Genomic DNA, 144179 nt, shown 5'->3' with positions numbered 1-144179 from the left:
CAACCAAACTCCTGAGGTCGTACACGTTCTGGTCAAGATGTCTCTCCTCTTCTTCCCCTTGTGCCAATAACAAATGAAAAACGTTAAATTCTGGGCGTCTGTCGATTAGCCGACAGTCATCTGCCCCTGAAAGGAAAGAGGAAATTATTATTACATAATAGCCGCCACAGTTTATGGGCAAATAAGTGGATTAGTCTTGTCAGATAAACAAATTATGCTTAAGTGTTACCCACAGAGTAAGATAATCTAATTTGCATCTCGAAGAAACAGATTTCTCTGTGGATATAAATACACGTGTTGATTCAGCTGATTTCACCATCATCTACTCTCATTTCTAATAATCTGCACAGATATCAAGAGTTTGAAAAGTATAGATTTCGATGTCGAATAAAACAGATTTGGAGATTACATCCACAACATTTGGAAGCGCATGTTAAGATATTTAAGAATAGGAAGATAAAGCAGAGAACACACAGAAAACATTTTTGCATAAGAACCTTTTATAATTCTATTAATTTCATTTCTAAATAAGACCTAATTGATTTTTTTAAAATAACAAACACCCACTCTGCCATGTACATGTATAACTTTGTTATATGCAAGAAAGGCAACAACTGAATAACTCTATGTATGAGTTGTTTTTCATAAAATTTTCATATAGAAAAGGTGATGAAATAATTGGTTTCTATATTTCATAATGAAATGTAAACACAAATCAGTTGAATGCCTTTATTTACACTTATAAGCAGTGTAATTTGTTTTTATTTAAATAAAAAATAAAACTCCTAGAGATTTATCAGACAAGAGCTCACAGTTAACTCTATATTCTGAATTCTGTGGAAATTATCAAACATTTAAATGCACAAAAAGAAAAACTTACCTAGAAGTTCAATAAAGGAGGGAAATCCTCAGCTGTTCTTGTAACCACCTCGGCTGCGTAACAGAATTATCCCGACAGCGGACAAAAACAACCACGACGTAGATGTCACCCACCCTGAATTCAGGCTCCACCCCATCATCATGTATACATAATCAGATTGGACGCCACCTGCACCGGCTCCACGGAAAACCTCAAAAACATTAAAACAGTTAGAGCTGGACCTGTACAATTCTTATTTTATGGAATTTTTATTTTGAAACTATGAAAAGAAAGCTGAACTTTGACCCTCCCTTCTTGCTCCTCTGTATCTGTGACCTGCTGTTTTGCAGAGTTACATTTTTTTATTCTGGTTTTATTGGCTGATTTGTTCACCTTGTGAGAATGTGCCGTCAGCTTGTTTACACTGCAGCTGCATTGATTTTGAATGTCTTAATTATATACAATCTTTCTTTTAAGTAAGTTTATGCATTGTATACCTATTTAATGCATTAATATATTGATAGTGGTGTTTAGTGGCAGTTGCTATCCATAATGTTTTGATACTGTCTTAACTATTCTTCCTTCTGGATTCTACCCTCCTTCACGTCCATGTGAAAACTCTTCTTAATTCTTGCACACATTACTGGCGTGAAAACAAAAGTCATGAATAGACAAACTAGGCTACTGTCATTGACAGTGGACATTTAAAGATTCAATCACAGAAAGGTAAAATAGTGAGCACACGTGTAGACTGATAATTCATGACTAAATGTGTCTGCATGTAAGAAATGAAATTGTAATTGTATTTTGTCAAAATTGTATATGACATGAATAAATAGATAAATCACTGTAGCCCACTGTTGATTTTACTGTTACTATGCTGCAGATTAGAGCTGTTTATTTTCAAAATCCTTTAATCTGTTGTTATTTTCTCTGTTAATTGAGTGTTTGTTTGGAGCATAAAATTTAGATTGTTGTAATTTCTTTGTCAAATGGAGCAAAGAAACCAGAAAATATTCACATTTTAGAAGCTAAAACATGAGAAAGCTTTTTTTTTAATTATTTAAAAAAACAAACAAGCAAAAACAATATCTATTATCAATAAAGTTGACAAAGTCTGTCATAGTCACTGAGTCAGCAAGTAAAATGATGTGATGAAACTGCATTTACAAATCAAAAGTGTTTTCAAATAAGTTACAGCACATATTTGAGCAGTGGAAATATAATATTCACAATGTTTAATTTGCGAAGACACTAAACAAGTCTTTAGTACAGGTTAAAGCTAGTTTATGAGCATAAACTATGCTGTAAACATTCAACAACGACGTGACGTGCGCTGGACGGCGGCAAACTCCTCAGTTTACGGGAGGACGCAGCGCCTGAATTGGGACACAGTTGCTGTTGTCAGGTCCTTCATTATCTTGTCTCTGTAAATAAACTTAGTTTCGCACTTGTACAAATACACAGAACCCGAAATAAAAGTGTTTTACTGTCCGACATTCCGCACAGCGTCGGTACGCCAAATCCGGAAGTGACGCCACGACGTTAGAGGGTAATACGTCAACGCTGATTGGCTGTCGCCACGGCGCGTCACCGAGACGCCATTAAGTTTGAAAGGGATCATAAGATCAAAGAAAGTACTCGTTAATGTTTATAAAATGTTCTGTTAGACGAAGAGAAACTGTCAAGAAACTCTTCTTCACTTTACAGAGAAAACACAAACTTCTTCATGGACCCCAGCAATAATAATACTAGTAAAAATGATCATGATGCTAGTAATGATAACAATATCACAATTGCCAATGTGGTGTCGACCTTCAAGACTGGGTGCCACCTTGACCTACACACTATTGCACTGAGGGGACGCAATGTCATCCATCAGCCTAAAGGAGGAAAAGTGGTCATGAAACTCCGTAAGCCCCTGATAACAGCCACAATTTCATCCTCAGGTGGTGTAGTCTGTGCTGGAGCCAAGAGTGAGGCGGAGGCAAAAATGGGTGCTCGCAGGGTAGCACGCTGTCTGCAAAAACTCGGCTTCAAGGTGACGTTTTCAGGCTTTAGGGTCGTGAATGTGCTGGCGGTGTCCTCGGTGCCTTTCAGAATCAACCTCATACGCTTCACTATGGAAAATAAGCCCTTTGCCACTTATGAGCCAGAGCTCTTCCCTGCTGCGATATACAAGATCAAAAATCCCAAAGCAACTTTGCAAGTGTACTCAACTGGCGCGATCGTGGTCACGGGACCAAATGTGAAGGACCTGAACAAAGGGTTTGAGCACACCTACCCGCGACTGTTTGAGTGTCAGATACCCAGTGACGAGCCGCCAGAAAACCTTAAAACTGTCGTAAAATGCCAAAGACGGCGAAAGAGGACTGATGCAGAATCAGAGATGAAAAGAGAAGTGGGAGGCAAAGGGAAGAAAAGAGGGAGGGAATTAATACAACATTACGGATGCCAACCTGACCCTGAATGGCTAATCAGGACGATGGGGTCGATTCCTAGTGGGCCAGGCTGGGTGGTGGGTCACTGGGGTCAGAGATCAAACCAACTGCAGATGCAACCACACACATCAGACGTAAACAGCGAGTGTTATTCTGACCTGGCTGGTACGATGGCACAACTTCAACAGTCTCACAAATAAATTTGTCATTCTGACAAATCAACGTGCGGCGAAGGCATTGATTCTTCTTATGTAAATGTGTCGTGTTGTTGTTTCAGGATCGTCTCGAGCAGCACAGGATCATTGTCTTCATTATAAATCATTGATAGTGGAAAGAACATCTGCAGCAAATTACTAAATGAGATTAGCTCGGACTAGGCGGAAGCGTGGGAAAGTTGATTAATGCTGCGCTGTCAAAACTGAGTCATCTTCATTTAACTAAGTGGACAAAACATGAGGCTCCCAGAGGGTCCATGTTTTCATTGAGAGAGAAACAACATGTAGAATCTAACCCATGTTGATTCTGTCACAATAATAAAAACGGATCAGTATCACGTTATACAAATATATATTTCATAGTTTATTGTTAAAAAAAATGGTCTGTTTCACATATTGTAGGAACCAAGGGGGTCACAACAAACCCATGTTGGTTGCAGTTAAGATAGAACATTTCAAATGCACTATAAAGTGCTTTTGAGATTTCCCACATTTTGTGTCCATCTTGTCATAGGAAAATTCAAAGTAGAGTAAATATGTTTGCAGGTTTAATAGAGATTATAAAATGTACTGTACATTTCCAGATAGATATAATGGGAAATGTCTTTTGATATTTTCAAACAATATTATCTCGTCCTCATGTGTTTATCACGAGATCAGACGTAAATAAGGTATTGAATTTGTGAAAATCATTTGTTTAATTTCCTTAAAACTAGAGGATGACACTGACATGACTCAGACGACAAACATAATATCAGTTTGTCAAAGAGAGCTGTCAATAGTGATTGTTATATAATATTAGCAGTATAGTGATTACATAATATTAGCACAGCTCTTAGCCACCTGTACAACAAAGTAAACAAACATCCGTAGGAATATCCCGTATGCATCTCTGCCCCTTGTCCCAGCCCTCGCCCCTCAGGAGGAAAATAAAGCCCACCATAAAAGCACAGACTCTTCTGTTCTACATTGCAAGCTGCAAAGCAGACACCATGGATGACTAAAGAAGTCTACACACTCCTCAGAGTTTTTGATACAGCCTTCAAATCAGGCGACAAAGGCCCCTTCACAGAACTGCAAGAGACAACTTTAAGGGAGAGATGAGAAATGTCAAAAGATTGAGGAGCACTTCACGGAAAATAGCACAGAGTTATTTAACATTAATAAGGAGCAAATGACAAACTTTAAAGGCAGCATCTCCACCACTGGACAACGTTTCTTTGCATTTTTCGAAGTAAAAACTTCCCCTACATACACCTCTCCTCCCTGCTGCAGATACCCATAATGTGAGACAGGTGTTCAGATCGGTGAAATGAAGGAAAGCTGCTCCTTGATGAAGTTCTTAGAAAGACACTCGAAACCTGGGATTTTGAACTTGCTGCTGTATTTACAGACATCTTCAATGTGTCATACCCGGTCTTAAATATGCTTCTGAGGCATTTAAGACAGCCCTTCCATCACCTTTGACCCCTATCAAATTGCATGCAGGGTGAACAGGTCCATGGAGGATACCGTCACTATAGCGCTCCACGCAGCACTGGAGCACCTTGAAAGCAGAAAGATCTACAATGGATGCTCTTTGTTAATAACAGTTCTGCCTTAATGACATTATACCAGACATAGCTGCTCCTCCACAATCAACTCTGCAACTGGATTATGGACCTTCTTGCTCAAGCTCCACCCCCACTTCTCCTTCTCCGTCACACTCAGCACCAGCTGAGTCCATGACTGTCCTGCACAGATGACACAACAGTGGTTGGACTCATCTCAGGTACTGATGAGTCTGCAGGTCCAGAACCTGACACTGTGGTGCTCTGCAAACAACCTGTCACTCAACAACAAAGAAAATAAAAGAACCTGTTCTGGACTTCAGGAAAGTGCACAGCTTTAAATTCCCGGGAACCCACAAAGTGGAGAACCTCTGCTGGTCCACAAAGACCACAGCAGCGCCTGCACTTCCTCTGACTCCTGATGAAGAACAATCTTCGTGAGAGACTGCTGGAGGCTTGCAAACTCTCTGCAATAGAGAGCAGCACATATTATGCCTCACAAGAGGGTTTTTACAGAGGGTCATCAACATCAAATCAAAATCATCAATGATCGGCTGCCCTCTTCACTCACTCCAGGACATCACAGACACCTGCTACTTGTCTTGGACAAAAAAACATCCTCTAAGACTCTTCTCACCCCGGTTATCACCATTTTTGCCCTCATGGAGGCGATATAGGTCAATAAAATCATGTACAAGTCCTCCAGGGCCACCCACTCTCAACCAAAATACACAATGATAGACAACTCAAGGACATTTTCTACTACTTACTATATGACTGTGCAATATGAATTTATTCTACAATTTGTATTGTGTAAGTGATTGTTGTATGTGAACGTTTTTTATAGGCATCTTAGGAGCACTTGCACTTTTGTTGCATTTAGTATACAATGTTAATTTAGGCTTATATTCAATTGAGAGAAAAAAATCATAGCTTACTGCAGTACTGCACTGCTTCATGGAAGACATTTTGTCAGGTGAAAAAATATAGGTGTAAATAAACAAATCAATGATGGCTGAGGCTACATCCACTGTACTTTTCCTTTCAAAACATATACATCTCTGCGCTGTGTACACCTGCTCTCCACAGCACACAAATTCCCTTGTGGTTTGTACTATGATGTACTATACTATGATAACTGGCTGTGTTTTATATAGAATCAGAATCAGCAGGTTTATTTAAGTTTAAACAACACCAGAAATATAGAAAAATAGAAAGTTAGAGTTCGATAAACCCGTTATTTACAACAAAGAATGAATATAATTTGAAAGTCAGTGCACAATTAAAGCTAGTTTTAAAGCTAAGATTACATCACTGGGCATCATTCTGTTTCCAGCAGAGAAATAGGCAGATCTGTGTAGACAGTGGTTTTGATGGCACCTTTTGTAAGAACGAGAAAACATACACTTCACCATGTACTATAAACCTACAGCACTAGTTTTTAAATAGCACCCTCTGGTGGCAAACGTCTGACATGACAACAAACAGCCTGTGTGATTGTGTTGTTTATGGAAAGAAGGTGTGATTTACTGAGGAAATACAATAGAGGGTCATTGGTAATGTTATTGGCAGCAGTTAAAAATGACCTGAGATGCACAGCATGAAAAAATGCAACAAATTCAACAACAATGCATTTCCATTTTATCACACACAATACACACACACACACGACTCATTCAGGCTAATGCAATATTCTGGCAGTAAATCCTACATTCATGAAGATTATCAGCTGACTGTTCTCCACAGCAGCAGCAGCCTGAAACTGTGTGAGACACCCCACACCACAACTTCTCCGTCTGAAAACGTCTGAAAGTCACACACAGCTCAGTAAAAAGACGACAAAAAAGACACAAAAGCCTTCCAACATTCTTTGATATAAAGTCTTTGTCACAGATAGTGTTGCTGAGTTTTATCACCCTACTTTGCCATATTATACATTCAATTACATTACAGTTATATTATATTCCACAATATAGTTTTCTTTGTGTTTAATGATAGTGTGTCTATATGTAGATGGGAGTGTATAAAAACTATAGTTTACCTTGCAAGATAATATTTGTTTTTAATTGTATCTCATACAGGAATAAAACAATATTAGTGTAGTTAGGTCAACATTCAGATCTTGATCCAGATTAACACTGTGAAAACTATGTAGTCTAGACAGAGGTTTGCATTCTGTTAGGACTTAAAAAAACAACAAAACAATACAATATAATTATTATTACTAATGAAAATGATCAATTGTTGTTGTTAGTATGGGTCTTTTGCACAGCAGCCATTTTGAAAACCACAGGTGTAAATAATCAGGGTGAATGATGGCTGAGTTCCATTCAGCTTCCTCGGTTTGGGGGTGCATGCTGGTTCACTGAAACTCTGTCCTGACTTCCATGAACTGAACAGAGGAGCCATTGTTAATATGATAACATATTCACATGTGCTTTTCCTTTTCAAACATACCATTATCATCATCACCACTATGTACTAACGCTGGACAGCTCTATTCTATAACTACTGAGCCTGAAACTGCATTTTGATTTATTGCACTTTACCTTTTTATCATTTTAATATTTGTATTATCTGACTTTTAAAGTGCTTTCTAGAAAACGTTTATATGCACTACTTGACTTTATGATTTCACACACATGGGTATGCACTTTAAAATGTACCAATTATCACTTTAAATATGTCTTAAATTAGTTGTATTATTGTTCTGATACTTATCTATAGTAAATCCCAAAGACAAATGCTCTTTCTCTCTGTCTCTCTCCGTTTGTGATGTGTAAAGCAGAAGACGGACATTTTAGACATTCAGGAAACTAAGTGACAAAAGCAGCCTTTGTAGTCAGTCAGTGTCTCTCTGAGTCTGTGGTGGGTCTTTCTTCTACTGTCTCACTTTTTGTTAGAACAATAAATACATACAACTATTTCTGCGCAGGATATTTTTGATACTTCCTGATCACGTTAATTAAAGTCAAACGTAACCATCAGTCCGCGCGCGCCCGCGCGCGCACATCGGTCACCTCTCTCAGCTAGGTTGCAGGTTGCAGTGTCTGGGGAACAGTCGCGCGCGCGGGCTTGTTATTAACGTTAACAACGTTATCTCTCGCGTCACTCGTGCCCCCAACAACGACTGCTGCTGCTGCTGCTGTGGTGAGAGGAAGAGGAGGAAGAAGAGGAGGCTCAGGGGGACAGAGGGAGCTGTGGTTCAGGTGCTCCGCTGTGATTGAGACTTTTCGTCAGAGATGAACCCGCGGCTCTGGAGCAGCGCCCCGACTTGACGACAAGTGTTTATCTGTTGAACCGCCATTGTTTTATCGGTGATGGGATTCCTCCAGGAGCGACCTGCCGCCTAACCCCGCTGTGAGGTAAGGACAAGTGACGCCGAAGTAACCGAAAAGAGACGAAAATATGGGACTTTTGAGGTGGCTTTTTTATTTCGTAGTGACTCCAACTGACGCGGTGTTTAGTTGTTGTTGAGTTTGTGCGGCGGCAAAGTTAACTACAACGTCCCGTCAGTCAACATGGATGTCAGTTAAGAGTGGAACGCGGCCAAGTCGTGTGTGCTCCCTCCACTGTGGTGACCCCGCACTGTCGCCGTCATTATTAGGCTGTTACAGTGATCTCCGCTGCGGTGTGCCACAGCTGTGAACCGGCTCTCGGTGAACGCTGTCAAAGCACGCAAAACTTGTGGTGAGTGAGTGCAAACGGGACAGACAACAAGGCTGCCATTGTACCGGATCAGCGGTGGATTAACGGAATTCCTTTTCTCTGCACCGTCTGAATGGCCTTCAGTCTGTGTGTGTGTGTGTGTGTGTGTGTGTGTGCGTGTGCTCCTGCTGTGGCTGCAACATCTCAAACTCATATCTTTGGTTCCCTTTAGTAACAGTTACTACACCCCATCACCCCATGATATGATGTCCAACTAGGCTGCAGTGGAACATGTGGATGGGACAGAGCAGGCCATCATATTGTTGTTATCAGGGCTTGTGGATGAGTGTTAAAGATTAGTCCACATTTGGATGCATCTAACATTCAATTTTTATTTTTAATTACTGATTCATTGTTAGCCTATTAATAATGTAAGGAAATAGTAGGGGGGGGGGGGACAAATCACAATTTCACACTCTTCTTGTCAGTATAAAATCAGAAGAGCTGCAAAATCCTCACATGACAAGTCACACTCAAAGAATGTTTGGCATCTGTGTGCCATAACACACTAAAAATGGCATGTCTCCTTCATAGAGGAATCATCTTATTGTTTCAGGGTGAGTGAATTGCATGACAAGAAGATGCGGGTGGGCTTTTAAAGGTCCAGTGTGTTGGATTTAGTGACCTCTACAGGTGATAATGATAACAATACACAACTGTTAAAACACATCAAACAGACTCTACAGTTTGACAGTAAATAAAAGTGTAGTGGTTTCCATGTTTTAATTCACGTTTGGCTACAGACATTTTGGAGGGATAAGGACATATTTTACCTTTACCTTTGCAGCTGTTTTAAAGGCACATTCAGTTTTGTTTACACCTAACAATCCTGTATATATAATAATCAGTGACACCCAAATGTGAGACTGCAGATTAGAACAAAAGGTGGACTTCCTCTGCTCACCTCCTCCTCTCCTAAGTGTGATAGGAAACCACCGTGGTCTTTATATAGCAGAAGGGATGTCATTCTTTTTCATTTGCATTACAAGCTTTGGCTTTGAAATGTAAAATGAATCCTCTATTTGGTTTGTCTATAGAAGATATAGAACATACGTAAAAAGTGGGCGTTTAAATGGAAGTCTATGGGAAAAAGACCCTATTGCTCACTCAATTTACAACATCAGTAAACATTTGAGGAGTTACTGGTCTTAATCGCTAGTTTCTGGTCCTCTTCAATAGAATAATAAAAATATCCTTGGGGAAACCATCCCGAATGTTACACACTGGACCATTAAACTCAGGCTGTACACGGTTAATGAGCAGGAAAGATAAATACAGTATGTTTGACATTAGCCTGTCTGTCATCATCACTGTGGAGGGAAAAGATTGTTATGTAGGCTGTAAATAAGTATAATTACATCCCACAGACAATGAGACATGGAATTTGTTTTGAGCTCTTTTTAGGTTCTGGCACTTGCAGACAATAACAAACATGGGTCCACATTTTTCCATCCCTCACTCCTCCACCCCTCCCACCGTCCGTCCCTCCGTGCACTTGCACATCCTGCACAACATGCACCATCTCCAGCTCTACACCCCCCCCCCCCCCCCCATCCCTCCCCCCCCAATATGTGGTCAGCCAACATGTGGGGAGGTAATCCCAGCTATTAGGGTAATCTCCTCAGCATGACGATCAATAGGGGAGGGTGTGCGGCGACTACCAGACACAGTAGCAGGGGGACAAAATTTGTGCTAAAGAAAAATGATTTAATCGTGTAGACTAGGTCAGGAGACTGGGGTCTGGACAGGGGCTGGTTGCTGGAAAGGGGGGAGGGGTACACACACACACACACACTCACAGAGAGCACACAGGAAGATGTGAGGGGACATCTTCAACTTTGGGCAGCTCCCTTGTGTGACAAAGGGCTGAAACGTTTTGTTTGCTATAGTCTCAACCAAATGAAAACAGAGATGCAGCGACACATCTGGAGCAAAAACTCAAATGGTCAGTACCACACAGACTATGTCAGCCTTTTCTCCATCCCAAAATATGCAACAACAACAAGAGCATTCTTGTGCAAGATAAAACTGGTGAAAATGAACAAAATATGATAAAATTACCCTTTCTGTCCCTCTGTAACAGTCACTGTCTGTTGCAGAAACAAATAACCACGACCACATGAAAATGAAGCTTTTGTGATAGAATATGATTTTAAAGGGAGGGGAAAAACTGGAGGAGGAACACATGTCCCCGTGAATTCCTTGTAGGGTCACAGCAAGTGCTTGAGGACATTTTAGATGGAAAATCATGCTGTTGATGACGTCCAACATACACAGACCTCTGTTTGGACATGTGAGTTAAATCCTCATCTGAAAAAAAAATCACATGCACACCAGTAAATTAAGCAGTTATGACAAAAACAATCTGTGCCTCATGGTGACTCGCTATCTTATCATTTATCAACAGTTTATGATTTGCAGGGGTTCAAGTTGCAGGTTTACCACCAGTTAAATAGTGACACTGTGTTGTTAATTTTTCCACAGTAGCACAAGTGCAAAATATGTATCTAAGCCTCTTAAAGAGTATGTGTGTGTGTGTGTGTGTACACATGCACCTTGTGCTGAGTGTGCATCCTTCCTTTCAGTGTTATTACCCAACAGTGGAGCATACAGATGGACCACATACTGGATTCACTCTCATGTAAACATATGCTAGCTTTCTTTAGTGTTGTCTTTCTCTGTATGGGGTGTTGTGTTCGACGTAACTGGACATTAAGAAATTCAATCTGATGTAAGGTGACGACATTTTAGCAGATGTTAATGAGGGCTCTCTTGATAATTATCTAGTCGTTGTGTCACATCATGGAAACAATACTATTATTAGATGTATTAATGAAGAATGCACTCAAATATAAAACACAGCTGATCTCTTGTTGCCACCAATCTGAAAATGTGACATTTATGTTAACCTAGGTTCACTATTATTTGGCATTTTATGTAATGAAATAAGATAAATGAGGGATCAGCTGATACATTAGTCAGTATTACTGGATCAGATATCCAAAAAAGAAAAATGTAAAATCTGACTTAACAACATTTTAATAAACTAATTTTGTCTGTGACAGCAAGATAATTGTTACACTCTTGGAGCATTATGTTTTTAAAATGGCGACTATGGCTATGTAGTAAGCTCAAACAACTCAGTAGATTCCTTAATCAAGTTAAGTAATTTAAAATATGTAACAAGACTGTATCGGACTGATATCAGTACCAGAAGATTCTCAAGATTGGGATATCGGTGTCGGTATCAAGTAGATATCAAGCAGTCCCTAAGCAAAATAATAGTACAGGAAGGACACATTGTTTACAGTACAAGATAAGGAGAACAAAATCAAATAGGATTTGAGAAGAAAACGGGAAAAATGCTAACTATGGTGACTATGTCAGTCCCTGTTGCTGTTGCTAATAGTACTTATTTTTATGAATGATATCATGAAAGCCCTGATTCTGCATAATCAACTGCATCATTCTTCACTGTTCAGGAAGCAGCTTTTCTTCAGTTGTGGTTGGAGTACTTGAGTAAAATACCAGTGTGAGTGAGCACTGAATGGGCTGATATGATCTCCAGTTTGTGATGGTTGGAAAGAAAACAGAGAACTTGCCCTTTTAGTCTCCAGTGGAAGAACTGGAGTGCAAACACCGACAAAATGTCCAGATGGAAGATGGGAGGGATGAGTAAGGCGTTCACAGATCCCTTCTGTTTGGCCCCATTGAGGCAGAGGGAGACGAGATTGGATGGGTCTGAGGGAGTCGGGTTACGATCGGCCCATTCTACTCCAAAGAAGCGGTGGTGTAAAAGATGCAATACCCCTAAGGAAACCTAATCCAGACCCTGCTGCCAGCTGTCATTCTTATGCTCCAGGGTAAAATCGCTAAGCAGGTATCCCCTTACCCTCCCTTCAATCCTTACCTTAATCATAACAGCATATGGGAACGAGAATGGCAATTCTGATCTTAAATGCGGACACATTATACCGTACATTACTTAAACAATGAACCTAAACTTCACAGAGCACTGGTTGTAAAACAAATCAAGTATCAAGTTTGGTATTTGGCTAACATCAACACCAAAGTCTTATCTAAATCATAGAGCAGAAATGTAAACAGTGCAGTCACTGGGGCATAAACACTGGGGGTAGTTATACTATGGGATTATTTAACCCACATATATGAGATACTGCTTTGACACCACAGTCATTGTTAAAGGAACAACACCACAAAGGATTAAAATATTCCAATAGGGAATAAAATAATCAATTTATGATCAGATATTATGTTGATTTTAAGAATCTTAAAAAGATAGGAGGATAATTTTCCTGGTGAGACCAAAATAATGAAAAACACTTTAAAAGGAGATGACTTGAGAAAATTAATTAGGATAGCAGCCATTTTTTATTTTATATAAATGATGTAAGAATATGAATAATTTAGCTCACTATATCATACACTTACTGGAACAAAATCAGTTCATTTATTTCAACAAGATGATGAAAATGATAACACTAATGAAATTCAGTTTTGCATCTTTTGAAAAATTAAGCAAACATAATTTTGTAAACGTAGCTAGAGTAACATGAATATTGCTTAAACTGTACTACTACATTACAATTTTTATTCTTTGCTAATCTGTGATTATTTGCTCTAGATTGCTCTGGCAGTGTGATCTGTTTAAATGTTCACTTGTCAGGTAGCACAGAGGCTGATAAGGTGAAAGACAGAAAAGCAGCCTGATGGAGAGACATGAAGAGAGGCAGTCAGAGCGAGTGTGAGCTGACCTTGCCATGATAATCTAATCCCTGTCGAGAGTGCTTTTTTTAGAGAGCAAGTTAATGCCAGCAGATTATACTCCAGTGTCTCCAACACTAGCCAATCCACACTGAAAAGAGAGAGGTGGTCCATGATGGATCCTCAGCAGATAATTTAATCTGAGTAAGTGACAGCCTTTGAAAAACATTTACAGATTGCATCTCTTCACCTTTGCTTTTCAGCTTTCAGTGGCATTGTTCAGTTAATTTCCACTTGTGTGCTCTCATTAGTCACAGTGTGTGTTTGTCACACAACTGGTCACAATTCTTCCCCTTATTTTCTCTTTCTCAGTATCACATCCATGTGTGTGCTTTATCACACTGTGGGCCGTGCATGATAAAAGAGCACTCATTGAGGAGCTCATCTCCTGCTATGAAGAGTAATCCCTGTACATGTTGTGTGACTGAGTGGAGAGATGGACAAGGAGGGGGATGGGGCTCTGGTGTGCACAAGTTTGTCCGTGCTTGTGACTGTTGAGCTCATGGTTGTCTAATCTCTTAGGTAGACCAGGCTGTTTGCACACAGTAGTGTTGAGTTTCTGTAACTGTTTTTCGTGCAATTAAGTCGTTTGAGTAACATTTCCCAGTGCTGTCTTTGTCATGCATCAGTATCAGGCTGTGAAGAGGCATATTATCATCGGAAAGTGATCCTTGAGTCATTCTCTGCTTATTATCCTGCTAACGAGGGCTGTGTTTTGCCAGAAATCAAGTGATACATATCCTGAAACGTGGATGATGATACAATATATTGTGGCATATTGGGATAGTATAAGCAAGGTGATATATTGTAGTTTTTCAACTAAATAGTCATGATTTTGGGGGCAATAATAGTCGTCTCATAACAATTTTCCAACAAAACCACTGCAAAGGACATATTTTAGTGTATTTTTCTAACGTAGTGTTTGCAGCAGCAGTGTCCATGAGAATGGCAGGATGGTGCAGCCTACATTTGTTCAGGTTTTTATATTAAACGGCCTAATTGTGGATTATATATATATTTTTTTTTTGTCTTTTGTATCCTCATTTAAAGGCTTTGGTGCTCACTTTTGCAAGTTGTGAGTGAAAATCATTCCAATGGCACATTGTTATTGATGATTGTGTTAAATTTTAGCAGCACAGCTCAATAATCTAGCTGAATGAGTGCAGGGGAAACACTTAAACAAGCTCATCACCAAACTGTGTGTTTTTTTTGGACTTAATGTTCTTCATTTGTCATTCAGTTGTCACAGGCTGGTGTTATTTTATTTACATATTCCTGCTGTCAAGGAGGTTATGTTTTCACCCATGTTTGCCGGTTTAAAAGCAGAATTACTGATAAGTAAACAAGAGATTTTGATCATTTTGGTGGTGAGCCAGATATGGAAACCGAATGGCCTTAAGCGGAGGTTTGTTTTAGTTAATTTCAGTATTTGAAAATATTATATTTGACATAAAAAACACATTCTGAGAGGTCTCAGGTTTTGCTGTCACAGGTTGAAACAAACATTAAGTCAAAATGTCATTTTCAAATGCACCTTAAAGAAAGTGCAAGATAATACGGTCCAAAAGGGAAAAACATACAATATCTGGTATGCAAGATAATTATTTGGGATGCAACAGTACACATGTTTGTGTGCCATTTAATTTGGTTCAGTTGTAATCCAAAATGTTTGTGATTACCTTGAAGAAAGAAAATAAATCCATCCCATGGGATGTTAAGGTCACAACACCAGCAGAGCCTAATGTAGTGAACATCCTGTGCCAACTGCAATGGCACAAATCATGCTCACTGTTACTGCTCCTCTTTTAACTGTAACATGTAAAATGAGCCATTTGCATATCCTGTGCTACTCTTATATGGATATTAATCATACATTTTCTGAAATAATGTATTCGTTTTTATTTTGTGCATGAAGGTGTTGGCTGTGTCCATATGCAGACACATTTTTTTTAGATGTAAAGCTGAAGATTAAGACAAAAGACACACGTCATAATCTTAGAATATAATTGCCCCTTATTCTGCATCAACAGGAGTAAAAAAAAAAAAAACTTGTGATAATCTGTGTTTAAGTTTCATTTTATGCTTCAGTTGTGCTTTCAGTCAGTGGACGCTGACAGGATTATTGGATGCAAAACAGTAGATTCGAGGCTTAGTGAGTGACTATGGCTTTGAGCACTAGCATAAGGACAGTCACATGCTATCTCCAGTCAGGGGTATGTTGTTGGCACAGGTTTGTTGCTGGTTGTTGAGAATATTTGGATGACATCAGCACACACACACAGGCACACAGGCAGATAATATGTGTCCAGACAGTCACAGGGAACACATACTTCTACAATTACAGAATTTTACTATTCTAATTGTATGTTTATTTAATGGTTTATTTAAAGTAGAGGTATTTGTGTTATTCTGGCTTATTTGTTGCAACATGGGAATCACTCGCAACTGTGTGTCCAGTCCCTGGCAGGAAATGACACCCTCAGTTTTGGTGCAGTGACGAGGCACGCGAGGAGTGCCCACACAACACGCCAGCAGTGGATATTTTCTTTCAAGTTCGCACATACACTCACATCCCTGCACACAGGCTCTCAGCATCAGTGTCCTGACCATAGGGAGTTTGTGCTGAGCTGGTTGGGATGTCAGGATGAATCAATGCGAGGACAGCTGACTGGACATGCCTATTCATCTGCCAAAGAAAAGAGAGAGAAAAAAGCGAGTGATTCTGAAAGAAATGTGCTAAACCCCTGGAGCATGTTTGGTTATCTGCATTACTTTACAGATCCTCCAAAGGGCTTTCAGTGTTCATGGAATGAGAGCGGGAAAGGTAGAAGAGATGGAAGCGATAGATATTTTTTGTTGTGGAAATGTGTGCAGCTAGGGTAAACAAATGTAATTTGCTGTATGAGTGAGCTAAAGCAGGATATTGCAGAGGCAAAAAATATAGAACACACTAAGCATGTAGGCTGCTTTGACAAAGGCCTAAGCTCATACTGTAGAGGCGGCTAACTCCATACTGATGGCCCGTTTATTCCCATCTGTTGCCCTCAGCTCCTCTGACTTTATCCCCATTGTGTTAACTCATTACATTCATCTTAACCTTAACCCCTTAATTGCCACCCTCTAGTTTCTCTTGTACACCCCCCCACCCCCCTCTTGAAGACAGCGTGCCACATTGCCCATGTACTAATCTGATGGCGTCTGCCTACCAAACACCTGCCATGTCCGGAAAAACCCACTAAACTCCTCCCATATATTCCAGATACAGCACCCATTCCAGCATGAGCGGATCAGCGCACACGACCGCGTGCAGGCAGGCAGGCATGCGGACAGATGCGACTGTGGATGCAGCTCCTGATAATTAGACAGACAACCTCATTCCCTGAAAAAAAAAAATAAATCACTGGAGAGTCAATCTGTTTTTCTTTTCTAGCCTTTAAGTGTTTGTGCACCAAGTTTTTCCCCCCACATTCAAAGACCGACAAGACAAACAAGAGTTGTCTTTAATCCCGCCTCTTTGCTTAGACGTGTGTTTGAAGACGGTGGCATGTCGGCCAAGGCCTCTCTGCTTCAACAATAACTCTCTCGACCCCCTCAATGAGGGGCAGAGGGCCAGACATGAGGCGATGTGACAGTTCTAGTGCGGCCAACACAATAGCAGGTTTTTCTTTTGACTGCCCGGCTGACTGCCAATAAGACGAAGATACATTTCTTTAGTCTAACAATTAGTCACGTTTGCCTGAGGAACTTGCTTAACCACGTCCGAGGGTGCCATCTTACCATTTTTTAACTTGGTGTTTAACACTTTCAGTTAGTTTGGTACTAGTTTCAGTCAAATGTGTCAAATGTCAGAGCCTCCTACGACTTTTATTAACTATAAAAAAATGAAATGATCAAAAGATAATGGTAAAAACATAGTTATTATGACTGCAACTTTAAACAGATGTGCAGATGTTACATTACTTACTCTACCCACCATCTCGTTTTAGGGCAGAATCAGTGCTACATGTGTGTGCATGTGTCTCTAAAATGAAGTTCATTGATAATGTGTTATTGATCATGAATTAGAGTGGACTGGCCCCTTAGGGTTCATCCTGGTTGACCAGGAATGAATACATCTCTTCATGCTTCACCTCATGCACTCAATTTAGGCATAGGAAACCAAAGGACACACACACACACACGCATGTTGAGACACTGACCCGAGCACTAATACATACAGACAGGCATCGCTCACCCACGGACAAAGGTTTTTCTAAAAATCTGTGTGATGCAAATTACCATCTCTGGACCATCTCTGTAGAACGGAGTTTGTGTTTTGTCACACAGGGTGAAGCTGCATAACATGCTGACACAGTGCATATAAAACCAGCATCATTGGAAGCTAAGCAAATGTGATTTTGTTTGACAAATGGTCATCATTGATTTGGAAGTAAGAAGTTGGGACAAAATGTGGAAAATAAATATTGTAAATCATTCAATGTAGTGTGGCAGTTGGGGATTTAAGTGGAGTGCCCAGACAAATATACTGATATCACGAACTCAAGTATCTATTTTTTATTATTTAACCAGGAAAATCCCACTGAGATTAAGAGCCTCTTTTTCAAGGGAGTCCTGGCCATTATAGGCAGCAGCAAATACAAAACACTCGACAGTTACAAATGGACACAGTTAAAACACAAACAGAAAACAAATAAAAGAATCCAGATTAAATTTACAAGCACATTATGAAAAACAAGTGCATATTGTGGAGGCAGCTTCAAGAGTTTCCAGTCTTTCTGCAACAAGGTGCAAAATGGGCAAACGCTCTTTTACCCAATTCAGTACGGGCAAATGGAACAGAAAGCAACAAATGATCTTGTGAACGGAAAAAATACAGATCAGCACTTCAGCGAAATTACGGTACAAATGTTGGTGAATTATCTACCGTTACTGATCTCAGTTTTATAGTCGTTTTAAACAACAAAGCCGTTCTTTGCTGATGCTTTTACTAGCCATTTCAAATACATAATTCTCCAACTGTCTAACACCATGGCTCTGGTGGTACTTGGAGGGAAGTCAGAAATACTGCTCTACTGTATATTCCAGGGTGTGTGAGAACGGAGTGGAGCTGAGGAATTATTTACAGAGTGTGTAGAAAATTAAACAAATAACAAAAAAAAGGAAAATAAATTAAATAATTAGAATCACCTTATCTCTCGCTCCATCTTAATCTACTGTCACTATATCAGTGTGTGAAGTATATGTGAGCAAGAGGAAGATGATGAGAGAGCAAATTTTCTTATTGGGAATAAATCTGCCTCTGCTGTATTTTAACATTGGTGATAATGATGTTACTTCAAGAGCTCAATATCTTCTCAGATAGTACTTGGTATATAAAGTTGGAGAACCACTGGTCTAACAAATTCTTCTCCCATAAAGAGGTAATGAGCAGCTCACAGTATCACTCAGCTAAAATGTTATTGCTGATTTTTATTTACATTTTTTTTCAGAGTCTGTTGAAAGTACGGCTTGCAAATTATAAAATTTTGGGATTATATTGGATTTGATTTTGACAGACCAATACCAATACTGAGTATTGTACTGGCTCTTCCGTACTTGGTAAGATCTCGGTTCATAGAGCCTTGATACACTCACAACATGAGTTAAAGTTGGGTTTAACAGCTGATGATTTTATTTCTTCTCATCAATAACTGAACCTGCAATACAATATATGAAACAGAATGAACAAGTACTTTAAAAATACTAATAATATAAATCATTTTCCCCCCTGTGCAAAATCCAAACATTGTTTTTTGTTTTTGATTCACATCAAAGATCATCTTGATCAAAGGCTTTCTTCGCAGCTTAAACACCGTGTAACTACATCTCTAAATACTGTCCAAAGGCCGTCCCGCATGTTCCCGAACATGCATCACCTAAGCATTGTTTGGACATTGTCCATTGTCATCAGTATCAGGACAAACGTCAGAGCAGTTCAGCGGCAGAGCAGAGATTGAAGAGCTTTAATGGCTTTAAAGATCTTGTAATAATGTAAACCCTGCAGTGGATGTCAAAGCCATCAAAGATTTGAATCTCTGGCTCTAATCATGTATTTGTTGTCTGACCCAGCAAACTCCTGAGACCTCTGCTGCACAAATACTATATCTGCAAACAGTATACACAGGTTCAGTAGTAGTAGAATATTTTATTGTTAATTTTGTAAACCAATGAACAGTTCCTTTTCACATTCATCGTAGCCTGATGATGATTGTCCAAAGATTGGTTATAGCATTTGACTACACTTATGTTTGAAATAAATGTGATTTTTTATTCAAGCCTATTTTTAATTTCTTATTCTCTTTTCAGGTATTTCCACCAGCATGGATTTCTTCAAAGATCTGGATGGACTATAAAACTGTGATGCTTTGCAAGTTTTTCATGGCTCTTCTGAGAATTTGCTAACGCCTGGAATACAAACTTTGCATAGTTTGAGGATTGATTTACATAGCTGTGGTTTTTGACAAACCGTGGTCCGCTAAAAGTAATGGAGACAGAAGAGAGGGAGGATGTGTCACAGAAACATACAGCCAACATGAAGGAGGAGGCCAGCGAAGATGTGACCTCTGGCCACACCTGTGGGGTGTGTGGTCGCAGCTTTCCTCTCCTCAGCTCTCTGTCCCAACACATGAGGAGACATACAACAGAGAAGCCTTACAAATGTCCATACTGTGAGCACAGGACAGCACAAAAAGGCAGCCTGAAAGCCCACATCCGAAGCCATAAACTGGGCCTTTTGGACCATACTCCCAGTGTTAAGGAGGAGGATGGGAATCAGAAGCAGACCGAGAACACTGAGACTCCAGACCCTGCAGAAATCACGACAGAAGTTACGACATCTGAAAAATCTCCTCAGGTCAATGGGAAGGTGAAGAAAAAAGCAACCAAGAAAAAAGTTAAGGGGAAAAACAGTGTCAAGACAAATCAAGATGGGTCTTTTTCTTGCAGTCTTTGTAGCCAGGTTTTCCCTCAGGTACTGCTCCTTAAATCCCACATGGAAAAGCACCGGAGCTCACAGGATCACGGTTGTCGGCTGTGTGGACGCCGCTTCCGCGAGCCATGGTTCCTCCAAAGTCATATGCGCACTCATCGGGTCAAAGACCAGTTGCCGGGCAGAAGCAACGAGCCACCCGCCACAATCAATGAAGTTCCCCAGGACCCAGCAACCCTGATACATAACGAGTGCCTCTATGAGCTCTGTGCTGGCTGTGGTTACTTCTTCTGTGACCGGGAGACCTTACGAACACACGAGAAGCTTCATAAAAAGAACCACCGCCACACTCCAACACAAACTCCACCACGAGATAGTGAGGCCTCTGAGCAGGAGATTGCCAAGAGGTATTTTATGCAAAGTCTGAGCCTCACACACGCTGGTGCTAAGGATCCCTCAGAGGAAAAACGCCTGGGCTTGAGAATCCCACAGCTGGATCCAGTTTGTAGTTACCAGGCGTGGCAGTTGGCCACAAGGGGACGATTAGTGGAGGCCACAGAGAAACGGGAGGAGAGAGGAGCTGATGCTAAGTTGCCACATGACACAGACAAGGGTGAGAATGTTCCCCTGAAGCAAAAGAAGAAGAGAGAGCGAATCAACACCTCCTGTTCTAATGTTAAGAAGAAGAAGGTGGACGCAGTCCCTGATCCCACGTCACCCCCCTTGGCCCACACTAAAGGTGGCGACAAGAAGAATTGCCACAAGGATCATAGCCTGTTCAACGGACTTGGTCATGCATTCTATGAAGCACTGCAAAATAAGACACCTAAACCAAGCAACAGTATCAGGAGCCAAGACCAGGAGGGTAAGCCCAACACACTGCTTTATTAGAGCTACAGTGTAAAGGCACAATTAGTGGTTCAAAGTACATGAAATTAGGAATCAATTACCGGACTTAGTGTGTGCTGAGGACAGTTGTTTCATATCCACGTCTTATTAAATCAAGTGGACATTTTGTGAATTGGACATACTAAAAATTGGGAATGCTGAGTCTGCATTCCTTTCCTTTGATTTTGCTGTAAAGTAAAATAAACCAACCTGGCCATCAATGTGGACAATTTCTCAGATCACTTTGTTTTAGGTGGAAGAGGAATTTACCATTTTGTTGTGGGAAAGGGAGACCTCTAGTGAAATTAGAATTGTATTACAGCAAATGGAAATAACACAAATATATAAAAAACACCCACAGTTTTAAAATCATTTCATGGATGTTTGAAATTTACTTACACAACGTTCTATTTTGTTATTTATTTTGGTAGCTTTAATGAATGAGCACATTGCACAAATTTTTAGAATTGTTGCACACTTGAGGGACAAGATGACACTTTGACAAATAGATTATTTCCTCAAATACTTAAATAATGGGAATATGGAATATAAATCAGGGTCAGTCCAACAATAAAAAAAAAACAAAGTGAGTTTGTGATGCTGTGTTTGCACCTTAAAATATTTCCTTATTATTATCATTATTATTATTATTATTATTATTATTATTATTATTATTAATAAAACACCACCTCAACCTTTTGCTTGAATGACTGAAAATCTCTTTGTCCATGTAGATTTATTATTTGCTGTCAAGGAGCAGGATTATTACCAAGTCTGCTTTGCCACCACATTCGCAAATGTATTATTATTATTATTATTATTATTGTTGTTCACCAAGGATAATAGAAACATTTACATTGTCACTGAAGTGATTTTGTAACTGACTCGGCGTCACATGCATGGCACACTGCCTTGCATATCTCTCTTCTTTAGGCATGTAGAAGCCTCTTGTTTAGTGATATAACGGTCACATTTTGTACCACGCTGCACACACTGGTGCCTTCAGTAAGTCACCTGCCGAGTTTGAGGCCTGTGTGAAACCTTCCTGGATGAAACTCGTGCTCCTTTCATCATGCGCACTTTGCATCTCTCTATTAATTAGGCATGCGGGAAAGTAATCAAAGGGCTCGTGCCTTTGATTACTTAGAAGCCCAAGACTCAGTCGGACATGAAACCAAAGTGTGGTCAAAAAAAATAAACAGCTGAGCATCCCAGCTGATTTTCAACTGATTTTGTAACACATGCAGTGACACATCAAAGCAACACTAACTGTTGCCATGACATCAAACTCACCTGGACACAAGCTGACACACACACACACACAGACAGACACAAATAGATGTTTCTTAAATTAATCGATTTATAGAAGCTGTGTTACCAAGTTGCCACCACATTCTTAAATTAATTATTATTCACCAAAAGATAAAAAAAACAAAAAAGTTACTATCACTTCAATATCAATGTGAGACTTTCAGTGAAACTTTAATAAAGTGATATATTGTTGTTATAATTATATTGTTTTGACCAATGTTACTCCAGATCCCTGGTGGCTTTTTTTGTTGTTAAAATATGATACGTGAACCTTTATCATCTGTCACTTACACTGATTCTTTTGCTTTTACTTCCAGATAAAAAACCCTACTTCTGCAAACACTGTGATTTCCACACCGTCGATGCATCACAACTCAGGTCCCACCTGCACAAGGACCACCAGGACCTCCTGGAGTCCCACGGCAGACACAGCACCATTTTGGACATTATAAGCCAGAGTGGTCCCAAAACCTCAAGACATCCTCAAAATGTTCCAGAGGTCAAACGGCCAGGACAGACCTGTGATGACGCCGTCAGCCTTCTCAATCTGTCTGCTTTACCTGCTCATGAAGGAGACGGTACGGTGGATTTTTCAGTTAAAACCGAGGGCATTGTGAGACAACAGTGTCCATACTGTTCACATACCACCAACTACCCAGAGGTACTTTGGGTCCATCAGCGCGTGGCGCACCGCGTGGATGGCAGCAGCTCTGTGGCACCTAAGTGGGCACCGTGCACTAACAGTCTCAAGATCCTAAAGGCAGGCACCTCTCAGTGGAGACGCACAGGGCCGCCACCCTTCCTTGAAGGCAAGGACTGTCCAGCTTTACCTGCTCCTAGAAGTCAACGCACACAAGCCCCGGACGTCTCAACCCCAAACCCCTCGGCAAGGACCCAGTCTCAGTCCAAAACCCACTCACATGTCCCCAAGTCCAAGCACTCCTCAAAGGACTCGCACTCCTCAGATGGGACATACTCGAGTGCGAGGATGGGACTCCTACCTCAAAAGAAGTCTGCTGGACACAATAGGGCAGTGGAGGGGGGAAGTAAAAATCCCAGTCCCCAGGCTACTTCCTCCAGCAGTATTGTGCACAGCAAGAGTGACTCTAGTTTCCAGCCAACCAGCAGCCCCAAACACAGAGGCCACAGAGCCGCCGTGGAGGGAAACTTCCCTCAAGAGGGTTTAGGTTTTATGTTGGCCCGGAGTTACGATAGGCCTTTGTCTAACCCAGCTGCAGAGAGACTCCGTCCTCGCAGGCATTCGTATGACTCCTCTTCAGGTCTCAAGGGCCCCGATCTGTGGGCTCCCGTGAACACGTGGGGGCTGCAAGGGAGCAAAGCATATTTTGAACCACTCCTTTTTGCTCAGGGAAAAAGGGAGTCAGCAGGAGAAATGCCAATGGACGTTGATATTCTGAGTCTCCTGAAGAATTACAATCCCCACGACCTGGCTGCTCTCTATCAGCACTGGGGCTTCATCGACCCCAGGATTGAACCACAAGGTTAGTATCTCGACCATTGTTCAATGCTACAAAATGGAATATTGTAGATTTCTTTTTTTATAATGAATGAATCACTTGTCTTCACAGCAATGTTGCAGTTAAATGGATATTTTGAAAACCATTCCTCCTCTGAAGCTTCCAAACAAGTACGTTTAATTTAATTCATTATTTGACAACATGTGGGTGCAAATATAAAGCTTTACATGTGAAAAAACAACTTACAGCAGTACAATATTGTCCCATAATCATAGTTTTAACTGCTAAGTCCGTTAACATTAAAAAAAGTCCAGTCCCTCACAGTTGTTGAGGGTACGTCTTCATCATCCGTGTTTTCCTGCTCTCTTGGTGATAGTCCGTCTGTGTCGGGAGTTTTCCTGTCACTGCCGCGCACACGTGCGTCTGTGTAATGTCATGTGTTCGCAGGCCAGGCTGTCAACTCCCACAACCTGGCTGTCTCGTCGTCCTCATTTCTGTAAGAGGCACTGACAGAGACGAGGCAAACAAACAATACCGAAAATAAATAAATAAATCAAAACGCAAACACTGTTGTCCCCCCTCAGGGTAAAACTTGCCCACCATCTCCATATGGTGTTTTATCAGCCTGTCAGTCAGGCCCGCCCTGATGCTACCTACAACTGTTCACTGTTTCTCCTCTGTCTCCTCCAGTAGTGTGTGGGCAGCACTTTAAACAGGGATATTGGCAACATCAGAGTCTGTAGGGTTTAAGAAATACACATCAATGTAAACTAATATTGACAACACTGTGGGTGATATTAAACTTATCTTGTGAACGTTTTTTTTTGGTTGTAAGAGCTGATAAATTATAAGATAGGGTTTATTTTCTCCAGTTTCATTCTGTCCATTTCAATATTTTAATTCAGTACACAATGCCTCTTTATGTGTAACTTTTCATTAGAAAGACCTAATATGGTATCTAGTGTAATTGCCATAGAGTTGTTCTTAATATCCAGTCTTAATATGCCCTCACATTTTATACTTCATTTACACACAAAATGTCAGTGTCAGTGTTTTTGGGCAACATTGAGTCAAAGTGAGTTGTTTGAACAGTTACTAATGTCGTCCTTTCATTTGTGTCCTGCAGACAAACAGCCGCTCCACTTCGTCCTCAGGGTCTCTTCATAAAGAAACGTGAAGAAGGCGCGTCGCCTTCCAGTCGGCTTTCGGGGGAACAAAATAAAGGAACCAGCCATAACTTGTAAAGAAACAGGGCACGGGATAGTAAAGCAGTATGTAACTGCATGTAAAGCAGTGAGTTGCACTGGTTGCTTTATTTGAAGTGTTAAGCATGCTGTTGTTTTTATTTATGTTAAAGTTATTGAGACACACGTGGACATAATGAGGCAAAATCACTGAGACGTATGGGTCAACATCTCAGAATGGAAGTGAATTGAGAAGCTAGAGTTTAAAAGGACAAAATAATCTTCTATAAAGTACTCAGACATTTGATGGAGAAAATAATCCAATAAAGTAATAGAAAAACGTACAAATACAGATGCCACTAAAACATTCAGAATCAAATGTAAGCTATGCCAAGAATGCTTCACCTCACTGTTAACTATCTATGCACATTCAGGCGTTCACTTTGATGACCATGATGGAGCCTATGAGCTTTTTTATTTTTTTTGGATTCAGGACTATTGCTACAGGGCATCAAATAATAATAATAATAATAATAATGTCAGTTTACACTTTCTTTTCAGTTCTAGTGAACCTCAACAGCATCCCATGACACAGGCAGCAGCTTCATTAGAGCTTAAACAGACCAGGGTCCAGGCACCAGCACCGTTAGTTCACCATCCCACACGGTAAAAGCACAGGATGCACTACTGATGTTATTATAACAATGAATGCTGAGCAACAATCTGATGTCATGAAGTGGCTTTAATTAAAGAAAAAAAGCAAGAAAGGCCATTTAATGTCTCTACAAAATCACTAAGATGATTATTATTCACCCTATTTTGGACACATCTGCCATAATAACAATAACAACAAACCACTGTCAGTAAACTATTAACAGGCTGGGTAGAAGGGGACCCTCTTTAAAGGCACAATGGTTTTTATTATTTAACTTAAATTTTTCTAGTGTGTCGTGGCACAACAACATTGAAAAGCAGTGCTCTGCTTCAATTTACCATTCATCTCAGATCAGGGACACGGTGTAAACACCCGCACTCGTTCTATATTGTGCGAGTAAAGTAGCAGTTGAATTCTGTCACGTTTGTTTATAGCTAGAAGTTGTAGCTCTTATTTCAGGGATGTGGTGCGGACTCACATCTGCCATTGAGCGACTGAAAGCAGGTTTAAAGACTGTAAAATATTTGTTGTTGACTTTTTTTCAAAATTGACCTCATTCTTATTTTGTTTTCCTGTGTTTTCCGTTTGTAGTATGTTCCCGTTCATGCTATTTAATTCCATTGATTCTGTGTATTCATCTTCCATAGAGGAACGGTCTATGCATTTGACAGAAAGCCATCAAGTTATATAGATTCTTGGGAGATCTTGCGAATACATAATTTATTATTGGAGTATTAATGCTGACTTTATTTAATGAGATTGTTTTGTTTGCTAAGAGTGATATTTAACACTCCCAAAGTACTTGATATTTGTAGTAACAACAGAAAATGTTTTTTCGGTGACTCACTGAAGTTGAGGTCGGAGTTCAGGGTCGGCAGTGAGACAGGTTTTGTTGAGCCTTTAATCTTTTATTTTGAAACTGTTGTTTGTAAAAAAAGAGACTGTGAGACAGTGATGTTTTGTGAAAGCCTGAAGCTTAAAGTTCTTTTTGTGTGACTGTAAACATGTTTCATGGATAAATAATAAATATGTTGGCATTAGAATTTCTATTTTCACCACTTCTACATCTGTAAAGTTATTCAAATAAAGTTGGTTAATTCTGGATTGTGTTGTTGTGGCCATCAGTATGCACGCGCACACTCAAACTCATTAGCTTTTTTCTGTCTTTACGGGGACACAATGCGTCACATTGACGGAACGGCCGTCATTACGACTGAATGGCTGTCCTTTGTCCTTGAACGGTGCCGATTTAAAGATCCACTATGTAACCCTTTTACACAGAGCGCATACACAGATGACACGTTTGCTTAAGCACATTAAGCATTGCTGTAATTAAGTGACGGTTTGTGCCATCGGACAAATCCCAGCAGTCTCTGAAAGCTGAGAAGTTGCACATCAAAACCAACAGTAATTTCACTCACACTGTTGCAGGAAGCAGGGGGATCAGCATCTTTGTCACCAGAGGGGAGAGAGTTGAAAAAACGCCTGTATGTAGTTTTTTCTTTGGACATGGAGACAAAAACTCAAACAAATGTTATTTTAAATGTTTTTGCTGTTCAAATGTATCACACAAACTCTGGTGTTCATGTACAACTACAGTGTTTTTTCTAAATAAAACTTTGGTTTTCTTCTATTTTTAATTGTTAATACACTATTTTAACATGCAGTAAATTGTAAATAACTGCCAGATATTTTAAGTTACTCTGGAAAAATTGGAAAACGCATTGACTCACAGGACATTTTCTGGCCCTTTTATGGTTAAAATAAGCAAACGAAGTCCAGACTGACATTTTGAGGCTTAGGTGTTAAAGGGTTAAGATTAATTGACAGAAAACTCTACCCATAAGTATGTTTGTGTAAGTGTATAATTGTGTTAATATTTAAAAAAAAAGTTTTTTATAGCCTTAGAATAAGCCTTTTATTTGTACTTTAGACAGCGGCTGCCATCTTGTGCCGCTGTGTTTCTACAGCAGCTTAAATGGAAAAACCAGCCACTGCATGTGTTTCATGTTTTGAAGCAGAGACTCACTTTACAGACCAAGAAGAATAAGAACGACCTTTCTAGTAAATAAAAGCCACCATAGTTTCCCGATGTGCTTGGGATAGAGATGAGAGTCAGTGACGTGTTTGTTATAATCTCATCATTAGATGTCATGAATTATTTCAATCGTGACCTTTAAACTTTGGGTGTGACTGAACTGTTCTTATTTTACATAAATGCCTTAACCAAAAGCTCTAATGGTGAAAGTGATTCCAGAACACTTTTCCAGTTTTTAAATAAACAAACAAATGCATGAATTGTCGGCGAAATACATGTTGATATCTACTAATGAGCGACTGCTGTGAGGAACGCTTACATAACTAAAAAGAATCAGTCACACTTTAATTTGAACGAGCCTTTGATTTTACGTGATTATTTTTTTTCTATATTTTATTCCATAAAAGGAGTTGTTTTATGGACAAAGTGTTGCCTTTAATTCGCTGCAGTTTCCCCTTTCTACCAGCAGGTGGTAGACAATGTCCATAAATAGAAGAGTTTGTGACTGTGCCTTATTAGGAGAGCAACTCCTTGGATAAACTGCTTGTCATTTATAGAACTGCTCCATGTGACATTATATCACTTACCCTCAGTTTGTTTTTTTCTTCGTCTTTACCACGAACCCATTAAAGTGTTTGCGATAAAAACTCCCCTCTAAACTGACGTGCATGTGTGCAACTTGATAAAGTACAAGGACAAAGCTTCAAATTATAGATGAGGCCCTGTCCCCCCCCCCTCCCCTCACGTCCCCCCATCACAAGACAGTTTTCTGCCTGCAGACGTGATTGAGATGTCGGATCTGGTCAATTTCAAACTTGGCCAAACTGAATCCACAGACAACTTTTGGCATTGTAGCTCCTCTTTTCTTTTTCTTTTAAAAAGAAAATAAAAAATGAAAAAAGTGTGTAATGTTTTCCATATGGGAAAAAAAACAACAAAAATAAGCCACTCAGTCACAGAATAGCATTTGAATTCTAATGTATTTGGAGTCTGTCAGCATATGTGCAGTGTGACCTTATCTGGTTGGTGAAACCAGGAGGAGAAAATAAATACTGAATAAAGGTTGTTCTCTCAGCTGCTGTCGTCTAGCACATCGACCAGGCTCAGCGACTCGTGCAACTGTGCATGTGTGTGTGTCTGTGCACACGCTGGCTGTGCCTGTGTGTCCTTGTCACAACGTGTTTGTCAACTGTGTGTGTTGTGTTATATCTTGGTGCACTGACAGCATCAGTTAGGTGCCTGGGAGACATCAGAGATCATGTCCGCAGTGCCAACAGCGAGAGGGCAGAGAGTTGGTGCCGGCCACGGGCTCCGAGAGTAGATAATGTCAGGCCGCTCAGAGCTGCAGAGACGCAGCAGCATATGTCGTCTGACAGGGAGACGCCCGGCTGTTTTCCAGCGGAGACGAGAGATGGACTGGTGGCTCATTGGAGTGACGGCTGTCAGGAGTGTGTGTGTTGTACTCTCTGTCCTTACAAGAACCATCCGGAGCTAAGACAGTACACTACACTGCATTTTTTAAACCTCTGGGGGTTTTTTTAAAGGGGAACTTCATTGGTTTTATATGGTTAAGGTCAGACTTAATGTTTAAATAACAGTTTGACATAACTTTTAAATGTAAATAACAGATTTAAAACCATTGTCAAATGAGTTCACACAACACTGATTATGTCCATCAGTTCCACACGACTCAAACAATTTGACTGCAAACACTGTAAAGGGTAATTGAACACAAAGAAGCACCTGAAAAAACTTTTTGTGAATTCTACTGCTCAACTTCACCAGAAATCACCAAAAATGTATTTTAATTAATTTTCTCTTTTACAACAACTCAAGCAAACAAACGTTAAACAAAACAAACACACACCAAGGCAACACAACAACACATATTGTCATAAGTAAGTGAACCTATGACCTTTCAGGGAAACCCTGTAGCAAGATGGAAGACAGACTGGGATCCATATAATTTAAATAACTTCAAAGACTTCAAAAACTATAACATTGATTTGATTTTGAATGCAATATAAAAGTCAAGTATTCCACATCAAACAGCACTTTGTGTGTCAACCCTTAACATTTGGCTCTTTATCACTGATCCAGTGCATATGTAAGGATACAGGACAGATACAGGACAGTCTCTGATTTGTTATTGAGCAGGAAGGCATCGAGTGAGAGACACTGGATCCATCTCTAGTTTTAATCCTAGTATTCTTTCAATTTCTGTTCAAACATTAGACCAATATTTTCACAGCTTATGACATGACCAAAGACAATGAGTTCACCAATTTCTCTCTTACATTTAAGACAGATTGTGGGATGAACATTCACCTGTCCCTATCATTCACCTGTATGTTATATTGGGAAACACAAATCTAGTGCCTTTGACCTCTTTACCACGTTCATTTTGAGTTGTTTTTTTTTTGCATATTTTCTCCTCATTTAGGTGTAAACCTTTTATCTTGCCGTCACACATCCATATAAAGTTTGACATCATGACAGACGTTACAGTGCAGCGTCTCAGTCAGCCGTGACGTCCCACTGTGACAGTAATGATGAGACAGCAGGCTAAAATAGTCTCAGACGGTGGGACACCAGCGATAAGGAAATTTCCCAGCAGCCGCAATATGTGACAGAGATGTTAGAGGGCATGTGATAGAAGTGGCCAGAGTCACACGTCATTATCACCCAGGTTGTTGTGTGGCAAGTATTTTATTAAGATGTTGTGCTGATCATTGTTTGTTTGTTTCTTAAGTTTAAATCCACCAAGGTGTCCTCTATTCTCAACCAAGACTGAGACCAACACAAAGTGAAAAAGAAGTTTCAATAAACAGAGTAAAAGATGGACTGTGACAGTTCAGGTAGAGAGAGAGAGAGGGAGGGAGAGAGAGAGGGAGAGAGAGAGAGACACGCGCAGGAAGAAGACGGCACATCCATCAGATTAACACACAGTAATGTCTTCCTGGTCTGGCTCCCAGCATCAGTGATTTATCAATGCAAAGCTAATAGCATCAATATGAATCTAACTAAAAATCAATATTTCATTACCTAATTGTTAGCGGGAATGAAGAGGGATGACTGTGCTGCGACGGCGTTTGAGAGCATTTGGAGTTCACGGAGACATCTGGAGGACAAAGTCAAAACAGGAAGTGCACTCTCACTTATGACACAGTTTTGAAGAAGAGTGTAAGAGCGAAAAAAAAAATAAAAAAAATAAAAAAAATCAATGCACATATATTTAATATGATAAAAGAAAAACAACAACAACAACAACAAAAAACCACAGTGATTTGTGGGAGATTACTGACGGGAGGTTAAAACTTTTCCCAACAACGATTCACTTGAGGTGTTTTTTTGAAGGATCACTTGAAATACCAACGGTCTAAAATGGCTGATAGATGCACAGTCGAGCCACAGACACAGTATTTATCACGTACGTGACGCTTTAGAAGACCCGCTGGCAGCGTGGCGACACACAAATGCAGATTTATTACCTTCAAAGTCAATCCTCACTCATTAAACTAGTCTAACATGTATATTATACTGCGTGAATGTGTGAAACCAAACCAAAAAGATGGTTCCCACTCGGTAAGGACTGTTCCTGCTTGTTTACACTGATCATCGCGGCAGTAATCCACTTTTTTAAAAACAGGAAAACTGTCAGCGTCGTGGCTCCTTTAAGGAAACAATGCTGTTCATGCTGCTATTATCAGGCTTTATTGTAATTTGTCATTTTTAGAACAAATCTCACTTAAAAAAAAAACATGAACATATGCTTTGGGTGTTTTGTTTTTTTTGTGTTTTTTTTTTAGGGATCAGTTATTCCTTAAACAGCTGGGGAGTGTAATTTTTAGCTCATGTTAGTCAAACACGAATAAACAACGCTGCCGTTTCCGTGAGGATTTAGTGAGCTTGTGAGACGGCTGCACTTGATGAGTTCACGGAACTACAGGAACATAACAGCCTGTGAAATATTATCCAGCTTTAGATACTATTTTGGATTCAAACCAATCACAGATATAATTAGAGACACATGCCAAGACGTTACGTGCAATAAAAATAATGTTTTTATTTAAAAACTAGAGAAACTTTCGTTTCCTACAGTGCCAGTTCACGTCTAAATCCACGTCCATATCATCACCACAATCTAATCATTATTTAAAGTAGAAGTTTTTTCACACATATTGTTCTCTTCAAAAACAATTACGTGTGAGTGGTCAGACAACTGCACAAAGCATAATTACACCGTATAATGACAGTGTCCTGGACCTCTGTGATCCCACATGAGAACAAACTGCTTTGGGAATGAGTTTCCTCTTGTTCTTGAACTGTGCCGTTATGTAATTTACCATCTTCCTGCACATTAACGCGTGTCCTTCAGCGGCAAAGCCGGCACGTTGCAAAAGTCTCTTAAAGTCAGGGACGCAAGAAAACTGCAAGAAGTCTGACGCTGGAGAAAATCTAATGTCGTTTTTTTTTTTGCGGTGCACTTTCTGACTTAGAGAAACTATTTTACATTTTTTGTGTTTTAGAGCGCAGAGCGCGTCTTAAATATAATGGATCTCACAATGACTTGAGTTATTAGCTGTATTCTTAAAAGACGTCGAGGACCTGCCGACGTCCGTCCTCGTGCTCTGGTTTTCATGCAATTCTACAAAATGACACAGCTGGTCATCGCAAAACAAGGAAAATCAATTCCATTTTAAAAATAGCTTTAACCTGCCAGTCAAACGGCACATCTTGTACCCATTATACAGCATTTTAACAATAAAACACACACGAAAAACAACAGCATGTGTTGAAATAAAGGGGGAACCTGCGTGTGGGTATGAGTGCATTATGAGGACAGTGAAGGTATCACACCCATAATACTACACAAGACAGACTGCGAGACCTCCATCGGTGCCAAAATAAATCTCTCAAATTAAAAGGTATTATTTGTGATGTCAAAAGATCTGCGCGCACGCCGACGCTCGTTAATGCTTCTGTAATTTATGAAACGGTTATTTACAGACTTTGAGTTTGTCGCGCAGAGTGGAAAGAGGGGTTTTGGTTTAATTGCCGCAGAGCAAAGTACACGACAAGGCCCGGGAACTGGAAAGGAGCCAGATTCCTCCAGCGTCGGGCACTAATAACACATCACAGTGACAGAGATGCGCCTCCTCTCTACCTCGCTGTATCGATCTCCCATCTCACTGTTAATAGTCCTGTTAAACACCAGCTCTTGGATCTTTACTCTGTCCAGGCCCACTTAACTATAAAACTCACCCTTTGCTCACCTTTTAAAATTCCTGAGAGGTTGTGAGGCGGCTGGAACTGTGAGTGTCGGTGGAAGACACTCGACCACGTGCAGGACTACATGTTCGTGTTTGGAGCTGTAAAATTAGACTGAAGCATAAGAATAGTCTCTCACTGGCCACTTTAATAGGTACACGTGCTCAACAACGCAAATATGTAATCAGTCATAAAGAAGAAAGATGATTTCACTTTGACTTTCAATGAAGCACTTTTGGAGGCAAATGGCCTTTGTCTTCAGGAATTGTTCTCGTGCAGGAGTCTCCAACTTTTTCTCTTCTCAGAGCTACTTAGACAAAATGAAAATGGCCGAGAGCTACACGTGTTTTTTAATATTATTCTTCTAGCTCATTTCTACCCAAAGAAACTGAATGCAGTTGAGGTGGGGTGTGGGGTTGGTTTTTGTTCGATTATTGAAACCTTTTGGCGAGCGACTTGGAAAGGGAAGCTACTTGTTGGAGACCCCTGACCGAGAGGGATTTACTGTACATGGACAACCATGTTTGGAGTTTACAGAGAACCGGCTGGAAAAGAGAAAACATCCATCCATCCATCTTCTACCACTTTATCCTCACCATGAGGGTTGCTGGTGCCAATCCCAGCTGACATAGGGTGAAAGGTAGTGTCACACCATGGACAGATCACCAGTCCATCACAGGGACACAACCATCTACTCTCACACCTATGATCAATTTTGAGTGTCCAATTTACCCAGTCCCCAAATCTGCATATTTTTAGACTGTGGAAGAAGCCGGAAGAACCCGGAGAAAACCCACACACACACGGGGAGAACATGCAAAATCTATGCAGAAAGGTCCTTGTTCCAATCAGGTCCAGAACCCGGGTCTTCTTGGTGCAAGTGCAAGAGAGCTAACCACTACAGAAAACATCCAGTGAGAGGTAAATCCTCGATTTCTGATGCCAGAAAAGCAACAATCATTCAAATAACGCTGTGTTACAACCAACGCATGGAGATATAGAAGACACGGAATGGTGGATCTTACCGAGAGCACAAGAACCTGCACATCCACTGTCAATCATGTGATAGTTCAGAGTATTAACTCCTCAGGAAAATGTCTACTAATGTTATATATTGTATCCAACAGAGAGTACACACTTTATTTTAAATTCAAATTTGCTTGAAATCATGAAGCAGAGCTTTAACAATTCAAAAAACAGCCTAGCATTCTGTTTGAGTGAAATACACGAGTAAACCACATGTTGTCATTCCTACACTGTTCTTGGTTCAGTCCACCAAAGGTTAGTTAAATTAAGGAGGAGTCATTTGTCACAATTTGTCCAACTTTTGTCATGAATCAGCACAGCAGGGAAAAAACAAGCTCTGTGGGCGTCTGCCTTCAAAAATAAAACAACAAAAAAAGAGAGAACATCGTGGCAGTGTAGTGTAGTCATTTTGTTTTTGATTTTATTGATGCCGCAGGAAGGAATTTCTAAGCTTTAGTGGTGACACTTTGAAGAGAGTTTTCTCTAAAAGGTGCACCATGTTTTTCCTGTCTCAAAACAGCATTTGGTTTTATTTATCCTTCTAATTTCACTCACACACACACACACACACGTACACTCACTCTCTTAGATGAGAGGAATGTTCCTTACAGACAGAATATATTTAGGTCAAACAGTACAAGCATGTTTAAATGGAGCTTTTGTCGCCGTTTGCTCTTTAGATGACGCTTATTTTCATCGATGTTTCAGAGACGGGGTTAAAACACAATACCACTATGAACCACAGTGGCCCAAGCTTGTTAAATAATAACATGAAAAACACTGTGATGTCATTGCCTTGTGTAATTAAAGATTATTCACTGCAGTAAAATATGAATGCAACACCGTTTCTGGCTGTAATTGTCCATTATGAATGTTAAAAATGTAAGATTTGCTCCATCTGTCCATTTACCAACACGTGGAATGTCTGAAAAGCGCGAGATATCAGTGGAAAACGCTGAAAGACACTTTTACTGTGACACGTGTATTTTAAAGCATGAGAGAATGCACTAAAAAAAACGAAGCAAGAGAAAAGTCACGTTTTTTTTCCAGCGTCGCCATCTGATAATCCAGCTGATTGTGGAATATAAGAATCCAAAAGGTTATGACATTTGCGTGAGGGAGAGAGCGTTGCGTCGCCAACGAGGTTAAGCTGGACGTAAACATTATAATCCAACGCTGTTTCTTTAACTTCTTCTGGAGGATTTTATTTACAGTGCACTCTCTGCAAAGAAGGCTCCATGTCCGGGGCCATAAAATGCCACTGAACACACCATCCCTCAGCATTGCACAATAAAATGACATTTCCCCACTGATGTGTATTATTCTGCGGCTGTAAAACGCAGGTGCTGTGACTGTGCTCATGTAGTGTTTCCAAATGATTCATAAACTGTGCTGAGTCCGCATTTTGCACCGCAATGTGAACATTTTTCTTCTGAAACGTTCCCCATCATGGCCTCGCGCTGAATTATGGCGCCGCTGAAGGTGGGCAATCATGTCGCAAAATTAGTCTTTGACGGCAAAAGGGAGAAAGGACAACACTTCTTTTACAGAGATGAGCTTCAGCTGTAGAAAAAAAAAATGTTTGCAGTCAAGCTTAATAAAGAAAAGGAGGAAAAAAACCCCTGTTTATTTCTCTGTGACACAGAAACACACACACACACACACACACACACACAGACACTGACTGTTATAGCAAATCAATAGAAGTGGTTTTAAACTGTACTTCTATCAATATCACAGCTGCAGTGGCTGTGGCTTCTCGGAGTTTCTCTCTGGAAATGACTCAACAGAGATTAGACGGGAGATAAAGAAGTGTTTCTCACGGTGAGGGCCCCCCAGGCTCGGCTCTCGGATCCTTCGCCACTACACAGGACTCGTCATGCTTGTCATTTCAATGTTCCTGAAGGTCGCCTCATCTCAAAGGCCCAGGAGGGGGAAAAAAGGAAGAAGTCTCTGACGTCAGAGCCGGGAAAACAAGTAAGTTTACACTGAGAGACGATGAAAGATGTTCACGTGTCAGCGTCACGCTCATGTCAGCAAACGCATGCTATCAGAAAAGATATGAATACGAATGAATCAATAAATCAAGATTGATCTATTGTTGGTATCATTGGAAAATGAAGAGTTTTTTTGTTTTTAAAATGACCACTTCATAAATAAATATCATTTGCAGCAATGCAAACAGATTTACTTGTCCTTACTGTATTTGTGCAGCTTTAAATTTCATGCAGCACATGCACCATTTCACAACTTAAAGGTCAAGTATGTAAAACTGAGGCAGAAATGGAAAACTATTATTTTTAACACAACTACACAATCACCTGGTTTGTATTAACTGTTGTTATTCATTAACAAAGAAGTCGATGGGGGCTTTTATTTTGAAACTTAAGTCTACGTTAATCACCACACTCTGAATGAAAGGGTGAGGTTGAGGCATATTCAGCTGTGCAGCTTTATGTTGATATTTTATGATTTTAGATTTCATATTTTCCGTTCATTTTTTACTGCATTTTCTTATTTATGTATTCATTCATTCATTTATAATAATAATAATAATAATAAACTTAGATACTTGTACATACATACTTTATAATCATAACGTGTGTAGAAACACGTAAGTTTACCTCTAATGTCTAACTCTCTTGATGTCACAATGAAAACCAATCTGTTCATTTACAATCAACGAGCCTCTTTTGGCAATATATTAAAAACATGGCTTTGGAGTCATGAAGCTTTTTCACTAAGAGACGACAACACTGACAAGTCACGGATTAACGCTAAAGTCAAAGGCTACCATTGTCTACTGTGTGCTGCTGTTGGTGGTTTTCAAACAAGGCAATTTCTGTCCTCCCTCTTTCCAGAACAATATTTACTGGCACGTCAAGGCTTAAGAGAAATTATTTTTTATTGTTGTTGTAGAACAAAGTCGACGTTTTCTCGACGTGGCCGTGTTTTTAAAAAGCTTTCGATATTTTAAAAGCTACATTTAGTTTATTCATGTGTATGCAAATGTTCTTTAGTTCTATTAATTCATTAACAGCCTTTTTTGTCGTACAAATGGAGTTGGAGGGGATTTGGCTGTTGGTTCGGTCCAAATAAAAAGGGTTTAGACTGCGGGGTTCACATTTGTAAGTTGCTCTTTTTTGTTTGACTGGTTTTGAGGAGCCGTGAGTTGTGACTTATGAGTCATAAGCTCATCCATCTGTTGCGGTTGTCACTGAACAAACACATTTCATGCCCCAGTGAGAACAGTGGCATTTACTTACAATGCTACAGGATCTTTTTATTTAAATCTTTTTTGGTTTTGTTGATTTCATGAGCTGCACCAGACACTTTGTTAACACACGTTTGGTTAACGTCGCTGCAGTTCCTGTCGGTCACCAACAGAGGCTGATAAAGGTCACGGGTGACTTCCCGTCCTGTGGAGCACATAGTGATACAGTGCGGAGCGTATTAAGGTAATGTGATATTTACAGTCTGCTGTGTGTACTGCACTGGTTCCAATCTCTCTCCAGCTTCCCTGCAATTGTCTCCGGTTTAATTGCTTTACTGCCTCCTGAATACCCAGCACAAACACACACACACACACACACACACACACACACACACACACACACACACACACATAGAGACACACACTTCTTCTGGCCCCGAGTCAGACAGGGCAGCTGCAAAAGGCTTCACCAATGCGGCCTGACGAGAAGTGACAGCTCTCTGTATCACTCGCTGGCACTGACAACTGACAGATGGATACCACTCACACAGACTGCAGGGGAAACGAGGACGTGGGGGTGGGGGTGAGAGGGGTGAGGGGGGTGAGGGGGGTGAGGGTGGAAGAGGAAAAAAAGCCAAGCAGCATTATTCTATTTTCATGGCGCTGAGGTATGAGGCAGCATTTGAGTATGTGTTGGTGGAACAACAAGCCCGAGTCGCTCTCAACTCAATCTCCCGTCTCCATTCAACACCTGCAGCGGAGTTTTAAAAATCTCATGTTTAAACAGTTGAATAAAGTGCTTGACAAATAAAAGTTAGAGACAGTTAGATAATTATCCACAGAACAATCGTTTTGAAGAAAACCAAGGTCATTTTTTCTCTAAACATAAATATACAACTTCATCGGGGCTAGAGCTGCAACTACTGGTTATTTTCATAACTGATAATTCTGTGGAATATTGTCAAGATTAACTGAGTAATCCCATGGTCCATAAAAATTAAATGATGAACGTCTTGTTTTGTCCACAAACCAAAATGATTCACTTTTTTTAAAGATTTCTTTGTTCTATGGAGCAAAGAAATTAAGAATATATATTCACATTTAAGAAGCTGAAACAATCAGAAATCTTGTTATGTAATCAAGAAAGCTTCAAACATATGAATCGATTGTGTCCTACTTTTATGAAAAAAAGGAAAATCTTTATTATTATATTAAATATCATCACTCATATTCTAATTCAAACACTTCACTGTCGTCTTCATCATCACTCACACACTAGATGCCTTTCACATGTTGTCACTGTATGTTGCCTGAAACGATGCCAACACCTTCAGCTCCATAATGTGAAGATATTTTCAGTTCTGATGCACGAGATGATACACATTTACATCCAGATGTGTGTCAAAGAAGAATAATATATATAACATATGTTAGATGGACGGGATGCAGAACGATTGATGGATGCGTTAATATATCTATTTGTATACGGAGTAAAAGAGGTAAATAGTGAGGTGAGATCTAAAACAACAATACATGTTTTAAAGCAGAATCTGGGTTCAACAGACACAGAATTTAGGATGGAATATAGATTTTCAAAAATATTAAGAGTAATAGATGACGTGATGTGGAATGGAAGACTGTTCCAGAGATTTCAGGGATCCATCACCTGTGATAAGAGGAGATCTTCATTCTCTGCCAGTGTCAATTATGAAAATGTGAAACACAAAAATGAGCTTCATCACGAACCAAAATCAACAGTGTAAGGTCGTCGTGTCACATACTTTTCCTGCACATAGAAAACTCTGTGGTGTGGATCTGAAAACCACTGCAGAGGGCAGCAAGATGCAAGTATTAGATTACATGGTTATTTTTTTTTGCCAGATGCTTTTGCATCTAGATGTAAAAAAACAAACTAAAACACACACACACACACACACTTTCTCATAGAGACGTTGTCATTGATATATTGTCAGTTGTAATTCAGGGCCAATTGTGGTGTACAGTACATCTGAGCTGCAACTGGCACACATTAAAAAATATCCACAATCACTCGCGCTGGCAAATCATCAGGGACAGAGAGAACATTTTTAGCTGTCATCCCATCATTTAAACGACACTAGTTATAGCTTCTCAGTTGTGAACATGTGCAGGAAAGTGGCGAGCGAGAAAATAAGAGGAAATACTGCGGCAGTAAATGAAGTCCCCGGGGGGACCGACGCTAAACAGACAAATGAAAATAAAAACTAAAAAGGTGGACAATAAAAATGCGCATGACAACAGCAGACACTGCTTGTGTCTCAGTTATATGAATATCATCTCAAGAGCTACTGTATTTTAACTACAAGTGCAGCACTTTTCTCAAATAAAAGCAGATTCTGTCACTGTGACTGTGGTAAACCAGAGGAAATCAAATGTTTTACTCTTAACACTAAAGAGCTATGTGAGCACATTTTGGGCAAAGTTGGATTTCAAGTACAGCGTGCCACGATTTGATTTTAAGTTGGCACCCACTAAGCTCCGCTCTGCGCCTGATTGAACTAATAAGCTCGCGCCTGGAACCTTATGTGACACTCTGAAACAGCGATGGTGTCAAGCCTCAAATGGGCGATGATGACATGAGCATTGTGTATCGGAGGTGAAGAGTGTGGTAATGTTGTCAGCACGCCTCCAGGCCTCGCAGACATCATCCAAACAACAGCCTTGACGATACGCAGTCTCGTTACTGGCTGCCGCACACTCTGTCAGCCTTCCTAACGCCGCGCCGCTGCTCTGATTTACTTCCTCTCCACTTACTACATTTCCTTAGCCGACTGCTTGACCTTTTGTAATTACGTAAAATATCTGTTTTGCCCGTTTCTGGAGGGTAAAAAACCCCCCCGGACTCGTATAACTTTGTGGTCACGATGGAGTCCCATGTGGCCTCTCATGAGCGTGATGGTGAGTGTGTTGATAGCTGAGGGCAGCTTGTTTTCTTGGAGAGTTTGATTTGGAGCCAGGAGGCGTGTCTTAAAGAGGCCACAGACTCTGCTGCCGTCACGCAAAAGCCCAAGAATATTTAATGTCATATGTAGTCAGATTAGAGAATATCCTGTTCTTTCAGAGGTTATTTGTTTTGATGTTTCTGCTGCAACAGAAAGTGGAAAGTGACAGGAGGGACCGTGAAGAGATGCTTCCAAACGACAATTGAAGTAATAGTGTTTACACATGTCTGCAGAACAGCTCATGAGAGGCAGTGTTTTAAGACCACAAATAAAATAACCTCAGCTGATTCACTATCACAAAATCCACCAAATACAAAACTGTAAACCATTGTCGTAGGTTCCACACAATGTGGATTAACCCCATCAGCTCCACACCACTCTCTGTGTTTCTCAGTCCAGCAAAAACTTCTTTCTGCAACTTCTTTCACGATCGGGACAAACTTGAGCTTAATCGTTGCATCATGGGATAACGATAACGAAATCAGGCCTGTTTGAAAATGTTGTCGGTGTTCACAGTGTTCACACGCACGCTATTTAGTCGCACAGTTCCAGCTGGAGGTTTCCAAATTCACAGTGCATGCCCATCTTAACACAGCAGCATTGCCCTGCTGCACACAGGAAGTCAAGACAGATGGTGGCAAAAGCAACCTCACAGTCGCAGTAGTTTCATGGGAGAAACGCTTCTTGCCCCCTCCCGCCCCTGCGTTGCTGTTGTATACACACAAACGCTCCCTCGCTCAGGACACCTCGTACAAATGAGTGATAGCACAAATCTCCTAAAGTTACATACGGTAGCTTTAAAATCAATACTGTGACGGTGAGGAGAACGAAAAACTAAACCTTTGTGCTGCTGCTTATGACCAATACCAATCTTTCTACCTTATATTTAAGTGTATCTTCGTATTTTACTAACCAAAATGTATCCATTTAAACAATGTAGTTGCTCCATGATCTTTTTTTTAGTAGTTAGACTTGAAGTAGTTGGAAATAATTTGCCATAAATGAGCTGTAACATTAGCGCCGACTCTTTATTCTTTATTCAGCTCGTCACACATACTGTATATAATAAAGTAATAATATGTTATCTTTCAAACAAAAGCAGGAGATGTGTCTTTATTTATGGGTCACGTGTCAAATAAGAAACTGAATTATTGTGTCTAAAAGCTCTTTAAAAAGCTTAAATATTGGCAGCTTCTACCACAAAGATATTGGGAGTAAGTGTATGCCGGTGGGATGAGTTGGTCTCAAATTACCAGTCCTCGGCCAATCCATGATAATAACATAAGCCAAAAAGGGAATAAATATAGCCGATATCTGCCGTAATAACGATCCTGCAAATGAGAGGAGTGTGTTTCTCACGGACCGCGTGGAAGAGATAATGTGCAAAGTAGAAAAAGTCAGCTACCTCCCACTTGCTCTCAAGAAAAGAAAAACTTTTATTTTCCTCACTGGATGCAGTGAAAGAGTAAAATCCTCTCATTTTCAGTCACTAAAATAAATCCCACCCACACAGACAGAGACGCACAGGAACACAGAGGAAATCTGCCATGAAACTTAATCACAAAAGGTCATGTTGGCGAATGAGGAACAGATTAAATTAGCATAGCATTAGATACGGAAAATGATTTCTGTCAAATCAGACTGTAGCAAAATTATAATATGTTAATTACTTCTTTCATTAAGGAAGTTGATTGCAGTTCACAGACGAAATCCTGTCGACGGAAACACCTGGAAAAGAGGTGATGGAGCTTGAAACCTTGTCGCGCCCTGTTCTGTCCCTTCTCTTGTTTTCTCGCCGCGCCCTCGTCATCGTTTCTCATCTCTTCCTCACTTTGGCTTTTCATGCATGCATTAACTGCCTGAACGTGCCACACACACACACACACACACACACATGCTTCAAAGGGCACAGGAGTTCTCATTTGTTCATCAAAGGGAAGATGAAGTGTGAGATGGTGTGACCTGCCCACGTCGCTCCTGCAGGGGTAGCAGGGAGCAGGAAGCCTTCGTGTGACGCAGCCAATGAAAGCATGAGGAGCAAAATGGTGGCAAGGAAAACACTGACACATATTTTCACTGACGCCGTCGCAAAATCAGATTTAACCGATTACTGGTCCAAAAAATATGTTGTTTGCAATAGTAGAAAACATGATCGATGTATTTACTGTTGAAATAGTTATGTATGGATGTAGATACATCTAGAACCAGTCTGTAATTCAAATGGTGGCTCATGGGCCACATGTGGCCCATAATCAACTTCTACAGTGGCCCAGTTTGTGGTTCAACCAGAAATAACTGAAGAAATAACTAGAGAAACACTTTTCCATGTCCCTCAAAGATTTCTACAGTAGTCTGATGGGTTTGATAGCATCGATAGTTCTTTTATATTCCGTTAAAGGCACTTTGAGGGGTCGTATATGACATATGTTTACCTTATTTCAAAGATAAACAAACGCCTAACGGAGTTTGTGATTGAATAGTTCTGATCCAGACCCAAACTTGAGAAGCACAGCATCAAACATATTTCATCTCAACAACACCACGACAACACAAACAACACAAAAACCACCGACTACAAAAGCAACCTTCGCGGAAACACTTGAAGACAACATCTCACATGACACATGTTGACACCAGCAGTAAACACTTACCTTGATGAAGCGAAGCAGTAGATTAAAATCCCAGGCCCTTGCTCTGATTTGTAATCCAAAATTACAGCAGGAGAGGAAAACTCCACTTCCATTTTGAAGGCCCACATCAGCTGATCTGTAATCCAAAATCAAACGAGAGCGTTTCCCTCACAAAGAGTCCTGAGTTGACGACACTGTGCTTGGTTTGTATATAACGTTTATAGAAAAGACATTTATCAAGAAAAACAAACAAGTGTTTGCTGCAGATTTTCTAACACACCTGCAGTGCTTTACAACAAAATGGCTGACATTGTGGTGGGCGTGGCCTGTAACAGGTTTAAAAAGCCCGCCCTCAGCAGAGGGTGCGTTGCATTTATGCACAGCCAGGGGAGTTTGTCATGTGTGGAAGCTCAGTGAAGGTGGAGCAGCAAACAATTTAATAAGTAAATAAAAATGTAAAAATATGTTTCCATCCTTTATTCTAAAGAATGATGGAACATGTTCAACTCTTGGAAATGGCTTGTTAACCCAATTAAAGTTAAATCTAAAAAATGCGTTCATGATTTACTGGAAATAAAGAGTTGTGATCCTTTGTTTGAACGTCTGTGTTCTATGATGAGTGTGATGATGACAGTGTTAGAGGCATAAACACATCCTCCAACTTGATATGGACATGTCTGCCCTGTAAACCAGATTTTTACTGCATAAAATGCATTGATATTGACATTTAACTGATTTTGATCAGTTTCTTTTATATTTTATAAATGTATTTCTTACTCCATGACAGAAAAAATATTGACAACGCTTTTATTGTATTCCATAGTAAAAATGTAGAATCAGAATCTGATCTTCCTGACCAATCAGATCCAATCAGCCTGTGTCCATATTGACATATAAACTAATAAACTCTCACATAATAAACAAAATGGACGACAGAAATCTGTGCCTGTTTCTGTCCCAAATGATCATGTGTCCATCGTTTAACACGCCTCCAATTAACTTCGAGTCACGTGCTGAATTCTGCCAAATTGAAGCGTTGTGTTCTCTCATCCTGCAAAAATAGAACCCTCGCGTATATTCTGCAGGAGAAACGACGAAGCCGTTACGTGACGCGCACAGAGTCTGTGGAAGCTGACACACTAACTAAAGTGGATACGTATCACTTCCAGAGCCGCGACGGAGATGCTACGCGACGGATATGCATTCAGTGGAATCCCAGGGTAAGACACATCCTATGAGAGTGACTGAGACGTTCACACTGAAACAGATCTGTAAAATTCTGTTCACAATCACATTTGAAACCATCTCCGTATTTGGTTTGAATGAGCTTTGGAAAAATCAGATCTCAAGTGTTTTAGACTGACAAAACTAAGCTAGACACAATCTGGATATGTGTAAAAATCAGATTTGGGCTACAATCTAAACAAGGCCTAATTCTCCAGAATCATGTGTCCAGCCCCAAGCAGAGTCAGAGTCAGGGGTCCTTCATGCTTTCTCCAGCAGTCAGTGCAGTGTCTGATTCCAGATGCAGCCGCAGACTTCTTTATCACTGAGAACCAACAACTTTACTTTTAAATTTCCCTTCTGTTTCAAAGTAAAGTAAAACCTCCAACTTTAATCTTGACCTTTAAAAAAAACAGCAGCTGCTAAAATATTCTCACCTCAAGGTTCATTAGCTGCTCTGGAGCTTCCACACACACACACACACACACACATCATCATCTGCTGTAATTCACATTTAAGAGTAGATCTGCATCCACCGCAGTGCTGTAACGCACACTTTCCACGGCACAGACCACTGAGGACATGCCATCCTCAGCTTCATTTGCCACACCTCTATTTGCATGGAGGACAGAGTCCATCAGTGCTGTGAGGAAAGAAACTACATCCCCACATCATAAATCATTTCACAAGTCATCCTATTTTGCCAAATTGGATACATATTCTGACATAATTTATTATCTCTAAAAGTTTAAGCTGATGTGAAAGTCTCTCTGCCGCCGCCTGATTGAAAGACTGACACGTCTTGTGTGAGTTAGTGAAAGGCTGCGACATGATGGCAACACTAAATGACACTTGCCTCTGACAAGTGGCAAATGGAGAGGATTAACATAAGCCAATGAGCTACAGAATAAATATATGTTCAAACCTCATTTGAAGTGGCATCTGTGACACTGCCATGACAATTTAGAGGGAATTCAATCTGCCCACATCAACTCAGCTAAAACTGTGATTGGACTCGTGAAGAGACCAATTTGTTTCCAAATGTGTGCAGTCGGAATTCTTCGTGATTACGATATGATATCTGTTTCGGGGTCTTGAACTTCAATCGTGTTCTCAACTCCATCAACTCTCAAATTAGCCTTTCTTATCAAGTATTGGAGGGCAGATTAGAGCATAATGCAGTCTATCATTGAGAGAGGCAGGGCTAATGTTTGCCTGGATGTTTGAGGGGTTATCAGCTGTCAGGAGAAATTGCTAGAAGGTTGATGAGGTCTGTGTTTCATTTGTGACCAGCAGTTAATCCAATGTACCAGACTTGTATTCTGGGATGAATTATTTTTGATGGGCCTGTCGTTCCCTTTTTCATCAATTTCATGCATGTTTATTATACAGTCCGTAAATGCAATGGTCACTATCAGAGTGCAGTAAATATGTGGCTCATGTCAGCAGACAGCGAGCTTAGCATAAAAGGCTGGAAATTGAGGAAACAGCGAGTCTGACTCTGTCGAGTAACACAAGCTGGTTTTCCATCAGCCTGTTTTGTGCACTTATGATTTGTGCACTTAAAAATGAAAAGAACCACTTTTTCTTTATTGTCATCTGTGCTCATATCTGCACTAATTGGACTATGGAATGAGATGTTTAGTGATGGAATTCTACATCAACAAACACGAAAGGTATTTTGTAGTGAATTGTTGTACGACACGTACTCGTATAAGTGACATGGATAGATCTCCATGTTTGTTAAACATGTATGTTACAAAGACAATTTTAAAAGAAAAGAAAAGAAAGAATCACAGAAGAAAAGGACAATGTTAATTTTTGCATTAATCTTGTGGGAGGTAGATGCATGAGAGCAAAACAGGACAATTAAAAAAATCATGTGACTGAAACACCTGTCCCGCTTCCGCATTATACTGGAAAAGCCGTGAGTACCATCAGCTATTGCAGGTCTTTACTCACATCATAAAGTTGTGCTGTGGTGACACAGCCCTTACTGCAACCTATGTTTATCTCAGTTGATGGAAATGCTCACAAATGCACATTTGCTCATGAATAATCTTTGATAATTTAGTTAGAAGTCGCGATAAACTGAGTGCACTGTGTGAGTTGTGGCGATTAGGTCATTATTTTTGGATGACATACTATACTATGACCTTTTTTGGGTCATTTTGGATGAATTATAGTATGCGGTCCAAAATCACCCAAAAATGCCATATTATAGTAAGGCGTCCAAAATCACCTTCCCCCCAGAATATGTAGAAAGGCCCTTGTGCCAACCAGATCTCAAACTTGTGTCTTCTTGATGCAAAGGCAAGAGTGCTAACCACTACACCAACAGCGTGTCCGAAAAGTTCAAAAAATTTGATTTTGGACAACATACTATACTATGGTGTTTTTTGGTGATTTTGGACAACATACTATACTATGGTGTTTTTTGGTGATTTTGGACAACATACTATACTATGCTGTTTTTTGGTGATTTTGGACAACGTACTATACTATGGTGTTTTTTGGTGATTTTGGACAACATACTATACTATGGTGTTTTTTGGTGATTTTGGACAACATACTACACTATGGTGTTTTTTGATGATTTTGGACGACATACTATACTATGGTGTTTTTTGGTGATTTTGGACAACGTACTATACTATGGTGTTTTTTGGTGATTTTGGACAACGTACTATACTATGGTGTTTTTTGGTGATTTTGGACAACATACTATACTATGGTGTTTTTTGGTGATTTTGGACAACATACTATACTATGGTGTTTTTGGTGATTTTGGACAACATACTATACTATGGTGTTTTTTGGTGATTTTGGACAACATGCTATACTATGGTGTTTTTTGGTGATTTTGGACAACATACTATACTATGGTGTTTTTTGGTGATTTTGGACAACATACAATACTATGATGTTTTTTGATGATTTTGAACAACATACTATACTATGATGTTTTTTGGTGATTTTGGACAACATACTATACTATGATGTTTTTGGTGATTTTGGACAACATACTATACTATGCTGTTTTTTGGTAATTGTGGACAAAATACTATACCATGGCGTTTTTGGTTGATTTTGGACCTCAGATCTGATAACTCCAGGTGAAGACAGACATGCAAGTCATATGCACTATCCCTTTAAAAGTTCTGCTTAACTCCTATAGCCAGTTCACAAAAAGCAACAAAACAATGTCAACTAGAAGAATAAAAGGCAACTAATATTTTTTTTAAATGAATATGACATACATTTATGCATGAATTTCTCCAAAAAGCATTCAGTGCAAATGGAGAATATGAAGGAACAACCTTTACACTGTAAATATACTTAAATATTTATACTAGATTTATTACACAGTGCAGCTTTCAAATTAAAAGTCGCACACTTCTTGTTGGCAGTTTGCTTTTACTTACTTACTTTTTCATAAAAGGACCAATTTTGGGTGTCAGATGTTGCAGGGAGCTGCATGAAGCCCTGTGTGTGTCTCACGGTTTGATTATTGTGATGAATGATTATCATCTCTCTTGCTCTCACAGTGCTGCACAGTGTAGGAATGACCAGCTCCTTAGACTATTATCTCTCATCTGTTTGTGCAAACGGCACTTTAATGCTTCAGAGGAGATGTGTCGGAATAAAATTAGAATAACTGGATGTGAAAAAGGGGGCTCACTCTGGTGGGGCCTGGTGTTGGAACAAATTGTGTGTGCATGCGTGTGTGTGTGTGTGTGTGTGTGTGCAGCTGGAGACGGGAGTCCTGCGTGTGTGCGTGTGTGTGTTATGTGTGCAGGAGAGCTTGCGTATGCCCTGTCATATGATAAATGTTCTCTCTCTTATAATCTATGTGCTTCAAAATATGATGTATGTGAGGATGAACTTTGAATTATAACCTAAAGAGTGAATCATTAATCTTCTGACTTTGGTGGGGAGTGGACCAGAGGAATCCATTTTGTGTGTTTATGTTTTATGAATAATGCAATATTGTAACTGGCCAGCTGGATCTGGGCAGTGACGGTCATATAGGAGTCGGCATACGAGCAAACAGCTCTGTTTGTGGGGGGGGGGGTGTAAATATATTGGCATTCACATGAAAGGTCAACAGATCCTGTTAGGGTTTCATCATGTTTCATCATGTGCCACATGTGATCTCAGTGTTCTGGATACAGTTCTGACCCTTATCTCTTGTTCATTTATGGGACTATTTCCTCAGATCCAGACTATTAAATACACCACCTGCAATATCTCAGTGGAACAAACGTACACACAGAATTTAAACAACACAGGATGTCATTCCTGCAGCTAGAAAACCTGGTTTGATGACATCATTCAGTAGCATGGGATCATCGGATTTATACTTTTGTCTTTGTTTGGTTTCTTTGTGTGTTAGAGTTTCATGGTGAGAGTTCTGACAACGCAACGTGCAGCGAAACGGCAATGAGTTGTGATCCATTAGTGACAAATGCACACAATAAAAAGTGAAACAAAAAGAAAACCCACTGGTTAATTAGTACTGAATCTTTCTTTCTCCACTCTAACGTTTAAAAGATGGTTTGCCCTGAAAGTTATACAGAGTCAATAAGTTATACAATGATCATTGTGTCATTAAAAGGCTAAATGAAATGGCCCATTACCTCAAACAGAAATAAGAGTTTTGGAAATGTTCCGGCAAAGGTAAGTAAACTACTAATGATACAAATGATATAATATTAGTCTTGTTGTTTTTAATATTTAAATTTTACTTCATACACAATATCAGCCTTATCTAATTATTTGTACTTGGCGATAATTGGTGGATGTCAGGATTCTGAAAGACAAAACTAAATCAGTTAAATGTTAGAGCACATAAAGCTGCACTGACACAGACCAGATTATTCCGGGGGAAACAGGCTGAAATGGATTGTGTATGTTCTGATACAGAAAATTCAACAGGATCATGCATAAATACATACAGCCATGATAAAGCGTCGAAGAATCATTCATTTCCCCCCACCACAGCTACTGATTTCTCATTTAACAAGAAGTCTGTGACTGTTGCTCTCCACCCTTGTCGATAATCTGTTTTCTGCCATCGCCCCCTACCACACAATCAGCCTCACACATGCTGCTGTAATAAAAAAAGAAATAAAGAAATAAAGAGATAGGTTTGTGGACGAATGCTCGTCATGACTGTAATTAGAAATCACCAACAGCAAATTCTGTTTCCAAACAGGTGATAATTTGTTATAAATGAGTTAATCAATTATCATTTAATCTAGATTTGGATCTTGCTGTGTATTTTAAAATGAGACATTTAGGATTGGGAAACGCTGCATATCTTCAAAACTGAGAGGTTGAATGTGCATTTTTCTTCTTAATAAAGATACGGTAATTAAAGAAAGATTGATTTATCATTTAAAAGCGTTGCACGCTGATTATCCTTTAATGATTCATTGACTAATTCTTTCACCTCCTCTTTGTGCAGCATGAGACAAGACGGAGCTGCACTTGTGTTTATTTTCTTCAGAGAGATTGTCAAGCAGAGCTGTACAGTAAATCTGTTCGGGTTATTTCCAACAAAAATACGCCCTGTTACCATTTTACAGTCATTTATGCGTCTTCTGAGTCAATTATTGTTTCCCACAGGGAGCAGGAAATGATGCACAATTGGCTGCACTGCAATTTCAAATTGTCATTTTGGTCCAGAGGCCCCAGTGGTGTCCTCAAGCAGAGTGGCAAAACCCTTTTCACAGGGAAATGTAAAAACTTACCAACTTATCAGGTGAGCCCAGACACAATGTAAGAGGTGATTTACTCTGAGCAGGCTACATGTCACCAGGGCTTTCTTTGTTTCCCCGAGGTCTGATTTGAACTTAAATTGCCTCGGCGAGGGCTCAGCCTGGCTTCTCATTATGTTGCCCCTCCCACTGCTCAGACATTAAGGAGAGCGCCGTGTGCTGTGTTGCTCCGGATCCTCCGACAGTAATGCCGCCATCATTTCCCAGGTTTACTGTAGAACTATCTGTCAAACTGCAGAGGAAAAGTGTTATTTTCCAGGTCATCATAGAAGGGACCAGAAGCCAACACTGAAACAGGCTTCTTTCTTTATAATCTAATGGAAATGGCTTTAATACAGTAAACATGTGTTTAATATTATAAAAACTTGAATATTTGAAGGGACTGCTATACAATCCCTTCTTCATGGTTATCAGGTGTGCATTTATTGCTAGAATTTATGTATAAAGTGTAAGTTCTAGGGAGAAGTTACACACTGTGGGAAACACAATTACAGTATTTTATTTTGCTATTGATTGGGTTAAACAGGGACAGTGTACATTGATAAACATTGCTGTAAATGTGCCAGAGTTGTGTCCAGGAGGCAGTTTTTCATCTGTAGTCCCTGAGCAGATGTAACAGCGTCGTCCTGAAAACAGAATATAAAACTGAAATAAAAAAAAAAACATACAACAAATCAACGTGAACGGACACAGACTCTGAAAACATGAAACGTGAAATAACGACGTCATTAAAACGCTAATTAGAAAATTGCAAAACCAAAGCATGAGAGCAATTACATACACAGAATAAACACAGCACGACACAACAAAAAAAGCAATGAAAGACACGCAGGTGAATGAAAGCAGACCGGTGTGTTCTTCCTCTTTGACAGTTTGCAGTCTTTGTGCTAAGCTCGACTAACATTTAACTGATGGACATCAGAGGGTTATTGATCGTCTCATCTATCTCGCAGCAGGACAGCGGGTAAGCTTATTTCCCACAATGTCAAACTCTTCAAAGACAAGTAAACTTCATGCATAATTAAAACATAGAACATACTTTTTTTGGGGGGTATGCATGCAGATGAAATGTAAGGGGAAGACTTTAACAATGAAAAATAAAGAAAATGTGACATTTATTCCCATAGAAATTGATAGTATTTCAAATGTTCTTACTGTTTTCTTCTATTTGAGTTTATTTATGTATCATCCATCTGCCTCCCATCTCAAAGTAAGGACAACAGTGCACATTAGACATAATTAATGCTTTATTTGGCTCTGTTAATTATTATCTATTCCCGATATTCAGCAACAGGATACGCCTCACACACACACACACACACACACACACTATCACAAGTGTGCAGCTGGCCTTACAATCATCTGAAACAAGATGGAGAAGGATATAGTGGAAACTATACATTAACTAACTTGTAACTGCTGGCGCAGTGCCTCTCACCGTCTCTGTGTGCAGCCAGGCAGCCATAACCAGATGCATCAAGCACACATTACATCCCTATAGCCTGAGTATTTACTCTGTCATCCAGCCAGAAAGATTAGTTTAGCTGGAGAGTTGATTTATGGACGACAGAAAGTAATCCCTTCTTGTCCTGCGCGCTGTAGTCGTGCCTCCTCCTTTGCCACCATGCCGCGCTTACACAGTCTGAAACCCCTTGATACCGTGTTCGCCCTAAGGTGTAATGTTTGATAATATAACTACTGCTTCTGTCACGCAGACCCCCCACCTCATCTGCACCCACAGCCGGGCCTCCACCCCCCGCAAATACATTAAAGCCCCACAATGCTTTGGGATTTATGAGGGTGTAGTGGCACAGGAGAGGGAGGGAGGCAGAGAATATGCATTGATTGAAAGCCCCAGATAGTCCCATCCAATCCCGCCCCAAAGAACATCAGTTATTTTGCATCCTGACACAGCGATTGATAACTTGTAAATGCGCGCAGGGATGACAAATGCAGATGGAAACTGACTCTGACAAAAATGATAACGGCATCGGTCTTGAGGGGATGACGGAGGCGAAGGTGGGATGCTGCTTAAAATATTTAATAATTGATACGGAGGCAGTGAGATGTTGTTTGACCCTGGAGGAGTGTGAATGTCATCAGGAAATTGCAAAGACTTTGAAGTGAAATGCATAGATGATGCGCGTGTGCATTAGCAGAGGGGAGAGAGTGGTTATGGCCTGTGATGGCCACTAAACTGTGTCTAAATTTAGAATTAATGTTTGTCTTCAGGGCATAGATTTAAAGCGGGGAACGACTGAAAACACGTTTGTCTCACACTTCTATAATCCCATTCCCACTATTGTGCTGCTCACATCAGAACTGATGAAGCTCAATTTCTCTTGGCTGATTGGCTGCGGATAAGAAACACTTTCACTCCGCAGAAACCTGAATGTATAAAATTATGTGTAAATCATCTTCTAAACAATGTCAGTGTAATAAGAATCTGAGAACCCAATGGTGCATTCGTGAAACATACGGGAGGAGTTGTCTCCTCTGTGTTTGGGGGCGTGCTCAGTGGGCGTGGCTGACCTATATCCATCATTCCCTCATTAACATCTCACCTGCAGTTCATCATCTCATCAAGACTCCGCTCCCGCTCGGCTCTCTGCACCAGTCGACCCCAGAACAGTGTCGATCTTTTTGTATCATCTAGTGTTGGTTGTTCTACAGCTGATTGGTTAGCTGTGAATCTGTCAACTGTACGTCACCAACAACACTCTGATTGTGATGTCACTGATGTTGTCACTCCCACAATGAGGACCCTATGAAGACGTCAATCATCAAGCTCCTCTACTTATTTCCTGGTTCTCCAGTCACTCGTCGCCAGATTGTTACAGACCTGAAGATCTTTGTATCCTAGTGTCTAGTTATTGCTCGTTTCTCTGCTCACATTAACTCCTGCACTTTCTCATGTGCATGCTGCCACTGACACTTTACCTTCTCCGCCTCCCTGAGTTCTTGTTCTTGCCACCTTGAGAAAATGAACCCATTTCTCTGTTCTTGTGGAGTATGTACAGGCCTTTGCCCTTTGGGGTGTTTTGTCAAATAAACTCTCTAAACTTGGTCAGTTTGCTCAACTGTGTTCTGTAACTTACTTAACAGAAATTCATTCATACAACATTTAGATTTACACAAACCTTTGACTAAAGTCCTGTCTACTTTGGTATTAAGACAAACCACGGTGTGATGAGTACAGTGTGTGAAGCCTCTCGATCATCTGATGTCTGAAAACAGTTTCAATCTCTCATTAACAAAGAGCCTGGGATTAAGGTGCCGTGCTGCTAAAGTCCATTATGTTGCTCCAAGGTGGAAACACAGACAGGTAAATGATGATTTAAGTACACCTGATGGCCTCATTAGCTTCCTGAACGTCTATGGTCTGTTAGACAAACTCGACACAGAGTTTCTGGTCGAGGTCAAACACAGAGCAAAACAGGCCGTGGGGCTTTGAGAGGTGATGAGGGAGATGCAGCAGTGACAAAAACAGGCAAAACAACCACAACCACTGATACAAATTCAACCAAAATGACCAAACAGAGGTGTAGAACCTCACCCGAGGCACATGAAATGACACAAAGAGGCAGAAATCCAGAATCACAAGTACTTTTTGACTCTTGCTGGGGGGAAAAATCAGTAAATGCAACAAAAAAAACAACCAGAGTGAGATTTAAGATTACAACAAAGGGACATAACAGGCAAACACATACAAACACAAAGACAACTACCACCAAGACGATCATTTTGTAACTCTGACAGTTGACTTCTGAGGTCGATTTGGCTCGTGCCAGGTTGACATTTGGCAAACAGACGTCGCCTGCAACCAGGCTCCTAATTGGCCGATACCAGCTGTCCAACACTCGTGTCCACTCATATGTGCTTAATTCAATTCATTTAATTTACACAATCATCATGTGTTATTGAAGAAGATCTGAAACTAGCAATTGGAAAATGTTAACTAATGTTATAAATGATGGCTCCTTTTCCCAGTTCTTTTTGGAACCACTGAAGTCGCCCCCTGGAGGCCATTCATATATTCTTACTTTCTGATTGACTCTGTCCCTTTTTTTTACATAGGGTCTGTGAAGGGAAGTAAGAGTTAGCCACCAGGGGGCGACTCCACCAGTAGCAAACAGAATGGAAATGTATGGGAAAAATGAACCTAGTGAGTTTTGTCATTTGTAATTAATTATGTCCCCATTTAGTATGAAATAGACAATAGAGCACGATGAGTGTTGCTGCAGCTGCTTTAAAAATCTGACATGGCACCGGAATGGGAGTTTGTTTTGCCACTGGAAGACTGTGTCCATTTTTATTTCCAGTCCGTGGCTAAGCCCTTGTAAGAGGCGTGGGGCATTTTTAAATATCTGTGTGCAATGTGCCTGAGCCTATTGTTTCATAATCCGTCCCCATTCTCATTGTCTTGCCTGACTGAATGGACGCACGTGCAACTGTATGAAACGGCTCTTAACGGCTGAGAGCTGGGAGCGATTGGGTTCGTCCTCCCTCGGGCGGGGGGGACGGGGGGACGGGGACGCAAGAACAAATGCTGAGCAGGACGTTCCAAATGCCTACACGTTCATAAAAGAACTTCTGCAAACAGCCACACTGACATTCTGATTAAAGTTGGACAGATGTGTCTCTGAAGTTAGTTCAAGCTCCCTTCTTTAATGCACTTGATGACGCCTACCTCCATACCGCATAGACGAGAAGGAGAGCGAGATGACAGGAGCTGAATGTGAGGAGACATTAAAACATTTCAAATGAAAGGTGCGTCAGAAGAGCTTGTCAGTGCATTAGCGCCAAGATTAAAGGGGTCTCGGTGTCTTCTGTCGGGTTCAAGGGAGACTGCGCGAGGATTTGGCTCAGACTCTTAAATACCTCTGTCGACTAAGATTCAAACAAACACTTCCACAATAATTACATGTTGACTTTCTTCATTGCAGGAGAAGAAGGTACATTTCTAAATGAAACTCCTACATTGTCAGCGTAAGTCGCCGGTGCTGTTTATTCAAGTCAAAAAGATTTCGGAGTCTATTATTCACTGATTAGGACGCGCGGCATAGAAAAACATTACGCTCCTTTGGAGTTCAAGGGGAATAAGACATTTAGTTCAGGTATTAGTTGGTAAATGAATGTGCTGTCATCAGGAAATAGGCAGACGTGCCCAAGTGATTCCTTAAAGGGTTCCTGCTTAGAATGTTTTCATTTTTTTCCTCTTTTGGAGCTTAACACACACTTAAAGTTACTCCTATACCATACTTGGTGAAACTGTCATGATCTCTGACCCTAAAAATAATGAACATGGGCTGATCAATAAAATAAAATAGCATCAGTAATACACTCAAGTTCCTTAGTCCAGACTTTTCAAGCTGGCGAGTTTCGAGGGAAACCACACTTCTCTGTGTTCTCTTAACCAGTCAGTGGCTCTGTGGGAAGCTGTGGACTGCTGGTGTTCTTAATAGCGAAAGCTGTCAACACAGACAGGGTTAGTGAACTCTGGACAGGCCTGTCAGACGTCCACACGGCTGTGACTGGTGCCGCTGAATGCAAACATGAGTGGCCATTTGTACGAAGTTGGCAGGCTGAGAGGTGACTGTCAAACGCAGCACTGAGGAGGAAGACCGAGAACGGAAGCTGTCTGACTCGGGACGAAAACTTGTTTGGGGAGGAATTCTGACAAAAGGTGATGGCGTTTCAGGTGAATCTGACAGCGGATCAGCGCTGAAAGAGCAGTGGGACTAAACTGAAAAGTTACAGCAGCTGTTGCACTGATGAAGACGCCGTGATGGGTTTGAAATGTCCTGAACGATCTAGTAAGTGGGCCCTCAGATTATTCCATCACAGAGTGGCGTAGTCCACCTGATACACAAGTTTACAGCATATACGCACTAAGAAAAAAAAGTAAAAATGTGCATTGATAGGCAAACAAGCCTGTTCTCAACAGGGTTTTTTACAAGGGACCTTCTTCATGTGAAGTACTTGTGTATTATAATAACAGATAATGCTTTGTTTTACAGTTCTGTACTTTCTTAATCAAGTACTTTTGTACTAATCACAACAAAGACTACGTTCACTCATAATTTATACATCATGGATTATCTGCAATAAAAAAAACACTATAAGGGTCAAAAAGGTGATGTGAATTCATGAGTCAAGTAAGTCTTAAGTCAACTTAAAATACACCTTGTAAATGACACATTATTTGAGTTTTTTTTTCAAGGATATTCACATTTTCCCTGCGGTTATTACCACACTATTATTATAATAGTTCTTTCCAGGAAACTTCAAGAGGAAATGACCAGAAGAATGTGACGCCTAAACACTGCAGTGCTGTACGTGATGCTGAGGTTCTGCACGTGTGTGATGCAGAAAACACACAAACACACAAACACACACACGTTTGAGTGTCTTTGCACACACACAGGACAAAAGGGATTCGGCTGCTATCATGCACATTTAGACACAGTCGTTTAATTTAATGATAAATAAATTAAAATCAAATAAAAGAGGCAGATGAACTGCTGTGGCGCCCCCTAAAGGGAGAAGCTGAAAGAAGAAGAAAAAGACACAGCTGTTACAAAATAAAGGTTGTCCATTTATGGTTTGCCCAAGGTCAGAAATGTACCTGACTGTTATTGCAGATGACACACTCCTGTTTTGAATGTACAGCGCGAGGAAGCACTTTGTATTTATTTTGACATTCTTGTCAAGCACAAGTGCAAACACATTGCCATTGTGAGGTCAATAAACAGAGTGAACCCTGTGGAAAAAAGAAGACATTAACTCAAAATGCTTGAATAAAGAAAGACAACAGAACTTTCCAAAAGTTAATGTTTGGAAAACCTTTCAAAACGTATACACATACTTTTCCAACAGTTGTCAAAACAAAAAAAATGGCAGGATATATATAAAAATAAAGCTACTTAATGTAAATTCTGCCCTGGGGAAGAAAACTGTGCTTGCTTTATTTGACCGGTACGAGGACGTACATACGTCGCTGCAATGAAAACAAAAAGAGGAAGGAATTAGCCGAAAGAACCGAGCTGACTGAAAGAGAAGTGGCTGAAAATTGATTTCAAGTTCTGTCAGTGACGGTGAAGAAAACAGCGGCCACAAAAAAACAAAACAACACACAACATCTTTCACCAACTGCCTTGAGAAAACAAAACCGTGCCATTAAAAGTATAATAGGATTATCGTTTCTGTTTGTTTGTCACGGTGGATAAAGCAAATTGCAGTTAAGAGAAGAGCTTAGAGCCACATTGTTATCACCACTTCAGAAAACGAGGCGCAGACACAGACCATTTGCATATTCCTCTCCTGCTTTTGAAATTCACCTTTTAATTAGTCTGCGTGGAACAATCACTTAATATCTGCAAACACCTTGACACCGACAACGCGTCCTCGCCTTTGCCGCGCACTTAACGCGGGATCATCAAACGCCGGGCAACGCGTACCACGCTGATGTTTTGTCAGAGAGAGACGTCTGAGTGGGAGGAGGAGGAGGAGGGCGAGAATAAAGAAAGGAAGAGAAAGAAGACGCGAGGTGAAGACCAACAGTCATGCACAAGGTTGTGGAGGCTGTTTGTTTGTTTTGTTGTTTGTGTAAAGAACATGAAACAATCACAAGAACAAAACAAAAGCCTGGAGACAGGAGCTTCTTCTCGCAACCGCACTGATTCAGATCATGTTAGTGTGTTGTCTTGTTTGTTGTTTTTATTTGTTATCATTATTATTGTTGTCTGGCACAATGTGGCTTCAGAGGTGCGACAAGGAGGACTTTCGTATTTGTCCTCGTCTGCCACAGCATCAGAGCGTCCACTTCTGCTTCCTTCTCTCTCTCTTGTCATAATTATCTTCCAAAAACAAAACAATGGTGTACAGTGAAAACTCTGTGGGACACACGGGGGGGATGTGTGGGTCAGAAATGGGATTCAGGACACTGCCGCTTGTGTGTGGAGCGCTGGGCTGAGACAGGCTCGTGGCTCCCAGGAAAAGATGGTTCTAATTATGTGGAGTTTGGCAGGAGGAATTCCCTGTCCTTGCACCACCTTGATTTCAAGTGAAAAGTAAAGAAAAACTATTTTCCACCATGAATTTCCAGCAGCTTCTCGTGGGTGAGAAGGAGACTTTTTCAAATACATCAGTCAACATCTAAAGAGTGTCATAGTAACTGATTCTCAGGACGAGGAAAACAGTCTTTGACATGTTGAATCTTTGGGTTTAACACCTGGTGCAAACCAGATCCAAAGCACTTCACCAATTCACCTGCGAGTGGTTGTTGCTGGTCTTTGAAACATTATGAAAAGTTATTTATACATATATGAACAAAACAAAAAGGTATTTATTATGTATAACTGAATCAATATGGTTGAACAAATAACACACGAGAACTGCAATTTGTTTCTAGACTTCAATTCACATGGAACTGAGGAAGAAAAGGATCTGATATGTAGATATTTCTACAACGCTGTCAATCAAAAAGTGGCTCCGCCTTTCGGACTGTTCCTCCAATCATTCTCACCCCACTCCCAGAGATGCTGAGCTTTCCTGGAAGTGAGGATTTTACCGCATTTATCTAATCGCCGTGTCGCTCACTACAGTAAAACAAACTTAAGTCCATAGTGTGCGTCGCATATCGCAAACGCTGGTATACTCGTATACGCGTCGCATTCCTACCAAAGAAGAAGAAAACGCTCCCTCGGATACGTCTGGTTCGAATGGCTCATCAGCTCAAAGGCACAATATGTACCATTCAGCATTACTGGCTCTCTCTCGCTCACTCACTCACTCACTCACTGACTCACTCACTCACTCACTCACTCACATTATCCTTCATGGTCGTGGGGGGGCTGGAGTCAGGCGGCTCACACAGGGTGAAAGGCAGGTTACACCCTTGACAGTTTGTCGGTCCACTGCAGGACAAACATACAAAGACAAACAACCATCACTCACTCACACACTCACACACTCACACCTACAGGTCACATTTAAATGTCCTGCTGACCTCTACATATTTTTGGACTGTGGGAGGAAACTGGAGAACCCGGAGAAAAGCCACACTCACACAGAGGAGAACATGTAAACTCTATATCCTTCTATGAGATGAACTCATGTGAACGCTCCCCGGTCATATTTACTGGGATAGTTTCTTCTTTTTTTGTTTTTATTTTCTGACGTCAGGACGTCCTGTATACACAATGTGCATAGTTGACTAACGCAGCCACAGACAGTGTGAGTAATGAGCTGCTGAGTCGTGGCAGAAAGTAGGTCAAAGTGTCAGCTGAAGGCGACTCTGCTGAAGCATTTCCAAATAAAACTCGTTCTTTGGCTTAAAAAATGCTTCAGACACGGAGAGACGTGAGACCGAGGTTAATGTTGGTCTGGAATTTCTCGCGATGGAGGGCGAGCGCCACACATTGTGACAGGGATACAACATGACTGGGGGCTCACCCTCCTCCTCCTCCTCCTCCTCCTCCTGGTCTGGTAAGTAACTTGAGGCGTACATTATGCTACGTGTCTGCTTTCATCGGTGACCGGCGAGAGCAGGCATGATAGCTTCCTGGCATTAACTGTCACATCTGTTTTTGTTTTGCTCTTATCTGCGACGACTCGTGGTGCTCAAGCTCTGCAAATTGCAGCTTCGAAACAACAAGTAGTCAGGTGCACGGCGATAATTGAGCCGGTGAAAAGTGACCGCAGATACAACTATACAAACACACACACCATTCACCATTAAAGAGCAGACCGCCGACGGCCAGTTTCCCCTTGATTTAAAGGCAAAACACAGATGCCATTTTGTTAAGTTAAGCACCAAACCACCATTAAGTAGAACTCATTTAAATGACGTACGTGGTCCAGGGACAACGAAAGTGACATCATGTTCTATTGAAGAAGACCTGAAACAAGTGATGGAGACAACAGGAAAATGTTTACTGACCTGATAAATTATCATTATTAAATTCCACTGGTTTCACCCCCTGGTGGTTATTGGACACATTGGTACTTCCTGACTGTGGTCATTAAGACAAGAAAAGTACAATACAACGATAGATCATAGCACCTGATTTTTAAAGGGAATAGGAGATGGAACAACCCATTTGTGCCGGAATTAATTCGCTTTTTTTTAGTAGTTACGCAACGGTTTGGTCCGGTCGGAAAAGGTCCAACAGTTTCTGAAAGATGGGAAGTTGCACGTCAAAGCCAACGTGGTTATTACCGGCGAATCAGCGTCTTTGTCGCCAGAAAGGGAAAAAGTGGAAGAAACACTGACAGACTCCAAAAATGTTCTTGTAAATGTGTTTTACACTGTTCAAAATCTGGTGTGCATGTACAACTACAGTGTTATTTTTAATACAACTTTCATTTGAAAGTGTTAAAACACTATTTTAACATGCAGTACATTGTAAACACCTGCCAGATATTGAAAGCTATTCTGGAAAAAGGGAAAATCACTTACTCACAGGACATTTTCTGGCCCTTTTATGGTTAAAATAAGCACATTTGAGGTGTTAAAGGTGAAATGAAGTCATACTTTCAGAGAAACACACTCGTTCACTTTCTAATGATATGACCAGCGTGTCCGAGTCAGTGCTCATTAATGCGCTAAGTTGACAGCTGTCAGTCAGCGCTGCAGAGAAACTGTGCAGCGTTAGTTGCAGTCGGAGTGATGAGGATCATCAGCAGTGACACATGAACAGCTAATGAACAGAGCAGTCGCACAGAGACGGAAGCAGCACACGGATAAACATAACAAGTAAGTATGCAGCAGACCAGAGCCTCTCTGTCTTTATCACATCACTGATACCACGGCAACACAGAGACCATCAATTACACAAGTGTCAAATACGACCTGGCCTTGATATTGGGAAAATAAATACATGTTTTTATCAATTTATTATTCTTAAATTATTATTATGTTACAATAGCTTACACCAGCAGGATGAAATTAAATAACGCATTAAAAAAGTCGGTTCAGACAGAAATACTGACATTTCCTAAAAACTAAAAGAGGAAGGAACACAGCATCCTCCCACTGTTTTGTGTCTTAAAATCATTTAAATCAAAAAATCTTTTGAGATTCTCTTGTATTCCCGGCGAACACGCAGATGGCAGCAGCTTGGCTCCTCTAACTGGCAGTTAGACTCCGATGACATGACAGATGTTATTTCATTTCTCTCTGTTTGGACGGAGAGCGAGCGATTGGGATCTATCGAGTGGAATTTCCACCCGATCTCTGAACGTTTTATCTCGTGTGTTGTGTTCAAACTTTACATTTTCTTTTGGTTTTTGATGTCTGACATTTAAGCACCCATGTAGGGACTGCAAACTTTAATTGAACGGAACACACATGAACGTCAGCGTTGAAGTTCCGTCTTCACCACTTTTCTGCTGAGATGCCACTTCCACGCTGTCTGTTTGTTTCTGACGGTGTTCCTGCAGCACTCGCACACAGTTGCAGCCACTTCACTGAAGCTTAGACTGTGCAACCAAACCTGTTTTATTCTTAGGGGTTGGTACGTAGCACTTTCTGACATTTTTGATGTGTTTGCATGTCTCGGCGTGATGTGAGTGTACATAAATAACACAACTCTGAATATCTATGAGTGTGTGTGTGCAGTCAGAGGGGGTGGCGGGTATGCGGATGTTCCTTCTGCAGCACTGTCTTGTTGCCGCATTTCTTGCTGACAGGTCTGATCAGAAAGTGATGACAGCATATGATTGTCAAAACGCCTGTCGCTGAGTGGCAGCTCGGCTTTGGCTCTGCCTTATTTTCCACTTCCCTTCCCCCTGGTTTTGTCACATCTCTTTCCCCCGGCAGTGGGGTTGGCTTAACTCAGAGTGAAGGTAAGAAGAAACACATACAGGCAGCATGAGGAACTCAATCTTGGTGTGTTGTGTTAAGGCCATTGTAGATGTCACGCGTTAATACTCCCACGGCGGTGGAGAAGCGAGCCCGGATAGTGACAGTGTGGGAGTTAAACCGGGAGTTGGAGAGCTGAGTTTGGTGAGGAGTCTTGACAAACAAAGCAGAGCTGCTCCTCGCACCGTCTGCTGGACAGGTGTGACAAGAGCAATACGTGTAGTTTCCCCCAGAAGAACGCACGAAACCAGGCGCTTCAAGTGATGCACCAACAAGTACATTTCACAATAAAAGTTCCTCTTTTATTTAGAGGCAAGGGAAGTTGAACTGCTTAAAATTAATAAAGGATTTTAACAGGTTTCTTAAGAAAATTGTTTTTTATTCTGGAAACATTCGTGTAACTTTCAACTTCTGGCTTGAATTTCAGCGTATTTATGAGTCGAATTCAGAATTAATATTTGCATTTCTTTAAGATTGACGGGAATTGATTTGTTTTTGTGAATTTGTACAGATAAACACATAGACCTTTAACACCATCTATCACAGACATCAGCAACATATTTTACAAACACTAACACTGCACAAATAGACGTTTTAAAGTGCATTCTCATGTGCAGAGGGTCCATGCTTTGCTTCACAACTACCACTACTACTACTAATAATAATAATAATAATAATGATAATAATAATAAATATTCATAATACCTTCACAAATGTCAATCCCTGAATTTAATCTTAGAAGAAAACTTTAAATAAGTAACATTATTTTAACACGTTAGATGACCCTGGCGTCCTTCCATCTCTCTATAGACTTTTTATTTATAACACCATCATCAGAGTTTGACACTTGCATGTTATTGTGTAATAGAGCTAAAATGACTGATGCTACATTTGTTTTTGGAGGCAGGAGCCATTTAAGAGACACGGGAGCCTCAGGCAAAAAGGATCTGGGAGTCCTTCATCAAACCAAACCACAGCAGGCTGTAGTGTCATTATAGTGTCACTGGGTCTATAGTTATGGGGGTTTCCAGCCTTGTTGTCACTGCTGTATCATTAAATAGCCAGTTACACATTTTAGAGAATTCTTATAAGATGTAACCATAGTATTCAAATTGGACTAATGCAGTTAAGTTAATGCAGAAGTCAAGTTAAACTTGTGTTCTGACACCACGTTTTTATGCAAGTCTATGAGAAAATGTTTACCCAGTTTATGATTTTTAATATCAGTATTATTATTCCTGAGCAGTTTATGGTCTTAATTGCTAGCTTTCTGGTCGTCTTCAAAACAATGATTTTCACTGCCTTTGATATTAAAAAAGAACGATAAAGTATAGCATATATTGAAGAATGGACATTGTTTGCTTGATGGCTTCTATTCTACAAAAAGTACAAGCTCTCAGTCAAGCTCCACCCCTCCTCTTCCAAATATGGTCACTTTTGGTTTAACCCTGAGTGCTAACGTGGCACAGATCTGTAAATAGCCACCCTTACTAAATTCTTTATATGGACCTCCTGAGAGTGTGTGTTTATAGGTAACATATATAGGCTTTAAAAAAAATCTTTTTTTTCATCTTCTGAAGTGTTGGTAAGTCATAGTTATGATTTTTAGCGATAATTGTGCAATAGACTGTTTTCTTATTTTAATATGTTCATAAAAACGATTCAAGCGATCTTTGAACTGTGATGTATTTCACATTTTATAAAAATGTAAGTACTTTTTGCTCAGGTGTGTTTATATAGATGGTGAAAATGGGAAAAAAAAATAATTTTATCAGATTACCTATAGGCTATGCTGAAAATAAGGATATAAGAAACTCTATACTGCACATTCTTATGGCCTCTGTATATACGTTTTAACATAGTGAATGCTCTGTGGACTAATAAAACAAGATGATACTGTCTTAAATACCAAAAAAGACGCTGAGAAAATGTTGTTGATTAAACAATACTGAAGAAATGATGTTAGAATGTCTGATCTTATAAACTGCAACACAAGGAGAACATTTTAAAACATAGAAATGTCATTTTCCAGAGCCAGCTGCAGCCATGTTGTTCAAATGTGAACCAGTTAGTGTTTAAACTCTAATGGAAACGTACAAAGGTCAGTTTGGCTAAAAATAGCGAACAATTTGCCTCCAAATGAGCTGTTTAAGAAAATGCTGTTTGTTTAATTCCTCAGCACCTCATTAAACTTCAGTGTGTTTCAGGGAAACGTCAGAATAAAGAAAGACAATGATAATCACACTGTGCACTAAGGTGTTGTTAACAGTCACCAATTATTACCAATTATTGCTCTACTTTGAGTTGAGCTATGCAGAGCTGGAGCAGCTGTATCCAGATGTTGTTGGGTTTGTGCATGGAGCAGCTGTCTGGGTGTGTTTGGCTCGTCAAACAAACTCATCATGTTAATACACTTTCATACAAAGTTCGCACTTGTCAGCAAGACGCCGCTCCTCCGCCGCCCTCCTGTCACTTCCCTGTCACTCACTCCTGACTGTGATCATGACTGTTGGATAACTGTTAATTAAAGAGATGCTAAACTCATGCTAATGATAGTGATTTCATTTGGGGCTAGAAAATATAACAGTTAAAATGCACGTATGTGGCTGTAGCAGAGCGGAGAAGTCGGGTTTTGACTTTGTGGGAAGTTGGTTTGTGTTGCAGATCCAGGACACGACTTATCCTCAGTGGAGATGTTAGGCAAGGCAAAAGTGACAGGCCAACATCCATCCGCCTCCTCAACTTGTCTATTTATATGTATATTCATATTCATGAGCTATTGGACCATGCGCCGTTGCCTATGCATTTAGCATTATTGGAAAAAACGAATCTCTATCCTCCCTCCTGGCAACTGACAGAGAAAGATTGCAGTGCCCAAGTGACAAAGGAATGGCAGAGCTCGCTACTAAATCATTATCCTGACGTGGGCAATGAAAGCAGAATCTCATCTCTGGACTTGTATAAATGTCTCCACCCTTCATGTTCAGCACTGAGTGGATTATTGGTCCATCTATTAACACGTCTCTTAAAGACTTGTTTGGTCGGCTGTTAGAGGCACAGATGACGTGATCATTTACAACTCCCCCTGCTTCATGTTTCAAACTTTCTGCCTCGGTGTCTCTCCGCAGACAAAAGGGCAATTCGGCTCAAGAGCAGCGCGCACATGCATCAGGCGGGACGACAGTTAACCTTTGAGTCAGCCAATAATTTTAAAACAGCAAAATTAAAGCGACTTTTATCAGCGTCTCCCGCACAAAAAACTGCAGCTTGGCCTCTCCGACGCCGAGCACTTTCATGTACTTCTCCTCTAAAAAAGTGATGTTTCAATAAGCGACGGTCTTTGTGAGGCAATTATTCAGTTGTACAAAGTAAACAAAACAGCAGAAAAATAGCAATATATAGTTGTTGCCTTTCAGCTGTTCATTACAGTAGAATGAGGCGGAATTTGCATTTTGTGCAGTGGCATTTGCAAACATGATTTAGTCTGAGGAGATAAATTCTTTATGATGTGAATTACTTGGCAATGGTGCAAAGTGCATAACTCGAGTTGTTCACTGAGTGCATCAAGTGCACGAGGTCCATTACACCGTGTACGTGCAGAGTCACTCATCAACAGCACTTCAAATTCAATTAAAAGTGCATTATTTTGTATTTTTTTAGTTTATAAGCAGAGGTGGAAAGAGTACTGAAATATTTCACTCAAGTAAAGTACTGGTGTAAAAATGTACTCAAGATAAAGTAAAAACAAGTATCTCAAGTTAATTTTTTAATTAAAGGCAAACCTTTACAATGAAAGTGCTGACAAAATAAAATATGTAAACACCTAATGTGTCAGTCAACATGGGTCAAAGGTCACAAATGCTTTAATTTTCTCACTCACTCAAGGGGCCTTAAATAACTCAATTCACCTGTCCTCATCATTCACCTGTCCCCAACATTCACCTGACTGTCCTCATTATTCACCTGTCCTCGTCATTAACCTGTCTGTCCTCATCAATCACCTTTCCTCAACATTCACCTGTCTGCCCTCGTTATTCACCTGTCCTCGTCATTAACCTGTCTGTCCTCATTATTCACCTGTCCTCATCATTCAACTTTCCTCAACATTCACCTGTCTGTCCTCATTATTCACCTGTCCTCATCATTTACCTGTCTGTCCTCATTATTCACCTGTCCTCATCATTTACCTTTCCTCAACATTCACCTGTCCTCGTCATTAACCTGTCTGTCCTCATTATTCACCTGTCCTCGTCATTAACCTGTCTGTCCTCGTCATTAACCTGTCTGTCCTCATCGTTCACCTGTCTGTCCTTGTCATTCACTGACAGAGTTTCTGGTGCATGAATCTTTTTTTTTACATTTATTTATTTATTTATTTTATTCAGGTCAACATCTTTTTAACTGATGATTTTAAATGTAGCAAAGTACAGTACTTACATAGAGTAGCTACAATTAAAATAAAAGAGGTTTATATCAAACGTGACTGACAAGAGTGTGCACAAACTGTCTGGAGGCATTTAAATAGGATTTCTTTCACCGCGGGTTCACGGGAAACGCACTTTCTGCTGCTCTTAGAGACGAGAGCGACACAAAACAGCACATAAACACAACACAGTGGTGGAGGCAGGCAGGTGACACCAACAGAGCACAATTGCTGCACTTGATCATTACTGACACTTGTCCCACTGTGCCTCTAACTTGAACACAGTCCAATCCGGAGTGAGTCATCAGAATGCCAGAGGGCACAAGGTGAGGAAAACACACACACACACACACACAAAACAAAACACCACGGCTTTGATAAAAATGTCACTTCACTGACACAAAGCCTTTCAGCGATATGGAGTCGAGGAAAAGGTGCGTTTAAAAAACAGCAACACAACATTTGAGGCAATGTCAAAGGTGCCGCTGCGCTTCATTAATATTTTCTTACAATAACTCTAATATGATATTAAAAAAATAATCTATACATTTGATTGAACTGATTATATTATTATTTTTGTTTTCATTTATACAGAAAAATGCAACTTTCCAGCACAAAACAGATTCCTCCACTTCTCTCATTGATTTGAAGCTCGTCTGTGTCTCCGCGTTTGTTCCCTCCCTCCCTCCCTCGTTCTCTTTCTCCCCCCCCAGGCCCCTGCACTTCCCTCCTCAGTTCTTCCTTCAAGCCTCTGACAGTAGTGCTGCACATAAAGACACTGCTACCTTTGCATAATGCGGATGCGCCTTCTGTAGGTCGAATGAAGCTCCTTCGACATGTGTCAGAAGCTCGCCGTGTAGGCTTGGACTAATGATGGCACAACGGCCAGCCCACTGCCCCTCAGCATATGCCCACTCTCACACATGTGTGTGTGTGTGTGTGTGCACAGGCAGGGTTCGTCAGGCTGATTAAAAGCAAACCCCCCCCTCACAAAGCCCCTCAGAAAAAGACAGCAGGGAACATGAACCACTGTCAGGTTGGCCCAGATGAGGACACAGGATCCGTGTCACCTGAATTTACCGGCCTAATATGACAGCCAAGTTGTGATCCCTTGTCTGGGATGTGTCACGTTTGCAGAGTTTGGGCTTATTCTCATGCAAATGATGTCAGGTTTGGACAGAATGTGAATGAGACTCGTCACACTGTCCAAGGGTCTAAACCCGACCACATGACAGTGGCTCCTCGCACAGCTGAAGATGAAATGAATACGACATTTGACATTCAAACCTGGCAACCAAAACCAGGAATAGTTCAAAATAATGAGGAATTTGCGAGAGGAACCACAGCAGCACTGGTGTAACCTATTTACCTTTTCTTAGGTCCTAAAAAGCACACATCCAAACTCCAATAGGAACACACACACAGTCTGTTATTAAACACACAGACATACACACTCTGCTGCCCTACTTTACACACACTTCTAATTTACTCTGATTTGCAAAAGGAATGTTAAATAAAAACATTAGAGCTCTTGTTTGTAGCCCAAAGAGGAAAAGGATCAAACCACTTCTCAGGTCCTGCTAAAATATAGAACATGAGACCTCTTTCAAATGCTCAAACGGCCAAATTTCAGGATGCAATCTTCACATAGAAACATCTCAGTCTTGAAGAGACAGTGATGACAGTGAGGCACATCACACCTGTGGGCTTCGCTGCCACAGACGCAGGCTTTGATAGATCCTGAAAGACACTCCATCCATTCCGCGGGCTGGCAGCCGTCATTATTCTCAAAAGAATCGACTTTGTCACTTCTCCATTCTTCAAGAGGCCTCTCCCTCGGCCTGATGAATTATGTCGTCTGTATCTTCCAAAAAACAAGGCTCATCCCTGACAAGAACACAACACTTTACATGACGCCTTTGACTGCCTGCAGATCTCAGCGGGGACAAACGTGTCAACGAGCAGATCGGATTGAGCCCTCTGTCCGTGATGAGACGTCTCGGGTGATTTTAAACCTTCAGCTCGTCTTCAGACGTCACCGTACAAGTTGTTTTCACCAAAAAAAGGCAAAAAAAAGGGAAAAAAAATTAAGGTGCTATATTGTTTTTGCTGTCAGAGCGGCTGCAGCAGAAATGAATGGGTCTGCCACCGAAAGGTTTATTTATTTGTTTCGTGAGAAAACTCCACGGTTTCACTTCTGATGGATGCGGCTTCAGGTGCCATCGAGGCAGAGACGTCATATGGGATGAAGTTTTCCTTTATATCAATAATAGGTGTGACATTATATTCTGAGGGAAGCAACTAATAGACTACTAATCGAGACAAAAAGTCTGTCAACAGGAAGACGCTCCACGAAATGAAGACATCATCTGCATAAAGGTGACAGACGCTGCAATTCCACATATCCACGGAGCAACTTTTGCAGCTAATGACTTTGTCAACAGTTGTTACATATAATTAAATAAAGGTAATGGACTGGAAACGTTGTTTTAACCCTTTAACACCGAGCGTGTCGCAGACGGCACGCAATTACGCCGCAGTTTGTGCTTTCGGAAAAATTCCAGCAAAAAAAAGTTGCACGTCAAAGTCAACATGTGGTTATTACGGTAATTTCATTAGAATCAGCGTCTTACAACTATAGTGTTTTTTTTCTAAATAAAACTTTTTAATACACTATTTTAACAGGCAGTAAATATAAGATATTGAAAGTTATTCTGGAAAAACGGGCAAAAGCACATTTTCTGGTCCTTTTATGGTTAAAATAAGTCTAAAAGTCCATTTTGAGGCTTAGGTGTTCAAGGGTTAAAATATATGAAGTGATTTTGAGGTTTAAGATCTTCAATCAAGCAGAGGTCAAAAGGTCCAGTGTGCAACATTTAGAAGGATTTATTGTCAGATCTTGACTATAGTACCAATAACTATGTTTGTAATCAATTTAAAATAAGAACACATTTAGTTTTTAACAGAAGTGGAATAAGCCTTTACTGTACTCCAGGCAGGGGCTTGAATCTTTATCACGTTTTAACAGCAGGACAAAAGTGTTTTGAAGCAGAAGCTGTTAATGCAAATGAGGAAACATGACATGTTTTCTGCTACGTGAAGACCACCAGGAATGGTGGAGTGAGTCCTCTGTCTGTCAGTTCCATCACTGGATGTCAGTGACTGCACCTTTAACAGTTCCATTGTTTGGATCATAAACATTTTTGAGAAGAAGAACTAACATGACCTCTAAATATGGCCTTTATTTTCTTTAAATATAGTTAAACCTAATAAAAAACAGCACATATCAGTATGGTTCTTGTTGAATTATTATGGGATTGGCTCTCATGACAGTGTCTCACCCCTGTTTTCCACACATGCTCTCGCTTAGAGCTCCAAAATGAAGCAAAAATGAAAAGAACATGGTTTCTTTATGACGGACAGTGAAGCAACACAGCTGTGTGTGTGTGTGTGTGTGTGTGTTTTCTATAGCGAGGCGTTTTTTTGTTGTTTTTGAGCTGTGATCAACAGAAGGTTGCTCAGGAAGCAGTGAGGGGTGACAACAGAGGACGAGGTTAATTCAGCGAGTCCCTGCTGTCGGCATGAGTACACGTGATATGCATGTCACAGGGATTCAAACATGCACCGCCTGCGCCGTCATGTGCATGTTGCTGACACTTGCTACTTCATGGACGTACAGATGTTTGCTCCTCGGCTCAGACGGCGACTCGAGGCTTTTCCATGTTGATTATTATAAATGGATAACATGGCCGCGTCACGACGCCGCTTGTCATAAACACCCTTTTGTTTAGCATCTGATTCGTGCTGCTGTCTCGTGAGCCTCTGCTCGCCTGGTAATGGCGATGACATGGAGCCAATTTATTTTGTGTTTGCTATGAAGCAAACGCGAGTCACGAGAGAACAGACAAAGCGTTTGCCTGCCTGACAGAGTCATATGTAAGGACCTTTGTGTCTATTGTGACAAGTCAACGACGGTTTGTTGTGTGTTGTCGAGCCTGAATCTAAGAAAACATGTTGGCGCTCCATGTTTCCAAACTGTACGATGTATGTGTTACATGCGTTTATACACACGTACTGCAGTATTGTAGAGTGTAGTGTGGGCATATTTGAGTATAAAACACACAAATTAAAACAAAATAAACACGTTTCAGGGCTAGATTGCTTCACCAGATTTAATTGATTGCAAAAGTCTTGTTCTACAGCCTCCCTCTCGTGATTTATTAAATATTATGTACCAAAAAAATGTAAAGTCTTATATATAAGCTGACATTTCTTGTCTACAATAAAAACTTTATTCGAACAACACATCACTTAAACTACACCGTGTAATTACATATTAGAAAAGTTTCAATGCGTCAGAAATTTAAACTGCCATTTCATAAATGCAGCCGTGTGCTTTTATGCAACTGCTACTGTATTTAAAGTCGTCTCTCTCCACCTCCCACAAGGACTTTTATATTTTCCCTGCTGCATGAAGCACGCTGCGAGGCACTGGAGCGCTATTGTTTCTTGGGGGAAATGCCTCGGGCTAGTGTTCAAGAGCTGCGCGGGGCGGGCGCATGTCGACTTAAACACCTTCAGTGGAGACATGCCATGGCCTCTTTTATCAGGTGTCTCACCGCCTCAACTAGAAAGCTTAGCTCTGTTTTAAAACCATAACGTCAAATTCAAAATTTCTGTCATGACGATGTTTTACTTTAGGAGCATTTTTCCCTTTAAAGGATTACGAAACTTCTCCAGCACATGCACTTGACGGGCTTATTTTAGCCATAAAAGGACTAGAAAATGTCCTGTAACTAAGTGTTTTTGCCCATATTCCCAGTTATTTACAATTTACTGCATGTTAAAATACATTTTGCATGTTAAAGTTGAAATTTCAACAGTCCAAAACATATTTAAAATAGCATTTTTTGAGCCTCTCAATGTTTTTTGGTCTCTCTATGTACAGGCATTTTTCCAACTCTCCTCTCTCTCTAAAGACGCTGATTCGCTGGCTTCCTGCAACATCGTGAGTGAAATTACCGTAATAACCACATGTTGACTTTGACGTGCAACTTCTCAGCTTTAGCACAAACCGTCGTGTAATTATAGTAATGCGAAATGGGCTTGCGCAAACGTGTCGCTCGGTGTTAAAGGGTTAAAAAACAATAAGATGGGTGATGTACATGTAATTATGTAATTATTTTTGCCTTGTTATCTACAGCAAATGTCTTTAAAATGTAATAACAAAGCAGTTATAGCAAACAGTTTTCCCTGCCCCGTTTCTTGTTTAAAAAGCAAATGCACTCCACAGTATTCATCTATTTATGCACTCATGTTCTTGTGATGAGGTGCACTGTCGGTGCTAATTTGTAGGATATAGAGACCGATTAGTAAAAAACCTGCAGCGTTTCACTGCTGTTTTAAGGGCACATTATCATGATAAGAATCCAACTGTCTTCAGAGGCTGCTGCACATGGTACACAAACTCAGTGTGTTCCACACACAGATGGTCTGCAGGCACGCTTCACGCACGAGCACGGGCACAGGCTGGATCCACCTTTATATGAGCAATCTGGTGTAAACACAGCTTGTTTTTTGGACGCAATACGAGATGGCACTTATTGCATCTTGCACCCAAAACAAAGCCGTTAATAAATGAGCGAGTATCAGCCGTTTGAACCGAGTCTGTGGTGCAGCCGCCTTATTTTCTGGTGGGAAAATGGCAGACTATGATTTTGGACACGCACTTTGGTTTAGACTGAGCTCGAAGAAGTTTTAGCGTAAAATAAACCTACAAACATGAGGCGTCAGGAGTGAAGAGATAGCCTCAAAATGTCTGCTTTTGCTTATTTTAACCATAAAAGGACCAGAAAATGTCTTGTAGCTAAGTGCATTTGCCCATTTTTCCAGAATAACTTCCAATATCTGGCAGTTATTTACAATTTACTGCATGTTAAAATAGTGTTTTAACAATTTAAAATGAAGAACAGATTTTGTGTGTTAAATTTGAAATTTGAACAGTGTAAACCATATTTACAATAACAGTCTCTCAATATTTCTTTGTCCCTCAATGTCCAAAAACAGTATCGCAAAGATCTTGTCTGTGATACGCTCCAGGTTTTAAAGGGTAAACGTTTACAAGAAGCTCAGCGCTGAATCACACAGATGTGGAGGACGGGTGTGTAACAACAGACTTTACAAAGCGCAAAGATGACTAACTCTAAGTCTCACTCCCATCATATAACTTTCACTTTTAAGCAACATTAGCATCGTATAGGCTGCGATTAACAAAAGAGGAATAAGCTACAGTCTTGGAAAGAACTTCACTAGAAAGGAACAGTGGACTGACAGAGGGTGAGAGTGCAGAAGTGGATCCAAGTGCAGATGAGGGGGTAAAAGGTAAGTGCGAGGACAGAAGATGCTCTTGGAAGAGCTGGGTCTTCAAGAGCTTCTTGATTATCTTTGAGAAGCTCTTGATGTTCTGGTAGTGCTTGGTAGTTATTCCATTAGTCTGGATCATCTTGTGTGGGGTGTCAATCACAAAGATTGTCAATATTCTAATGTTGGTGCAGACATAAATATGTCAATAGAGGCAAGTGAAACCTTAAATGCAGAGGTGCACGAAGTAGCCCTTTTTAAAAAATGATGAAAACATAAAACATAAATGATGAGACGTCTGAATAGAACCTGTTAAGTTAAAAGGAAAATACTTGATTAATTAATTATCTTCTGCCTTGCAAAAGTATTGTACAAAAACTCAGAAGTCAGAGCAGACACTTATATTGAATACTTAGACTCTGGACTCTGTCTGGACTTCAGCTGGTGTAGTAACGTCAGAACCTTGTCAAATTTCTGACAAATCTAAGATACACTAGTGCACCACATAGAGTATTTATGATAAATGAAGTAGTGTAACCTGAATGTAACCTCAGTGTGAAGCAGCCTGCGTCCAAAACCATGAGAACTGAATTATTTTGCTGTGAAGCCTCGACATTTAACATCTCGCCTTTGTAAACGTATGATTTTCTTTGAATATCATAACATGTGTCTTAAAATAGACGGCAGAACAAGTACGTAAAACCCTCAGAAGAAACCGTTAAAAACAAAGACGACAGAACATTCCAATTCTCTCACAATCAATCAGTCAACACCACAGTTTAATCCAGGACATGGAGTTTATTTTACAACTGAGGAAACAAAAAGAATGTCATTCTGAATAACTGGGATCGATGACAAAAATCTGGAAATCTATCATTGCATGATTTTTTTTTCAATGTTATGTACAGTACCATGCATCAGAGCAGATGCAAGTAAAGTTTTTTTTGTGTTTTCATTTTGTGTAAACCACATCGAAGGACCTACTTTTCAATGAAAAAGAGCATAACGGTCCGACAATACTCTGTAGCTTTAGCCCCTCCCACTCCACGATATTTGTTCTAGAAAATAACATTAGAAAAATGCACACAGTACAAATAATGTTGAACTGTAAAGAGCAAGATATGCCGACGTACATGTATACATACTCGCTGATTATTCATACAGTAAGTTTTAAACTTCATTTATACAATACAATAGCTTCACAATAATAAAACCGGGAGCCTACTAATGCAAATACTGTACATGTTGAAACAACCAGGAAGAGAAACAAAGATCATTTGTGAGACATTCTGTGACTCGATGGCAAATATGAAGCGATATCATAGTTAACCCCCAAACTGCCACGTCGATCGAGGGTTTTTAAAACTCAAAACGGTGAAGTGCTGTGATTTGTATCCATACTTCTTCAATAAAAACATCCCTGACTTGATGTCATCACTTTAAAAAAGCGCCATCTTTCGTGTGGCGCGTCACGTACCTTCATACAGTTGCTGTGTTTGATAACCAGGGGTATTAGCTTAGTCATCGTGGTTAAAAAAAAAAAAAGAAACGGAAAAAAAAAAAGTATTACTAGACATAATATGCTCACTTCATTACATAAAAACATGCACAAACTGTTCCATAAATAATATGCAGGTTGTGTTGAAATATATTCATCTTAGAAATCATTCAGAAACAGTGATCAAAAGAAGAGCATGGTCCAGTTTTTTTTTTTGTTTTTTTTTTTTAAAACAACAGATGTACTTTTTCCCCAAAGGCTCAGAAAAGATGCAGTGCATTACAAAAGCAACAATCAGTCAGTGACTACATAGTGCCATGGTTGCTGCACCAATTTGGTACGTTAATATTACCAAAAAATTAAACATCATTATTATTATTCAGCTTTTTAATTCATTAAATTTTATGTAATTAGTTACATGTAATTTATGTAATTATTACATTAATAAATGGTATTAAAGGTCCAGTGTGTAACATTTAGGAGGGTTTACTGGCAGAAATTGAATATACTACCATTAAGTGTGTTTATATTAGTGCATAAACGCTTTAAAATAAAAAGTGTTTGGTTTTTGTAGCCTTGTATACAGTATGTACTTTAGGCAAGGGCCTCGGTTTACGGAGGCCGCCATCTTATCCAACCAGTTTTGCATTTTTGAAGTGGACACAAAAGAAGAATATCCTTTCTGGTATGTGAAGGCCACCGTAGCTCCCTGACATGCTTTGGAAAAAGACGGGTGAGTGGCGGAGTCTTGCGTTTGTTATGATCTGCAGTCTCACAATTCGACGTCACTAATTCTTTACACTGGATCTTTAAAGCTACCATGTTGTGTCCCATCAGTGGTCAATGCAGCTGTGGCACTATCTGTTATGACAGATTGTGGCGTAGAGTTATAGTGCAATGATAGTCCGTCATGCTGCCGGGCTAAATCTGACTTTATTGTTTGTCAAACTTTTCCAGCTCCTTTACAAAGATGAGATGGTCCTCCGGTGACTTTCCGTGTGTTTTGCAAAGGTGCAATTTGATTGCATGTTTGCTTAGAAATGTCCGATTACACAGTTTGCACTGGTAAATTGAGCCGGCATCTTCTTCTAAGAGTCCAGAAGAACCGAAAGACTTGTCATCTATTCTGCCAACCCCTTGCTGCTCTAATAAGTCTATGGAAAGCTTCGCAAGGTCCTTCAGGGTAAACCCAAGATGGGACTCCAAATGATGAATGTAGGCGTTGGGAGTTCTGAACTGGGATGCACAGTCACTGCACAAAAACAAAGGCTGGCCAGAGTCAATATTTTTGAGGAACTTTGTTCCTCCTGTCCGTTTCAATTGATATTTTACATTGGCCAGCCAATGAGAGATAGTAGTCATGGAGAGACCAGTGAATTTACAGATGTGGACCCGTTCCTGGGGCCCCAAGTCAGTAATTATAAACTTCCCCTCATGAGTCTCCCGAAGACTGGAGGCAAACTGGGCCTGAAGAATCAGGAGATGTTGAGGATTCCAGTTCGACTGTCTACCCTTTCGTCTTTGGATGGGAGACAGCTCCTCCATGCCATCCTCAAAACTACAGCTGTCGATGTCGGATTTCTCAGAGACGGAGGACGGGGTGGTAGACTTTGGTGTCAAACGACCAGTCAGATTTTTCACCATGTCTGAAATATCCATCAGAGCATTCTCCCGCAGAGGTGGAGAAGACGACTGAGAGAACGCTCGGAAGGTTGGTTTGCTGTTGTTAATGCTGCTGCTATTGTTGTTGTTTGGTGTCGTAAAAGTACCCTTTGCTGTGCTGCCATTAAGGTTTTTGGATTTAGTCAAGTCCATGGGCTGATCGTCATCATCATCGTCGTCGTCGTTGTTGTTGTTGTTGTTGTTGTTGTGGTACTGATGCGCAGGTTCTGCTGACTTGCTTTGAGGAGAGTTGCTGTTGATCTTATGAAGCACAGCAAAGGGGTCTGTGAATGGTGTGGACACTTTCGAAGCTTTCCCCAAATGGTTGTTCATGATCGACTGCAAAGCACTGAGAGGGTTCACAAGTGGTTGTTCAGGTGAGTGATCAGTGATGATGCTCAGGTTATTGCAGCCATTACTAACAAGCTTTTTTGGGGAATCTACTTCACTCTTAATGCGTCTCTCTAATTTGCTTTCTGCTATCTGCTCTCCCTCTTCGCCTTTTGATTCTGTACGGCCCTCTGCTGCAGACTCTTTCCTAACCTTTGAGATTTTCTCTGTACTGTGTGAAGGATGTTTATCCTTAGGATTTGGCAATGGTGACTTTGTGGGCCTGCACTTGTTTTCTACAGGTTTTTCCTCTTTTTCAGTCTTCACTGAACTTTTCCCTGTCACCTTTTCTACTAATTCCTCCATGGCCAATACGTTGCTTCTGTGACATGGAGGTGGTGAGGGGCTCCCTGGTGAATGGATCAGGGTACTTAACTCAGAGGACAGTGCCTTCAAATTGTTGCTGCTGAACAAAGGCTGGACCTGTGCACAGGAGGACAAGCTAGACTTCAAAGATCCATGGAGCTGATAGGCAGCATGAATGCTAGTGTATCCGCCCCAGGTGGGTGTACCTGTTTGGGCCTTGCTGATTGCACTTGAAACTGTGTTCTCTAAAGACTTAAGAATGTCCAGGCCACCTTTAGGCGTCTCTTCCAAGTCTTCTTCTGTCAGATATTGGTAAGATCTAGCCTTTCCTGGTTTTTCAGGCTTTTCAGAGGGATCTTCTTTCTCCTCTTTGATTTTTTTCTCTGGTTCCCTATGTTCCACTTTCTCTTCAACCATCTCTCTATCTCTCCTTTCTTCATTTCTCTCCTCTGGGCTACAGGGGTGCATTGGCGAATCAGTCTGTGACTTCCCATTTGGAGCAGGGAGTCGTGTGGTACTTGGTGGCAGAGGGATTGACTGGATTTTCTCCTCAGTGATGGGATCAAATACCAACTGCTTTCCCTTTTTAGAAGCTGAGTTTGTGACTTTGAGAAAGTGTCCAGTGACCATCATGTGGGCAGTCAGTTGTTGCAAGGTATCGTGTGAACTGCCACATTCCATGCATTTAAGAATTTGTGCCTTACGTGCCTCAAACTGCCAAGTATAGCTGGCACCATTTTGGTAACCATATCGATTGTTAGGAGTGACATAGGGATTGGCCATTTTTTGGTCTTTGGAGGAATCTCCCAGGAGTATGCCAGATGACACAGACTCTGGCGAACTTGGGGACATTAAGTCTTGAAATGCTCTTTTTTTGGTTGGGGGAACCAGCTTTGAGGTGAGGGCTGGCATTGGTTCTTTTAGAGGCACTTTCTGATAGTGTTTTGTTTTGATCATGTGGACACTAAGGTCTTGCAAGGATTCAAAAGAGTGGCCACAGTACATGCATTTAAGAACTTTCTGGGCATCTTCTTTGCCTTCCATCTCTAACAGGGACCGCTTGCGTGGCTTGGACCACGTCTTGCTTCTATCATTCTCGGTATCCTTGTTGTCATCACGGTAATGGCCTGTATCATTCATATGTACTGTCAGGCCGACCAAAGTGTCATAGGCTGCACTGCAGTCCTTGCACCTGAACTTGCTGGCCCCGGTAAACACGGGGCCATAGAGTTTATTGTTTTGTCTGTAAAGCTGCACGGTGCTGAAAAGGCTAGGCTCAGGAAGGAGTTGGTATGGGGTATGCTGGAGGGTTTTGGCCAATGCTGCCTGGTGCCAATCATATGCTAACCCCCCTGTGCTGCCAGAACTTACAATAGTGCCACTATTGCTGCTGCTTGTCACCGTCCTTGTGGTGGTACTGCTGGTGGTATTAGTAGTGGCTGAGGCATTGCTACTGCTACATCTGCTTTTCACATGGACATCCCCTGTGCTCGGACTATTCAGGAATCCATTGCTCCCTTTGTGACTGCCCCCATTGCCGTTGCTAGCTGCAAGATTCCCTTGCTTACTTTTAAGCATATCCATAGCAATGCTGGACCAGGAGGCATCTGAGATCAGGTTTGCATAGACGGCTTTCATTTTTGCCAGACTGTCCTGCAGTGAGAGGCCATTGATGGACTCTGTGCTCTCCTCTACTTTCTCCACTACCTTGTCCTGACCATCACTGAAGGTGGAAGAGGTTTTAAGGTCCACCAGTTGGTCACTGGTTGTGCTGAGTGGGGAGGCATACCCAGCATCTGGGTTTGTGCCGTTGCTGAATGGAGAGTTTTGGCAGCTGTAATGATCTTTTCCATCCTCATCCTCATTGAACAGATAATCTGCATCTTGACCATCCAGAGAGAGGCCGTCATCCAGCAGATGTTCCTCTTCATCAATTTTGTCCAATGTAAATTCATCCTCGGGTCCATAAGCTGTGAAAACAAAACAAACAGAAATGCGACATTAGACGTCTTTGTGCAAAAATATATCCATATTTGACACAAATTAGACATTTTTCCACATTCTATGTGTAGGTGGTATGTGTAATAATTGTAAAGAGTTTTTTTGTCAATAGTCCCAGAAGAGGACACAGATTTGCAATAATAAAGTGGCAAACATCCATATCTTGACAATGACAGATCGTGCTCTCCACTGCACTGCCTAATGAAGCTATTGAACACTACAGCTCAGCAAGGGCAGAGAGCAGAGATGAGCTACAGAAATCTCTCCGCTTTGTTTAAAAAGTAAAAACAAGCACAATTTCAAATTATGCAGCAATCAAATCCTGAGACATGATGATACTTATTTATCATGCGGTAAGATCTGTTCCTTCACAACAGAAATGAAGACACTGCTGTCTCAGTAGAAATAATAATAATAAAAAAAATGTAAAAAGGGAAGGATGCCTCATCGATAGACCTATTAAAGAGTCTCTTTGAAGTTTGCTTCTCAACATACACTGGATTAAAAGAGATGAATTCAGTGCATTTGTGCAAACATTTCAGCATATTCAAACGCACATTTTCCCTCACCAGCAACCTGGAATTCTACAACAGCTGATGGCATTTCAGCATTTGATTGTTTATGTTGTTGTCGAAGTGAAACTAAAGATCTGTTCTTGAGTTTTGAATCGCTTCATTCTGTCAACATGCCACACATATTGTGTATTTTCAAGTAAGAGATAGAGGAGAAAAATGCCAGCTGCATCCGCCGTGCCAAGCCATGGTTGGCTGGAGTCAACTTGGCATCCGCTGTAGAAGTCCTCACAGCGTGATGCTAGGAAATGGCCAGCGGACATGACAAGCCGTGTTGTTACTGCCTGTGCTCCCTGAGTACTCTCAGCATCAAGTGTGCCATTTCAGAAAAAGAGAGGGGTTTATAGTATCAATATAAACATTTCTGCTTCCTTTTTTCTTTGCAGTTTCACAAATTTCACAAATCTTTTTGCGGCCAAAATCTGGATTTAATGAAATTTACTGCGGCCCTAAAATAGTGAAACAAATGGCGCAGATATCAGTCTCAGAGGCAGATTAAGATGGAAGCATTACAGAGAAGCAGAAAAATAGAGGGTTAAATATGCAAAGGCAGCTCCCCAAATCCATCCCTAGGAAGATGCTTGTCTGAGGTGCCAGAATCAGTCTCCAGTGAGGAGGCAGATGTGCTGTCAGCTTCAAACAGCATGTAGCTCTCTATCCTATAATAGGAATGGACATAATACCTGATGTTTGTGAGGTGCCTCTTACTGCTGCCTTGGAAAAGCTGGAGGTCCAACAGCTGCAACTCTGTCTCTCCCTCTCTTGTTCTCTCTGCTTTAAATGTGCGTTAACGTTGGTGCGTGTCAGGGACTATACACGCTTAAAGTGCAGCCTTCCTCTTGTTAATTAAACGTGGTGTTAGTTTTGCTCGTAAGTGTCAGCTCTTGATTACACACAGGCCACGCTGAAATCATTCACTTGAGTTATTCAGTAAATTAGGAGATTTTAACCTTTTGCCAAAGCAGCTGTCTCTTTCAACCCGCCTCGTCCTCCCAATCAGCCCACTGTACTCCAATGAATGCGAAACTGAACCCATTCAAAGTCAATGCGGTGATAAAGCTCGATAAAGCAGCCCGAGCTGACAAAGTGAGAGGAAACTTGACAGCAGTACAAACACACACACACACACGCGCATTCACACACAAAATGTACACCAACACTTAAGTCTGTTTTTTTGCCCTGCCGTCCTCTGTATGCTGCCTTTGACAGGCATCATTGTCAGGAGTGTGTCAGTGTCGGCTCGAGGTGTCAGTGTCCACACAAACAAGCCTGAGAAGAGGTGGGAGGGGAAAGTAACAACAACAAACACAAGTCAGCCATTTTTTTTTTTTTTTTTTTCTCCTTCTCCCCTCCTGCTCGAGTCTCCTCCTTCACCATCTGTGTCAGAAAAGCTGCGGGTGCCACCGCCGGCTAATAAGGCAATCAGAGATGGAAAAGATGCTGACACGGCGGCTTTCCCGCGTCACTCAGAACAAAAGAGGGAGCGGAGAGGGTGGGAGGGAGGGCTAGGGAAGGGATTAAAACCGGGGTGAGGGTGGTGGTGAGGGTGGTTGTCTGTTGTGGTTGTCAGTCAAAAACGTAAGCCCACTTTGTGCTGTCAGGGAGGATAGGGAGAAGGGGGAAGTTTTGAAAAGAGAGGAGAAAAGATGTGTTTAGGCCAGTGAACAAGAGGTGTGTGTGTGTGTGTGTGAGAGAGAGAGAGAGAGAGAGAGAGAGAACGTGAGAGAGAGCAAAACATGACAGGGAAACAAGTTAAACAGCATGTAACATACTAAGAATGATATAAGAGGGAAGAGAAATGAGTAACATTTATGCCATGTGTGTCCAAATGAAGTGTGTGCAAGTGAGGTGAGGTTTGTGTGTGTGTGTGTGTGTGTGTGTGTCACAGTGTGTCAGGTGATTGCAGGGATGCACTGTGGCTGGTGGGGGTGGTGTGGTGTGGTGGGTGGGTGGGTGTGTGGTTGTGGGGGAGCAAAGCCATCTGCGTTTGGAGACGAGCCTGTCACTATTGTTGTGCCCTGAGTCCAGGATGTCCTGCTGCATACAGGTGACACCACAGTTGGACATCCCATAGTCACTCTCTCACACACACACACACACACACACACATTTACACACGCTTCCAAATTACATCCAGTCCACATGAAGGTAGGAAGCTGTGTCAGTGTCATGCAAACACCCCCACACCTCACCTTTTATACAGACTCATACCAAGAAAATGAATTCTTTGTACATTTAAAAAATACGTTAATGTTTTAAAATGTGAGTAATAATAATTCTGTTAGTTTTAGGTTTACAATAAAGAAAAAAATGGTTGCATGAAAACGTTTCAGATAGATAGATATTTAGATAGATAGATAAGGAAAACAAACTTAAAACACTTTTATCGTGCAGTCTCCCCTCAGTCTCTTTCCCACACATTCACAAACACATTCCCCCTCTAAACCTTCTTCATTTATTCATGTTGTCTGCGAGAAGAGGGCAATCCCGACTCTCATTTGCAGTGCTAATGTCCAATTCCGCCAGCTTTCACCCTGCTGATTTACCCTGCGTGGCCGAGCGCTGCATTGGGAGTGCGGCGGCGACGGAAGCTCCCTCACACCGTTTAGCAGCCCTTCAAAATGGGAGCTCTGGCGTGGCAGTCTTATTTCTCTCTCCCGTTTCGCTTTGTCACTGGTCCCTCCATTCCCTGCCACTCACCTCTGATGGCTTTGGACAGGCCTGATCAGTGTGTGTCATTGACCTGTACGGTGTGCATGAGTGTGTGCGTGTTTCAGCAGAGAGAGGGCTGTAAATAAAATGACATTATTATTTCCTCTGTCCTATCATGTAGAAAAGCCAATTATGGTAATGTTTAGTATGTCAGGCAATCTCTGTCTCTCTCTGCTCTCCACTGTCGTCTTCATTCTTGCTCTTTTTTTCCACTCTGGGATAGCTGTGCTGTGGTTTCATAGGACCTGACACTCTCTTTGGACTGCTGTGTGTGGACAATACACACTGAGGACAAACTGGCAAAGACTCACAGACTCTTCTCAGCCTGAAGGCAACACACCACTAACACGGTTCTTTATTAAAAAGTCAGAGGAACCCAATCCATTACAGAATTAAGTTAAATATAAGTATAGTGTAAATTATTATTGTCTTAGTCAGACTTTTACAATACATGGAACTGCAAACTGAAATCTAACTTCTCAAATTTCACACCTAGATAATGCATTTGGTGTCAAATTACTACAGAAGAAGAAGAAGAAGAAGAAGAAGACGCTGATGAGAAAACATTGCAAAATCCAGATTGGTAAATTTTTGGAACTGAGTAGGAAACTAGGTTTTTGCTCTGCCAGCTCAAATAAATAATATTTTAAATTTCAAGCTGCCAACTAACAATGTTTTGGTCTGTGATTTAATAGGTCAATACCTCATACTAAGACACTGAAACGTAGATATATCGCCACCTAGTGTAGTGGAGGCAGACACTTTATTCAATACACTACTAATGCTTGTATAGTGAGACAAGGAGAGTAGAACAGCATACAGTACATACTGAGTGTTATTCCATTTACTAGTCGATATTAAACCCCAAGCTTTCCTAACCTGACATGTAAAAGCCCGCCGACATAAACTAGTCCACCATATGGCACATTATCTCTGAGGCTTCTTACACATCACGAGTCATACAAATCCACCTTCTAAGCTTCTGGTGAGGCAAAACAAAACAAAACAAAACAAGACATCTGCTCATCAGACTGAAAGCTACATGTAGAGACAACATCTTCATTTTGACTTGATATTTACACGGCGACCGCTCTGGATTCTTTCACAAAAGAGAACACGATCCTTTTGACGTTTCTTATCAAATGCATCCGTCTCCCAAATGTGCACACAATGAGAGATAAATTACACTTTCCAGAACTCTGCGCTGTCCCTGTGGGCTTTTACATATGTTCCAGTTCATTTGCAGCTACTTGAACACATGCTATGCTAATAGCCCCTTTTTAAATGGGTCAAACCGAGAGAAAGAAAGAAAGAAAGAGAGAGAAAAAAAGAAAGAAACCGCTTCTCAAGTTTCTCTTGTTATCCTTTTGTTTCTATCCGTTAGTTCAGATCTCCCGTGAACCAGTTTTAACACGCCATGACAGTGACTGTGGTCTATAAATCACCTTTTCCCTGAACTGTCAGCGCCTGCCTGTTCTGAAATGAAACAACAGCCATTAGATCATCAGCACCGTGGATTCCAGGCCTTTCTGCTGCAACTTCTCTGCCAAACAACCCCCACCTTCTTCACCCCCCGCCCCCCAAACGCCCTAACTATCTGACGTTGATCTGCTGCTGCAGATACATCTCAAACCATCTGGTTTGTTTTCGGACTAACTACAGATAAAGCATTACTAATGCTAATTCACGATGATGTGAGTGAGATTTACTCAACCATTGCCAAGCACTGATTCAATTTAGCCTTCATTAGACACATGTCATTTGGTAAACAGTCTATTTCTTTACCATCTTTAAGATTTCTTTCACGTATAAACTTTTCCCAAATTAGATTTATACTTGTTCATTAAACACATCTTCTGTTATTGACATCAGGAGATTTTACCTTTTAACTTTTGTGACTCATTCTGTTATTGTCAAAAAAATAAAATTCAGTTTAAATCTAAAAAAAAAAATAATTAACAATCTAACAATCTTTATTCTTGCTTCATCAATGCTGTCTTTTGAATTCACCTGCATTGCCACTGACAGTGGAGCTTTCCACGACTAAACAACAGCTGCTCCCATCGCCTAGCAACAACCAGTTGATGGATGACCCCAAAGATGGATAATTACCATAAATCACTATGGTTGTGTGGAGAATAGAAACAGAAAATCATTGCAGGGGGGGAAAACTGTCTGAACCATAGCTTAAACTAGTGTGCCTGCTGTTTAGGCTAACTTAGTCTCTCATGAATTTGTCAAACATGACACATGTTGGTACATTCCTCCGCACCCACAAATTGGTAGGTGAAGTAAAATCGAGAGAGGCATCGGATTTGTGCGTTAAGAATCCTCTTTGCTGCATTTCCCGGGAAGCGACCGTGTGTTTATGGACCTGAATGAGCAGCGGCTGCAAAGTGAAACCTGATGAAATGACTCATGGGACAAAACCTGTCCTGAAGGAGTAGTGACAAAGAGAACACAGTGGGCAGAGGAAGGAAGAAAGGAAACAGCCAAGAATGAATGATGGCAACGATGATGACTTTAGTGCAGCAACCAAGACGAGGGGAGGGGTGGTGGAGAAGAAGCATGAAGAAGAGGAAGTGTGTGTCTGCACGTATACATGTATATTTATGCACTGTGTGTGTGTGTGTGTGTCGAATCGTGTGTGAGGTACGGTGAGATACGGGCAGAAGGAGAGGGAAAAAAGTCGAGAATTTTATATATATATATATGTAACAAAAAAGAGAGAATTGGGAGGGCACGAGGCCAAAACAGGGTCACAACCTAACCAGTTCGGTCTAGCCGTGTCTGGTTGCACAATAAGCCATCAATCAACCTTCTCTATGCTGTCAGCCCTCCTCTGAATTCACAGAGGCCGTCCACTTTGTAACACTGCTGTGGAAACAAAACATGGAGAAGGGAAACGGCAACACAAGGAGAGAGAAAACATGCAAGTACACATTCATACGCCACTGAATCTGGTGCTTTACTGTTGGACGGAGGGAGGCAGCCTGAATTGTACGGTGGAATCACTGGCACAGCCTCAAAAAAACTAAATAAAGAATGTTCCGCAGACAACAGAATGATTATTCTACTTTTTTACTCAACAGAGGTTTATTAAAGAGGGTGAAAATGCTGTGTGTATAAGTGTGTAGAGAAGTAGATGTTGATCCTTCTACATTTGCCAGTCCATAAATGTTAAAACTATGAGAACTTCATCAGTGTCAAAGTTCATCAAATCTAAACCTGACGTGAGCTTATCCATTGATTTTGCTCGTTTTCTGATTTAAGAGACCGGGACACGACAAACATGATTATATATTTTGTCCCGTCTGCTTTTCAGTGAGGCGTTCAAGAACACCCCAACCACCAGATACAAGACCTAAGAGACCTGACAAACATCACCTTCCCAACATGCACACAGACGGACAAAGAAAACCATAAAGTCATATCAGGGAAATTAATTAGCCGCAGAAACCATCAGGGCAGGATGCAGCTCAGGACAACCCCAAACATTCTAGGGCTTCTAACTTCTAACACCAGGGAAATTCACACAATTGTGCACCGTCGAGACTTTCTGTTTCATTCTAACTACTCAAGTAACAAGTCAGAGATTAAATCCATGAAACAAAGTTCTCCTCTTTGGCTTCAACACCACTTTAGGATCTTATTGCCTGATGAGGAGCAAAGTAGTGCGACAAAAAAAATAGAAGCAAAGCATAAGCCGAAGCACTCAGCAGTTTGCAGTGTGTGTGTATTTGCACAGCAACGTGTTTTTTTTTCTCCCGTCCTCATGAACATGGCGATAAAGTGAGAAATGGAGAAAATAATAAAAAAGGGAGGAAGAATTAGGGATAGAAGGAGCGTCTCTGGACAGAGTCAGGAGATTATGTTTTAAGCTTTCAAAGTGGCCTCAGTATCAGTAGTAACTCAAACTAATTGTGTCTGTGTCCAACTATGCATGCCTGTATATGCGAGTGTGTGTGTGTGTGTGTGTGTGTGTGTGTGTGTGAGAGCATACAATGGCTATGAACAGCTTCACCGTCGGGGAGAGAGAGAGAGAGAGAGAGAGAGAGGCAGGAAGAGAGGAAGCAATCCTTCAACAGAGCACAATATCAGACTGCGGACAGACAACGAACGGCTGGAAGGTTCTGGAAAACAAGAGAAAAGCCTGCCTCCCTCACATTTCTGCTCCCGACGCCACCTCCCAAAGTGCCCTCCATCTAACACACACACACACACACACATAAATGGCACCATAACTCTATATCCGCAATCAATCTCCGCTATGAAGACACATCCATCTTCTGTAATGTTAATGGGGAGGGTTTTGGGGGTTGGAGGAGGTGGAGGACAGGGGTAAAACAGAGGGTATGAGACTGTAAGGCTGACCTCAGAGGAGTCTGTGAGGTAATAAAGACAGAGTCGACGAATAAAAACGAAGGGAAAGAGTCCTGCACGCTGGTGCGTACATGTTAGTGTATTTATCTACGTGTCAGGAGGTCAGGTGTGTGCGTGTCCGCGTGTGTGGGAGAGCGGGAGCGGGAGGGAGAGAAGGAGGGAGACTGATGGCTGTCAGCTTGCAACTGGCAGAGAAAATAAATTAGGCTTATGAAGACAAATGAACGGGCTAAGGAAAAAGTAAACAGGGGAGCGGGAGCGGGGGGGTCATGGCAGAGCGCGGTAAGAAGAGGGAAAAAGAGAACGACCGAAGAGACGAAAGAAATAACGAAGGAGAAAAGAGGAATACTGTGGCTGTGTGGTGGGCATGGTTATGAAAGGAAGGGGACAGAGTGCTGTTGCCAGCTAAGAGAGTTCCTATTCGGCAGCCAGTGACCGTTCATTAAGAAGGACAGGCACACAGACAGGCCTGCTGCTGGCAACAGGAAACGCATTGGCTGTAGCGTCTCTGGCTGCAAAAGAAACATATACGATATGTGGGTGCATGTGTGGGTATGTGTGCTTGGAGATTCTCTGCCAGCGTTTTAAAAAATCCACAAATTATCCTTTTGGCCTCGTGTTTTTACTTATCTTTCTTTAACTAGGGCTGTCACTTTTTTTTTTTTACCCAATTTGGAGGGACAGTTCAAACGTTAAAAAGCCTGTCCAAGTTTATATTTACAGTCTAAATGCACAACAGACTATCTGAAGTAAGATAGTGAGAGCCACACTGAATAAGACTTTATGATGTTGTTTTGATGTGAAAAAGTAGATTGTTTATAAAAAGTGCCAGATGAGGACAACATGGATGTAAAAATATATTAGCCACCAGGTGGCGACGGTTGCAAAAAGACCCCTGTTTGAATGGAAGTTTATGGTGAAAATGAACCTACTTCTCACTTGATTGACATGTTCTTGAGAATGCTGTGGTCACAATCACTATGAGTGGTAAAAACCTGTGCTCATTTAGAGGAAAATGGATTGACGGGATTGAAATCCACAGGTGACGCGTGTGGATTTCTGGTTGCAAACTCAAAATGGTGTTGGCCAAAGTGCGTATCTCGAGGCTTCAAAGGGAAAGGTTTGATTCATATGTGATGATGTCACTGTCAGTGGACACAAGTGAGCAAAATGTGCCTTTTTACACAGACATTCACAACACCAACCCCTCGCAAATGTGGTGCGTGCATGTGTTTCTGGTTCTACACTGTAGATCGTAAAATCTTGTAAGAGAAATAATAATTAATGTTGGAACATGTATGTGTACTTACATTTGTTAAGTATTTCTGGCATAAACACTGGCCTTGACAGGACCAGTAGTCCTTATGGAGACCAAAACCTGGTCCTAATGAGGCAGAACCTCATTCCTAAAGGAGTTTAGGGCCAAGTTTTGGACAGCGCTTTGTTTAGGCTGTCCAAATGAATAAAAGTTAATGTAGTGTCCTTCTCCTCAGAACAGCAGTGCATACCCGGGTGTGTGTGTGTGTGTGTGTGTGTGTGTGTGTGTGTGGGGTTACCAGAATGTATTCTAATAGAATTTGAGCATGAATTTTGGGAAAAGTGACAGTTCTACTTTAAACATGGGTTTAAAAAAAACAGTGCAGTCATACAACATATGATGCCTGTGCTCATGTGTATATGTGCTTCCCCGTGCTTTGTGTGTATCTATGTGTGTTCTATCTCTGTAGATTTGTCAGTGTCTATCCCATGACACACTCCCATCATTGTGAGTGGAGGAGAGCTCTCTGGGGGCTTTGTCACGCGGCGGTCTGTTCGTTTCCTGAGGCCTGGCGCCCCTCGTTTGATAAATGACACATGTCATTCTGTCAGCCCCTGCCATCCGGGCTGGGAGGCCCCAAGCTGATGTATGGCAGCCCAGGCTAAAGGAAATCAGAGTGTTTTGGCAGTGCCCCGAGAAACACAGCCTCTTATAAGGGGGAATGTGTCTACGGCTGTGTCTCTGTGAGTGTGTGTCTGTCTGTGATACTGTGAGTGCATATCTAATTGTGTGTATATGTGCCTATTAGTGAGTGTGTGTATGTGAGTGAGTGTGTGCATGGTCTCAACCTGTCAGGCGGACGGGCAGAGGGAGACAAATCATCGTCATGGCCGCCCCAGCTGTTCCCCAAATTTGGTGCGAGGAGGAGAGCGAGGGAGAAAAAATCCTGCCGTTTGAGTTTTAAACGCTTGATGCTTCCCAGAAACGGGAATGAGTGAGAGGACAAATGAAGCTAAGCACACACGCACGCACGCACACACACACACACACACACACAAACTGAATCACAAACACAGGACTAGGAATCAGGCCAATCCCAGAAGGAAACAACAGACAGTTGGGTTTCAACAGAGCGGGTTTCTTACAAACAAGCATACGCTTACACACACATAAACACACATGCTTCAGTCGTACACACATGTAAACACATGAGCACAAACTCTGGAGCTAGTATTTGCACCTTGACCAAAGTGAAAGACTGACATTTAACTGTGTTCACAGAGCTACCAGACTTACGTTTTTTTATATTTTATAGATTTATTTCATCCATTTTACCTTGTGTATAATAATTACAACAACTTGATCTTTCATCTTGGGGTTTTTATGCGAAACTAAAGCTGGTGTAAACTGTGCTCCGCTGCAGACGCTCCTCTGAGCTCATACCACACACATTCACAAACATTTCCTCAGTGGAGGACGGTCCCACCTGGAGGTGGTGAACTCTGAATGACCCCGTTTGATCGGGCGCGGGTTGCACTCCCTCCACCTCTCCCACGGAAAAGAAGCGGGAGAAAGGGGAAAAAAACAGTGTCATTAAGCTGTGAGTGATGAGTGGCAGCCATGGGTGACATCCTCCCCTCTCTCTCCTCCACTATCCAACTGCTTTCATTGCCTCTCTCTCTCTCTCTCTCTCTCTCTTTCTCTCCTTTTTCTTCCCCATTGCCTTTTTTTCTCCCGCTTTATCCATCTCTCCCTCCATCCCTCAACCCCTCAAGTCATTTCTCTTTCACTCCTCTGTTGCTCTACCTCCTCTTTTTTCACTCCCTCACCCCTTCACCCCCTTCCCTCCCTGCTTCTTTTTTTGTTTGCTGTCACTCTCTTTTTCTCCTCGTTTTCGCCCCTTTATGCCCCTCCTTCAATTGCTTCTTTTCTGCACCTCCTCCCTCCCTCTCTCCCTCCCACACACACATACACAGACAGACATACACACAACACACACAATAGTGCCTCACTCAATCCCGTCTAGCTCTGTGGCTCTGGTCATGTGGACACTCAAGCTCTTCAAATCCCAAAATACTGAGGGGAGGGTTCACGTTTTCACCCACTCAGGATTGTGTCATCAGCACTGCTTCCACCATAGTTCCACAGTCTTGTGCCTCAACGCTTCAGAAGTCATTTTATAATAGAGTAAGGACATGGAACAGTGCATTTTTAATTAACGCTAAAGGGCCATTCACATGCAGCGTCTTTTTCTGTCCACATGTTGAGTCTTCCACGCACAAAGGTTATTTTTAATGGACACAAGAGCGACGTTGCATCTGTGTTTCTTTGGGTGTGTCTGCATCGAACCAAAAATATTACTTTTTTCATTCTCATTTCAAAGAAGTAGGTCACACTGGTTTTTTGTCCACGCTTTGATCCGTCATCATCCAGGAGGCGCTCCTGAGTTACACAGCTATGACGTGGCATGTTTTTTGTTTTTTTTTTTCATTTTCTTGACTCATGTATTGAACAGCAGAGCCTGGCTGAGGTCAAAGCACTGCTGGTAATCTGCAGTCTTTGTGTTGATTTTCTTCTTCTTTTTAACGCATTTATCATTTCAGTGAGGCTGCAGCAACTTCAGTCGTCTGAGCAGCTCCCAGGTTTTGGCTGCTCATGCCGTGTTTCCATCATGGTACAGTCCGGTTTGGTACAGTAAGGTACAGTTTGGAACGGTAAAGGTGGGGTTAGCGCTAGTGAGATACGTAGCATGGCGTTGTACCGGTGCGCCAACAACAAGCGATGACATTGAACGCGACAGACGACAACAAAACGGACAACAAAGGAGGACATCCAGCAGCTCGTTTCTTTTCTGTTTGTCTCAACAACACGTCAAGGACGATGAAGAAACACTGGGGGTTTTTTTGTCGCCCAATCAGCTGACTGTTGTGGGTCTAGCTCCACCGGTACTGTATCGTACCATCGCTCTGGTACCCAATGGTAAGGGCACCGAAAAATGGAACTGTTGGGAGCGGTTATTCTAGAACTATTCCTAATAAAAACGCAAAAGAAAAACATACCGAACTGTTCCACTTGGTGGAAACACAGCTTTAGTAACAACAGACTTGACAGGAGTGCAAAACCCACCAGCACCTTGGTTAAAAACACCTCTTTGCATTTCACGTGAACGGCCCCTAATCCAGACGGACATGTAAAGCTGCGTGTGCTTAATGTTCTGTCTCAACATCAGGACTTCATATCAGGTTTGCCGTGAGTCAAATATTCGAGACATATTTGAAATCCATGGCAGATTGTTTTTTAGCCTCAGATACTCATCAGTCTGTATCAACAGCCACTGAAGATTGTACAGCAGATCACGTTAGATTTGAGTTTCCTAGAACTGAAAATACTTTGACCTTAAATTTATTTGCAATCAATTTAGACCTTGGAACAACTCAGAAAGCACAGCTCACTTTGTCGCTCGGGACAAAATGCACCACATACCATTTCGTTTTTGTACTCATTACAGGACCTCTAAGATTTATGAGTCTCTCTTGAAAGATTTGGTATTGAAACACAAAACCCTTGACTGAAATGCACAGAGGTTTGCCATTTGGCAGCCACTTGCCTTGGTCTGGCTCTGATCTAACCTCATAAACAGAGAGGAGGGACAAGTCGTCCATGGTAACAGGGTTAAATGACAGGCCGTGATCGATGTGATGTCAATCAGCTCAAGCCATTCTGCTCCTTCAGCTTGTGGAGTTTAACCAAGTAAGATTAACCCTCTCTGCCGGGACTCGCAACCTTATTCCCTCAGCTGACAAACGCTACGGGTCTGATTCTGACGATATATATACTGTATGTAGATAAATAATCATTTAATTTGCATAACTGCAACAGCATTTTATAGTCGGTCCAAACCTCTCCAGGCACATCCTGCACATGGAGGACGTAGCTTATCACTCTCATGCTGATTAAGTACAGACAGTTTTTTTGTTCAGAGCAGCTGTGCTGAGATACTAAGCAGCCTATTGTTACTGATACCAGTGAAGCCTCAAGCAACTTCAAACCAGTCCAGGTTTTTTTCTGGCTGAAACTGATTAATGATGGATGTTACATTGACTTGTTCGCTCTAGCCTTCAGCTCCACAGCTGATTATAATAGGGGGTAAAAACTTATGAGCTGTTTTTTTAATGGTTATGAATGATTATAGAGCTGCAACTAACGCTTATTTTGATAAGCGATTAATCTGGTGATTATTTTCTCGATTAATCAATTAATCGTTGGGTCCATAAAATAACAGAAAAACTTAAAAAATGTTGATCGGTGTTTGTCAAACCTGGTTCTCAAATGTCTTGTTTTGTCCACAAACCAAAATGATGAACTTTGAATGATTTCTTTGTTAACCAGAGCAAAGAAATGAAGAAAATATTCACATTTAAGAAACTTAAACAATCGGAAATCTTGTTTTAATCATGAAAAGATCTTCAAACCGATTAATCGATTATCAAAATAGTTGTCGATTCATTTAGTAATCGATTAATAATCGATGAATCAATATATTGTTGCAGCTCTAAATGATTACCCTGTGTTTACCATGTTTCCTTCATAAAGGCTGGTTATGAACTTTGGTAATTTGCTGCTTTTCTTGAAGTTAAAGTCAACAAATGTGTGTGTTTAACCCTGTTATGACCATCATGATAGTCAGGCCGTCGGGATTTATTTTGATTCTAAGGCTGTAGAATTGTCCAAAAACATTCAATGGCTGAGTGTTTCTGCCCCTTTTTCTAAAGATCACTTCGACTTGTAATATCTGGCCGTTATAGTATTCATGCAAAATCCTGTCGGCGATGACAGGATGGTAACAGACGGGTTAAGTAGAGGGTACAGTAGCTTATTACTGTATACAAAAATAAAGCTGAACCACCATGAATTACAAATTTCACATTTCTCAAACGTTGAGAATTACAACATCATTTATGAAGCATATTTTTAGCCAACTAAGGTTGCTGCTGCGTAGCTTGAAGCAAAAACGGTTGGGTCATCACTTCACACTCCCAGGTCAATGGTGACAGTTTTCTAAACTCTTTTCGACAGTGTGAGATATTTAGAGAACAATGATCCAACTATGTGGGAAAGACAGTAAACACATTAGTTAAATTCCAAAATGTCACTATGTCACACTTACTGGAGATTCATGCAAGAATGCCCACAATTTAAGCTAGATAGATAGATAGATAACAACACTTTAAAGTATCAAATACAGAAATATTCACTGTTATTACATAACAGGCGTCATAACTGTATGTAGATTACAACTGGTGTGTGAAGAGCATCCTTATTTTCTTATCTAATTGGTGTAGCACTCAGTTTCACTCTTTGCTAATGATATCATTCATATTGCAATTTTTAAAGGACTAGTTCCACATTTTGGGGAGATCACTAAAGTCAGTTTCATTTACTCACTCTGCAGAAGTAGAATATCTTGTGTATCTTGTTTGTATCGTGAACTAAAATTGTAAAAATGAAAATGCATGATTTTATAAAGGAGTAAGTTACGATAGTGTTGTGTTTTTCTCCGTGGACATGGATTTCCAGGAGTCTCCGCTGGTTCCCTGACAAACTCGCAGTACTTCCCTAATCCCGGCTGTCAGACAAACGAGTAAAAATGACAATACCTTCCTCTCCCATGTGAAGAAGTGCAAATAAAGTGGAAACAGTGAAATGAAGTGCCTGCAGATTGGACTTGACACTAAATGTTCTCAGTTACACTGCACAACTCGCTGAAACAGATGTCACGTTTCCATACGTGTTTGTTTTGTATTCACATCAAGTAGCTTTACTTAATATGAAAAAAGGTAATGAAAGAGGGAGGAGGCAGATGGACGAGAGGACGACAAGTTAATAGGCCAACAGTCTGGTCATGAGACAAACAAAGAGACAGGTAATCAGTAACAGATGCTCAGGTGGACGGACATCCAGCCAGTGACGACTGACAGCAGAGACACAGGAGGACTCCTGCTGTGTCCTCCGAGACGGATGACTTACAGGGACAGAGTGGAGCTTATACCCCCTGTGACTGCCACTGTCTGAGACAACAAGCCAGCTCAGGAAAGATTTGGGGAGAACTTTTGGGGCGGTGGCAAAGCTGAAGCGAGATCATTTATACATCCTTTCAACTGCCCATCAAGTGGCAAAGTGGAGCTGATGATAATTTAGTGTCTACTCCGAGCAAGCCGCGGTCAATGGCGTTCTTTCTTAATGAAAATGTCAAACATAACTGAACAACAACAAAGTGCTTTGATTCTTCCCCTGTGCAACATGCTTTATGGATAACTCTGGGCTCTTGGAAAAATATGTGACAGTCATGTGTTCAGACTTCAAAGAAGATGACACGGCCCTTTATTGCCCTGTGACCTTTTGGATTTTTACAAGTCAGATGTCTGACTGCGGGATGTCGCTGAAATCAGACCACTGGGAGAAAAAGAAAGAAATGGTGTGTGATATATGAGAACAAGACCAGTGAGCCTGAGAGAGGGAAGTATTACGCTCTCCTTTTCAGATGTTGAGTTCATGTTCTTGTAACCAGTTCACTGACTCTTGAGCATCCGGTGAGAAGGCTATAGATGAGAGCTAGAGACAGCGAGGAAGATGAAAGAAAATATGAGCAGGGTAGAGGAGAACTGAGTCAGTAAGATAGAGATTGATGACTGATAGGAAGATGAGAAAAGACTTAGAGAGGGAGAGGGAGAGAGGGCGGCCAGTAATCAAAAAAATGAGTAAAGAGGATGAGAGAAAAAAGGACGAGATAAAAATGAAGAGGTACGGAGCGGAAAGAGAGATGGCAGTGGCGGTACACCAGGCTGCAGCGTGACCTTCCCCAGCGTCCGCTCTCAAGGACACAGTGTCATCTGTTAGCAGTATCCATTCCCAGATGTCTTATCTGCAGTAAACTAGTGTCCAAAAAAATGATATTCATTGCTTCTCAACTCGCCTTATCAGTTAAATAAACACTCCTCGGGGGATAAAAATTTCCACCCTCTGACTCTCCACCACTTGCACCGGCTGCTGGGTTGGAAATGCTGAGGCCAGCGTTTCTCAGTCGCTATGCACTAAAAACTGTCATGATATACAGTACAGTGCTGGCTTTTGCCAGATTTAGCACCACATGCTCTACATGCAGTACAACCACAGCCCAATTTAGAGAAGTGAAGGGGGGGGGGGGGGGAACTTCACAAATAGCCGCTGCTTAGTTTGCATGTGTTGGACTCATGTTAACGTCCGCCTGATGTTTACAGATGAAAAACACTGTCGTTTATTAAACATATACACAGTGAGTAAAGGAACCAAACACCTCAGGAAAAACAAACACATTCTGCTTTTTTTTTTTTAATACTTTCAGCATGACTTTAAAGTTTGCTGTGAAGAATTGATGCCGCTTCACTTTCCATTAGAAAGTTTTCATTTTTCTGTTGGGAACTTTAATGAAATTTCTGCTGAGGTAAACACTCAGCTGCAAAAGTTAGCACCTATAGAACTTTCTTCTTTTCTTTTCTTTTTTTATGATTATTACATTTTATTTTTAAATTTCTTTTCTCTCTTCTCCACACATTCCTGAAAATAGTCTCAAGTCACTGACAAAGTCACGTTAGCAGTTTAACACTGCAGAGACTGGAGAGAGAAAATATTTGTTATTTTTTTGCTGGATAACTGACGTAAATCAAAAATGGATCAATTTGATGTGACACCGCTGATTAAAAACGCAGTGTCTGTCATTTGACTGATGAATGAATGAATCCCTCTGGCACTGTTGACGGTACAGTCTAATTGAAGATGTGTTGGTCAAATCCTGTTGCTGTTGAACAGGAGGCTACGAGAAGTTGTGTTTTCAAACTGAATTTGCCAAAATCACAATTTCAGCAGTTCATCCCGATACAAATAGAAAGGGAATTCATGTTTACATCGTTTACAACTAACTGTGGTGACACTTTCTGGGCATGTGAGTCATGACCCAAAGAGAAAAAGAATCGATTTTAGTGGTGATCTTATGGAACCAGAGCAGCCTTTGTCGCACAGAGGCTTGTGCTCCCTGAATGCTTTCTTTATGTTAATGTTAGTCTTTTTTTTTTGTCCCTACATGTGTTCTATCAAATACACCTCACTAACAGCAGCAGCAAGTGCATGTGAAGGTGTGCGTGCCTGCACCACAGCGCCGGCACATACAGTATAATCACTGGCTAATAACAACACGGTGGGAGTTGCCGCTCCGCCGTAAATCAATGAGCAAAATAATTGCTAATACACTGGTTATCGATTAGTGTGCCCGCCATGCACTCATTTTCTGGGGGCGACTGTAGCTAAGTACTAACGCAGTGACAAGGGTAAAGTGTTATTTCTCAAAAAGCCACACATGCAGACAGCTGGGCAGGGGGAAAAATGACTACAGGGGCCTTGGCAGTAATTCTTAATTGACACCTGTCAGAGCGATGGCAGCAGTCACAGCTGCTGCAGGAGAACGTCGACTCAGGACCTGTTCATCTGTCACTTTTAATATCTTTTCTTCACAGACCTCCACCTATTGTCTTCTTCTCCTCTATTTCCTTTCGCTACACGCCCCCCCCCCCCCCCCCACCCTCGCTCATTTACATCCCACTACAACCCAGATGTTCAAGGCTGGTGAACAGAACTTCCAGGCCTTGCAGTGCAGCACCTCTCACGTCGCTACCGTTGTTAATGTTTAGTTTGTTGGATCCGAGGCACTTTTTCACTCGCCGCTTAATTGACCCATCGCTTGACTCAAGTATCGGCCATGAGAGAGCAAGAGATCCAATAAAAAGAGAGTACTCAGAGTAATAATCCTCACTGTGCCCGCTCTGGTGGTCATGTATCTCCAGTCCTATCTCCCGCTTGATCACCATGATTACCGCAACAGGCACCGCCGCAGTGGCAATTTCTAATACATCAAGTGCCCAACTGGAAAAAAAAAAAAAGAAGAAGAAAATAACGCAGCTCAGTAATATCTTAGATCACTGGAGCAAAATGCAGAGACTAATATGTGAGAGAGTCCTTCTGGGTTTAGGCAAATTCCATGGCAGCAGCCAACCACTGGCTCACTTGAACTCTTCAGTAACAGCGTCAGCCTGGTGTACAGTGCATCAATCATGTGTAGACGCACAGATATGCTCAAATACCATCACACGTTACACAAACACACAACAGCCGCTCCCCTGACTGACTACACACTGACCTGTGAGTGTACTCCGGACCTCCCATCCGTAAATCATGCCTCACTAATTATTTTCCCGTCTTGCTTCCCTTTCTTTCTCCACACCTTGCCGTATTCCTTTTGTCCACATTACAGACGGCTGTGGTCATTGGTCAAGCTCGGTCCAGTGTGTGAGTGGAGAAGCAGAAGCAGGTGGAAGACGTCGGGGGCGCCTGTGATTCCCACAGTTTACACAGACAGAAGTTGAAATATGAAGTTTCAACTGTTTTCAGTGAAATTGTAAATTCCTAAATCCTGATCGCACTAAACCCCTTTTCCCCCGTAAAATCCATGTATTTGTGTTGGATTCCACGGTGATAGGATTCGTCCCTTCACCCAAATGGCTACTTTACTCAATCAGCAGGAGGAATTCAGTTTGGTCTGTATCCTTTACAGTAATTAGCAACTGCTGCCCTTCACCCCTACAGAGCAGCCATGTGGATGATGTCACCCTTGTTATTATTCCTGTTATTATCTGGCGTCCCTACTGTACATCGCTGCGTTTGTTTTGCAGCTGTTTTGAATTGGAGCCAGCGTGTCTTTGTGAACGGAAAACAGGCCCGCCGAAAAATCAGAGACAACAAATCCATGCAGGATGTATTTAAGGCCGAGGATGCGATTCCTGTTAAAAAACGACCTTGTTCCCTTGATTTCTTTGTCAAAACTCCTCGCGTCGCGCTTGAGTGAAAATCCAGGTTTTCCTGCTTCCTCTGAAGCTCATTAAGCTGGAGGATAGTTTTACCTCGTGGCTGCGGCTCTAAATGCCTTTACATCGTCACCCTGCTGCTGCTGCTGCTGCTGCTGCTGGCGAGCCTAATTCCCACATATTTTCAATCCGAGCCTCTCTTTTCCACGAGAGCAGTCATCGATCTTCATTTGTCACTTAACCTCCACGTAGATGAGGACAGAGAGCGCGGCGCGTGCGCATGCCTTTGATTTCCTGAAGGCCTACGAGCTCTGACAACACATGCAAATGAAACTACGGGTGTAGTGGAGTGTGGGATCGCCAACGTATCCACTGACTCCGTCAGTCAATGTCACGTGTTAATGACACTTTACATACACTTCCTTATCACCAGATCAGAATGGTTTTCACTCACTCACACACCCTCATGGTGCAGCATCCACCCCTGAAAAATGTCATTAAATGCTGCATCAGAAACACACCAATAAACAACAACTCCCACTCAGTGCTGACAGAGTCGTGAAAATGCTTATTTTAGCTCCTGTTCCGTCACATGGGAAAGATTTTGTTTTATGAACATTTTATGAAATGTCCTTGCTAAATGTTGACGATTAGCTCTCGGACACTCTCTGACCAATCAGTGGCCGGCAGACAGCTCAGCTCGCTTTGAACCTCGACAGAGCAGGCACCAAAGGTACTGAGTCGTGCTAGTACTGTACAATGGAAATGTGCCATATAAAATAAATAAAATTCAAAAAATGAAGGTTCTAACAATACAAACACACACACACACACACAAGTGATGGAGTGATTGCCTCTGTAACATCAAGTACAGTTAAGTATGTAGGGCTGAATGATTTGGGGCAAACATGAAATTGCGATATTACATTTGTGATTTGATTAGCGGTATAATTTAATATAAGTCACGGATTGGTTTACTGTTCACTGTGGTAGACTTAAAAATAATTCAATATACAACGGTGTAACAGTAATTACTTTGAATGTTGTGTGTGTTTCTGCAGTTTGCTGTTGTTTTTCTGTTTCTGAACTTATCCTCTGACATTGATCAAGACACATTAACTAGTCTGTATCCTATTGTAAGAGTAAGAACTTGTCCTGTGTGTTACATATTTACAATTGCATAGTAAAAAAAAAAAAAAAAATAGAATCATTAAATCGCAGCCTTTGCAGTACTAATTGCGTCGTGTCAAGTAACACGTTAGATTCAAAAGTGATTAATTGTGCGGCAGTAAAAACAACAATCAACTGAATGGAGAGTTCCTCTCTCTGCTGCAGCTTTAACATCCAATGTATGTGCTGTATTTACAGACCTGCACATGTACTAATTATCCCAGCTTGAGACGACAACCATTCATAATGTTGTTACGGGGGCCGCCGGTGTCCAGCTGAGTGTTGACTTTAAAAGTCACGCATTTCCATTTGTCACGTCGCACGGCGAGCAACCTCTGCCGCTGAGTGTACGGCGGAACAACTGGGGGTGGGCATCTGAGAAGTGGCTAACACCGAGTTGATTATATCAAGGCAGCGCGCAGACCTGACACCTTGCTGAATTTGTCAGCATTAATCGGTGGGGCCCTGTCACTGAACCGTCAGCTACCTGGATAATTAGGGACTGCGGCTAACGATGCCGTCGGGAAGGAAGGGAAAGCTCAACCCCTCCCTCCCTCCCTCCCTCCTTCCTCACCCACCCACCAACCTTCAAGTCATAATTAAGAGACTTGCTTTGAACTGAGGTGGTGATGGTGGCATTAAAGCAGAATTTGTTTTTTTTGTGGGGGGGGGGGGAGGAGGAGCTCACAAGGCAAAGTCATCGCAGTGTGTTGAATCCGCACGCAGCTCATTGTCGTGTCCGTCGGTCGGTCGGTGCAAGCGTCGCCTCGTGCGTTAATTAAACGCGTGTTGCTCTGAGCGATGGACAGACCCTCAAACTGTAGCACTGGGAGTTTGTTTACAGGAGACACACAACGTGATGTATATCAGAGGAATGAGCGCGATCCCGTTACTGATTGTAACCTGAATACTTGATTAATGTTGAGCATGTCGGGCAGCAGACAAAGGGGGTAAACTATGTTTAGTTATGAGGGAACACACGTCTCCGTCTGTCCTCTCCATTCACGTCCTGTGCCAGTTTTCTGCAGAACAACCTTGTCCCGGTGCGTCCCACTGTGGATTCTTCACACACAGACTTTTTTTTTGTGCTCCACCTCTTCCTCCTGCGCCGCCTCCGTCGGCAAACGTGGACGTTGCGCAGGGAGGGCAGTAAAAACAATGTTATTGCCTTTGCAGTTACGACTTTTTAACTGATGTGGAATAAATATTATATTTAACGCAGAGTCGCACTGTAATCGCGCTGATGTGTTGAATGATTACTTGACAGATTCATTACTTAGAGTGACAGTGTTTGATTTAAGATATGTTAGCTGGCAAAAGAGGACGTGCTGCAATGTCATTAATTTTCCTACAGCAATCAAACCTGTGAACCTCAGTATCAAGGCGAGTTTAGAATTATGGCTTCTTTGTATATTTTTTTTATATATACAGTCTCACATTCACCAATTAAAAGTAATCGCTGCTTATTCTGCTGTAATATACACAGGAGGTTGCCATATTTAAACGTGATAATGGCCCTAAAACAGTCTGATGTGCTCAGTTTTCTTCAAACAGTCACCAGAAAATGTGCTCAAGTGTCACGGGTCACCGCTGAAACCCGTTCATTACTGCAAACTTCTCAGCCTCCACTTTCCCCTGAATAAAAAGGTGTTATTGTGCTTTAATCACAGCTCTTTTCAGCCAGGGGTTGAAACAAACACACCGCTGTCGCAATTAGCGCGAGAATTATCTTTGTAATTAAATACGGGAAAATAAAAGTTTCCAGGCCTGAAGTCAAGGTCTTCAAATTGATGTTCCATTTACAGTTAATGTAACACAGAGAAAAGGCACCAGATCTACCGAGAGCAGAAAATCTGTGTCATTTGTTTTGCTGAAGGATGGAAATGCTGCACGTTCACTGAGTGATAAAATAATTTTGCACTATTTCCTGTTTCAATTTCACGTCATCAGAAGGAATACAAGCACACGACACTAGGGCAAAGAGGGGAAACTTAAACGCTACATCATTCTTTTTCTTTTCTTTTTTTTTTTTTACACAACATGTTTTTGTTGCCGCTACTCGATTTCGCCGCGTTGTTTACGTTTGTGTAATTAGCTCAGCTCCTGCGAGGAACGTCTCAGAGCGACACTTCACTTCATTGAGAAAAGACAGGAGGGGAGAGAGAGAGAGAGAGAGAGAGAGAGAGAAAAAATGACGACAAATGACTGCAGCAAAAGTCTCTGCTGCTCCAATAGCACTGCGCTGAAGTCAACTGCCAAAACTAACAGATGCAGTAATGTGGTTCCAAATGAAAGAACACTGATGTATTGTCACTGGTCATAATCTAGATAGGGTACAGCGCCATTACAGGGTCTAAAATCATCACTGTGACTGATGAAACGCTCCCATTTGAAATGGCATACAAAGAGCCATTCAAACCCCCCTCTCCTTCTCCCTCTCTCTCTCTCACTCTCACTCTCTTATGAGCGTATGCAACATTTTGTTTTAGTGCAACTCCAAAGTGACAAATCTGGGTTGTGGAAATATCTGGTAATGCATTGTAAAAATAGCCAGCGTTTGTAGGTGAGTTGCACAGAAGAGTCTGTCTGTCTGTCTCTCACACACACACACACACACACACTAGAGGTGTGTTTTGGATTGACCATACATCGAGCAGTGGAAATAATGCACAGACAATGTCATCCACTGTCGGTGTCTGTCACAAAAACAGACATTTAAATCAATATTTCAAAGCCGAGCAGGAACTGGGCCATGCGTGCACTTCCAGGCGACCACTGGAAGAAACACAGGGAACAACACTGTTGTTTGCCTCCTTTCTGGGGGATTTCACCATCACTCACGGCTGAGGTGGAAACAGACACAGTTCACTTTTTTAGCGTGCAGGCCCGCGCTTCAAACACATTTCTCCCCATCCATCACTAAAGCCGTGCGTCAATTAGAAATTACAGCCCCACAGAGTTCAAAGTCTTTCTGTCACAACCTTGATTAAGTCTGCTTAACCTCACATTTCCAGCGCCTGCTTAACATTCTACAGCTGTTTTATTCGGCTTTGGTCATTACTGCGTGAACTTCAAAGGTTCCCCCTTTTTTTTTTCTCCCCTCCCCGTCATTTGGAAATGCATGTCAATCACGCACGTCTCCCAGGGACATCAAATGGATTCTGGGGGGAAAAAACACGCGATTCTCTCACACGGCAGCGCTTCATGTCTGCTCAGCTTCACGGTAATGTATAGGCCTGACTGTCAAAATGCAAAGTGTTGTGCTATAGAATTTCCCTCAGGACATGAATGTATTTATTTACTTTTCCTGAAGGACTTTTTTTCCCCCCCTTTTAGAAAGAAAAAATAACGATAGCAGAAGGTTAAATATTTAAAACATCTCCTTAAATTCAACTTGACTCTTACATATTCTGTGTGATCACACACGTGTTCGTGTCTCCAGCGTTTAACACAACACTGAATGTTTCTAAGAGATGGTCACAAAGGTCAGGTCAGGAGTTTGAAGTGACCATTAGAGGTAACCTCCTCACTTCACCCCACACTTCATGTGTGGGATGCTTCTCTGTGATCTCGTCACGCCCCAGCACCCCCCCTCCCCGTTGCCTCCCCTCCTTAGGGTATTAATCGCAAAGTATTTATCCCTCTTGAGAACTTTTTTTTTTTCTCTCCCCTCCCTTGTCTTTCAGTTTGTCTTTTCTCTTGCTCCTCGGCGGGGGCAAAAAAGTTCTCCTTTGAGGGGGGGTGGGGGGTGAGGTGGCTGGGAGTCCAGCAGCTACCGGGCGCATGCGTGTCTCTGTGGTGAATGATTTACTGATGTTTATCAGGAGTGAATAGATCAAAGGAAGTCGCGTGACAGGCGATCAATCAAGCATCAAATCAGGGATGGCAAAAAAAAAAGAAAAAAACCCAGAGCGGAACACAGGATGAAAATATGCAGCTTTTCTTTTCTCCTTCCTCCTTCTTTTCTCTCTCTCTTTCTCCCCCCACTAACACATCAGACACGTCTTTTCGCCTGTAAAAACAAGATAAGATGAGCTTTGTTGGGGGGGGGGGGGGGGGGGGGGGACTTCAATGCTGGCAACCTGGTTGAAGGATCAGCAGCTCCATGGAGTGTTGATAGTGCACACACGCACGCACGCGCACGCGCACACACATACATACACACACATGCGTGCAGATTTGGCACAGAGGCGCATGCCTGCGTAAATGAAACAACACAGTTGCCAGTCAAAAGCATGCCTGACAAGATTAGTGGAAATAAACTTAGCGTGTTCTGATCCACGGACACAACTACTAGAACTAAAGTGAAGCCACACACACTGAAGACACTGACACAGATGTGGTCAAGTGTCCGTGTGTGTGTCCTTGTGTTGTCCTGCATTGTCTCTACACACTCATGTGCAAACTTGTTTAATCTACACAGGAAAGATAAAGTGTGTGTGTGTGTTTAGATGGAGATGTTTGTTTGTGTGTGTGTGTGTGTGTTTGCAGAGCCGGGGCTCACCTGATGACCGCCGCGGTGCTTGCTGCTTTCTCCTCGGCATGCTGCTGCAAGACTTTCCGCTTGACTTTTCATGCAGAGATCAAAATAGCGGACAAAATGACGAGAGGAAACCGGTGCAACGGGAGGAAATCAAAGCCAGCAGCGGCAGCAGCAGCAGGAGCAGCGTTTCCCTCAGTTCTTCAGCAGGATGACAGACAGGCAGACAGACAGAGAGAGAGGGATCGTGGCTGTGGGTTGGTCAGAGTGTAGCTCCCACGCAGGAGTGAGGAAGTCTCTTTTTTGTTCTTCTTTAATCTCTTTTACGCGCCGCTGGTCATTTTTTTGTCCGCTGAGAAAACGAGCGAAACAAAATAAAAATGGTCTCGTGCATTAACTTCTTCCTCACACACAAACTCACTGCAGGCTGAGAACTGGGTGGGAGAAAGGAAAACGAAATAAATAAATAAAAAAATAAAACCAAGCAGTTCCGTGCGGATCTCAGTCTGTCGTGGAGTGGAGGACGTGTAAGATACACGGACAGCTGTCTGTGCCTCGTCCTCGCCGCGCTCGCGTCACCTCTCACCGGACTCTTTCACACCTCTGTTCACGGCAAACGTGGAGGTAAAAAAAGCACACACCAAAAAAACTCAGCTCCTCGCGTGACGGCGGTGGTGGTGGTTGAGGAGGAGAAGAGAGGAGGAGAGGAGAAGAGGAGTCCACGCTGCTCGCGTGCGACAAGGTGTCCGCTCCGGTGTCCAACACGCAGACACACACAGTCTTGTTGGGGGAAAAGAGAGGAGACGAGAAAAGAGTGACACGTTAATCGGACTGCGCGTGTCAGTCAGTTAAGTGTATGTGTGTGTGTGAGGAGAAATCTATAAAAACAAAACACGCGTGGATAATGAAATACTCACATAAGCGCCTTCCGCCCGATTGTCAATATGGACAGTTGACGAAATTTTTCAGAAAGTCATCAGAGAGAAGACAGAGAGCGGGCCCGCCCTCTGAAACCGCACACCGTGCCCTCTTCTTCTCCTTCTCCTTCTTCTTCTTCTTCTTCTTTTTCTTCTTCTTCTTCTTGTTAGTGTTCCTTGTGTTGCCTTTGTGCAGTGTTGTTGTTGTTGTTTATTCTCACGAAAGCGCAACGAGCGTCCACAACAAGCGGCTTAATTCTCCGCAGTGGAAACGTGCGCACATCGGTGGATGATGCGCGGTGCAATTCAGACAGCTCCCACTGATAGACAGACACATTCAGCTGCCTTTCCGGCCTCTGCTTTACTCCACCCCTCCACAAGCGTCACCCTGACAGTCAGAGCCCACCTGTCAATCCGCTGCTCTAATTGTTCACTGGGATGGCTTTCATTTCGACGCCTTCCTGTCCCCGCGCGCGCGCACACACACACACGCGCGCACACACAGTTACAGGAGACGTATCCGTGGACACAACTTGGGATGAGAGATGCCACGAAAAGTTGACGTGCAAGTTTGTGTGAGAGCTTTAGCAACACACATTTACCAAATCCTGCCTTTATGATACAAATATAAATATAAATACAAATACAAATAACAATAAGAAAATAAGATTCCTTTTTAATAAGAAGAAATAAGATTTTTTTTTGCCCTATGAAAAATAAGCTTTAAGAATAAAAGTGTGAGTGTGCTCCCTGTCTCAAAAGTTGCGTGGGTATTTTTTTTAGTGACCTCCTCAGTGGGACAAAGGAGGCTGCGTATCGATCTGAAAACACCTTTCCACTGAGGCTCGTGGTGAAGGGGAGGGGCTCCGAATGTACGAGAGGCTCCATTAACAGCCCATATGCACTCCATCCTAACTATTATCCTGCATAAAGTGTTTATAAAGGGCGCACAGGCGGGCTAATTTCACCTGAAATGAGACGCCATCATATCACCTGCAGCAGAGAAGAAGCAGAAGGAGCTGGTGTTTTCATGACAGAGGGTGTGGTGATCATCACAACACAACTTGGATGGCAAGAGAAGTGGCTCAGTTCACACTGGATGCGCTCGGACACTGGACTCACCAGGCTGTGGGCTCAAAGAGATTTGGTGCGGATCATTTACACTAAACCGGATTAGTCACATCGGCCAACTCCATCTGATGTGGTGAGTTGCAAAAGAAATTCATTTTTCCACTTTGTCACTTTGTTAACAGACGTGGTTTTGACATATAAAAGCTGCTGCTGCTGCAGTTGTTCGTGTGCGTCCACAGACACACACACACACACACACTCACACACAAAAAGATGTGAGACTCCTGCGTCTTTACGCGCGGTGCCAAACTGGTGATCTACATCACACACACACACACACACACACACACACACACACACACGAGGTCGATGATGTGGAGAGAAGCGGAAAAAAACAGCAAGTACCGCCCCAACATCTGTCTGTCCCTGTCTGTCAAACAAGAGCAGGCTGCTGATTGATGGAGCCCAATTACGTCACTAACGTTTCCATCCCAAAAGTCTGCACACAGGAACAGGGAGCTGCACGTTATATATAATAATATATAATATATAATATATATATAACACACATGAACAGATATTACTGCTTTTAGTCCCTGTTAATATAACATGGTGTCCTGAATTATGTTATTAACACTGATATTTTATTGATGTTATGCTGACTTAAATAATATCCTGCTTTTTTGTTGTTGTTGTTGTTGATTTAACTTCATATTCAGTTTTAGGGCCACATTGTTCCATCTGTAGATAACACACACACACACACACACACACACACACACACACATTTATATGTATATATATGTATATAAGTTAATAGCAGTCAACATTTCTTAAGAGGAAATAGGACAAAGATAACAATCTAAAGAAAGCAGAATAAAGAAGAACAAAAACAAGACCTTTTTTAATTTTGGGGTCATGGATTAAAACATTTAAATATCTTTAATATATTTTTATTATTTATAGATATTTTTATCTTTTATATGTTCTTTTATATATTTAACTGCACTCTTAATAAAACAACATGAACTATTTAATCTATATCACTGATTTGTGGTGCTGAGTGACTGATTTGAGCAGACTCCTCTTTGCTTTTAGGAGGACAGAGGAAGCACGTGCAGGGTCTGATCTTAGGCCAGCAGGGGGGGACAAGGAGTTCAAGAGGCAGGGGCAACAGCCACCTTTGCACTGACTGAAATGTCTGGAGGACATAAGCAGGATTCACGCTCTACTTCTGTATTAAATATGTGATAAAAACACATTATTTTGTTGATTTCTTTTGCTGCCGTAAACACAAATAAAATACACCGTTCTATAATTGTAACAGGACGGATTACATGGCATCACACCGATGGAGTTGTACATACAGTTGTCCATGTGTGTGTATATATATGTGAACGTAGCGTATACACACATTCACACACACCAGCGTGATCCAAATCGCTTGTTACAGGAGTTACACGTCCTGCGATGCTACTGCCTGAACCCATGAGCATGTATGACAAAAGGCGAACACACAAACAGTGGTTCCCCCACACCCCCCCCCCCCCCCACCACCTCCACCACCGACGTGTACACATGACGCCTCTCCTCCTGCACACGACTGTGACACGGTGACAGCGTTATGACATGTCAGCGTGTTTCCTTCTCGTCTGCGTGAACACGCCGCCTCAGAGAGGACGAGGACCTCCCTGTATCCTCATGTACTGTATATTTACATACATTACTCTCCACTTTCTTTTGTCTTTCTCTCTCTCTCTCTCTTTTCTTCCAGGTCTGACGTGGCCATGTGTGGAGAAAGTGTTCCATAAGATCTACAGGATCTCACTGTCACATCAGGTGAGGGACCCACACTCAGCCTGACAAATAATACTAATCATAATACTATTTTTGACTTGTAAATACTGTAAAAGGGTTATGATTATTTGCAGCTCCCATTAGAATAAAAAATATTGGAAATATCATGGCAGATTAAGATATATTTTGTCATATTTTTGTTGCCTGCTGTGCGCATTTTAACACAATTTTCAGTAAACTGGAAACTCTGACTATCTCACACGCGTTATTTGTAAAAAAAAAAAGAAAAGAAATCTAAAATAAACAGCTCAGACTAAGTTTGTTTCTTCAAGTCAAGGTTTGCGAGTCAAACATGAAACACAAACAAATATGCAGCGTGGATTTAAAAAAGACAGAAAAGAGAAACAACATTCAAAACAAGCAGCAGCAGCCGCGTCATTTTTTTTGTACCTTCCCTTCTGTCTTTTCAATCCCTCAACACCTTCACTGTCTCTGTCTCCTGATCATTATCACTACACAGCCTCACATCATCCTCCAACATGAGCACTAAACGGATCCATCACTTAAACTGTGTCTTAAAACCACACGTTTTTATTTTATCTTATTTTATTTCATTGTTTGACAGCAGTAAACAAAGTGTTTCAGTAAATTTGGGACTAACAGTGTTAAACATATTCATGTGTTGCTTTGATCACAAGTCTTTTTTTTTCTCTCCTCTGCACTGTTTTATTTCTATTTCAGTTTCGTTTTAGGGCGATATCTGTGGCAACGCGCAGCATAATGACAAACATCTCACCGACCCAAAAGTAGAATTTAATGTCTACCTCTTCTAATTCATAAATAATGAATGTTGTGTTATTGGCCTGTGGCTAATCACCCAAGCTCTTCTACAGCCATAAACCCTCGGATTTCAAAAGATCCAGGCCCTGCTGGCACCACGCTAATTCACTGTCAGGAGTTTGTGGTGTTTGGCGTCTCGGAAAAAAAAAATTCTGAATATTTGTATAAAGATCTGCCACAGCAGCCGACTCCTGAAATAAAGAGTAATATTTTCCCCCTTAATGTCATTCAAATAAGTTAAGGCTCACAGCTTATGATAATTCCTCTCCTCATAATCTTGAGTAATCTTCAATCAATGATGTGTCCTATCAGATTCCAGACACTCATTGACAGCGTGAATATAAGAATATATAATAAAAAATTAATAAAGAGGAGGCTCTAACTTTGACACCAGCGATATCTCCACATCTATCAGATAAGGCTGCATAATTAAAGTGCCAAGTGTGAGTGTGGAGAGCAGGAGAGAGACGTTTTGATATTTTACAGAGATTTACTTTTCCACGACTTGTTTAACACGTCGACTTAAATAAAACCATGCGTTGCTGTAGTTTTGACAGTGCAATTAAAGGTTTGTAATCCCCACCTGAGCTCTGTTTTTTTATTATTATTATTATTATTATTATTATTATTATTACATTGTCAGTTTGGACGAAGACTGTGATGAAAATACTGTGCAGCAGTGACAGACGGAAGTGTATGAAAAGGAGTGGAGCCTTGGTGGGATTTGCCGTGATGAGGGAGCGCCGCTGTGAAGCAACTTCGGCTTGTTTACACCAAGTGCGGAAATGTTGTCGAGCAGAATAGAAAATGTGCGTCTACCCCCCACTTATTATGTATTTACTTCTTTAAAACACGAGCGACATAACAGTAACAGGCCAAACCTCATCTGCGCTTACAGAGAGATTTCCCGCTTCCCCGGAACAGCCTTGCAAAAAAAAAAAAAAAAAAAAATCCTCACCAAATCAGCTGAAAGAAAGTGACATATTCCACGTTTCAAAATACCTGCCTGTCTGGTCGCTGCTTCCCGCTCCTCCTCCCATGCCTTTTGTTTTCTCTGACACGTGCACTCCAATTAGCACTTTTCAGCCATTAAGGAGGAAAGAGAAACAGCCAAACACCGAGCTCGTTTCCCGACAAGACTTCCTGAGCTCCAGTGGATTCCCAAAAAAACAAAAAAAAAACAAAAAACCCAAACATTATCTTCTTCACACAACAATTAGTAATAGTTTAGTCTGGGAACGTGACGTGACAGTGCACTGTAGGGTTTGCAAGAGAACAGCTGTTGTCAGTCCACATTTGGAGCAATTAAAACCATTAAAATGTGTTTTTGTTTTTTTTACGGAGATTATTTTCTTCCACAGTGACGTACTGTAAGATAATCTGTGAAACATCTCCATCTCCGTGCTGGAAATAACTTCCCGTGTTGCAAACACAACAGTCTATTGAGGATAACCCGCAAAAACATGTCTCATAACTGTGACAGCACAGTTAGAAGTCAGGGATTTTTTTTTTCCTCCTCTTGTGTGTCAAATTAGAGCATCCTAATCTTCAGCTTTACTCCTAAATTTAAGTCGGCGAATTTCAAATTGCACAGATCCCTCGCTGTGGGCTTTGGCGGCAAAAATCTGTCAGTGCTGCGGGTGTGTTGTACATTAAGGGAAGAAAATGCTCTTAAAAAGGTGCTTTTCTGACATTAAAATGACTTGTGTGCACAGCGCTGGTCGATCCGTGTAGTTGGAGGCATATATTTATGAATAGGAACCTTTAATTAGGGCTTGTGTTTCCTCCCTAGTCACATTGAGGGATGGTCCTCGCCGACATTCATTAATGATAATCACCAAGAGCGATGGCATAGCTACAGGCCAAGTCTCAGGGGACCCGACACTTGAAAAGAAGCATTAAATTACACAGAGGGACTCTTTAATTGCAAAAAGGAAAATATATAGCCATCATTGTTAAATATGATCTTTTGTAAGCCTTTACTGGTTCAGGGATTTGTCTAAGGGTTTTCTTATCCTCACACTCTTTCAAAATTATCCGGCTATTTTGTGCGACGACACCTCGTCTGAGCTTTGCTCACATGTCGCGCAAATAACAGGAAATTGTGTTATGTTAAAACTGGATTTGGAAAAACAAAAGAACAGAACAGAGTCGTGCAGGAAGTCGCCACAAAATAAAAATGGCATACAAAAGTCTTAAACGATTTAAGTAGTTGTTGTTTTTTGTTTAGTTTTTTACACAACCTTTAGAAAAGTATCCTTAACACTAATCACTGTGAGAACAATTATTATTCATGTGAAGGGAAACAGGCCACTCCCACTTTTCCTTTATCATTTGTGAAATGCTCAGCTCGTATTAACTTGTACCTTTAATTGCACCTGTGTTCATGTGTGTGTTTTAACGTGTATTATTATAATAATTATGAATGTACTGATTTAGAGCCGTGTGTGTGTGTGTGTGTGTGTGTGTTCTAGTCCGGCCTCATCGTGTTCTCGTGGAGGAAAAACAGGGACTGGAAAAAACTAAATGTGTGAATGTTAGTGAATGAAAAGATAAAAAAAAAAAAAGAAATGTGAGCATACACATATTCATACGCATGGACACCCAAACTCCTGACCTAATTGCTCAGTCTCACTCAACTAATTAATCACAGCTGACTTAACATGGTGACAAGGTTAGGTAGGCGACATTCTCCAAAAATCTGTCTCCTCGTTTTTCCCTCTCCTTCCTGTTCCTTGTCACGTCCTCTTTATCGTTCCTATCTTCATCTTCCCTTGCATGTGTTTTTCATTTATTTAACCAATTCCTGAGTTTTAATTTAACCTGCTGTTTTTGTCCATCCCTCCTTACTTCACCATCTTTCCCCCCCCATCAGATCACGTTGAGCATGAATCCAAATAGAGAAACCTAAGTTGGCCCACATCTATTTTTACCTGTTATCGGGGGTTGGTGGTGGTGGTGGTGATGGTGGTGGTGGTGGGGGGGGATTTCTAGAGGTGAGAGTGGGCATGCTGGGAAAGAGGGAGGGTTAGGGGCGGGGTCACAATGCTCCATTAATCAAAAAGAATGACACTCATGTCGTCCCTGACAACCATCCTGCCACCCGTATGTCTGCTCCCCCCCCCTCCTCCTCCTCCTCCATCCCACTCAAACAGGACAACTTTAGTGATGGGGAGGGTGAAGAGAGGAGAGAGGGGGTGAGCGAACTTTATTAATCAAGCATCTCAGATTAATTGTTATGAAGTGTCAACCATAAATTCTCCATTTGGATTTAATAATCTTGGGGGTAGACTTAACAATCTCTGTCGTGATTTGAGTTTTATTGAAGAGGCTGCAAAGACACAGAGAGAGAGAGAGAGAGAGAGAGAGAGAGAGCGAGACAGAGAGGGAAAGAGATGCAGTGACACAAATAGCTTCTCAGCGGACAGTCCCTCTCCACATGACAGTTATGAAATACAATTATCAGCGAGATCTGCTTAAGAATTCATCAACTGCACCCCTGCTTTCCAAGGAGAGAAGGGGGGAAAAAAAAACCCCGACATACAAAGCAAGTCTTAACTGATAAGACTTCTCTTTTCCCTTCAGCCCTTAAACTATCATCTCAATTTTTCTCCGTCTCCGACACGTTAAGTCACGGCTAAGGTATATGGCGTCCATATTGCTTTGAAAGCAGTCTCTGTGTGTGCGTGTTATATTAAAGCATATATCATTAGGTAATCAGGGAATATGGTAAATGACACGCCGCATGCAAATCACCGACACAGTGAGCCGTTTGTTTGAAATGTGTTACTCGTCGGTTTCCATCGGGGGTCAATAATAGCAGTTAATCTCGGCGTGCGGGGGAAACGTACTGTCAGGGAATTGTGCAACGACCTGTCAGCGCTCAAAAGTAACGGAATCATAAAACGCAAATGATTTCAATCAGCTGTCGTCTAATTGCAGTCGTATCTTTTGAAATGAGCGAAGAACGGCCACTATGCGGGTTGACAGCGTGCATAAAATTAGCATAGCTTTGCATACCGCAATGCCATTAATGTTTGTTTTATTGAAGACTTGGGTTAGCCTGCCTTATTTTTTTTGTTGTTTTTTTTTTTCCTCTTGTACACTTATTGTCTTAAAGGAACACGGACAAAAGAGTCCACGTGGTCGTCGTGGAAATGGTTTGACTCAACTATCCAGACGACACTGACATCAGAGAGCAGACTCTCGGCCTTGTTTCCCTCTCAGATTCTTATTTTGTCTGATCCAGGAAGCTATTTCCTAATCTGTCCAGTGGCGATGCGTTGACAAAAGAGATCAGAGGGATGGAAAATGGCTCTGTCTTTGTTCACAATAATAATGGGAAGTCATTATGTGACGATTTTGGGGCGGGGGGAGGGGGGGGGAGAAGCCGGGGAGAAGCTTGTGAAACATGTGTCTTTAACTGCACATTCTGCCCGCGGTGTCATCCTGATCAATGACGCCAGCGCTCGGTGACAAATGGCGATAACTGGACCCGTGGTAAATGTTTTAGCAATCAACACTCGCTTCATCCACCATTGCCCCAACAACACGGCTGATCCCTCACTGACACGCCGGCCCCGGTCAAACCTCCGACATCAGTAACTGCAGTCGTCTGAATTCAGGAAAAACATCGTTTGACCTTGAGCTCGTCTGTTTGGGGTGACGTCTCACAGATTCACAGCGAGACTGTGGAGAAATGTTTTCAAATGATGCTGTGACACTTGAGCACCGCGGGGGGCCGGACCACAGGGAAACCCCTCAGTGTCACTTGTGTTCTGAATGCACTGTGATAATGCGATTAAGAGGCGAGCGACGCGAATCACTGTCGCGTTCATGGCTCCATGTTTAACTTACATTATATGAATTAATGTCAGCGTGGGAACACGTAAAACCTGATGAACAGGGCTGCGTTTTATCGCCCTCACTTTGTTTACGTTTAAGTTTCATGGTACAGTAAGAATTCAACAGTAAACACGTCCTTCTAGACTCACACAAAGCTAGACAATGACAGAAGTGAAATGTACAGATTTGTGGAACCAATAGAATCAAGTTTCTTTATATTTCTCTTTGTTTAACAACAATATGTATTTGGCAGGTTGCAAATTATGTTAAAACTGAATGTTGACGCCAACGTATTTGCATGTAAGTGTGTATATCAATAAAATATGGACTGAATACAGCATTATTTCACTTTTAATTGTATGTTTTTTTTGCCTCACAGCTTTAGTTAAGGTTACAGAAGAGCTTCTGTCTGCAAACAGACCTGGATTCAAAGCGCGGTTCCTCTTGTGTGTCAGTTACAGTATGTGGTTTGTAACCTGTTACCGCACCATTTTGTGGATATTTCCCAGCAATCAAGAATTGTAGTGTTCCTCGGGATGAATGGATATGATACTCCAATCCTGGCCAAAGTAACTGGATTAGATTACAGCAAAAGTAAAATCCAGAAATATGACCTAAATGCTTCACTAAGCAGAGACAACATGATGTAAAGAGATGAGATGAGAGAGGTCTGCCGCCACTGTCATGGTTTATAGCTATAGGTGGTAAATGTATGTGTTAGTAAAAGTTGTTGTAAAAGAGCAAAAAGAAAACATGGCACCGACATTATTATTATTATTGATACGTGAACAAAAATAATCCACTCCGTGATTGTCGTTGCAAAAATCTTCTCCACCTATTCTGAAATAATCAAACACAGTTTTGTTTTTTTCCTTTTTTAAGGGTGATAATGATTTTTTTTACCAAACATAATTTGTTCAGTAACCATGACAATAAAGGTCTTAGAGCAGTTATTTTAGGCAACGTCGTCGTCGTCGTCTATAACCAGTAATTTGTGTGAAACGGATGAGAGTCATCACATCAAAGAGCACCCTGACGCTGTTTGTGCTTTACATTTCAGAAAAGACTTTAAAAACACACCTCGACGTTTGGAATTTAGATCCAAAGCTATTTCCTCCCACATCTCTGCCCTGACTGACACCTGCAAATCAACCACTGTAACAACACCTGACAGAGATGCATCTTTTCTGTGGGTAAAACAAAAAAAAAGGTAAATAAAAGATACAATTCTCTCAACTGGCCCCTCTGCTCATTGCGTTTGCCCCAGTGGTCAAGGACACTGGTATCAGTGGACGTCAGGTTAGGCCCCATCCATCAGAGGGCTTTGGGTAATGGAATCAACCAGTGACAATGATCATCAGCACTGCAAACAATGGTCCATAAACATCCCCTGACAAGTGGTCAAATGCGACAGAGGCGAGGTGGGGGCTGGGTTAGGGCGGGGCGGGGGGAGGTTTGAGGGATTGTGTTTGTGTGCGTGTGTGTGTGTGTGTGTGTGTCCACGTGTGTGTCCGCCAGACAGGGGCTGTAACACGAGGTGAAGCGGTGTGGCAGAGTAGCAGCGACGTGGCGAGCAAGATATCGCCCCCCCGGGGACGATGTGGTGGACCAGCACACATGCTACATATCTGAAAACAAATGTCCCCCCCTAAGGGTCAGAGGTCAAGCGTTCTTCAGCTTATTGTAAAGTTTGTGTCTCGTACTTTGGTCTTTCTTAAGCTTTTTTCCTTTAAAAGCATAGTATGTTAATTCTGTCGCTAGCAGTCTCTCACTACAAAAAAAATTTCCTCATTTGATGACGTCACGAAGCAGTGTGGCATCATGGGATTTGTTGTCTTGTGTGTGGCTCCCTTGTGCACTTACAGACAGAAAAAAAAGACAACCAGAATAACCATAATGGTTGTTTACATTAAACATAAATACAGTTTCTATGGATTTTTTTTTAGATCATTGCAAAAAAATGCCTCTAAAAAAACAAGCTATTATACCTTGAATACCTTGAAACAAGTCAAATTATCTAAAGTATCTTTGGCCTTAATAAGTAAATAAGTCCAAAAGAATGGTGTGATTAGATAAATACATTATATTCAAGTAACTTACACAAGTAAGTAATATTTTCAGAAATGTTACATACTATATTTGATCTTTAAAATGAGTTGGGTTGGTTTTGTTGTCACATCTCTTGCAGCAGTGATGGTCAAGAAGAATAACACAAGATGAGATTGACTGTATATATACTGTAGTGCACATATACACACAGTATCTGCACGTTTGCCTGCTTTTTACTGAACATCTTGATGAAATAAAGAAGGATAATGCAGAAACTGAGAAACTTCTAACCTGATTAAAACACTACTCAAGCCTAAAATTGCTGCTCCTGCCAAAATTGGCTTTAAGTAAAGTGTGGGAGATGATTGTTTTTCCTTTCTCTCCCAGTCAGCAATTAGAGAGGTTGAGGATTTCAAAGACACTTGATTTTTCTTTTGGTTTTTCTTTTTTTTCTTACTTCTTTACGTTGAGTTCCCCTTCGCCGTGATAAGTTGTTGCTTTTGTCAAGCTGAATGTTACGTCACTCCAAGTTTTTGTCAGCTGGAAACTCTCTGTGTCTCTGCAACACACACACACACACACACACAGAGTTTAATTAGCCACCATTTGCCTCAGCCTTTGCTCTTTTTTTTCTGTTTATCCAAACGTCAGGAATGACACTGGCCAATTAGTGCAACGAAATAGTTTAACCATTTCAAACACTACGAACCAAGTGGAATATTTTGCTTTGCAGCTCAAGGTCTGGTGTGTTGCATCCGTGCATCATTATGTGTGTGTCTGTGTGTGTGTGTGTGTGTGTGTGTCTCAAAGAAAGGAATATGGAAAAAAAGAAAAGCACAGCAGGGGTCAAATAAGTAAAAAAAAGAAATGCTTGTTTGGTTTCCTGTTACTGGGTCAGTATTACAGTATTTGCACAATCTTATTTTGAGCTCTTTGTTATTGACAGAAAACGTGTGATTGCGCTCATTATTCTATGTTCTGTCACCGGTGGCAGGATAAAGTCACCCCAAAGATTGGCTCGCTCTTCAAAAAACCCGGGCAATCGGGGCAAAAAAAAAAAAAAAACACTTGATAATGGCTGCCACGGTGATTTACTAATTGTCTTCGGGATTCAAATTAATAATTGGCGAAGCCATCGCTGAAGTGCACGTAAGAACCCTCCTCTCGTTCACTTGCATCTTCATAAAAAAAAAAAAACTCACAGCAGAGAGGATATCATTAACAGTCTCTCCAAATTGAAACAGTCATCAAGAGCGTCTTTAAATGTCTCGCCAAGCTTTTTTGTTGAGTGCAAATGACATCTCGCTCATTTTGCTGGTGGCTAAATGACTGATGTGTTGAATGAGACGGTCCGTTCTGACGCGTTTGAAGGCTGCCGGTTTGAAGTATATGATTCTGAAGTGGCGGCATATGCTTAGTGAGATAAGTAATTTGACACGCAGACATCACAGCCTGCAAATCTTTCGTCTGGCTGCCTTGAGTGTCCAAGCCGCGCGCTTTTTCAAGTACACTTTACAACTGTCACAACCGACTGTCAGCGCCTGAGCGACGCGCGCAAACGAGCTCAGTCTGAGCGCAGAACACGACAGCTGTCAAATCCAAACAAAAATATCAACGCTCTCCGACTAAAAATACCATTAATTTGATCTTAGTCGTTTAAAAAAATTAATTTGCTATTTAAGAATCAAAGACGGCGTCGTTCTGGCGCTGAGTTTTGTTCATTAAAGTAATTCAATTAACGCTCGCACTTTGAGAGTGAAGCTTGATTTGAGGCAGGAGTCATTGAAAGCAACGCGGCAGTAAGAGAAATTCAAAAGAGAGCAAAGCTTCCCCTGCTGCTGTTATTTCTCTCTCTCGCTCACACTCTCTGAATAAGAGCCACCGAAATTATGTCACACGAATAAAGCCATATATTACAGTATGTGTGAACATACAGTGTATGTTTACAAATGAACACACACACACACGTGGCAGCTGGGGAGGGGGGGGGGGGGGGGGGTCAGAGCTGCAAACAAAGTCGCTGACACTGTGACACTTCTTTGGCAGCATTGTGCAAGTGTTGTCTGCAAACAGGCCTCTGAATAAATGGATCTGAAATGATTTACCTCGGGTATCTGCCACCTGAGCACAGACACACACACACACACACACAGGCTGGTGCTGCTATTCTTCTAAGGACAGTGCATTGATTCCCATTTAGTTGGGCAACCTAAACAAAAGCATTATATATAAACTTAACCATAAGCAGTTATTGACTAACCCTAACCTATCCACAATTTAAGTTTTCTCCCTGATCTTAACCGCTGAGGTTCTAAAAGGTCCTAAAGAGGTAACAAATACAAGTACACACGTGTGTATACACAGACACACACGCAACTTTTGTACAGGGAGGCTGACGCAGAGACACATACACACACATGAGAATCTGGCAGAACAACATCCCATTGTGACATCCTGAGTCACATACTAATTTGAGATTCATCTCTCTCTCTCTCTCTGTGACGAGAGTTGATCTGCAGCCATAATCGACGGATGCTTTCATTGTTCAGATTCACAGTCGATTCACTGGTTTTACAAAAAGACAAATCAGAGAGAGTTTGCATCGACGATAGTCTGAATATCTTTGATTTGTGGGCAAAACAAGACAATTGGGGAGGTTATAATCAACATCTTTCACCATTGTCTGATATTTCATGAGCCAAATAAGTGATCGATTAACGGAGATGATGACTGACACGTCAATCGATAATTAAAAATAATGACTGGTTGCAGTCCTGGCTGATGGAAGTGGAGAATATACCTGAGATCATGCTGAGAATAGACACGTCTGTGACCTTGGCGTCTCCGACAATGTCTGCAACGTTATCAGCTGAAGAATACACGATGACATGCTAACAACAAGAGACATGTCTTCAGCAGCAGCAGCAGCAGCAGCAGAGACACAGCGAGACGACCACATCACAGCGCCTTTTGTCACCTTCAAGTCACTTGACATCGTCCTGAGGAGAGAGCATCTTTGGTTTTGGGATTAAATAATGCAACGTATGTGAGTTAATAAAGTGACTGTTTGAGCTTATTGTGTGTATGTACTCTTAATTCTCTCAAAGTCGTCTAAAAACATAAAAAATTCGACGACTGGCAGAATTGAACAGATGTCTGTCAATGAAACTTTGTTCATCGCGTGCACCAGATGTGACCGACTGCACAAGCTTTTTGTTTTAACAAACGACAAAAACAACCACTGAAACAAATGTTTTTTTTTTCTTTTTAAAGACATTTTCATTATATCAGCCATTAAAATCATCAGTGAGGACACACAGCCTCACCACTGTCAGGTAAAGTGAATAAATATGGGAGGAATGAGAGAAGTAGATAAAAGTAGCACCAAGGGTGGATAATTGACAACAACAAAAGCAAAAGCGGTGTGTAATGTACTAACTAACAATGTAATACAACAGTTAAACATCAAATCAGAATGTCACTTTGTTCATTAGAGAAATTAAATCACTTAAAACACTTGACAGCGAAGCTTGTTTTCCGGCAGGAATTTAAACAGTCATTCAGAGGAGAGAGCTACTTATATTAAATAACATTATCATACAATAATAAAACATGAAATCAGACGTGGTGAACGTGGTGCTCGTACACAGATGGTTGGACTGTCAAGCTCTGATGGGAGACGCGTCCCCAGGCAGACGGGCGAAAAAAGTTGACAGTCGTGCAAAGGAGAAAAACAACAAAGTCAGGAGGTGAAAAACGGAGGCATCACAGAGATACATCATCATTTCACCTCTCTGACACTCTGTAGGGCTTGACCTTACCAGGCTGCTGGGTTGTCACACCGGCCTAATCAAGTAGTAGGCGGAGCTGCAGGAGCTGCCGCAGTCTGACAACACGCAGCACTGACCTCATCGTGCAGTGTGTGTATCGACAATCACCGCCACATGTTTCTCCCATATTCACCGGAGTGTGTGACATAAACAGGTCAAATTGTAAAGTTTCTGGTGATATAATTTCACTCAACAGAACAAATCAGAAACAAAAGGTTGAGTTAAAATGATTTTGTATGGTTAAATTTCACTAATCTATGACTCTAGATTTTCATCATTTATACAACGCTCTGTGATGATACTACCACCTTATAAAGTCCAAACTAAGCAAAGCATATTGAGATCGTAATTCATATACAACTTCCTCACTTACTACTAATAAGCAATAATTCTGAGGTTATTGAGGGAAAACTCTTAGTTAATGGCTTACTGGTTGTATAATAAGGCCATGCAGAATAAGGCATTAATAAGTACTTAATAATGACCAATTCAGAGCCAATATGTTACTAATTTGCATGCTAATAAGCAACTCATTAATGGTGAATATGTGTTCCCAAATCTAAAGTGTTACCCAAGTTTTAATTGTCGAGCACTTTTGCTGTGAAATTCTGTAAAATATGATCATAATTATATTAATAGCGATATTGTGTTGGACTGGCCCCCACTTGACCAGACTAGATGCTCATTGGTCATTTGAGTTTGACACCCCTGATCTGGACTAAAACAACATAACACCGTCAAAATACATTTTTTAACTACATTTTATAAACTGTATCACCGTAAATTCACCAGAAGTGCACCCCCCCCTTTTTTAAAAAAACAGAAAAACAAAAACAGAGGCTTCTATGAAAAATCGGCCGGTTAAAGGGAAATAAAAGGAGATTTTATTATAAAAGCGTCAGAAAATATGACTGACGTCGTGCCACTAAATCATACCCTGTATTTGCTGAGATACGACAACGTATTTCACGAAAGCACAAGACCTCAGTTTAATTTTTAAGCACAGTAGTCGTGATATTACCACTGTTATCCACAGAGTCCAACTTAAAGGTGGAGACTAAGAGCATGAATATCATTAGAGGCCGTATTAAAAGATATTATTGACCTTTTCATGGTTGTGAGTGGACATCAAACCCAATTTTTTTTTAAAGTCTCTCTCATGTAGAGTGTCATTAACATATGCTGGTCTTAATAAATTATCTATATCACATTGTATAAAAAAAAAAAAATGAAGCACAACTCTACAATTTTATGAGCCTGTAAAGGTGAAGGCCATGCGTATAAAGTTTTTCATGCACTGTGAACTTTTGAGGAATGCTACAATAGGTTACATAATTAATTCCTGCAGGGAACCACGAGCCACATATATTATATACATGTTACAATTCCTTACAGGAGCCCTGGTGTTGGAGAACATAAATGATAATGGAAGCTCCATTATCATTTAGCATTTATGGGGTCAAAGTTCAAACCTATGATGCAACTGTCAGCCATTCACCTGTTATGAATGACACGTGAAAGTCACGAGTAAGAGTTTTGGGGCACAAAACTATCAGCAGCTGATAGTTTGATTATTGGAAGCAACATGAGAATGTTTTAAAGAATATAAACTGATTCATCAATTTGCATTCAAATGTAGGGCTGCACACTCTGTGACTGGAATTAGCCCCGAGCCCTCGTCACATTGTGGTTGTTTACTGAATGTAATCATCTTGTTTACTGATGGAGTAAATTTAAACCTGCATGACATCTTGTCCATGCATAAAAATGTGAAATCCTTTTGCTCAATTTCGTAGGATAATTACTTCGAGGGGCACTTTAAAAAAAAAAAAAAAATCTTAGATCATCCACTTGTCTCATTTTGTCTGCAGATATTAACGTCAGGCTAATTTAACTTGTCTAACAAGCTCTAAAATTAGGTTACAATCCAGGAACGTGATGCTACAGGGGGCTCATCAGTAGCGGAGCGAGTCGTCTTTGAAGCGAAAGGTCGAGGGTTTGATTCCCAGCTCCAAGAGTCTACATGTCAGTGTGTACATAGGCAAGGCACTTAACCCTGAGTGACTCCTGAGGCATGTGAGTGGGTATGAAAGACGTGTTATAGAAACAGTGCTGCACAAAGATGTGCTGTGTGAAGGTGCATGAAAACGGTTTGAAAAAAGAAAAAGTGGTCATTAAGACCATTTGATTCTGATTATTAACCTTTAGACGCATAAGTTGACTTATTTTTTGCTTATTTTAACCATAAAAGGGCCAGTAAATGTCCTGTGAGTAAGTGCTTTTGTCCATTTTTCCAGAATAACTTTCACTTTTTATTTACAATTTACAGCCCTGGTCGGATCAATGGCCTTTGTGCATGGAGTTTGCATGTTAAATTTGAAATTTGAACGGTATAAAACATATTTAAAATAAAACAGATTTGTCCAAAATCAGGCATCAGGCAGAAACTATGTACAGGTGTTTTTCCCTTTCTGGTGACAAAGACGCTGCATTGACATTACCATGATAACCACATGTTGGCTTTGACGTGCAACTTCTCAGCTTTTTAGAAACCGTATGGGTTTTTTTCCGATAGCACAAACGGTTGCGTAATCACGGTAATGCGAAGTGTGCTCGGGTGAACGCGTCGTCTGCGATACGCTCTGTGTTAAAGGGTTAAAATCAAATTCTAATTAGTAGATTATCTCAACTTTTACTCTGACATCAGCGACAAGCAACATCTACAGCAGATGCTCCAAAACAATGCATTTAATGCCAGGCAAATGAAGAATAAAGAAGAAAATCAGTGCTGACAAACTGTCAACAGTTGTGTACATTTCAAAATCCTCCAGTTGAGCTTAGTTTAAAGAACTTCAGCGTCCCAACAGACCAAAGACCTCTCCCTCTTTCAGCGGCGATATCCTGTTGTGATTCTCATTTGAGTCACAGTGTGTGAGACATTTGATAAGCTCGGCCTCTCCTTCTCACTCACACGTATTTCACTTCAAAACTGCGGTTTATAGCGACGCCGCGACGGTTTACGACCAAGTTCAAAGGAAGATCTTATTTTTGAGTGGACGCGCGGTGTAAAGAAAACTGGTCAAAGTGATAAGAGCACATGCAACGTCATGAAACTGGCCCGGACAATTATAGAGCTGTGATCGTAGAGTGACACTGCTGATGTAACTGTGTGAATCTTCACTCCTGAGACACTTTTATTGGACTACGAAAGGAAATTGACAGAAACATTGAACTGTACCATCAGGTTTTCTGGTACATGATTGCACTTGATCCTGACATGTAGTTGTACTCAGACCTTCACTTTTTTACATTTCTATGAGGAATGCTTTGTTTCATTTCCACTCAAACACTGCAGGTGTTCCAAATGCCCTTTATCTACCATTGTTAATTTACAGTTTATGGTATGACTACCACATGAACGGACAATGATAACAAATAGTGCTTTTCCATTTTACAGTTCTAGCACTACTCGGCTCTACTCTACTCAGTCTGGTATCAGTCCATTACTAAAGTACCTCCTCAATGTGGGCGGGGTCAGTGTCACTGAATCATTAGAATCAGTTCATTAAAAAGATGAGTTCAGTACTTCCTGCATGACCGGAGCACAGACTCCGTCTGACACAGTCACTGAATTAAAACCCGGCAGAATGGGTTGGGATTTGTCTCGCGATCGCCGGCTTTCGCTCAATACACCAGACTCCGCTGTTAAATGAGGAGATTTTAGACATTTCCAAACTAGTGGAAAAGGGGCTTTAGGGACAACTAATGATGAAACTGCAGATTGCAACAAACAGAGGACTCCTTTGCTCACCCCTCCCTTTCCCATGCGTGTCAGGGAACTCCAGTGTTCTTTGCATAAGAGAAACTAAGCACACTTTCACAACTCTCCCCACTCTTCGTTTGCCATTTCCTCCTTCTTCGTTGGTTTATCCGTGAGCTAATGGTGGAGCCATTTTTCAGTGCAAAAGATGGCGGACTCCAATAAACCAAGGCCCTTGCTTTAAGTACATAAAAAAAGGTTGTATTGTTTTATTGTTAGGCAATAACTAACATGGAACGCCTTAGTGAGACCCTTCATGTGGAACCAGAACAGCTTCAGTGTGCATTAGCATGTATTCTATAACTTTCTGGATCTCTCAATCTTTCTTTAAAAAGATCCTTCTTTCAGTGCCTCCAGCAGTCAGGTTTTGTTTTATAATAAAAGTGCTAATACAAGGTCAACAAGCACATGAAACTCCTCCTCTTACTGCCTCAGGTGTGAAGTTTAACACAGTCAAATATTCCACATGCCTACTGCGACTGACTATAACACAGGAAACTGAAAAATGTGCTCGCAATATAGAATCAGCCCCGACAGCCGAATGATGTCAATACAAAAAAAACAACAACATTTCTATACACTTGACCCGCTCCCAACGAGTGTGAGCCGTGCTGTTGCCACTCAGCGTGTGACAGCAGAATGCACACAGAGCAAAACTTTGGTTTTGTTTCTTGCTCTTCCTTATGTGCCTCTTAACGGGGGGGGGGGGGGGGCACACACACACACACACCAGCAAATATAATGCACTCAGGCGGGAAAACGACACACAACAATAGCATCCACCAATAGCACTGTCAAACAACGCCATCTCTCTCGGATGTTAAAAGCTTTAAGAGCTGAGGCCTCTGTGACATCCATAGCCTCTGGATGTCATAGATGGTTGAAGACTTGAGAGGAGGCCTCTGTTTTAAAAATACTGTGTGTGGGTGTGTGTACGTGCACGTCTCAGCGCAGCAAAAGTGACATTTGAGGGGCACTTTACAGAAGCCAGCGGTTGCTAGGGATCTTCTGTATCACCTAAAGAGCCTTTGTCAGTCATTGGAAAGCTGTCACCTTTCGGGGGGCCGATACGGTAGGGGGAGCCGGCTGACAGGTAGGAATTAATGAGAGGTGTATGACAGCAGACCTCGGTGCTCTTGTGTTTTTTCGCCGAGTGTGTGTTTGAGAGAGTATTCACATGCGTGTGTGAGTGAGGTCCTTTGTCTCAAGAGGATGAACCACATTCTTTGTCATCCTGTTGCAGGAAGAAAAGAATAGGAGGGATTTTGTTAAAGAGGGCGAGAAACAGAGGAGATTTGTTGGTGAAATAAGACTTTTTGGTTTCTCTCTGTTGCTGTTTGTGTACTGATGTTAAGCCATCGTAATAAGCACCTATGCACACGCACGATGTTTTATCAGTTCAGGAGACAGTGACACAACATGATTCCACTTCTGTTCATCTCCCCATCTGCAGCTGCACGAGACCCCAGATACAAATCACTGCGGAACAATTGAAGAGCCTCTTCAAAATGGTGCCAAATTACATTCTCTTTTACCAACATGTGTGTCTGTTTGTCTGTCATTATGTTCGTGTGTGTGTGTGTGTGTGTGTACGTGCAGGCTCATGTAATAATCTGTGTTCTCCTCCACGTTACACATTTCTCCATCGCAGTAAATGAGTTCTGTCAATGTTTCTGCATCTCAATTACACAACGGAAATAACAGGCAGCGGCGGCGCAGGATGCAGAAGAGGCGGAGCAGAGGGGGCATCTTGTCCTCAGAGATCTAAGGCTTTATATGTGACACGTTATATATGTGACTTGTTCCTGCTCAGTGAAATCTATCACAGCAACCATTTACCAATCACTGACTTTTTCACGATTCAATAAATCATTAAATAAAGCTTACAATGTGAGAGTGATGACACCGCTGTGCTGCCAATTCATTGGATGTGGATGTTTTTGTACGTGTGCATGTGAAGGGCACGAGCTTAATCATCTTCAAGGCAAATCTCTGGAGGCTGAAAACAATCATAGCAATGAGAGTTTATCAGCTATCGACAAAACCCCACCAGTGCTGTTGAACTAGCGTCAATGTCAGGGAGTCAAAGTCAAAAAGCAGAGTCAAATCAATGAGCGCTCTATAAGCCAATGCTAACATGACAGTTCTCGCCAATGTTAGAGTATTAATCACAATACTTCCTTATCGTGGGCACACAAAAACACAAACTAACGACGAGCAAAGCAGTTCTTTTGGGTGTACTGAATCATTAGAATCATCAGTTCAACTGAAGGATTAGTTCAGCGATCACTAAACTAAAATTTTGGCTCACGATCTTTTTCATGTTAGTCTTCTCTTAAATATTGTGATTTTAGACATTTCCATTGCTAAATGTTGTAGATGAACATGTGTTTTCAGGATTTTTAAGTCTATTTTAGTTCAGCATTGTTCGGTTTGATTCTTGTGTCGCATGTCACGCTAATGACTCTTCCAGTGACGACACTCTCTGACCAATCAGTGGTGTCACATTTTAGTATCGGCTCAGCTCGCTTGGAACCTCACCAGAGCAGATGGTAAAAAAGTACCAGGTACCAGGTACTATCACTAATGGAAAAGCTAAATAAAGTGAGTAGAGTCAAGCCGTGCCAAGCTGAGCCGTGCTAGAACTGTATAGTGGAAAAGTGTCGCAATTACCTTGAGGTTTTTAGCCACGAAATGCAACTTTATTTATTACTGTGTGGTCATAGGCTATGTTTCCATCATGGCATTGGCCTTTGTATGAGAACAGACTGAAGGCAGGAGTCGCCCAATCAGCTGACTGTCATGGGTGGAGTAAGACCTTACCATACTATTTTACCCTGGTACCCAAAGGGAACGGTGCCAAAAAATGGAAGACTATGGGGCTGGTTATTTAGGTATTATTCCTAATGGAAAACGCAGAAAAATAAGTATCATACTGTGCCAAATCGTTCCGTTCCACTCGATTCGATAGAAACAAGGGCTATAGTTGTCAGCCTTGCAAAGACTTGGTCAAACTTCACTGCTTTGCCTCACCATCCATTTAAGCCTCCAGCAAGGCACAAGCATGAATGACTGTAATGAACAGTAAACCTCTAGAATAAAATAAAAAACTTTTATTACACTACAAAACTATTAACTATAAGGTAATGCTTCTCATTGACTTCGCCTGAAACGTGTCAAAGACAGGATATAATTGGCTTGTCAACAGGTTTGATTGAACTTAAATCCAACAGAAAAGTATCAGGCATGTGTGAAAACACTTTTTCATTCTCTCACTCAGACTGAAGGATTTAAAATTATAATCATTTCCTTTGGAAAAGTGATGACCAAAGCCTGCGGGCCTGAGAGACAAACCCAAGGATAAAAGCAGTGTACGGTTATTTCCATGTGCGCAAGTACATTCTGATAGGAAGATGTTGATTTAAATAACTGACTCTCTAAGGATCTGACATAAAACTGGAAAAAAGAAGAAAGAGATAGAGAGAGAGAGAGAGAAAAAAAACAACAACCCAGCTTTCACCGAGTGAGTTTATCAGCTTGGCACCTGCTACTGGAACATTCTTGATGAACCAAAGGTTGTCTTCATTAAGCGCATTAATATTCATGACGCATGGTAATTTTGACACAGAAAAGGTCTTGGTAACCTTTTCGCGTGTGAGGAAATTTTTTTACTTCTCAAGGAAATTACAGTCCGGCAATGACTTAATTAATGCTCGCTTTCTTGGCCACGGTTTGAGGGCCTGTCAGTTTGGCGCAGCGCTGGCTGTCAGGCACGCCGAGGGCCCAGGGAGAGACGGATTGAAGGAGGAGAAAAGACAGGAGGAAAGGAGAGGAGAGGAGAGGAGAAATGAAGTCAACATACACTCGTTTTGCCCACAGAACATGTTAATAGGTTTGACTTTAACCCCCCCCCCCCACACACACTCTCTTTATTTCTCATTTTATTTTGCCCTTTCACTCTTCCTGACTTTTGAACTTCTTGATTTTACGAGCGAAACATTAATTGACGGAAAAAAAGAAAAATGCGTCTCTGCGTTGCTTTTTGAAAAACTGAAATTACACATATTCCATTCACAGTAGTGTCGCCATTTGTACCTGAGATTAATCTATCACTCTTGATTTTCCCTCTAATTAAAACCAACCATGCAAGGCTCATGTGCCTCATCGCTATTATGACTGACATGACTTGAGGATCGACGGAATCAAGCCCCTGCACGACTGTTAAATGGTCGACAATTTTACAACAACACTCGTGTTCGCCTTCTCTCGCGTTCACCTAACCCGCCCGGCAACATTCACACATTCACATGCACACACACACGTCATGCGCTACACAAACTACTTTCCAACACAGTGAATAACAACATGCCCCACTCTGACACCGGGCAGTAAAAAATGTGAACATAAGGTAGCATTTCCTTTATCATGTCCCATAAAAATAGCAATTTGCCCAAGCGCTTGTAGCACAATATGGGAAGGCGGTGTGTTTGGCTGATAATGTTGAGATGACAGATCGTTCCATACAGGGAGGTTTCTTTGCTGTCTGCCTGCCCCGTGCAATAAATCGCAGAGGAAGACCAGAGGAGAGTGAGAGTGAGAGAGAGAGAGGGAGGGAGTCGTTGGAAATGGAAGAGGAGGGAGGGCAAAGGGAGGGACAATGAGAGACAATGAGCGGGGGTCAGGGAGGCACTGGAGGGCAAACCCACCAACATACCGTCGAATATGTACAAAGGACACATTAGAGCCGTATTAAGAAGCATAAACAAGCACACGGATTCATGATTAACAATTTCCCCCACTGTAGAGAAACACCTCACAAATTATTATAATCTGTATTATTGTCCGTATTCTATTCCTTTTTCTGTAATCTGACATCAGATGAAGCATTCCACCTTCTGACCAGCCTGTAAAAAACAGGCTTTATTTGCATTAAATACTACAAATGAGAGCGTATCGTGTGTATTGTGTAGGTGACAGAAATATATTGTCACTCTGTAAATATTTAATTCATCACTTAATAAATGAATCTATTTCAAAGAAAATGCAGATGGCTCCAGCAGTACATTTGTGGATGTGACAGGTTTGTTGAATATGCAAATGCTCTTAAGTCACATCCTGGGACTGATAATGTAGCCCTGTGTGTGTGTGTACTTGTATTTGTCACCTCTTAAGGACTTTTTTTTGCATTAACACTAACCTTGTCAGGAGCAGTAGACCTCATGAAGGCCAAAAACATGGTCCTAATGAGGCTGAACCTCATTTCTGATGAAAATGTTCAGTTTAGGGCTTAGATTTGAATTGTGGTTAGGGTAACAATGAGGTTTATGCATTTAGTGTAATATCCTGAGTAGTCTATTTTGATAATATGTTCATCGGTTTTAGGCTTTTTTCATTCTTAAAACAAGATTTCGGCTTCTTAAACGTGAATATATTCTTAATTTCTTTGCTCCACATAACAAAGGAATTAAAAGTGAATTCTTTTGGTTTGTGGACAAAACAAGACATTCGAGAACATATTCATTTCCAGGTTTGATAAACACTGATCAACAGTCATCGATATAATAATTTGACCAACAAAATAATCGTTAGTTGTAGCTCTAGTCTTTTGTTTCGTTTCCTGTTTTATTTTGAAATAATTACCGTCGCCTCTCTGCTTCCTGTGAAGTTTCCCTCCTCTGTGATTACCTGCCCAGCCCTAATGTGTTTCACCTGTTTCTCGTTATACCTCCACCTGTGTGCTTCCTGTTTCCTTGCCCTTTAAGATCATTTACGAGTAGCTTTCTGACCTCTTTTGTGTTTTTTGTTGCCTTGTGCTTTTTTGGAAACCCATTTTGTTCAAGACCAGTAAAAGGTGTTTTTCCTCTTAAAACTGTCCACATCCAGCGTTTGTTCAGCCTGACATTTAGTTTAGGGAATGCATTATGTCTATGAGTGTCCTCACTAAGACCACTCTACATGACTGTGTGTGTTTTCTTCTGCTTTGTCGCTTAGATCGCGCTCATCGTTCACCGCAGAAACCCTGCACTGTGTGTAAACAACTGGCTGTGTTTTAAGTAGGTCCCTCCAGTGATTCATGTGTCCGCGCCACACCCACAGAGCGCCACTCGTACCTGTGCTGCCACAGAACATAACAGCACGCTCCGACGTGTGTGTTTTATATGTTGGACCGGCAGAGAAAGACATACACTGTGTCTGAATCACTGGCATAGCAATTATTCCATGGTTACAAGAGATCCTCGTTTCTGATTGGCTGAGAGGTGCCCAGTAAAACACCAGGACACAAACAGTCCAGTCAACAGTTAAACCATAGTTCTACATCACTGCTGAAGGTCTACAGGTAACCATAGCAACAATAGATATATTATTTAAGCTACAGTATCAATTAATGAAATAAACAAAAGGTCAACAAAAAAACCTCATGTGCAGTAAGACATTTTTGTAGCTTTTGTAGTGACACAGTAGAGATTTTTGCTTGGAAAACTTCACTCTATAATATGAAGAAATGAGGAAGAATCATCACACAAAGAATCTGTCAAAAATAAATCAGCCTTTAACCTCTTTCTTTCAAAATTACTCATGGTTTTTATTTTTTCTATTTGGAATTCCTGATTAAATGTAACATCAGTAAATCCACCTTCAACAGTTTCTATGGTCTATATGGTCGGCTTCATGCACACCTCGACCACCTGGAAGCACTAAATTGTTTGATATTTTAACCACAGCCTTCATTTCACCTTTTCTACCTGCACACCTGACATGAAAAAGAAAATGGCAGCATTTCTTATTCTCTACAACATCTGTTGTTACCTTATATCTGGCTGCCCTGTAGCTCATTATTACACACATAAGTTATACATAAGAAAATTAAAGTTGCAGACTTTATTTTTCTCGCCGCAAGAAACTTTTACGAGACAAAACTTCCGCCTCAGCAGTCTCCTCAAACACACAACATCAACTGTTACGACTGCCTGTAAACACAACGGCCTGCAAACATTTGCATTTGTGTTTTGTGGGACAGATATGGTACATTAGTTTTAGAGTTACTGCCTGTGATGACAAATAACACACAATGACAAGGTCTGTATCTGCCTTTGTGCCTTTTTCAAACACGATACTCAACCCTTCATCTGTCCTGCCTCCTCTTCATCTCTCTTTCCCCCTCTCTCTCTCTCTCTGCCTTGTATGTCTGCCATTAGGCAGATAGTTGCTGGTCTCATCTGTATCATGTCTCCGACTGTCCCCATAGGAGCACCACACAGTTGCTTGCTTAAGGATTCAGGAGCCACAGCCCCGTCCCACTCACCGATCCCATGGATCAAAGTGACACTTGGTCAGCATCAGCACATTATGAACTATGGCCACCTGCCACCGCAGACACATTGTTCCCTCTGTAGTAATGTGAAGAATATAGAGGGGACTGGCAAACTGGGCCTGCTGACAGCTTATTCTCTCTCTTATCTCTACTGTGGTGTGTGAGTGTGAAAAGTGGACGGTAGGACCGCATTGAGATGCAAGGTTGTGGATCATCCTGTGGATCATCCTGTGGATAGACCTGTGCTACCAGTGCTGTATCCAGGACTTCACCAAGAATGGGGATGGACAAATGGTATTAAATTGATACCGGCTCCTCATATTAACCTTATTCTTCAGAATCAGAAAACGCTGGAGCAGTTTGCTTCCCAACTGTCAGCTAATGATGACAAACCAGCCGAGGTCATGTAAAAATGCACTATGCTGATTTCTCTCCAGCATCGTGGTTAAGGCGGCCATTTCCATGACTACGCTACAGTTCTGTTCATGATAACGATGGTATGATGATATGTGTTTTTCAGATACTCTATTCCATTTATGATATATCATGTAGGGCTGCAACGATTATTCGGTCAATCGATTATTAATTAACACTATTTGTGGTTTTTTTTGATAAATAAAACAAGTTCCTCAGATTTCTCAGCTTCGCAAATGTGATTTTTTTCTCTCAAAATCATTCATTAAAACTGAATCTTTTTGGTTTGTGGACAAAACAAGACATTTGAGAACATCATCATAGCCAGGTTTGGGAAACACAGATCAACATTTTTCAACATCTTCTGACATTTTATGGACCAAACGACTAATCTATTAATCAAGAAAAGACTCAACAATGAAAATAACAACCCTAATATGCGGAACAGGACAAAGTTCTGTTTGGAAATCTAACAACTGAGATCCAAGAACAATACCGTGCAAAGTATTAACTTACTGCATAAATGTAAGAAATAAATAAAGCTGCATCATCTCAGGTAAATGCATAGCTGAATGTCTATCGGCAACATTTCTGCTCCTTCCCGGCAGAATCCAGGAGGTTTATGGTCAGGGTTTATGAAATCCGGACATATTATGTGTTGGTACCATGACTTAAGACACTGTCAATGTCTCTTTTAAGAACTTCTAATTTATGTGCTAAGAAAATCGCATTTGAACATGACTCGGGGAGAAAAAAATAACGGTAATTGCAAAAGATATCAATACAGTAGAGCTGGCCCCCTGGTGGTGAAGTAAGAAGTGCAGCCTTCCTCAAAGACCTCCACCACATCTCTGCGTTCAGGTGTCCAAATGAGTCATGTGAATTATAGAAAAGCATCAAGACAAGCATCGATAAGTACCAGTATCGATAAGTATCCATCCGTAGAATTCTAATGTTTGAAGTGAGGCTCAGGTTTGTTCGTGGTGCCCTGTTTTTGCCTTTTCTACGATATAATGACTGCTTTGACACAAACAAGCACGATATGCATGATAAACTCACTTCATATTTGACGGGCTGTAGAAACACAAGCAAACTCCAGACTCCGCTCACGACCATTCAATCAGAGAAACACAAAGTAAAGCAGCGACTTGCAGTAACAGATCGTAATTCTACTGCACCTTCCAACCCCTGCGAACACTTGCTTTGGATGTTCATCATAAAGATGCAATCTCCTGTGAATGCGATTAAAAAGAATGACCTCATTTCCAAAGATGAATCAGACCATCGCAGATACAATCAATTTCTTTTATTTCCCATCTTTCAAAAAGCGCACACACGGCCGCTGAGCCAGACAAATGTGCTCCTTTGCTGCTGCTGCTAAAAATAAAGAGGCTTCTCTGGACTGGACTGGACTCTCCGCTTTAAGATGTCTCACTCCTCTCTCCAGACCCTGGATCCCATTGACACCCTTCATGTATGACCAGGTGGCACCCATCCAATGAATAATGAAACAGGTGATTAAAGTGAGTGATGTCCGGCCATCTATTCTCCCGGGTCTGTGCTTTAATGCCGCCATTAGGCTCCTGTGTCCAAACTTAGCTCATCAAATGGCCTCATTTATGGTCAACTGGCAGTGTGCAGTATATTGAGTGAAGATTGAGGAGCACTTCACATCATCCACATTTGGATTTACACGTGGAGATTAATCTGACACTGACGGCCTGTGGTCAGACACAGGAGGAGGGAGTGTTTTCTCAATGTATGCCTCAGTTTGTATACACAGGATAACCAGTGTAATTACTGTCAGAGCCACTGCAACTCTACATCTTCTCATTAAAAAGTGAATCTCCACTGTGGGCATTATTTTTAGACACAGAATAAATATGCCCACCTAAAATAGGTCCCTCTTAAAGCTGCAATAACCGATTTTCCGCAGTGGAAACCGGTTTTGAATGCAACGCTGACACATTATGAGCCTTTATTTTTATATGGAAAACTTATTAGTGAGGTTCATTTTGCTTATTTACACATCCAGCAGTTACAGAGCAACATTATCTGATGCTTCAGCCGCTAAATGCTGCACCAGTTAACCACACAAATATACAGTATGGTTTAAAAATAAAAGCAGAGCAGTTTAGTTCTGCATATGAAGAAATCGTGCTGGTTAGGGCGGAATCATTTTAAGAATGTAATAGCGATTTTTTACAACGATACGATCTGATTTGCGATAAAATGTTTTGAAGTCAAAGTCCACTTTAATATTCAGGGTATAATAGATTTCAAATGAGATAGAGCGTTACCACACAACACCATCGATGTGTTATTTTTCTATCGCAAGGACGAGGACTTAATGATATGAACATGATTGCGAGTCATATTTTCTAATTTGCAAACAGGATATTACCCCAAAAAAGGAAGATTCCGACTTCAGCCCTTGTGCCGGGGTAAATGGGACGTTGATTTTTCTGCTTTGCTTATTTGAAGAGAAAAGTGAAAAGAAAGGCAGGGGAGTTTCTTTTATACAGCGACAACACAATGAAACTCAAAGTATGTGTTAACAGAGCTTTTCATTCACCGCTGGGAGTCAAGCTGTGACTGGTAAGAGCCATTTAGCAGGGGGACGCAGGTAACAGCATCATTGCTCTTTTTAAAAGGTGTTTGTTCTGCTTGTTCAGCAGAAAATGAAAGAAACAAACGTTATAATGATACATTTGATGGCAACCTCGTGTTTGAACAAACATCCTCTTATGTGGTCTCGGAAGAAGTGGCACCACATGCTCGCACATAGTGGCATTACTGTCAACCGGCATGTCAGTCCTGTCTGTCAGACATGGTGCCTAAGTGGAGGGGAGACCCCAGCGTGTCACTAACACTCGGGCATTACAGACAGCTAAAAGTGCTAATGGCCTGGCTAATGTACTGGTATTCACCGGTGGGTTGACCAGGCGCGCACACACGCGCACACACACACACGCACACACGCGCACACACACACACGCACACACACAAACGTACGCATGCATGAAGTGAGTCCTACATTTCCACTCCCTCACTCATTCTGTCATTCAGTCAAAGCACAGGTACACGATTATTCACTCAGACATTAACACGCAAAATAGGGAGCGAGTTAAAGACACTCAGCCATACCGTCACTCATGAGACCAGGTGTACAGCAACACATGAAATATGGAGAATTGGACCTTTTTGTCAAATAGTTTTAGTGTCATCACCTTTTCTTCAACTGAGGATCATCGACAGTTCAACAAAGAGAAGCCGAACATAATTCATCAGTTAACAAATCAACATGTGATCTTCTATCTATCTGTTGTTTCTGATACTATGCATCAGGGGTGTCAGACATAGGGCCCACGGGCCAGTACCAGCCCTCCTGGTGGTCCAATCCGGCCCACAGGATGAATTTGTGAACATTTGAAATACTAGATTTTTTCAGTTCCAGATACTTGTGACTAAAATATTTATCTGTAGGTTGTAATGCACATGTGTAAATGGTAAACTTAGGCATAAAATTGCACTTTTTATCAAGAAATTTCAGGTTGTTCATTACAAAGATACTTCATTAAATGTAAAACAAAGACAAACATTTGGAGTTCTTGTAGTTTATAGGTTATCATGCTATTATTTTAGTGGTACGGCCCACTTGAGATCAAATTGCAGTGTATGTGGCCCCTGAAATAAAATGAGTTTGACACCCCTGCTATTTTTTGGACAATATTACATGATAGTGGTTCGGGCCTTTCTGCACAGAGTGTGCATGTTCTCCTCGTGTGTATGTGGGTTTTCTCCGGGTTCTTCTCACAGGCCAAAAACATGCAGATTTGGGGATTAGGCACATTTGGACACTCTGAATTGACCGTAGAGTGTGAGAGTGGATGGTTGTTTGTCTCTATGCGTGGCCCTGTGATGGTCAGGCAACCTGTACAGGATGCATGTCCCCTTTCGCCCTATGTCAGCTGGGATTGGAACCAGCGACCCCTCATGTGGAGGATAAAGCAGCAGAAGAAGACAATATGTGATAATAAACTGTACATCCTTTGGTTTTGTAGTGTTGGTCAAACATAACCAGCTCTTTGAAGACATCACCTCTGGAAATATTTCACTCACTCGCTCGGGTCGCTGGTGCCAATCCCTATTTCACAGTCTTCTAGCAGGTAATTATATTTATATCACATTTTTTTCTTAATATCATGACTTTATTCTCTGGACTTCCTGTGAGTCTGCAATAAAGATTGAATTGAAATGAAATAATTGATTGATTGATTGATTATGATAATTGTTGTTTGAAGCGCTTCAACACACTTACAGCAGCAGTTTGACACAGATTCACTCTGCTCATTCCTCTTTTTTTTCTCCCCCTCATACAAAGCATTGTTTGCATTATGCATTTTTTAACCTTTTGCAGAAGGACAAAGTATTATTTCCTCGCTCTTGTATGTCAGCGTAACAAAGCGTCTACATGTGCACGTCCGGAGGCCTGCGCCGCGTTCAAAGTCTTACTCCTTTGTTGTTAAACTCTCGTCTCACTTAAACAGTGACGTCATGCTGATCTAAATACAGCTCTCCGCTCTCTGTCAACGTGTCTGTTGAAGAGATGATGAAGAATATTTCCCCTGCCAGGTCCTGTAGATCAAGACTTGTACCTACAGCATCTCTCTGTGGGACACTGTACACTCTTGTAGAAGGACGGTAACACTGATGCAAGGCTTTGAAAGTAGCAATTAGCACTCCTGGTGGTCTACACTGTTGTGTCTCCCCCAGCCCCCCAACCCCCCCTCCACTTTTACCTTCCCCATTCTGTTCTTTAACATCCTCCTGGGAATTGCTGTTAAGGGATACAATTAATTTTTTGACACAAAAATGAAAGTGTTAATTCACCTGTGATAATTAGAGCTATTCTTGCCGCATGTTGATGAATGTAAATGCAGTGTTTATTTATTAATTAATTTCCGCCCCGCCGTCAGAATGAGAGCTCTCATAATGGTGTGATCGCGACTTAAGAAGGAAGTCTCAAAGGAAATAGATTATAGACCTGCCCGGTCGTAATGAAACATTGTCAAAAATGTTCAGGGAAAAAGTTACAGCGTCTTCTACTTTGACGTTCCCGCTTTTTAAATACGTGTCTGAAGCATGTTTGATGGTTAAAGCTGGTATTGAAGACGTCAAATGGATTTTATGAAGTCTGTGAAGCAAACTGCTGACATGAAGTAAGTGTTACTTTACAGATCAAGTTATCTTGTTGAAAATATGTTACAATATTAATATTTTGCCATTTCCCAATATTGGGAATCACAATCTTAAAGTACAAAAATGAACTCTGAAGCGTTTTGTTTTACCTACGGAAAACACGTTTGAATTCATTGTAGGTGTAGATGAGAACATGATACAAAATAAAAGGTTTGATCTTTGTTGTGGCCTTAAAAAAGTACAATAAACAAAAAATACTGTGCCAATAAACCCCTGCAGGAGAAGCTTAAAAATAAATAATTAATAATAATTAAAGCAACAACATACAGTAGAGTATATAACACACACACACACACACACACACTAGATTTCCATATAGGCCTCATTAATGACGGGTTGATTTGTCAAGTAGTTGCAGTTGACTGAGAAATTCTAATGTAAGAAGCAACCTCTTGTAAAAACTGTACTGTACGTCTATATTTACTCACATTATACAGCAACTAAAAGAGAATAATAATGGAAATGGTTAATAGACTGCATCATTAGTTGTTACCTGTAGTGGTCAGCAGGCAAATAAAGAGCAGAATAAACACGTGTTGTCTTCATCTAATCTCGATGAACACTTTTTTTTTTCAAAAGTAAACAGCCGTTGGTCTCTAAATGTGGCTGTTGGCTGAGGATTGTTGACTCCATCAACAGAACCCACTCCTCCTCCTCCTCCTCCTCCTCCTCCTCCTCCTCCTGGCAGTGTTTGGCACCGTGTCAGCAGACTGCTGTTAATGTGAAGCCCTGACAGGAAGTGTTCAGCCAAAGTACCTAAACACGACATGATGAGGTGAAACTGATACTGGGGCGAGTCAAAATGTTTTGAAAAAAGATCGACTGTACACCGGCCCGCATAAATAGCAACGTCGGGTCGGCTAACATGAGAACACAGGTCAGCAGACTCCGGCTCTGCCACCGGGACCACAAATCACAGCAGTTACCCTTGAACTGAAGGCGGGGGATGAAACACATGCTTGAGTCACGGGGTGGCACAAAATGCCACGTCTGAAGTACGTTACACGGCTGTGCCAGTGGGGGCGGGAAAAAAAAGGGACATAAATCTCCCGAATCAAGCTGCATCTGTGAGTCCACATCAATGCTGGCCACATTCAGTCATCACAACAGCAATAATCCGGCAGATATATACTTCTTTGGCGAGCTGTCAGCCTCACAATGGAGCGGCGTGGTCGTGACTCAGTCAGTCAAGACAATCACTGTCCAGCCAGGACCGTCCCGCTCCATCTTCCCCGGGCAGACGCATAAAGGCAGCCATCTTAAATCACGTCTTGCGGCGCTCATCTAATGACTACTGAGCCCCTGCATATTTCAACATTAATTCATTAGAGGCGGGGATTGGGGGGGAGGAGGGCGGGGGTGGGAGAATCAGCGGCAGCAGCAGGGAGAATCCTCAGCGCACTCTGATTAAGGCCGTTATGTTTTATAGAAGCCATTTTTCAATGCCTCCTCTGACAGCACTTGAGGTTATTAAATTGCAGGCTTCAAGGAAAGAGTGAGAGAGGGAGAACGTGGGAGAGAAGGAAGGAGAGAGAGAGAAAGAGAGAGAAGGAGAGGGATGGTGGGAGGAAGAAAAGGGTAGAAAGACTGATGGAGGCTGGAGAGAGAGAAAAAGAGCGATTAACAATAGCGAGGAGACAGGTTGCCAGGTCTGCTTTGGCTGCTGATAAAGTGAACTTCTTGTGATTTGTTTGTGTGTTACCTGTGGTTTCTGGGGTTATCTGGATCTTATAGGACTAGATTAGTGTGTGTGTGTATGTTGTACTGTACACAGAATGCGGCTATTTTCTCTCTGTCAGTTGTGATACAGAGATTGAGGGAAGATAAGCTGTGGAGGACATTACCGTGTCCACTGAGTGACCTTGAATCAGATCTCTCTGGAGTCTTCCGCATAACAAATTCACATATTGCACATAATGTTGCACTTTTACAATTGTATTTTGTACAGAAATAGAATCACCCTCTAGTATTAATAACATTTGTTATAATGAGTTTCAACTCTTTAAACTAAAGTTAAGGGACACACACATTATTTTAGATATCTGATATAAATAGTTTCTCACATCTGTGAAGCTCAAAATGTTGCATTACCTCATGTTTTTTTTATTTTGTGTATACACATCTCTGACCATGCATAATAACATTTGTAAATTTGAGAATTTGAACAGGTTTCATCTTATCAAACTAAAGTTACAGGGGGATACACATTATTTCAGAGACTTTGCCTTATGAAGCTCTCTGCTGATTGGCGACTGAGGGCTCAGATGTTGCACTAACTTCATGTGTTTTATTTCGTACATGTATCTGACCATGCTTCATAACATTTGTGAATTTGAACAACTTTAATCTCTTTAAAGTTAACAGGGATACACATTATTTCAGACTATCCCCCTTGCACAAAGCTCAGATATTGCCCTAACCTTGTGTTTTATTTTATGTATATACACATCTCACCATGCAATGCAGTATGCATATATAATAAATGTTTTTATTCTCAGTCCTACAGATAACTGCTCTAATGAGTTATAATAATTCTAAATTAACAATAGAAAGAATTCAAACCACCGACAACACTCAGCAGGAGACGCTTGTCCTCGGTGAACAGTAGAGGAAGTTATTAAAAACATGGCAGATTCAACTTGTTTTACTGACTGTAAGAACATTTAGTTGGTCAAGATGCAGGACTACACTTGCTGTTCAAAATTGAGTGAGTTGCACTTCTCTAAAAGTTCAGTTCTGACTGATTTGACTCTCATAGAGTAGATATATGTATATGTATGTGTATATACATATATATACACATATTCAAAAAATAAATATATATATATTTTTTTTTTTTGCATCACAATCTAAAGCCTTAGGAACTGGATTTTGAAATGTAGCAGGTGGATTTGGTTTGGACATATGACCCCCCATTCTTAGAGCGTTAAAACAAAAAAAATACAAAAAACTATGTATAAATTCACAGCTGAGAAAACACAGCCTATGCATGATGTGATTTAAATGTTTGTTTGTCTTAAAATGTGGTTCAGCTGAGGGATACTGTTATTATGTTTATGCAGGAGAGGGAAACTGTTATTGCATTTATTGCCACACTTACTAAACCTTCTAGGATGTGCAGCAACAACTGATGAATATAGCAACAACTTAGACAAATCCTACTCACCGTAGAAGAGCGTTGTGCCACTTTGTCCCTGTTCGCCGTGCACTGTGTGGACTTTGTTCAGTTAATATCACAGAAGTGAACTTGTGACGTTGTCTGACAAGAGAAACAGAAAAAACAACAACAACATGTAAATAAATGACCTTTACTGGGAACTGTGCTGTGTGTCTGTGGACAGAGAGTAGGAGGAAAAACAGACAAACAAACAAAACAGCTGAAAACAGCCAACACTGTGCAGAATGCAGCTAATTGCACAGTTCCACTATACTATTTTCAACCACGTCCTTAACTTTGCACGTTGACCATACACAGTGTGGTCATATTGACCTATAGCATAGTCATCATGACTACGCAGAGTGCAGTCTCCTGTGTCTCATCTGTGGGTCTCCAGCCAGGCTTTACTCTCTCCTGCCTTACATCATACTATAATTTGAATGCAACAGGTTTCCGAGAATGTAAAAATGTTATTTCTAATCACAGCGGGAGTCAGTCACTCCCTCCAGATGTCATCGTTGCCGACATAAGACAGACAGAACTCCGGTTGGAGATGTTCCTCTCCACGTTCCCCACCCTTTGCTTGCATTAATTGGCAGTGGCACTTCTTCATCAGCCAGTATCAACTTCAGTTTCCAAATGGCTGCTCAGTGCCAGCCTTGTCAAGAGATTGAGTCATCACACGCTGACAGCTGCTGCTTCTCTGTCTCACTCTCACACACACACACACACACACACGGTTAAGAAGGACGGGTATGAATATACATTACATAAGCAGTGGTGTTGAAATTTAAAAAAGGTGTAACGACATTAAACTCTTTTTTTTTTTTTAAATATTAGACAAATGTATTCCCCTTTGTACAATAATAGTTTTGTGTCCGATACTGATATCGCAAACTGGACTATCTACTGATATCAGTCTGACACAGCTGTTAACAACACATTTGTGCCAATACACGCTATTTAATGGACGTAATAAACAGCCCACAACATGGCTCAGATAAAACACTGTTGGGGTTCAATTTTACAATTTTTACAGTTTTTTTAACTTCAATAGTGGATAGGATATATATAAGAAAATAGGTTTATTTTTGGATTATATTACATTTTATATTGTTATTTGGCCGATATCCAATCAAGGTACAATTGGGGGTTGCAACATTCAGCCGGTCCGAGTTTGCTTTCACCTCTCGCACCTTAGTGAAACGAACCGAACCTTCTGAATAACGTATTCCCCTCCTCGTCTGAGGCGGCGCTGCATCAAGGGTTACTGGTTGTGTTTACCCACAATGCCCTGCGTTGTAGTCTACTTCCTGCATTCCTGCAAACATAAAGCTCACACCATGATGTATACTTTGCCTCTTACACTTCTCTCTCTTTGATTTTTAAACTCTCAACCCCATCTCGTCTCCTTGTCAGGACACATTTGGCACATTTGGCACATTTGTAATAGCGTAGCGTATTCATGCTCTTTCACCAGCCAACAATATCATTTTAGTAGAGGGAAAACATCTGGGGCCTGGTTCTGCTTTTCCCATTTACGTACATAGATCTGTCTTTTGCATACAGATACGAACACGTGCAGGAAGACACACATGACACTGAAAACAGGGCGTGAAATAAGTGATGTGATCGTGTGGGAAAAGTGAAATCTTTGTCATATTTCACTTCATTGCTAATGTTTGCATATACAGTGCTCTGTACACATGACCTTACATACATTATGTTGTTGGTACCAATCCTTCTAGTTCTTATCTGTGTGCAGAGAACACACGACACCTTCAATGACATTCACACACACACACACAGCAGCAGCAGCAGCAGCAGCAGCAGCATGTTGTGGTACACTGTCCTTATCCTTGCTTTATCTCTGTCATCTATGATGGTTAAACAATGTCTCTGTTTGGAGCCCACCAGCGAGGATATAAATGGTTTCAGTCCCCAAAACACAGTGGATTGTAAGGGGAATCTGTGCCTGACTGTGTGTTATGATGTATTGTATGCTGTATGTTTTGGGTGAACACAAATATTAAAAAGGTTTTCAACAAAGCCTCAGTACTCGGGTGGCGTTTGGGACATCTTTAACCCTTAGTGCTCACGCGGCACCTTTGGTAAATTCCCGTGGAAATAATACGCAACTCCTTATATGGACATCCTGGGGTATGTGTGTTTATAGGTCACATATTCAGGCTTTTAAAAATGTGTTTTTATCCTCTTCTTATGTGTTGTTGAGTCAAAGTTATGATTGATTTTATATCCAATTTTTAGTAGTGACATAAAAAAGTTGCCACAGTTGTGCAGAAGTCACAAAATAGACGTGTTTTTTTTTTCTTTTCGTTCATAAAAATGAGCCAAGTGAACTTTGAACTTTGCCGTATTTCCATATTTCACAAATTCAATCCAATTTCAAACATTTTGAGTACTTTTTGCTCAGGTGTGGATTGGATTCTTATACCCTCTGTATATACTGTACGTTTAAACATTGTAATGGGAAAAAGCAGTTCAAAATCAATTCAACAAGAAATTAAAACTTGGAACAAACTAACTTTGCATATATTTTCAAACAAGCGATGCTTCCTTAACCCCCTAGTTATTAAATAGAAAAACTATTAAAGAAATAAAAAGTAAAATGATTCTTACATTACTAATAGATTGCTGTAATTTAAGTAAATGTTTTATTGGATCCTGACCATTAAAACAAAAGTATTTATTACTGAGCATAACTTTCCAACTTTCACATGAAACGAGTGATTAATAGAAAAATACAAAAGAAAATAAATTGTCTTGTCCCTTACTCTTACATATGTATGTGATAATTCACATTTTTCCTTTGACATGTCAAAGTTCAAACAATGAATCAAAATGAATCGATATATTCATCAACAGTGAGAATAATCCTCCCCTGCAATCCTCCTGACTTGTGTTCAGTCATATATAAGTGACAGTAAGACAAGAAAAGATTAAAAAGCCGATCAATACGCCGGGAGCTGGGAGCTGGGGAGGCTGGAGGGAGAATGAATGAGACCACCCAACGTGAAACCAGAGTGAAACAAATGAGATTGAATGTTTGTACAGTTGTGAGACACAGAGGATAGAGAGAGGAGGAAAGGAAGAGAGAAGGTGTCAGGGAAAGAAAAAGGCTTTTACAGGCTAAATGACGCCTGATTCCCTGGATATTTGGACTCTCGCTCTCTGGGGAACATGAATTTGTTGCTTGGCACTGACAATTTGAGAAGCTCCTGAGGGAAAAAGAAAAAAAGACAGTGAATAAAGCAGATGAACACACACACACACACACACACACACACCAGTGTCTTTCTGTGGTGCACACTGATTGACAGTCCGTCCACTTATCCGAGAAACCACGATGCCATGAAATCACCATGTGGAGTTATCAGGCTGCTAAGAGAGGAGCGCAAACCTGAGATGTATCAAAGCCCTGAAGATTCACTGAAAATGAAGTTCCTAAAATAGTGACAGTTGTCATTTCAACGCTGGCATCAAACAGAAGCTTTTCTATAAAAGGACAACGCCACATTTGAAGTGAAAAGTAGTTTGTGGTGCATTTTTGCCTCACAGCAAGAAGGTCACACGATCCTGGTTGGACTGAGGGCCTTTCTGGAGTTCGTATGTTCTGTCCCACAGTCATGCAGAGGTTAACTGGACACTCTAAATTGACTGTGTGTGAGGGGGAATGGTTGTTGGGCAAGTGATGGACTGGTGACACGTCCAGGGTGCAGCCCGTGACCCTCATGTGGAGGTACTTACAGGGCAGATTTTACACAACACCAAATGCAAAGGACTGCATGTAAAGCTCTTTCCTGCCACAGCTCTTTATTTCGGAGTGCCAAGTGATGTATTTCCAAGACATATTGGTGGCGATGAGGATCACCAGAAAGAGCCAAACCGAATGACTCACACACACACACACACACACACGCAACACAATAAAAATTCATTGAATCTGTTCCAGGGGCCAAAATGGATGGTGGCAGCTGGGTCATATTGCATCTGTGCAGATGGGGTTAAGGGTCATGTAAAGTTGTATGAGACGACTGTGTGCTTTCATGCATCATGTAGCAGATAAAGATTTTCGGGGCTGACAGAGGGACAGAGAAAGAGAGTGGAGGTTCAGCTCTCTGCAAACAGCAAACAGCAACCTGCCTGTGCAGTCAACACCTGCTCGTCTCTATGCTCAGGCTTTCAGACAATACAGTCCATTTTTATTTAAAATATCTATTGTTTAGATTCAAATGTATTGAATTTGAGTATTGTGGACTGATGTCATTTTAATCTCTATTTTTTAAGCATTATTTTAAGTCTATATACTGTATGCTAAGTGTCTTCCAGACTTGAAATTAAATACCTTCCCGTAAAGTTTTTAAAGTAGAATTTACCACTTTGGATGATTCAGTCTGTTATCAAGATTCTACAATCCACCAGGATTTGGCCAAGTTGTAACATGACCCTGCAACAAACACGGGTCAATTGGAGCAGAAATAGATTAATTGTACAAAATAGATTTAATATTTTTTTGGAAGCAATAAATTCCCTGCAGTAACAGCTATGATATTTGAGTGCAAAACTGGATTGGAAATAAGGCCAATAAATGACCGGTTTCTTGCGTGTGTGGGTGTCTACATTTTTTTTATTTTTTTTTTTTAAATCAACATTTTCCAATATAGAAAAACAAGGCGATTTTGGTTCAGAACCACATTTAAGATGCCATAACCATTGAACACCGAGCGTTATCTCAGATGAGCAATATCTTTGCACAAGCGCACTTTGCATTACCGTAATTACCTGTGGTTTGTGCTAGAGAGGAAAGAGTTGGAAATAGTGTTGTTTTTGGACATTCAGACATAGACTCAAAGAAATGTTATTTTAAATAGATTTTATACTGTTCATATTTAAAATTTAACATGCAAAATCGGGTGTTCGTGTACAACTACCATTTTTTTTTTTTTTTTTTAAATGAAACTTTTTTTCATTTTTCTTCATTTTAAACTGTTAAAACGGTATTGTAACATGCAGTACATTTTAAATAACTGCCAGATATTTATATATAGTTATTCTGGAAAAATTATCACAGGACATTTTCTGGCCCAGGTGTTAAAGGGTTAACCAAAATAATGTTCATCATGTCAACCAGTGCCCAAACATTACAGCACTGGTCAGGTAATATCGAACATCAAGATAAATCACAGTTCTGATGAAAATCCCTGTACAACTGTGTACTCTATTTGAGTGTAAACATGAATATGTTGATGAAAGGGTTAGAGAGAGAGAGAGAATACAGGCATGTGAGCAGCTCTAAAGCCATTCATTTGACTTCTTCACTTTTTATTCAAATAGCTCTGACCTATTTGTTGCTTGATGTCAGCCCTTGTTTCATATGATCCAACAACAAGCCCAGAGCGATTATTCCAGCACAAATGGCGTGGACTTGACATGGACCCAAATGCGTTCATATACCTCTCTGGCCCGAGGCCACAGTTTGTCATAACACAGGGAATTATGTATTATGCCTGCGCCCTGTGATGACATCACAATAGCAGGATGAAATATAAGCTCTGATATGGCCAGCTGATTGTGGAGAGCTGCGAGGGCTTTCATTAAAAACAGCATATCGCTCATAAAAAGATTAGAGCTGGACAGCTGTTTCCTGATAGTATGAGGCTTCTGT

The 144179-nt window shown here is 41.2% G+C and overlaps 4 protein-coding genes and 1 long non-coding RNA gene across 7 annotated transcripts in view; 3 read left to right on the top strand and 2 right to left on the bottom strand.

Moving 5' to 3' along the window:
- The window catches only part of LOC131447651 (relaxin-3 receptor 1-like), a 3016-nt gene extending 1244 nt beyond the window's left edge, over positions 1–1772 (bottom strand). The window contains exons 1-2 of the mRNA XM_058619554.1: positions 881–1772; positions 1–126 (exon numbers count right to left, since the gene is read on the bottom strand). The exon at positions 1–126 is cut by the window's left edge and continues 1244 nt beyond it. The gene's annotated coding sequence lies outside the window, so the exon portion shown is untranslated. The remainder of the gene's footprint in view (positions 127–880) is intronic.
- Positions 1773–2551: 779 nt separating this feature from the next.
- LOC131447718 (TATA box-binding protein-like 1) lies at positions 2552–4056 on the top strand. The gene has a single exon (XM_058619702.1). The coding sequence runs from the start codon at positions 2589–2591 to the stop codon at positions 3498–3500; it is 912 nt and encodes a 303-aa protein (XP_058475685.1). The 5' UTR covers positions 2552–2588; the 3' UTR covers positions 3501–4056.
- A 3962-nt stretch (positions 4057–8018) lies between these two features.
- Positions 8019–27143, top strand: LOC131447942 (zinc finger protein 516-like). Of its 2 annotated transcripts, none has more exons than XM_058620048.1 (5): positions 8019–8430; positions 19904–21390; positions 23042–24226; positions 24314–24372; positions 25329–27143. In XM_058620048.1, exons 2-5 carry the CDS (start codon positions 20082–20084, stop codon positions 25377–25379), a joined length of 2604 nt encoding a protein of 867 aa, XP_058476031.1. In that variant the 5' UTR covers positions 8019–8430; positions 19904–20081; the 3' UTR covers positions 25380–27143. The 2 variants fall into 2 exon arrangements, with proteins under 2 accessions (XP_058476031.1, XP_058476032.1); XM_058620049.1 differs by lacking the exon at positions 8019–8430 and adding an exon at positions 19536–19721.
- Positions 27144–73635: 46492 nt separating this feature from the next.
- LOC131447369 (teashirt homolog 1-like) lies at positions 73636–104655 on the bottom strand. 2 transcript variants are annotated; one of them, XM_058619109.1, is made up of 4 exons: positions 104097–104655; positions 103204–103959; positions 89126–89185; positions 73636–78683 (listed from the first exon to the last, which is right to left on the bottom strand). In XM_058619109.1, the coding sequence occupies exons 2-4, from the start codon at positions 103241–103243 to the stop codon at positions 75289–75291; spliced, it is 3495 nt and encodes a 1164-aa protein (XP_058475092.1). In that variant the 5' UTR covers positions 103244–103959; positions 104097–104655; the 3' UTR covers positions 73636–75288. The 2 variants fall into 2 exon arrangements, with proteins under 2 accessions (XP_058475092.1, XP_058475093.1); XM_058619110.1 differs by lacking the exon at positions 89126–89185 and having other exon boundaries at positions 104097–104654.
- A 544-nt stretch (positions 104656–105199) lies between these two features.
- On the top strand, positions 105200–112156 carry LOC131447370 (uncharacterized). Its single transcript, XR_009234031.1, has 3 exons — positions 105200–105300; positions 106942–107006; positions 111925–112156. It is a non-coding gene; the product is annotated as an uncharacterized LOC131447370 (long non-coding RNA).
- Positions 112157–144179: the final 32023 nt, after the last annotated feature.

This window comes from Solea solea, chromosome 20 (genome assembly GCF_958295425.1).
Source record: "Solea solea chromosome 20, fSolSol10.1, whole genome shotgun sequence".
Classification (NCBI taxonomy): Eukaryota; Metazoa; Chordata; class Actinopteri; order Pleuronectiformes; family Soleidae; genus Solea; species Solea solea.
This window is presented reverse-complemented; position numbering and strand designations above follow the sequence as displayed.

Excerpts from the sequence above, each read along its gene's own strand:
- LOC131447718 (XM_058619702.1), top strand. The coding sequence starts at position 2,589 with ATGGACCCCAGCAATAATAATACTAGTAAAAATGATCATGATGCTAGT.
- LOC131447942 (XM_058620048.1), top strand. The coding sequence starts at position 20,082 with ATGGAGACAGAAGAGAGGGAGGATGTGTCACAGAAACATACAGCCAAC. Across the intron at positions 21,391-23,041 it reads CAGGAGCCAAGACCAGGAGG|ATAAAAAACCCTACTTCTGC; the intron begins GTAAGCCCAACA and ends TTTTACTTCCAG. Across the intron at positions 24,227-24,313 it reads CCCCAGGATTGAACCACAAG|CAATGTTGCAGTTAAATGGA; the intron begins GTTAGTATCTCG and ends TTGTCTTCACAG.
- LOC131447369 (XM_058619109.1), bottom strand. The coding sequence starts at position 103,243 with ATGCCGAGGAGAAAGCAGCAAGCACCGCGGCGGTCATCAG. Across the intron at positions 89,186-103,203 it reads AGCACCGCGGCGGTCATCAG|GTGGAGGGAGTGCAACCCGC; the intron begins GTGAGCCCCGGC and ends TCCGTGGGAGAG. Across the intron at positions 78,684-89,125 it reads TCAGAGTTCACCACCTCCAG|CTTATGGACCCGAGGATGAA; the intron begins GTGGGACCGTCC and ends TTGTTTTCACAG.